We start from the raw sequence: 144,179 nt of genomic DNA, 5'->3' as shown, positions 1-144,179 counted from the left end.
TCTTCCCACTCCATCTTCCCACTCCATCGCCCCCCCATCTTCCCACTCCATCGCCCCCCCATCTTCCCACTCCATCTTCCCACTCCATCTTCTCACTCCATCTTCCCACTCCATCGCCCCCCCCATCTTCCCACTCCATCGCCCCCCCATCTTCCCACTCCATCTTCCCACTCCATCTTCCCAATCCATCTTCTCACTCCATCTTCCCACTCCATCTTCCCACTCCATCTTCCCACTCCATCGCCCCCCCATCTTCCCACTCCATCTTCCCACTCCATCGCCCCCCCATCTTCCCACTCCATCTTCCCACTCCATCTTCCCACTCCATCGGCCCCCCCATCTTCCCACTCCATCGCCCCCCCCTCTTCCCACTCCATCTTCCCACTCCATCTTCCCACTCCATCGCCCCCCCATCTTCCCACTCCATCTTCCCACTCCATCGCCCCCCCATCTTCCCACTCCATCTTCCCACTCCATCTTCCCACTCCATCGCCCCCATCTTCCCACTCCATCTTCCCACTCCATCTTCCCACTCCATCGCCCCCCCATCTTCCCACTCCATCTTCCCACTCCATCGCCCCCCCATCTTCCCACTCCATCTTCCCACTCCATTGCCCCCCCATCTTCCCACTCCATCTTCCCACTCCATCTTCCCACTCCATCGCCCCCCCATCTTCCCACTCCATCTTCCCACTCCATCTTCCCACTCCATCGCCCCCCCATCTTCCCACTCCATCTTCCCACTCCATCTTCCCACTCCATCTCCCCCCCATCTTCCCACTCCATCTTCCCACTCCATCGCCCCCCCATCTTCCCACTCCATCTTCCCACTCCATCTTCCCACTACATCGGCCCATCTTCCCACTCCATCTTCCCACTCCATCTTCCCACTCCATCGCCCCCCCATCTTCCCACTCCATCTTCCCACTCCATCGTCCCCCCATCTTCCCACTCCAGCTTCCCACTCCATCTTCCCACTTCGTCCCCCCCCCATCTTCCCACTACACCCAAGTCTGTCACACTCAGACCTCTTCTTAAATTGGTCTTGCAGTGGTCGAAAGTTCTGATTTAAGTTTTGGGGCTTCGGCTTCACGCTTTACAGCGAAGCTGCCCCGAACTCCACCCCAAATACTATACGTGGGTCAATACTAGCAAAGTGGAGTTATGTATCCATAACTATGTTTTGGGAGTTGATCCACGCCCTCACTCCTCCCACTTCCTTCCCTATTTAAATCGACACTTCCTCTCTACATGCTCATTGAACAACCTCGCACCCACCTCCTCCCCATCTTCCTCCTTCTTTAATTTTATTATTTTTCTCATGTTTCTCTTCATAAGAGGGGGGGCTTCGGCTTCACACTTTACAGCGAGTCCGCTCCTCCTCTTTTCTTCTTCTCTGCCCAGTCAAGGGCATGGGTCAATACTAGCAAATTTTTGTTAAATAATAGCAAAGTGAAATAAAATAAATTTGTGTTCAGTCAAAGTGCTTTTCTCTTTTAATTTTCCATTTAAAAAACTCCAGCATTTGAGTGAGAATAAGCATCTGTTGAAATTCTTAAACAGCAGAATGCCTGTCTGCTACATTATAAGTTCCAGTTATTTATTCTGTGTAAAACTAAATATAAATCCTTATAACTGACAGAAATAAATATAACTAATAATAATTTTTAGTTACTGTGCAGATTTTTAAGTATATTTTATTTTTATAGTTAATTGCTGAAGGCTCTGGGTAAGGTTTATTTTTCTGTGGTAAGGAAGTGATGGTATGGGGTATTTTGGAGCGCAGTGTGATCGTGATTCAGTTTTGGCTGTGCGCCAGTGACAAACTGAATTTCGACGTCCTTTCACAGGATCAATCGCGCAATGGGTTTTTCCACCGCCAAGATAGAAACACGCCAGAAATTTACCTGAAAACACTAATTTCCAGACCACCACACCCATCTGCGTTAATATATTCCAAAAGTTCATTGCTATTTTAAGGACGCGTGTGCAAGGCCTAAAAATAGACTGTTGACAGGGTGTGCGATGGCAACGTGCCACGCTACACGCCTTGCGCGGGGTATATGATAGGGCCCTCAGTGATTATATCTTGCTTTAAGAAATCCGAAAAAATTTCTTAATTTACATATATTTTGTCTAGTTTTTGGATTTTTTTCAGTGTGGTTCTACAGTTCTGGTCACGTGACAGAAAGAACAACATGGTTCTGCTCCGCTCCTGTCGATGTTCAGACCTTCATAACTGAAGACAGGAGTAATGTACAGACCTTACACAAACATCACATCAAACAGCAGCTTCCAACTAATCTAAAACTAGTCATTGACATTCTGATATCAAAAATGTGCCATTAAAAACTACCCAATGTTTAGGAATCAGTGAGCATCACCAGTTAGCCAATATTCCTTATTGCTAATCTGTTTTTTTTTTTTTTGGCTTCATAATAAAGTCATGATAAATAAATCAGGGGTCAAAAAGTCTCATAAATTTACTTATTTCATAACTCAACTTCATGGTTTAAGTGATAAAGACCTGAGCCGTTGGTGTGCTTCCTTTTAGCAACACAATTACAGAAATTGAATCTACCACAATAAAGACAATAAAGTGACTGGTATGTGATCAATTTAAAAGACATCAACATTGAATTACTTCAATTAATTTAATGTTTATACATTTTAATAAAAATTCTCCTAACTGAACCTGAGCTAAATTACAACAACGTTTTGATGCGTCACTTTTTTCCGTCTTTAGTATTTAGCCTCCCATCTTCAGTCCACATGTAACTAAACTAGTTCACAACAGCCATCATTGCATTTATTTAAAAAATCATATAGGAGGAGTTTAATCACCATCACATCCATATAGTCTCTCCACACTACTCCTCGCAGAGCTACTGCTTTAACCTGACAGACCTTAATTGGCATTTAACCATACAGATGTAGAATTTAAGGTGGAATAACTGTAAAGGTAAGAAATCAAGTACGTGAATTTAACAGAAAATCAATTAAGGGTCTGGTAAACACTAGTTTCATAACAGAGGCAGCACTTAGAAAAAGAAGCTAGAGTTACGTTAGCTGTTCATTCCTCAGCTTGCATATGTGTACCTTAAGAGATGTAACAGTTTACTTCAGGCACCTTTAACTGCTGCACTGTTTAAGGTGGAAAAAAACGTCACAAAAAGCGATGTTAATCAGATTGTGTGAATATAGCGACAGCATTTAAGGTGGAACTGAAACTCAACTTAGCACTTAAAAATAACTAATTTACTCGTTAAAGTGGAATGGGACAGTAAGGAGCTTTTAGAGTGTGTTTGTGTATTTGGGGAAGTTTAAACGAGGACTAGACAAAATAAAACTGAAATAAATCAGTATCTGTTCACTTTTCACTTTTCTGATTCAGAGTTTTGTTGATGATTGTTTACTGTGGATCTGTGGAGCTTTTAAGGTGGTCGAGAGTCGCTGTGCTCCTCTAAATATCTCCAACCTCCAGAAGAACCATCACAGGTTTACCTGTCTGCTGTTCCCACAGTTCACGCTCCTGCAGTCTTTATTCCTCTTTTTATGTCCTGAAGGATAATTTTGCTGCATCTTTTGACTGATTTATCTGCGGGTTCTACATAGGCTGCAGGTAATGTAAAGCAAGTGTGAAAAAAAGATTGTGTTATTCTTGTGTAAAATATCAGTATCTGTTATTCTAAATTTCTAAACTACTTTCCAAGCACCTGGAGGAAACTGGAACTCCCGGAAGGCTCTGATTGGCTTAGGGAAAATGGACGCATGCATCCTATTGGTGAAAGGTTTTGACTCTCGTTTATTTAATGGGCTTCACAAAAATTAACTTTATAGTTGTGTTAAAGTAGTATTTGCTTATTTTTATAATTTAAATATTAAATATTAAATTATTTCCCATAAATAATAAAAAGGGCACTGAAATACATTTTAAATGAAATATTACGTTAATATAACACCAACATATTTTACCATCATAAAAATAATTTAAGCTCACCTGATCAAATGAATGATTTTCATTTAAATTTTCAGTCCCTTTAAGTTGTAAACACTCGCCTGCACTGAAAATAAAGGTTTCCATCAATGTAGTACCAAGTGAAAATTAAGGTTGATTAACTGTTTAATCGAAATTCACTTTCTAAAACAGTGAAGGATCTGCATAATGTTAGATAAATCATAATGTAAGTTAAACACTGTAGCAGCTGATTTAATACACGTTCAGAAAAATGTACAAAATTGTACTTAGACAAGCATTTAAAAATATAATCTTTATTTTTAACTAAATTTATACTAAGTGTAATTCATACTAATAAATGTATTAAAAATATGCTCTATTGTATCATTATAATATATAATATATGAATGTTTGCAAGCATTTGATAAAACTATAATATTATTGCATTTTTAATATGCTAAATAAAATAAGTAGACAAATCTGTATAATTACGAGATAATTAGATATTTCTTATTATGTTTTAATGTTTTTAATGTTTTGAAGTGTATTTTTACATCATGGTATATTTGAAGTATAAAAAGGAAGTCATCAGTGAATCTGCATTTAAAACTAGAAAAGTGCATGTCCTGAAGGAAACGCAGGTTGGTTGCGCAGCTAAAATGGTTCCCACCATTTGCTATGGTCACTGTTACGATGTTGCTAGGTGCTTTCACTTGTGTCTGTGGTAGTTGCTAAGGTGTTGCTAAGCAGTTGCTAAGGTGTTGTTATGCTGTCTGTGGTGGTTGCTAAGTTGTTGCTAGGTGGTTGTTACGGTGTTGCTATGGTATCCGGGCTGGTTGCTATGCTGTTGCTAAGTGGTTTCTTGGCGTTTGCTAAGCTGTTGCTAGGTGGTTGCTAAGGTGTTGCTATGGTATCCATGCTGGTTGCTATGGGGTTGCTTAGCAGTTGCTAGGAGGTTGCTAAGGTGTTTCTAGGTGGTTGCTAAGGCATTGCTATGGAATCCGGACTGGTTGCTATGGTGTTGCTATGTGGCTGCTAGGTGGTTACTAGGTAATGTATTTGCATAAATGAGATTAAAATGTGTTTGCACGTTGCTACGCACGCTAGTTGCTCTGGCCGTGCAGGGTGTCCAAATTTTGACCAATAGCTGCTTTATCCAATAGCTCCTCCATACACCCACAATACTGGTCTGTCTGAAGTTTTCACAAAAACGTAAGACTGATCGGAAAGCTGTATACAAGCACACCATATCTTGAAAATTGCGGCACTAGCTAGCCAGACAAAAAATAGGTGGAATAATAATAATAACTAGATTGCAGTTCCTACAGAAACTGCGAGTGTGATTGCAGTGCTGGCTGGTATCTGTGGTGGTTGCTATAGTGTTGCTAAGTGGTTGCTATAGTGTGGCTAAGTGATTGCTAAGGTGTTGCAAGGTGGTTGCTAAGGTGTTGCTATGGTATCCGGAGTGGTTGCTAAGGTGTTGCTAAGTGGTTGCTAAGGTGTTGCTATGGTATCCGGGGTGGTTGCTAATGTGTTGCTAGGTGGTTGCTAAGGTGTTGCTATGGTATCTGGGGTGGTTGCTAAGGTGTTGGTAGGTGGTTGCTAAGGTGTTGCTAGTTGGATGCTAAGGTGTTGCTAGGTGGTTGCTAAGGTTTTATTATGGTGTCTGGGGTGGTTGCTGAGGTGTTGCTAAGGCGTTGCTAGGTGGTTGCTATGGTATCCGGGGTGGTTGCTAAGGTGTTGCTAGGTGGTTGCTAAGGTGTTGCTAGGTGGTTGCTATGGTGTACGGGGTGGTTGCTAAGGTGTTGTTAGGTGGTTGCTAAGGTATTGCTAGGTGGTTGCTAAGGTGTTGCTAGGTGGTTGCTAAGGTGTTGCTATGGTATCTGGGGTGGTTGCTAAGGTGTTGCTAGGTGGTTGCTAGGTGATTGCTAAGGTGTTACTAGGTGGTTGCTAAGGTGTTGCTAGTTGGATGCTTAGGTGTTGCTAGGTGGTTGCTAAGGTTTTATTATGTGTCTGGGGTGGTTGCTGAGGTGTTGCTAAGGCGTTGCTAGGTGGTTGCTATGGTATCCGGGGTGGTTGCTAGGTGATTGCTAAGGTGTTACTAGGTGGTTGCTATGGTATCCGGGGTGGTTGCTAAGGTGTTGCTAGGTGGTTGCTAAGGTGTTGCTCAGGTGTTGCTAGGTGGTTGCTATGGTATACGGGGTGGTTGCTAAGGTGTTGTTAGGTGGTTGCTAAGGTATTGCTAGGTGGTTGCTAAGGTGTTGCTAGGTGGTTGCTAAGGTGTTGCTGTGGTATCCGGGGTGGTTTCTAAGGTGTTGCTAGGTGGTTGCTACGGCATTGCTATGGTATCCAGGGTGGTTGCTAAGGTGTTGCTAAGGCGTTGCTAGGAGGGTGCTTAGGCGTTGCTAGGTGGTTGCTAAGGTGTTGCTATGGTATCCAAGGTAATTGCTATGGTGTTGCTAGGTGGTTGCTAAGGTGTTGCTATGGTATCTGGGGTGGTTGCTAAGGTGTTCCTAGGTGGTTCCTAGGTGATTGCTAAGGTGTTGCTAGGTGATTGCTAAGGTGTTACTAGGTGGTTACTAAGGTGTTGCTGTGGTATCCGGGGTGGTTTCTAAGGTGTTGCTAGGTGGTTGCTACGGCATTGCTATGGTATCCAGGGTGGTTCCTAAGGTGTTGCTAAGGTGTTGCTATGGTATCTGAGGTGGTTGCTAAGGTGTTGCTAGGTGGTTCCTAGGTGGTTGCTAAGATGTTGCTAGGTGGTTGCTAAGGTAATTGCTATGGTATCTGGGGTGGTTGCTAAGGTGTTGCTAGGTGGTTGCTAAAGTGTTGCTAGGTGGTTGCTAAGGTGTTGCTAGGTGGTTGCTAAAGTGTTGCTAGGTGGTTGCTAAGGTGTTGCTAAGGTGTTGCTATGGTATCTGAGGTGGTTGCTAAGGTGTTGCTAGGTGGTTCCTAGGTGGTTGCTAAGGTAATTGCTATGGTATCTGGGGTGGTTGCTAAGGTGTTGCTAGGTGGTTGCTAAAGTGTTGCTAGGTGGTTGCTAAGGTGTTGCTAGGGTATCCGAGGTGTTTGTAAAAAGGAATTTATTGCCACTTAAATCTAGTTAAAGGAAGCTGCTTACCTTCAGTGTTTGGTGTTTGTGTTTATTTTAACAGAACAGGAATGCAATTATGCTAAAAGACAGAAAAATCTTTTCACCTGAAATGAGTTAATTAATCAGTGTCTCGTTATTCTTTTACATTTCTACAGTTACTGCAGTAATATTTTACCCACAGTATAAAAACTGTTACTAACATACATGTTTACACTGTATTTAAGAGAGTTGACTGCTTAAAAAGAGGAGATTTATATTAAACTGATTCTCTAAACAGATCAAACTGCACCCTCTACTGACCTCTAACTGTACTGTACCCACACTCAATATCACAATAACTCACCTGATTATTACAGCTCCCTTTACTGTCCTCTAACTGTACTGTACCCACACTCAATACCACAATAACTCACCTTCTACAGCGCCCTCTACTGTCATCTAACTGTACTGTAGCCACACTCAATACCACAATAACTAACCTGATTATTACAGCGCCCTCTACTGTTCTCTAATTGTACTGTACCCTCACTCAGTATCACAATAACTAAACTGATTATCAAAGCTCTCTCTACTGTCCTCTAACTGTACTGTACCCAGACTCAATATCAATATTTAATGTACTAACACAACGAGCCAGAAACACCAAACCTCTATAATTAATTGCACTGCATAATAAACTTTACCAGAATTTTAATAAGATAACAAACCCCTGCACTCAATCATTACTGACCCGCTGCAAAATCCAGAGAGGCTGGGGAGTAAACAGGCTGGATGAGGAGCTCCATCAGCAGTAAATTATATATTTTGGGTTTGCTGGTGTAGCTGGTCTCTCAGTATATCGAGGGTGTGAATTCACGATGTGCAGAGTAGCCAAACACACCACTATCACTCGTCTCAGCTACACTGGTAAAACGTATTACAGTGTTGTAACCTGGTTCTGGAGTAACACTCTCCTGTGTAAGATTTTTGCTGCTGTGACACGCTCAGCTCTCCTCAGTGAGGACAGTTAGTTCATTAGTTGAATCAGCTGTGTATTAAATTCTGTAAACATGCGGCCGGAGTTCGCTGGTGTTGCGACATATGTTGTCCATTTTGCTCCCTTACTGTACCTATCTTATACCCATTGAAACCATATGCGCTGCTGCTCAAGGGGCCCGTATGGAGACTGAGTACAAAATGTGTTGGATCTGAAATGGGTAACCCTAATGGGGCCCATTATACAATGCAAGGGCCCCAGGTGTCCTCAGCCCAATTTGCCCATAATTGGTCCGGCCTGTGCCCATATTGCACCCATAAAAACCCAACATATGCTACCCATTAGGGTCCCACACTGTACCCATCTTAAACCCGTCATTAACCCATGGTCTGCTGCTCAAGGGTCCTGCATGGAGATTGAAGACAAAGTGTGTTGGGTCCGAAATTATTACAGCACCCTCTTCTGTATTCTATCTGAACTGTACCCACTCTCAATATCACAATAACTCACCTGATTATTACAGCTCCCTTTTAACTCACCTGATTATTACAGCTCCCTTTACTGTCCTCTAAATGTACTGTACCCACACTTAAGGTGTTGTAATAATCAGGTGAGTTATTGTGATATTAAGTGTGGGTACAGTACATTTAGAGGACAGTAGAGGGCGCTGTAGAGGGTGAGTTATTGTGATATTGAGTGTGGGTACAGTACATTTAGAGGACAGTAGAGGGAGTTGTTTGATCTGTTTAGAGAATCAGTTTAATATAAATCTGCAGTAACAGTAGAAATGTAAAAGAATACTGATACACTGATTAATCAGCTCATTTTAGGTAAAAAAGACTCTACTCCCTTTTAGCATAATCTCATTCACCATTCAGATTTCTTTTCAAATGAACACAAGTGTTTAGAAACAAGTGGAAATAGATATATGTATTTTTTTTACAAGCAAGCGTGGGATTTAGTGATCCTAAAAATAGTAGACAGTCATCAGTCTATACAGTCATACAACAATAAGTTATCTCGAAAAGAGTTTAAAGAGCTTTCCTCCCAGAATTGCTGTACTCTTAATCTCCTGGAAGATTTGGGGCTGAAATAAAAACATATTGTTAGACAGAGTCCTCTGGTTAAATGCAGAATAAAGATAAAAGGGGCATTAGACCTCTGTGAATCAGTGCCCTCACTTTGATTTATATTGGTGTAAAGTGATTCAATATTTATTGTAACAACAAAGACATCTGCCACATTTAGAAGTCTTTTAGTGCTGCACGAAACATGTGTTGTATTCTGAAAAATGGTGGAAAGTTAGAGACTTTTTCCAGAAACTTTTATAAAATAATCAACATATTTAGACAAACGTTCTATAATAGTCTCAACACCATTAATGATTGGTGGAGCAGTGGGTTTTATAGATCTGTATTTATTTTTAACAGCATATGAAAAGAAGCTTGCATACTCTCGCATTGATCTATCCTTCTTGCTTGGCTGTATCCAGAACAAAATAATAACAACACCAACCTTATGTGCTGGTTTTATTACCAAATCTTTGTGTTTTTTAAAATGCTTTTTCTTTAATTGCTGTTAGTTTTTTTTGGCACTTTGATAATTGCAGTTTAATCTTATGTGTAACTAAACATTATTAATTGTGGGGGAAAATGCAGACTTGGGTCTAAAAGGCGTATCATTTAAAGATGTAGTAGAGGTAAAATCTAGTGCAGTTGTCTTCATTGTGAGCAGATGATGATGATTATGTTAGATAACTATTTGATTTCTGCTTTTTTCAAGCTTTCCAGTGTAGATTCCAAAATATTTTAAACAAGTCCACTTTTGTCTGAAACTCACTCACAGATTAGGTAGGGGTAAAAGATTCTCCAGTTTCAGTAAAGTCAATTCAGTTCAGTTCAATTCAAATTTATTTATATAGCGCTTTTTACAATAAATTTTACAAAGCAGCTTTACAGAGAAAAACAGGTCCACGTCTCTTATGAGCAGCAGCACAGAGATGCCAATTATTGTAGGGACACAAGAACCAAGACAAACAAACAAAAATAACAATACAGAGAGATAATGTGGAGCTATAGTGTAGAAACATTTTCTGAGTTGTGAATGTAGTCGAAGGACACATATAATGAATAATGTGAAGCTAAAGCTAATGTAGAAACAGGTTCTGAGTGTGAGTAGGTGTGATAGGAATATGCTCAGTGTTAATGTTAATCAGAGCTCTAGAACAGAAGGAGCAACATGAAAGTGAAGTATCTGTTATGATGTCCCTGATTAGGTTTTTCTGAATGATCTCTGTGTTCGTAGATAGTGAGAATTTAAAGTACATGTTCTACAGAAATTATTCTGTACACTTGTCTTTATGAATTAGAATAGGCATGACAATCTGAAAATATGAATAAATTATTTGGATTTCATAAGATAAACACAATCAATAGTGTAAGAGTTGGAGATTATTTAGTTAATATGTTGTATCTAAATTGTGCTTACCACTTATAGAACACACGTGCATAAAATCTGAATCATACACAGATGGTTAAAATATACAGTATATTAGCTAAAGAGTTTAAAATTGAGAGACATCCCATTCTAAATCAGGGTTTAATATGATGTTGGTCCACTGTTTGCAAATATAACAGCTTCAACTCTTCTGTAAAGACTTTTCACAAGGTTTAGGAGTGTGAAAATTATATATAAGTTTGAATACACCTCTTTTTATTTTGAATTATTTAGTAAACAAAAAGTGTTACATAAACCAGAATCTGTTTTCTACTTTAGATTCTTCTAAGTATCACATGTATCTTTGAGGACAGATTTGGTATTTTAATCTCAGTATCTTCATGAGGGAGAGTCACCTGGAATAGTTTCCTCAGCGTCTTAAAGCTCACCTTCCGTCGTTTTTTCTTTAATTTTAAAATGTCTAGTTGTGGTCTCTAGTATGAATGAATGACATGTGAGCCGTTTTTGTAAAAAAAAAGTGCTCAGGTGTCTCTGTATAGCTCTTTTTTAATGGACTGTTTTAGGGGTGTGTCCAAAATGACCGGATTCCAGCTTTGCTCATGAATATTCATACATGCAAACAGCATGCAAATATCTCTCCTCTGATTGGCTAGGAGCACTGCGACGCCCCTCCACCGCTCTGCCGCTCACTGCCTCCCACCTCCTAACTGATGAGCGGTGATGTTGCGTCGCTTCAGCTCCGCCTCTGGGAGTTTCTCGAGCCAAGGTGGGCTGGTCTGTGAGTTTCTGCCTACGTAGGCAGAAAGATAATTCAAAATTCACCCGTTTTTCGGAGGGGGGGAGGGGGGATTTCTTTGCTTAGCTCCTGCAGACAATGGGGGCTGCAGAACAGTTTAATGTGCAGGTGTACACATTCAACTCTGAGAGACCTACTGTATTCCACAAAAAACAAGAAAAATCGGATTTTCGCGGAAGGTGACCTTTAAAGAAAGGAGTCCCTTGAGGTGCTGAACAATAGTTGCTACTTTTCCTCCAGCTCATCCCAAATCACCATCTCAGTTCATCAGGTGTCGCTTAATCGTTTCAATGTCTCTAATATTAATCTACAATATAGAAAATTCACTGAGTAAGAAGGTGTGCCCAGACTTTTGGTACAGTATAATCGAAAGAGATAACTGGTAATGAAGGACACGCACAGGACTGGAATTTCTAATGTACCTGGATGCCTTTTCTTTTTGCCGCTTCGGACTGCAAATAACAGTTCATTTTAAATTTAATACCACATTACATGTTTTTTCTGTTATTTATTTGTCCCTGTTTTATATATATAATCTTTTCTGAGATTTTCTTGATATAGCATGCATGGATAATTTGGCACCCAAATTGGGCACTGAGCATGAATTACATCAGAAACATGACATGAGAAACTTTATATCAATTTAAATCAAGGCATCAACGGAGTGATCACAATGTAGTCAGATAAACCTGCATTTAATTACTGATTTCTGTGTTTCTGTTGGTCTGTGTTTGGAAAGTCTTGAGTATTTTTATCTGTATCTATTGAAGAATCTATCTGACACAAAATGAACAATGAAAGTTATTTTTGCTACAATACTCTTGAGCAATCGCAGTCTTTAAAAGATACATTTTTGTTCATTGTTTTGTCTGGACGCTGATGCTGATGGAAACTGTCATCCTTTCAGTCAACCCACTCCAACCCACTCCAAACATCTCAGGCTTTGTTTGATGACTCAGTGACGATCAGAAATCACCATCCCATCACAGAGAAATTTGAGACTATTAGTGATCACGTCACGTCACCTGCTTTATAGATAAGACAGTGATCAGGGTATGTATTGCTCACCGACCAGCAGCGCAGGACTCTCAGACTGGCCCGGTCCTCAGGACTTTATACATTTTTACAGACGTCCAACAGCAGTTTCTACATACTGAAAAAAGCTGCTTTACAGAGGAAACGGTGAGTTTGGCACAAATTACATTTTATTGTTTAGTTTTTCTTTTTTGTTTGTTTCTTAAAATAATTGAACTGCATATATATATATATATATATATATATATATATTATATATATATATATATATATATATATATATATATATATATATATATATATATATATATATATATATATATATATCTTTGTTTCTTAGTTTTTTTGAACAGTGTCCAACACAATGCTTAAAATTAAAATTAAAAAGTAAAATAATCAGTGCAAATAAAAAAGGATAAACTGCCACCTTAGTCAATGAAAAATATGTAAATGTATTTAAATCTAAACAAAATAAACTAAATGTCATCACCATGAGTAAAAATACATTACAATATGGATTATATAATAATTGTAATGATTATTGACTACAATAAAATGTAATGTAATATCAGGTTTAGATCAGGGGATTGTGGATGAGTAACACTTTTTTTTTTACTGTTTACTACGTAATTCCATATGTGTCCCTTAATTGTTCTCATGTCTTTAATATTAATTTAGAATGGAGAAAATGCACTGAATGAGAAGGTGTGTTTGACTGGTACAGTATAATAGAAAGAGATAACTGGATATGAAGGACACGCACAGGACCGGAATTTCTAGTGTACCAATTATATAATATTTGTAATGATTATTGACTAAAATATCTCAGTGTTTTAGCAACTCAACCATTCAAATTAAACAATTTTTTATTATTTATGCAGTGATATATAATAAAATGCGGTTTGATCATTATATTATTTACTAAGTTGATTTATAGACTCATTGTTGGTGTGGTTCATGGAAACAAATCAGTTAACCAGCTTCAATTATTGAATCCTACTTAAAAAATATAATATTTATGTAATAATTAGCATATATACATAATACAGAATGACAAGCGTATATAATGAAGAGAAACTCTCAGGACTAGGATTTCCAGTATATCAGGATCCTTATCTTTATGTCTTGTTTTGCCGCTGCTTTTAACAGTGTGTGACAATTCAGCTGACATAATTCATCAATTCAGCAGTTTCTTCCCACATATTTCTACTTTTTATGATATTTGGATTTTATATGTTTATATGTTTTATGTTTGAATTGCCATAGAATATTGCTCAGTATTATATTTCATCTTATATAATAATTAACTGTTGAGACATATTTTTACTAATGGTAATATCTGTATCTTATACATATGATCATTCTTAATTATCTATTAGCATATAATTATATTTAGATCATAATATCACTTCAAATAACTAAACTACACAATAGTTATTTCTGCTTCAGTCTAAAGAAAAATCTGCGTCTGAGTGTTGATGGTGTTTGAGGTGTTGATGGTGTTTGAGGTGTTGATGGTGGTTAAGGGGTTTGGGTGTTTGAGGGGTTTGGGTGTTTGAGGGTTTGACAATGTTTGATGGGTTTGGGTGTTTGAGGGGTTGATTGTGCTTGAGTGTTCATGTTTGATGGGTTTGGGTGTTTGAGGTGTTGATGTTTAAGGGATTGATGGTGTTTGAAGTGTTGATAGTGTTTAAATGTGTTGCTGATGTTTGAGGTGTTGATTGTGTTTGAGGTGTTGATGGTGTTTAAATGTATTGATTGTGTTTGAAGTGTTGATGGTGTTTAAATGTGTTGCTGATGTTTGAGGTGTTGATTGTGTTTGAGGTGTTGATGGTGTTTAAATGTGTTGATTGTGTTTGAAGTGTTGATAGTGTTTAAATGTGTTGCTGATGTTTGAGGTGTTGATTGTGTTTGAGGTGTTGATGGTGTTTAAATGTTTTGATTGTGTTTGAAGTGTTGATGGTGTTTGAGGTGTTTGGGTGAGAAGCATTGGACTCACCACAAGACCAAGATGAGACTGAATCCACATGATGCAGACAGTAGTCTGATCCCAATAATAAAAAATAAAGAACTAAACTAAAATTAGAACACACAAGTAGTTTACTAGTCCAGAATAAGGATTAGAAAAATTAAGTGAACCTCTCTGTTAATGACGTCGCCTACATTATTAATAAGAAGCATACCTTTAAATGCCTCACAAAAGATTCTGTACAGATGCAGGAAGCAATAAAAGGCTCCAAAACATTGCATTAAAGTGTAAAATGATCACCAGTTAGAAACATTTGCTACAAATGGATAAAATGAAGGACTTTTGAAACCAAAAATTATATTTATACAAAATAACGGTTAAAAAAAGTACATTTATGAATAGAAAATCAGAATGGAAAATCTATTTTCCATTGACCCTAACCCTTTGAACATGCTGTTGAAGTGGGCTGTGCATGCAAGGCATCCCAGAAATGTTGATGAACTGAAAAACACTGGCACGGTAGAAAATTCCTCCACAATCTCACAAAATACTGACTTACCTTCACAAGAACTGGGTGTGGTGGAAAATATACAGGTTCTAAAATTCTAGCCTGCACTGTGGATGTAGCAATGTAGAAATGCAAGTAATTCACTGATTTTCCTACGAATTGATGTAAATTTTAATTTAAAACATTTGAACTTTAAGGATCTTAAAACCACAAATCATTAAAGTATTTCTCAAGCTATTGTTTTATGAAGACTTTTTCTAAATCATTCTTGTTGAATTCTAATTTGAAAATGTGTAAAGAGCTAGAAATAAAATGATATGAAACTAGGGTATTGTTTTCTAAATTGAATCTAGAGACACAAATATTTTGTATGTATGTCAACCAATTAGGTTTCACATACTGAATTGCACAGTTTTCTGTTATAGATTGTTTTAACTATATGACACTAATCAATAAATATGTTATTTATAGGTGTTTAAAAGATGAATGAAAAAGCTTTTACAGTGGCATACATACTCTTGGGTAAGTATTGTATTAAATAATGTTCAATTGTCAGTATATTAAGTAACATATTTTATTAATAATGTATAAATTAATTGGAACAGTTGCAGTGACACAATTAATCTGCATTGTTTACATTTCTTTTTTATCCAAGCAGCCACATTAAGCACCATGACACAGCATGCAACAGTTTCTGCAGAAGAGCCTACAACAGCTGGCACTACAGAATTAAACACTGATGCAGCAACAGTCTCCAGTGTTTCAACTGTTGAACAAACAACAGATATAACAACAAAACAGACCACAGATTCCACCGTCCAATCCAGTTCTCCAACTGTTGAACAAACAACAGATAAAACAGCAGAACTGACTACAGGCTCCCCCACCCAATCCAGCGCTCCAACTGTTGAATCAACAACAGATATAACAGCTGAACAGACAACTTACTCCACCATCCAATCCAGTGCTCCAACTGTTGACTCAACAACAGATATAACAGCAGAACAGACCATAGACTCGACCGTCCAATCCAGTGCTCCAACTGTTGAACCAACAACAGATATAACAGCCGAACAGACCACAGACTCCACCATCCAATCCAGTGCTCCAACTGTTGAAACAACAACAGATATAACATTAGAACAGACTACAGACTCCCCCACCCAATCCAGTGCTCGAACTGTTGAAACAACAACAGATATAACATTAGAACAGACTACAGACTCCCCCACCCAATCCAGTGCTCCAACTGTTGAAACAACAACAGATATAACATTAGAACAGACTACAGACTCCCCCACCCAATCCAGTGCTCCAACTGTTGAACAAACAACAGATATAACATTAGAACAGACTATAGACTCCTCCACCCAATCTAGTGCTCCAACTATTGAATTAACAGATATAACAGCAGAACAGACCACAGACTCCACGGTCCAATCCAGTGCTCCAACAGTTGAATCAACAACAGATATAACAGCAGAACAGACAACAGGTTTCACCACCAAATCCAGTGATCCAACTGTTGAATCAACAACAGATATAACAGCAGAACAGACAACAGGTTTCACCACCAAATCCAGTGATCCAACTATTGAATCAACAACAGATATAACAGCAGAACAGACCACAGACTCCACCTTCCAATCCAGTGCTCCACCTGTTGAACCAACAACAGATATAACAGCAGAACAAACCACAGATTCCACCGGCCAATCGAGTGCTCCAACTATTGAACCAACAACAGATATAACAGCAGAACAGACCACAGACTCCACCTTCCAATCCAGTCCTCCACCTGTTGAACCAACAACAGATATAAGAGCAGAACAGACTACAGACTCCACCACCCAATCCAGTGCTCCAACTATTGAATTAACAGATATAACAGCAGAACAGACCACAGACTCCGCCACCCAATCCAGTGCTCCAACTATTGAATTAACTGATATAACAGCAGAACAGACCACAGACTCCACCCTCCAATCTAGTGCTCCAACTATTGAATCAACAGATATAACAGCAGAAAAGACTACAGACTCCACCCTCCAATCTAGTGCTCCAACTATTGAATCAACAGATATAACAGCAAAACAGACTACAGACTCCACCACCCAATCCAGTGCTCCAACTATTAAATTAACAGATATAACAGCAGAACAGACCACAGACTCCACCCTCCAATCTAGTGCTCCAACTATTGAATTAACAGATATAACAGCAGAACAGACAACAGACCCCACTGTCCAATCCAGTGGTTCAACTGTTGTATTAACAACAGATATAACAGGAGAACAGACTACAGACTCCACCATCCAATCCAGTGCTCCAACTGTTGAACAAACAACAGATATAACATTAGAACAGACTACAGACTCCTCCACCCAATCCAGTGCTCCAACTGTTGAATCAACAACAGATATGACAGCAGAACAGACCACAGACTCCACCACCCAATCCAGTGCTCCAACTATTGAATTAACAGATATAACAGCAGAACAGACCACAGACTCCACGGTCCAAACCAGTGCTCCAACTGTTGAATCAACAACAGATATAACAGCAGAACAGACAACAGGTTTCACCACCAAATCCAGTGATTCAACTGTTGAATCAACATCAGATATAACAGCAGAACAGACCACAGACTCCACCTTCCAATCCAGTGCTCCACCTGTTGAACCAACAACAGATATAAGAGCAGAACAGACTACAGACTCCACCACCCAATCCAGTGCTCCAACTATTGAATCAACAGATATAACAGCAGAACAGACTACAGACTCCACCCTCCAATCTAGTGCTCCAACTATTGAATCAACAGATATAACAGCAAAACAGACTACAGACTCCACCACCGAATCCAGTGCTCCAACTATTAAATTAACAGATATAACAGCAGAACAGACCACAGACTCCACCACCCAATCCAGTGCTCCAACTATTGAATTAACTGATATAACAGCAGAACAGACCACAGACTCCACCCTCCAATCTAGTGCTCCAACTATTGAATCAACAGATATAACAGCAGAAAAGACTACAGACTCCACCCTCCAATCTAGTGCTCCAACTATTGAATCAACAGATATAACAGCAAAACAGACTACAGACTCCACCACCCAATCCAGTGCTCCAACTATTGAATTAACAGATATAACAGCAGAACAGACCACAGACTCCACCGGCCAATTCACTGTTTCAACTATTGAACCAACAACAGATATAACAGCAGAACAGACAACACACTCCACCGTCCAATCCAGTACTCCAACTGTTGAACCAACAACAGATATAACAGCAGAACAGACTACTGACTCCACCTTCCAATCCAGTGCTCCAACTGTTGACTCAACAACAGATATAACAGCAGAACAGACTACAGACTCCACCTTCCATTCCAGTGCTCCAACAGTTGAACCAACAACAGATATAACAGCAGAACAGACTACAGACTCCATCATCCAATCCAGTGCTCCAAGTATTGAATTAACAGATATAACAGCAGAACAGACCACAGACTCCACCCTCCAATCCAGTGCTCCAACAGTTGAACGAACAACAGATATAACAGCAGAACAGACTACAGACTCCACCTTCCAATCCAGTGCGCCAACTTTTGAATTAACAACAGATATAACAGCAGAACAGACCACAGACTACATCATCCAATCCTGTACTCCAACTGTTGAACCAACAACAGATATAACAGCAGAACAGATGACAGACTCCACCATCCAATCCAGTGCTCCAACTTTTGAACCAACAACAGATATAACAGAACAGACCACAGACTCCACCTTCCAATCCAGTGCTTCAACTGTTGACTCAACAACAGGTATAACAGCAGAACAGGCTACAGACTCCACCATCCAATCCAGTTCTCCAACTTTTGAACCAACAACAGATATAACAACAGAACAGATCACAGACTCCACACACCAATCCAGTGCTTCAACTGTTGAATCAACAACAGATATAAGAGCAGAACAGACTACAGACTCCACCACCCAATCCAGTGCTCCAACTATTGAATCAACAGATATAACAGCAGAACAGACTACAGACTCCACCCTCCAATCTAGTGCTCCAACTATTGAATCAACAGATATAACAGCAAAACAGACTACAGACTCCACCACCCAATCCAGTGCTCCAACTATTGAATTAACAGATATAACAGCAGAACAGACCACAGACTCCACCACCCAATCTAGTGCTCCAACTATTGAATCAACAGATATAACAGCAGAACAGACTACAGACTCCACCCTCCAATCTAGTGCTCCAACTATTGAATCAACAGATATAATAGCAAAACAGACTACAGACTCCACCACCCAATCCAGTGCTCCAACTATTAAATTAACAGATATAACAGCAGAACAGACCACAGACTCCACCAGCCAATCCAGTGCTCCAACTATTGAATTAACAGATATAACAGCAGAACAGACAACAGACCCCACTGTCCAATACAGTGGTTCAACTGTTGAATTAACAACAGATATAACAGCAGAACAGACTACAGACTACATCATCCAATCCAGTACTCCAACTGTTGACTCAACAACAGATATAACAGCAGAACAGACTACAGACTCCACCCTCCAAATCAGTGGTCCAACTGTTGAGCCAACAACAGATATAACAGCAGAACAGACTACAGACTTCACCTTCCAATCCAGTGCGCCGACTTTTGAATTAACAACATATATAACAGCAGAACAGACTACAGACTCCACCGTCCAATCCAGTGCTCCAACTGTTGAACCAACAACAGATATAACAGCAGAACAGACTACAGACTCCACCTTCCAATCCAGTGCTCCACCTGTTGAACCAACAACAGATACAACAGCAGAACAGACCACAGACTCCACCTTCCAGTCCAGTGCTCCAACTGTTGAATCAACAACGGATATAACAGCAGAACAGACTACAGACTACATCATCCAATCCAGTGCTCCGACTTTTGAATTAACAACAGGTATAACAGCAGAACAGACCACAGACTCCACCGGCCAATTCACTGTTTCAACTATTGAACCAACAACAGATATAACAGCAGAACAGACAACACACTTCACCGTCCAATCCAGTACTCCAACTGTTGAACCAACAACAGATATAACAGCAGAACAGACTACAGACTCCATCATCCAATCCAGTGCTCCAGGTATTGAATTAACAGATATAACAGCAGAACAGAGCACAGACTCCACCCTCCAATCCAGTGCTCCAACAGTTGAACCAACAACAGATATAACAGCAGAACAGACTACAGACTCCACCTTCCAATCCAGTGCGCCAACTTTTGAATTAACAACATATATAACAGCAGAACAGACTACAGACTCTACTGTCCAATCCAGTGCTCCAACTGTTGAACCAACAACAGATATAACAGCAGAACAGACTACAGACTCCACCATCCAATCCAGTACTCCAACTATTGAACCAACAACAGATATAACAGCAGAACAGATGACAGACTCCACCATCCAATCCAGTGCTCCAACTTTTGAACCAACAAAAGATATAACAGAACAGACCACAGACTCCACCTTCCAATCCAGTGCTTCAACTGTTGACTCAACAACAGGTATAACAGCAGAACAGGCTACAGACTCCACCATCCAATCCAGTTCTCCAACTTTTGAACCAACAACAGATATAACAACAGAACAGACCACAGACTCCACACACCAATCCAGTGCTTCAACTGTTGAATCAACAACAGATATAACAGCAGAACAGACCACGGATTCCACCACCCAATCCAGCAGTGCTCCATCTGTTGAACCAACAACACATATAACAGCAGAACGGACCACAAATTCCATCACCCAATCCAACAGTGCTCCACCTGTTGAATCAACAACAGATATAACATTAGAACAGACCACAGGCTCCACCATCCAATCCAGCAGTGCTCCAACTGTTGAATCAACAACAGATATAACAGCAGAACAGACTACAGACTCCACCTTCCAATCCAGTGCGCCAACTTTTGAATTAACAACATATATAACAGCAGAACAGACTACAGACTCCACTGTCCAATCCAGTGCTCCAACTGTTGAACCAACAACAGATATAACAGCAGAACAGACTACAGACTCCACTGTCCAATCCAGTGCTCCACCTGTTGAACCAACAACAGATATAACAGCAGAACAGACCACAGACTACATCATCCAATCCAGTACTCCAACTGTTGAACCAACAACAGATATAACAGCAGAACAGATGACAGACTCCACCATCCAATCCAGTGCTCCAACTTTTGAACCAACAACAGATATAACAGAACAGACCACAGACTCCACCTTCCAATCCAGTGCTTCAACTGTTGACTCAACAACAGGTATAACAGCAGAACAGGCTACAGACTCCACCATCCAATCCAGTTCTCCAACTTTTGAACCAACAACAGATATAACAACAGAACTGACTACAGATTCCACCTTCCAATCCAGTGCTCCAACAGTTGAACCAACAACAGATATAACAGCAAAACAGACTACAGACTCCACCACCCAATCCAGTGCTCCAACTATTGAATTAACAGATATAACATTAGAACAGACCACAGACTCCACCACCCAATCTAGTGCTCCAACTATTGAATCAACAGATATAACAGCAGAACAGACTACAGACTCCACCCTCCAATCTAGTGCTCCAACTATTGAATCAACAGATATAACAGCAAAACAGACTACAGACTCCACCACCCAATCCAGTGCTCCAACTATTAAATTAACAGATATAACAGCAGAACAGACCACAGACTCCACCAGCCAATCCAGTGCTCCAACTATTGAATTAACAGATATAACAGCAGAACAGACAACAGACCCCACTGTCCAATACAGTGGTTCAACTGTTGAATTAACAACAGATATAACAGCAGAACAGACTACAGACTACATCATCCAATCCAGTACTCCAACTGTTGACTCAACAACAGATATAACAGCAGAACAGACTACAGACTCCACCCTCCAATTCAGTGGTCCAACTGTTGAGCCAACAACAGATATAACAGCAGAACAGACTACAGACTTCACCTTCCAATCCAGTGCGCCGACTTTTGAATTAACAACATATATAACAGCAGAACAGACTACAGACTCCACCGTCCAATCCAGTGCTCCAACTGTTGAACCAACAACAGATATAACAGCAGAACAGACTACAGACTCCACCTTCCAATCCAGTGCTCCACCTGTTGAACCAACAACAGATACAACAGCAGAACAGACCACAGACTCCACCTTCCAGTCCAGTGCTCCAACTGTTGAATCAACAACGGATATAACAGCAGAACAGACTACAGACTACATCATCCAATCCAGTGCTCCGACTTTTGAATTAACAACAGGTATAACAGCAGAACAGACCACAGACTCCACCGGCCAATTCACTGTTTCAACTATTGAACCAACAACAGATATAACAGCAGAACAGACAACACACTTCACCGTCCAATCCAGTACTCCAACTGTTGAACCAACAACAGATATAACAGCAGAACAGACTACAGAGACCATCATCCAATCCAGTGCTCCAAGTATTGAATTAACAGATATAACAGCAGAACAGAGCACAGACTCCACCCTCCAATCCAGTGCTCCAACAGTTGAACCAACAACAGATATAACAGCAGAACAGACTACAGACTCCACCTTCCAATCCAGTGCGCCAACTTTTGAATTAACAACATATATAACAGCAGAACAGACTACAGACTCTACTGTCCAATCCAGTGCTCCAACTGTTGAACCAACAACAGATATAACAGCAGAACAGACTACAGACTCCACCATCCAATCCAGTACTCCAACTATTGAACCAACAACAGATATAACAGCAGAACAGATGACAGACTCCACCATCCAATCCAGTGCTCCAACTTTTGAACCAACAAAAGATATAACAGAACAGACCACAGACTCCACCTTCCAATCCAGTGCTTCAATTGTTGACTCAACAACAGGTATAACAGCAGAACAGGCTACAGACTCCACCATCCAATCCAGTTCTCCAACTTTTGAATCAACAACAGATATAACAACAGAACAGACCACAGACTCCACACACCAATCCAGTGCTTCAACTGTTGAATCAACAACAGATATAACAGCAGAACAGACCACGGATTCCACCACCCAATCCAGCAGTGCTCCATCTGTTGAACCAACAACACATATAACAGCAGAACGGACCACAAATTCCATCACCCAATCCAACAGTGCTCCACCTGTTGAATCAACAACAGATATAACATTAGAACAGACCACAGGCTCCACCATCCAATCCAGCAGTGCTCCAACTGTTGAATCAACAACAGATATAACAGCAGAACAGACTAAAGACTCCACCTTCCAATCCAGTGCGCCAACTTTTGAATTAACAACATATATAACAGCAGAACAGACTACAGACTCCACTGTCCAATCCAGTGCTCCAACTGTTGAACCAACAACAGATATAACAGCAGAACAGACTACAGACTCCACTGTCCAATCCAGTGCTCCACCTGTTGAACCAACAACAGATATAACAGCAGAACAGACCACAGACTACATCATCCAATCCAGTACTCCAACTGTTGAACCAACAACAGATATAACAGCAGAACAGATGACAGACTCCACCATCCAATCCAGTGCTCCAACTTTTGAACCAACAACAGATATAACAGAACAGACCACAGACTCCACCTTCCAATCCAGTGCTTCAACTGTTGACTCAACAACAGGTATAACAGCAGAAAAGGCTACAGACTCCACCATCCAATCCAGTTCTCCAACTTTTGAACCAACAACAGATATAACAACAGAACAGACTACAGATTCCACCTTCCAATCCAGTGCTCCAACAGTTGAACCAACAACAGATATAACAGCAGAACAGACTACAGACTCCACCTTCCAATCCAGTGCTCCAACTGTTGACTCAACAACAGATATAACAGCAGAACAGACTACAGACTCCACCTTCCAATCCAGTGCTCCAACAGTTGAACCAACAACATATATAACAGCAGAACAGACTACAGACTCCACCGTCCAATCCAGTGCTCCAACTGTTGAACCAACAACAGATATAACAGCAGAACAGACTACAGACTCCACCTTCCAATCCAGTGCTCCACCTGTTGAACCAACAACAGATACAACAGCAGAACAGACCACAGACTCCACCTTCCAGTCCAGTGCTCCAACTGTTGAATCAACAACGGATATAACAGCAGAACAGACTACAGACTACATCATCCAATCCAGTGCTCCGACTTTTGAATTAACAGATATAACAGCAGAACAGACCACAGACTCCACCGGCCAATTCACTGTTTCAACTATTGAACCAACAACAGATATAACAGCAGAACAGACAACACACTTCACCGTCCAATCCAGTACTCCAACTGTTGAACCAACAACAGATATAACAGCAGAACAGACTACAGACTCCATCATCCAATCCAGTGCTCCAAGTATTGAATTAACAGATATAACAGCAGAACAGAGCACAGACTCCACCCTCCAATCCGGTGCTCCAACAGTTGAACCAACAACAGATATAACAGCAGAACAGACTACAGACTCCACCTTCCAATCCAGTGCGCCAACTTTTGAATTAACAACATATATAACAGCAGAACAGACTACAGACTCTTATGTCCAATCCAGTGCTCCAACTGTTGAACCAACAACAGATATAACAGCAGAACAGACTACAGACTCCACCATCCAATCCAGTACTCCAACTGTTGAACCAACAACAGATATAACAGCAGAACAGACCACAGACTACATCATCCAATCCAGTACTCCAACTGTTGAACCAACAACAGATATAACAGCAGAACAGATGACAGACTCCACCATCCAATCCAGTGCTCCAACTTTTGAACCAACAACAGATATAACAGAACAGACCACAGACTCCACCTTCCAATCCAGTGCTTCAACTGTTGACTCAACAACAGGTATAACAGCAGAACAGGCTACAGACTCCACCATCCAATCCAGTTCTCCAACTTTTGAACCAACAACAGATATAACAACAGAACAGACCACGGACTCCACACACCAATCCAGTGCTTCAACTGTTGAATCAACAACAGATATAACAGCAGAACAGACCACGGATTCCACCACCCAATCCAGCAGTGCTCCATCTGTTGAATCAACAACACATATAACAGCAGAACGGACCACAAATTCCATCACCCAATCCAACAGTGCTCCACCTGTTGAATCAACAACAGATATAACAGTAGAACAGACCACAGGCTCCACCATCCAATCCAGCAGTGCTCCAACTGTTGAATCAACAACAGATATAACAGCAGAACAGACTACAGACTCCACCTTCCAATCCAGTGCGCCAACTTTTGAATTAACAACATATATAACAGCAGAACAGACTACAGACTCTACTGTCCAATCCAGTGCTCCAACTGTTGAACCAACAACAGATATAACAGCAGAACAGACTACAGACTCCACTGTCCATTCCAGTGCTCCACCTGTTGAACCAACAACAGATATAACAGCAGAACAGACCACAGACTCCACCTTCCAATCCAGTGCTCCAACTGTTGACTCAACAACAGATATAACAGCAGAACAGACTACAGACTCCACCTTCCAATCCAGTGCTCCAACTGTTGAACCAACAACAGATATAACAGCAGAACAGACTACAAACTCCACTGTCCAATCCAGTGCTCCACCTGTTGAACCAACAACAGATATAACAGCAGAACAGACCACAGACTACATCATCCAATCCAGTACTCCAACTGTTGAACCAACAACAGATATAACAGCAGAACAGATGACAGACTCCACCATCCAATCCAGTGCTCCAACTTTTGAACCAACAACAGATATAACAGAACAGACCACAGACTCCACCTTCCAATCCAGTGCTTCAACTGTTGACTCAACAACAGGTATAACAGCAGAACAGGCTACAGACTCCACCATCCAATCCAGTTCTCCAACTTTTGAACCAACAACAGATATAACAACAGAACAGACCACAGACTCCACACACCAATCCAGTGCTTCAACTGTTGAATCAACAACAGATATAACAGCAGAACAGACCACGGATTCCACCAACCAATCCAGCAGTGCTCCATCTGTTGAACCAACAACACATATAACAGCAGAACGGACCACAAATTCCATCACCCAATCCAACAGTGCTCCACCTGTTGAATCAACAACAGATATAACAGTAGAACAGACCACAGGCTCCACCATTCAATCCAGCAGTGCTCCAACTGTTGAATCAACAACAGATATAACAGCAGAACAGACTACAGACTCCACCTTCCAATCCAGTGCTCCAACTGTTGACTCAACAACAGATATAACAGCAGAACAGACTACAGATTCCATCTTCCAATCCAGTGCTCCAACAGTTGAACCAACAACAGATATAACAGCAGAACAGACTACAGACTCCATCATCCAATCCAGTGCTCCAAGTATTGAATTAACAGATATAACAGCAGAACAGATCACAGACTCCACCCTCCAATCCAGTGCTCCAACAGTTGAACCAACAACAGATATAACAGCAGAACAGACTACAGACTCCACCTTCCAATCCAGTGCGCCAACTTTTGAATTAACAACATATATAACAGCAGAACAGACTACAGACTCTACTGTCCAATTCAGTGCTCCAACTGTTGAACCAACAACAGATATAACAGCAGAACAGACTACAGACTCCACTGTCCAATCCAGTGCTCCACCTGTTGAACCAACAACAGATATAACAGCAGAACAGACCACAGACTACATCATCCAATCCAGTACTCCAACTGTTGAACCAACAACAGATATAACAACAGAACAGATGACAGACTCCACCATCCAATCCAGTGCTCCAACTTTTGAACCAACAACAGATATAACAGAACAGACCACAGACTCCACCTTCCAATCCAGTGCTTCAATTGTTGACTCAACAACAGGTATAAGAGCAGAACAGGCTACAGACTCCACCATCCAATCCAGTTCTCCAACTTTTGAACCAACAACAGATATAACAACAGAACAGACCACAGACTCCACACACCAAACCAGTGCTTCAACTGTTGAATCAACAACAGATATAACAGCAGAACAGACCACGGATTCCACCACCCAATCCAGCAGTGCTCCATCTGTTGAACCAACAACACATATAACAGCAGAACGGACCACAAATTCCATCACCCAATCCAACAGTGCTCCACCTGTTGAATCAACAACAGATATAACAGTAGAACAGACCACAGGCTCCACCATCCAATCCAGCAGTGCTCCAACTGTTGAATCAACAACAGATATAACAGCAGAACAGACTACAGACTCCACCGTCCAGTCCAGTGCTCCAACTGTTGAATCAACAACAGATATAACAGTAGAACAGACCACGGATTCCACCACCAAATACAGCAGTGCTCCAACTGTTGAAGCAACAATACATATAACAGCAGAACAGACCATGAATTCCACCACCCAATCCAGCAGTGCTCCAACTGTTGAACGAACAACCGATATAACAGCAGAACAGATCACAGATTCCACCACCAAATACAGCAGTGCTCCAACTGTTGAAGCAACAACACATATAACAGCAGAACAGATCACAGATTCCACCACCAAATATAGCAGTGCTCCAACTGTTGAATCAACAACACATATAACTGCAGAACAAACCATAGACTCCACCGTCCAATCCAGTGCTCCAGCTGTTGAATCAACAACACATATAACAGTAGAACAGACAGTGAACTCAACTATCCAGTCATCTTCTTTTCCAAGAGTTGAATCTACAACTTCTACATTAGAACAAACTATAGACACCACCCTCCAAACAAGTGCAGCTCCAACTGTTGACTCTACTACAGCTGCCGACTCATCGTTAGTTGTTATTCTGGAAGCAACAACGGATTTAAATATGCAGTCTAGTACTGCTCTCTCTGTTAAAACCACTATAGATTTCACTGTTGAATTGATCTCAAGTACTGTTCTAAATAGTGAATCAACCACAGCATCCATGGTAGAACCCATAACAGACACCATTTACCAGTCAAGTGCTGCTGCTCCGACTACTGAAACTACTACCTCTTCCATAACCAAATCAACAACAGACTCCAACCTTCAGTCAAGTACTGCTTCAACTGTACAATCCATGCCAAGTCTAACAAAAGAGCTGCCAACAGAATCAATTGTTCATACAAGTACTGCTTTAGCAGAAGAACCAAAAACAACACTTACAGCAGATTCAAAAACTACAGTTTTCACTGAACTATCATCTTCTGGGATGACTACAGCAGATTCTGCAACAGTTATTACAGGTATTAAACCTGGACCATCAACAGTTAACATTCATGTGCAGTGGGCTGTACACAGCTTTCAGTGTCTTAGGTTGTTTTCACACCAGTACTATTTAGACCAGTTAAAACAGACAGGTTTATTTAGATTTTATCACGATAGAGTCCCCTAATCGATTCTTTGCTTGTAACTAGGGTTGGCACTGGACTTTTTCATGTCCAATAACCAGTGTTGGGAAGGTTACTTTTAAAATGTAATCCCTTACAGATTACTGATTACATCACTCAAAATGTAATTTGTAACGTAATCAGTTACATTACTTCAAGTGAGTAACGTAATCTGATTACTTTGGATTACTTTAAATATTGTCATTTTTTTAAGCCTGAATGAATGTAGCAACCACATATTGCATATTATTCTTTTATTTTTCTTTCCAGTTAACAAATAGATAAACAAATAAAACAGCCTTTTCAATCACTCTATAAAAATACTTATGAAACCATTTCATCAAACAATTTTATGAAACACTTCTATAAATTGATAAAACCATTTAAAACCAAACAATGTAACAACAACTGTAAGCTATCTATTTGCAGGTTTGCCACCAGTGTTAATTTTGACAACAAATTTTGATTTAGTCTTAGTCATAGTCTTGTGACGAAAATAGTATTTAGTTTTAGTCACAATTTAGTCATCTGAAATGTTTTTAGTTTTAGTCGACTTAATGTCATAAGAATATAGTCTACTAAAATTACAGTAAATTTAGTCGACTAAAATGTAAAGGGTGTAAATGTAAATGATTTTTCATCAGTTTCCTTGAATTATTAACTCTACACGTATACGAAATGAAACGTTTAATAACCACTTGAGTAATATTGTTAATGTTTGAAAGTGAAATATATTTATATATGATTTAATGTATATTATTATTATTATTATTGTAGGTGTGTGACTATACATATGTTACATTTAAATTTTTGCTCTAGAAATCAGGTCATAAAACATCTGAATAGTTAAATTAAAGTTTAAACAGAGCTGTAGATGCAAAAACAACTTTTAAAGGATCTAGTTTTATCTCCAGCACATCTACTGGAGCTACAGTCTATAAACGAGATCAAAACAAACATTCACACACTGTCCTGTAGAGATGCTCTCAGGATGTACTGAGAGACTTCATGAGTTAAAGTGAGAAACTTATGAGAAAGTGCTGTAAGGAACTTTACACAGACTTTTGGGTTCATAGATTCACTTATTTTATTGTTTTATTTTCGTTGTATTATTGAGTTCCTTTCTGACCTGTTCCTGCTTTAACACTAGCTATATCTTTCCCACTGTGAGACTAAGCAGATGATCTGATCTTAATGAGTTAGGGTTCTGTATCAGTTCTGTGTTTTAGTGCACTGCCGAGTTAAACACATCAGCTCATGAAATAACATCAGCATTAAAACGCGGATCTCTGCATGGAGATCTGTGTGACTCTGGTCTGCAGAAGCTGAAAGAGTGGTGTTTTTACCGGAGATGGAGTCTCTGTTTACACATTATCTTGTTTTTCGCGACGTCAAAGGAGAAATATATCGCCTCTCCCCTCTCTCTCTCTTCCTGCTGAACACTGTCGAGTTAACTTCCAGTCGAGCTCCGTAACGACAGGTTAATTCCCGGGTTTGTAACTGAGCGCGCGGCGCCTCCGCTAAAGTAGCAGTGATTGGATCTCTTCCTAACTGGTCCCTACCTTTCACAGAACTAAATCAGTCTGATTGGATTTCGTCCCTGCCAAACATTTTCGTCTCGTTTTTATTCGTTGACCAAAATGTCAGTTAATTTCGTCTCGACGTGTGTGCGGAGCCGCTGTCTGCCCCTCCTCCCTGTATGTGTGTGTGTGCAGCGAGACGGGAGGAGGGGCAGACAGTTCCCCGTCATATCAGAGCGATTTCACACCAAAATGTTATTTGCGTTTTGTCGGTGTTGGATTGGAAGAGCAAAAATAGGAAAGTACCGCAATGTAACCCTTTTATTTTAGCAGAGTAACTGTAATCTGATTACCACTTACTGAAGCAGTAACTGTAATTGATTACAGTTACCTATAATTTGTAATCTGATTACGTAACGCCGTTACATGTAATCCGTTACTTCCCAACACTGCCAATAACGATACTGTAACCCTAAGCATGTGCTGATAGCAGTATTAATCAGATAACATCTATCTATCTATCTATCTATCTATCTATCTATCTATCTATCTATCTATCTATCTATCTATTATCTTTTTTTCTCTTAATCTACGTTGTTAATGATGTCTGGATACATTTTTCTGAACATTTGGTTAGTAAAAACACACACTTTCTCAAAACCACTCAAACGCTCAATAGCAAAAACAGTAACACTTACTTATACTAATACATTTACTTGAAACTATTAGTATATATCTCTAACTATTTTGTATGTTGTGTCTTTTTTCTTTCTTTTGTTGTCTCTACAAAATCAGTTAGTAAAGTCAGTTTTACAACAAGTGAGACCTTTATTCCTGACCTGTTAAACTCAGCCTCAGCTGTCTTTATTGATCGAGCACAACGTGTTAAATCACAGGTATGCAATATGTACTAAACTCTTTGAGTGACATTATTCCTACTCTATTATTATTTTTATGTAAAAAATTGAGAATTCATTTGGAATTGCATGTTAAAATAAATGTTGATTTAATTTGTTGATTTACAGTTTGAACCAGTCTTCAAAGCAACATTCACCAGTTTCCACAGTCTAACTGTCATTAATTTTGTGTGAGTATTAAATTACTAATGTCAAATTTCAAATTTTATCTCTAATTTGTATCACTGTTTATTACAATATGCTCTATGTATCTCTTTGCTGATAACTTGTGTTTTTTATTTTATTTGGTCTGTAGCGCTGGATCAATCATCACAAACATGGATTTAGAGTTCAGAGATAATCTTCCCAATGACACTGCAATCATTAACACCATACTTTATGCAAATACAAGTTTTGAGATTACAGGAGCTACAGGTAGGTCAATGCGATTGATGGTATTTGCCTAGTTGGAATTTTGAACTGCTGATTGTTCTAGAGGTCCTGGCTTTACTAGAGCATCAGCATTGGTTTGGTATAAATTGATTGATTGATTGTACAGAACTGTCAAACAGCCAGTATGTTTAATGTTGTGAATAACGCAGAATAGTCAAAAATTCTTAAAAACTAACTGCATAATTTTCTTTGAAGAACATTAGTCTTATATTTTTTATTAAACAGTAAGAACAGCAACAACTGCTACACCAGCAACTACCACAATTGCTACACCAGCAACTACCACAACTTCTACACCAGCAACTACCACAACATCTACACCAGCAACTACCACAACATCTACACCAGCAACTACCACAACGTTTACACAAGTAACTACCACAACTTCTACACCAGCAACTACCACAACATCTACACCAGCAACTACCACAACATCTACACCAGCAACTACCACAACATCTACACCAGCAACTACCACAACGTTTACACAAGTAACTACCACAACTGCTACACCAGCAACTACCACAACTGCTACACCAGCAACTACCACAACGTCTACACCAGCAACTACCACAATTGCTACAACAGCAACTCCCACAACGTCTGCACCAGCAACTACCACAACGTCTGCACCAGCAATTACCACAACTTCTACACCAGCAACTACCACAACTTCTACACCAGCAACTACCACAACTTCTACACCAGCAACTACCACAACTGCTACACCAGCAACTACCACAACTTCTACACCAGCAACCACTGCAACTGCTACACCAGCAACTACCACAACTGCTACACCAGCAACTACCACAACTGCTACACCAGCAACTACCACAATTGCTACACCAGCAACTACAACAACTTCTACACCAGCAACTACCAAAACTGCTACACCAACAACTACCACAACGTCTACACCAGCAACTACCACAACTACTACACCAGCAACTACCACAACTTCTACACCAGCAACTACCACAACTGCTACACCAACAACTACCACAACTTCTACACCAGCAACTACCACAACTGCTACACCAGCAACTACCACAACTTCTACACCAGCAACTACCAAAACTGCTACACCAGCAACTACCACAACTTCTACACAAGCAACTACCACAATTGCTACAACAGCAACTCCCACAACGTCTGCACCAGCAACTACCACAACTGCTACACCAGCAACTACCACAACTTCTACACCAGCAACTACCACAACTGCTACACCAGCAACTACCACAACTTCTACACCAGCAACTACCACAACTTCTACACCAGCAACTACCACAACTGCTACACCAGCAACTACCACAACTTCTACACCAGCAACCACTGCAACTGCTACACCAGCAACTACCACAACTTCTACACCAGCAACTACCAAAACTGCTACACCAACAACTACCACAACGTCTACACCAGCAACTACCACAACTACTACACCAGCAACTACCACAACTTCTACACCAGCAACTACCACAACTGCTACACCAGCAACTACCACAACTGCTACACCAGCAACTACCACAACTTCTACACCAGCAACTACCAAAACTGCTACACCAGCAACTACCACAACTACTACTACAACAACTTCTACTCCAACAACTACTACAACCACTTCTACTCCAACAACTACTACAACAACCACTACAAATCCTCCAATAACAACAATTACAACTACAATAGCAATAACGACACCTGCACCAACTCGCCCTCCTCCAGCCATTGGCCTGCAGCTTGTAATCCAGATAGTGTATACTGTGGCCCTGAGTAACCCTGAGAGTAAGGAGTTCCAGGCTCTGGCTGTTACAGTGGCGGCATCAGTGAGTGTCAAACTACAATACAACTAGAATACTTATTAAAACGGACATGAACCTTTCACTTTTTTACCAGGAGAATCTACTACAAAAATCTAAAAAATATTCAGCATATATACACAACATATATGACATACAACATATATAAACTATATACAGCTGATATAAACAGGCTTTAATCATAGCTCATCACTCATCATTTCATTATTCTTTTCAGTTAAAGACTATACAAAATTTCTAACAGTGGTACTCCTGACTGACAATACAAATTTCTTTCTAGTTTGATGTCGTCTACAAAAAGAAATATGGGGGTCTCTTCATCAGGACCGTTGTGCTATCTTTCTCGTGAGTGGTCTTACTTTAATGTATACTTGTGAAATGTTTTCCATTTTTAGTTATAGACCCTTTCTCAAGTAGTGCCCTTCACTCTATTGTAGTGGTCAAACTCTTCTGTTCAAACTCCCATTTTTAGTAAAGACTTCTATCCCTCTCTCAGACCTTCGCCCACCCGTGCTGAGTCAAATGTTGAAGCAGATGTTCAGCTGATATTTAACGAGAATTCCACAAAGCCTGTTCCAGCTACTGCAGACATTGTGGACACTCTGAAAGGGGCAATTTCAAACACAAGCTCAGGATTCAACTTGACAGTGGACCCTGCTAGCATCACAGTCCTCAGTGAGTAGAACTCGTACGCCAAACTATACGCGGTTGTTCTTGTTTCTCCCACTGAAGAGAGAAATGTTTTTCTTGCACTGCGTAGAACTTGGAAATCTCAGGGTCCTGACTTGCACAGCAGGATTTCAGACTAACCGCAGATAGAATGCAGATATGGCCCTCTCCAGTCAAAGGCATGGCTCTGCTGGCAAATCACATGTGAGCCAAAAGCCAACATATTGAAATGTGGCTCATCTGTTCTGGCACAAAGTGAGCCCCTTAAAAATAGAGGATGTGGGCCAACATAATTTTGATATCTGGGACTAAGTGTAGTTTAATAAAACTGATTTGGGATGCAGCTTGGTGGATCATACTTTCTGGGAGCTTTTTATTAGATAAAAACTCTTAAGCGTTGGTGAACCTAGACTGGACCAACTGCAGCAAATCCCCAGCTCCAAATCTGCTCCAATCTTTATGCTCTCTAATAAACTGAAGTCGTTTTTTTTTTGTTTGTTTTTAGAATAGTGGTGCTACTAAGCTAAAATTGTGTAAAACGCATTAAATAATCCTGACCTATTCTACCAAAAATGTGTGTCTTTATTTTTCTAGGTGTACCGCAGATGCTCCCTGTTATATTCCTGACAAATGGTACATTTGTAACAGCTCTTTCAGACTCCACCTCAGACTTATTTACCAACAGGTCAATAATCATCAAAACAAGTGTAAGTAAAACATACGTTCTTAGTAATGTCGAAATTGCTCAATAACATGTTTAAAAATATATCATAGTTATCATTCTCAGAAGGACTGAACATACACTTCAAAATGGGAATATACTTTTTAAGTTACTTAAACATTACTGTTGCTATAAAGATGTTTAAAGATTGGTGGTGGTGGTACTTAGAGCTAAAATTGCACAAAACACATAAAATAAACATGAACTTAGTTTTGAAAGACCTGCTTTAACCAACAATATGTGTTTTATATTTCTAATATATGAATATTAATTTATAAAGTTGTATTTATTGATCTTTAACACAGTATTTCTTTATTTATTCCCCTAGCTTGAACCTTTTTTCACAGCTGACTTCCCTTCAGCGTTCAGCAGCTTGATAATTTCAAATTTCAGGTACATAATTTTGTGTGTGTGTTTGTGTGTGTGTGTGTGTTTTTGTGTGTGTACAAATTAAGCAGATCAGCAGAAAATCAGAACAACAGAACATCAGAATAGCAGATCAGCGAACAGCAAAACAGTAGATCATAAAATCAGCAGAGCTACAGAACCGAATAACAGCAGATCAGAATAACAGCAGATCAGAATAACAGCAGAAAAGCAGAGCTACAGAACATCCAAACATCAGTACAGTAAAACAGCAGAACATTAAAACAGCAGATCAACAGAACAGCAAATCCTGTCATGTCATATAAGATTTGATTCAGTCTTTCACTTTCCGTTATTTATTGTTTACACAGTAATGGAGGTCTCAGCATGACAAGTCAAACGAGGATTCTGAATCAGATGGACGTCTTTTTTGGGTCGTCTGCTGCACTTCCCAACAGCACCCAGATCGCACAAACTTTAATTAAAGCAGCTAAAAACAACACCCTCCCCTTTCAGATCTTCACCTCACAGATCACAGTGAATGGCACGGGTAAGTCACTTTTTGCTGGTTAAGGAGAGAATTGCTTCTGTTGAATTCAGCAACATCAAAAGCTTTAGCTTTCAGGGATGTGGCAAAAGTCATCGGACACCATTACCCTTTAAAACAGGCTGGTTGTACTGTAAAATCTCCTCAGCTACACAACTCCACAAACACAGGGTTAACAGAACAGTAACAGCCAGTTAAATGTGCAGTAAAGATATTTCTGAGCATATGTTTCCACAAATCTTATATTTAGACAAAACTAAAATGACAATTTTTATGTTTCATTTTATGCAAAATAATGCAGTATGTAATTAATTAACTTTTTTTCATTTTTGTTGCAACACAGTAATATCATCAGGTGAAATCAGCAGCAAGATCAGCATGTTTACTGCAACCTTCACAGTAACCATGTCACTTCTGGTCACATGGTCCAGCTGATGATAACTATGTTTGGGATTCAGGAAAAGAAACCAGGTTCTTCTGTCTGGATTTTCTCCTCTCTATAGAGTAAAATACCGTCTGCACTCCCTCATAAACTAATCCCTCATAAGACAAAACAATGGACAGCAAACTAAAGCTCTTTTTAAATTTTTTTGTATTATTTTTTATATATTTTTTTCCAAGTCACAAGGCCAATTACCCAACTCACTTGTTAGGACTCCCCCTATCACTAGTGATGCTACAACACCAGGAGAGTGAAGACTAACACACGCCTCCTCTGTTACATGTAAAGTCAGACTCCGCCTCTTTTTGAACTGCTGCTACATCAGCTTGTGCTGATCTACATCACCCGAGGAGTGCTGTGGAGAGAGAGCGCCATCTACCCACCTAGAGAGAGCAGGGCCAGTTGTGCTTTCTCAGGGCTGATGGCAAGCTGCATTACCAGGACTTAGTCTGCTGGACCATTCTGGGCCCTCAGTTGCTAAGATTTGTTTGAAATCTGTAGTCTTGTTTTTATTTTGACATTGGTATAATTTGACTTGGTTTGTATCTGCAGCAGAAGAGTAGTAAGGAATATATCAGTTAATACATGTGGGTGTTCGTTGATTGGTCAGATATTTGTCAGGAACACATATTCTTGATATAAATGTCTGATATAAATGTTCTACCCCTACTGTGCATGAGAACAGAGATCTGCTTGTGTATTTTAATCAAAGTATAAGTATAACCCTTACATATTTATGATTCATTTTTTAGTTAACTTTTAATTTACATACTCAGACTGCAGATGCGTAGATCACACAACAGCTGCATTCCAAAGCCTAATGCTGGATTCAAGATGGACATATTGTATTTACAAGATGAGTGCACATGAACATCACCACAAACTCGTATTTTCCAGTGTTTTTGTTAAGTCCTGACTTTCCGAATTGAAGCCATGTTCACTGAGTTATTGGAATTTTCCCAGTGTGTTCCTATGGTTTGAAACCAAAAGCACTCAAACAGAAGTTAAACTTGTCTGTCTAAAGTCGTTAATGGAAGTGTTAATGGAAAACTGTATGCAACGAAATGCTGTAGCAATCGCACTGTAGGCCTATTTATTTACCTTTATATTAGTATTGATCTATTTCTGAATTAATATTCTCTGTATCTTTATATGTAGCCAAACCAGAATGCACTGAAGTACTATCATAATTGATTTACATATTTATTGAAAAACTGTAATATATATAATTATATACAAACACATTTTCTATGTAGCATGATAAGTATTGATTAAAGCTCTATACTGTTTTGAATAGGTTAAATAAACCATGTAATTCAGTCCTCATATTTTCATCTGTTATGTATAGTTAAAATGAATGTATGTAATGTATGTAAAATGAATGTATAAATGTATGTATCAGTCAAAATGTTTAATCATGTATTATTTCTGGTAGCAGTTGTTGTCTTCATTTATTTGATGATAAGTGCACATAAACTTAGTTAACACATTATTTTTTTAATAATGCACATACAGAAGAGAATATATGCAGAAAGGTGTGCAATACTTCCACCCCACACAACCTGTATATCCTGTTTTTGCATAGTCGTTCAGAAGCTGAGATAATGTATAATGCAAAATACACAAGGTCTTAGAGGGAGATCCTGAAGCAAGTGCAGAAATGATAACTGATAAATCTCTGGTGATCCAAAACAAAACTGTTACCATTGTAGTTTACAGATCTCCTGGTACAATCGCTGAGCATGTCTGGGACATTCGTGGAAACAAATAAAAAAATAAGTGAAGTGTGCAAGGGTAACCAACAAAAAGTGCTGAATCATGGCATGAATGTTGAACTGCGATATGTAAATATAATATCATTGTGGGTATTTTAACCAACTTCTTTGAGTACTCTAAACGGCTTTGATATTAGACTCTCTCTCTATACGGCTCTGATATTAGACTCTCTCTCTCTATACAGCTCTGATATTAGACTCTCTCTCTATACGGCTCTGATATTAGACTCTCTCTCTCTATACGGCTCTGATATTAGACTCTCTCTCTCTATACAGCTCTGATATTAGACTCTCTCTCTATACGGCTCTGATATTAGACTCTCTCTCTATACGGCTCTGATATTAGACTCTCTCTCTCTATACAGCTCTGATATTAGACTCTCTCTCTATACGGCTCTGATATTAGACTCTCTCTCTATACGGCTCTGATATTAGACTCTCTCTCTCTATACGGCTCTGATATTAGACTCTCTCTCTATATGGCTCTGATATTAGACTCTCTCTCTATACGGCTTTGATATTAGACTCTCTCTCTCTATACAGCTCTGATATTAGACTCTCTCTCTATATGGCTCTGATATTAGACTCTCTCTCTATACGGCTTTGATATTAGACTCTCTCTCTATACAGCTCTGATATTAGACTCTCTCTCTATACGGCTTTGATATTAGACTCACTCTCTATGCGGCTTTGATATTAGACTCTCTCTCTATACGGCTCTGATATTAGACTCTCTCTCTATACGGCTCTGATATTAGACTCTCTCTCTATACGGCTTTGATATTAGACTCTCTCTCTCTATACAGCTCTGATATTAGACTCTCTCTCTATATGGCTCTGATATTAGACTCTCTCTCTATACGGCTTTGATATTAGACTCTCTCTCTCTATACAGCTCTGATATTAGACTCTCTCTCTATATGGCTCTGATATTAGACTCTCTCTCTATACGGCTCTGATATTAGACTCTCTCTCTCTATACAGCTCTGATATTAGACTCTCTCTCTATATGGCTCTGATATTAGACTCTCTCTCTATACGGCTTTGATATTAGACTCTCTCTCTCTATACAGCTCTGATATTAGACTCTCTCTCTATATGGCTCTGATATTAGACTCTCTCTCTATACGGCTTTGATATTAGACTCTCTCTCTATACGGCTTTGATATTAGACTCTCTCTCTATACAGCTCTGATATTAGACTCTCTCTCTATACGGCTTTGATATTAGACTCACTCTCTATGCGGCTTTGATATTAGACTCTCTCTCTCTATACGGCTCTGATATTAGACTCTCTCTCTATATGGCTCTGATATTAGACTCTCTCTCTATACGGCTTTGATATTAGACTCTCTCTCTATACAGCTCTGATATTAGACTCTCTCTCTATACGGCTTTGATATTAGACTCACTCTCTATGCGGCTTTGATATTAGACTCTCTCTCTATACGGCTCTGTTATTAGACTCTCTCTCTATACGGCTCCGATATTAGACTCTCTCTCTATACAGCTCTGATATTAGACTCTCTCTCTATACGGCTCTGTTATTAGACTCTCTCTCTATACGGCTCTGATATTAGACTCTCTCTCTATACGGCTCTGTTATTAGACTCTCTCTCTATACGGCTCCGATATTAGACTCTCTCTCTATGCGGCTTTGATATTAGACTCTCTCTCTATACGGATCTGATATTAGACTCTCTCTCTATACGGCTCTGATATTAGACTCTCTCTCTATACGGCTTTGATATTAGACTCTCTCTCTATACGGATCTGATATTAGACTCTCTCTCTATACGGCTCTGATATTAGACTCTCTCTCTATGCGGCTCTGATATTAGACTCTCTCTCTATACGGCTCTGTTATTAGACTCTCTCTCTATGCGGCTCTGATATTAGACTCTCTCTCTATATGGCTCTGATATTAGACTCTCTCTCTATACGGCTCTGATATTAGACTCTATCTCTATACGGCTCTGATATTAGACTCTCTCTCTCTATACGGCTCTGATATTAGACTCTCTCTCTCTATACGGCTCTGATATTAGACTCTATCTCTATACGGCTCTGATATTAGACTCTCTCTCTCTATACGGCTCTGATATTAGACTCTATCTCTATACGGCTTTGATATTAGACTCTCTCTCTCTATACGGCTCTGATATTAGACTCTATCTCTATACGGCTCTGATATTAGACTCTCTCTCTATACGGCTCTGATATTAGACTCTCTCTCTATACGGCTCTGATATTAGACTCTCTCTCTATACGGCTCTGATATTAGACTCTCTCTCTATACGGCTCTGATATTAGACTCTCTCTCTATACAGCTCTGATATTAGACTCTCTCTATATACAGCTCTGATATTAGACTCTCTATATACAGCTCTAATATTAGACTCTCTCTATATACAGCTCTGATATTAGACTCTCTCTATACAGCTCTGATATTAGACTCTCTCTCTATACAGCTCTAATATAAGACTCTCTCTCTCTCTCTCTCTCTCTATGGCTCTCATATTAGAATCTCTCGCTATACGGCTCTGATATTAGACTCTCTATACGGCTCTGATATTAGACTCTCTCTATATACGGCTTTGATATTAGACTCTCTCTCTCTATAGCCCTGATATTAGACTCTCTCTATATACGGCTCCGATATTAGACTCTCTCTCTATACGGCTCTGTGACAGGGTCAGTGAGACTACCCTATCACTAATACTGCACAGAGACATTGAGCACACTTGGTTTAAGATGGTGTATGTATTTTTTTTTGAATGTGTATGTAAACTTACCTGAATCCTTTCTTCTATCCTGTTCCTTAGGGAAGTGCGGCGGCCTTCCAGGGCTACCCTTGTACTGGCCGGCAAGCCCACGGCTGTATGTAGAAGGGGGGGAGGCATAGTCCGAGTACCTGTAAGGGGAGGGAGGAGTATGTAAGGTTATGGGGGAAGTTGTGGAATGTGTATGGTGTATTAGGTGTGTAGTTGTAGGATGGCTGTTTATTGTATTGTGTTACATGTTTGTTTGTGTTATGTTAAATTGTAATCCCCACTAGCCCAGTAGTGGTATAGCCAAGGGGCGGGGCTAGTTATTTAAATAGGGGGGGACTCTGGGATGGGGAGTTCATGTTTTTTTTTTTCCTTTTTCGTAAGAATGGTCGTGTCTAGGTGGCCTTGCGGTCGACGACACTAGCTGGCCGCTGAATTGCCAGAAGAGGCCATTTGGAATTGCTTGAAGAAGCTTTGGCTTAATAATTCCAGTTTTTGATTTATTTATTTTATTTTATTTTATTTTATTTTTTTTTTTCCTTTCCAGTTTTTCTTTTCTATTTTTGTCTGGAGAACTCAAAAATAAAAAAAAATGCTCGAGTACAACCTACTGCTGGAGTCCTGTTCATCCTTGTGAAGGGGGGAGCCTCCACACCCCGACCACATTACTACAAATGGTGGCAGTATAATTGTCTGGAAGAACCGCAACTAGCGGTAAGCAAGGAAGGGCGCCACGCGGCGCCAGTCGAAACACGAGACACCCCTACAACTGAAGATGGCTCCAAAGAAGCAGCTCGTCACACAAAGTTCACAGCATGGTGAGCAGAGTGAGGAAGGAGCCGAAGCACTGAGTCGACTCGCGGAGGCGTCACCGAGCAGTTCATCGGGTGGTCTGGAGCAGGTATGCAGCATGCTTCAGAGCTTCATGGCAGAGCAAAAGGTGAAGGACGACCTCATGCGGACAGAAGCAGCTAAAAATGAACAACGATGGAGAACAATGCAGCACCAGTTCGGGTTACTGCAGGGAGAAGTGCGCAGACGCGACGCTGAGAGGCAGCAAGTGAGTCACGGGAGCGGAGCAGGCAGCGAGTCACTTGAACCGACTCAAACTCAAATCCTCCGAAGCATCACTACAGCCAGCGGCGCACAGCGGAATACAACAGATGGTGCACTCCAACAACCTTTTGCAACTAATGCGACATGGCCATCACCGCGCATGCCGATGCTTAAAGAGACTGATGATATTGAACATTATTTGACTATGTTCGAGCGCATGGCTCAAGCTGCTAAATGGCCAGTAGAAAACTGGGCTATTCATCTCGTTCCCCTGCTAGACGGCAAAGCACGAGCCGCCTGTGTAGCCATGGACGGTGATGACACGGGGGAGTACAGTAAGATCAAGGGTGCAATCCTGCGTAAGTACGAGATCAACAAAGAGACTTACCGGCAGAGATTTCGAGACTGCGCAGTGCAGGACGGCGAGACCCCGAGGGAGCTGTTTACGAGGCTCAAATCCCTGTATGAAAAGTGGATGATTCCGCGAGAGAAAACTACGGAGGAGATTGGAGCCACGATCGTCATGGAGCAGTACCTGCGGATGGTGAGTCCTGAGCTCCGGCGCTGGATTATGGAGCGGAATCCGGCTTCAGCAGAGGAAGCAGTGACTATGGCGGAGGCGTTTGCGGCTGCGAGGCTCGCAGATGGTGCGTTCGCGCTGGGGAAGAATGTCAACAATCTACGTCATCACCAGGAGCCAGGTGAGTCTGGGGGCATGATTTGGAGTAGTACTCAGCCTAAACTTAGCAAACCAGCCTCTCAGGGAAGCTGGCGCGCCGTGAATAGACAAACGGGTAGAGAGTTAGCTCTGAGTTAAAACCGCTCGGATAAGGTTTTTAAATGTTTTAATTGCAATCAGGTCGGTCATAAGATGAATGCGTGTCCCGCGTTGCAAAATAGCTCAGCTCGACTGTGTTACTCTCCTGTTAGGGAGAATAGCTTTGAACCAACAGTAGACAGCAAGGAGGCTGTAGTAAATGTCAAAATAGACAATAAAGTGGTTAAAGCTTTGATAGACACAGGAGCTAGCCAGACGCTGGTGTCAGCAAAGTATGTACCAGACGCGCAATTAAAATATGGGTCCCAGCTCAGAGTTAAATGTATTCATGGGGAGGAACAAATTTACCCAACTGCTGATGTACGTATTCAGATTAAGGGTCAATCTTACCTGCTGAATGTGGGTGTTTTACAAAAAACCCCTTATGCTGTTATTTTGGGTAGGGATTTGCCCATTCTGATTGATTTATTAGCTGCTACTCGCGAGGAAGCTGAGGCTTTCGTGGTGACCAGAGGGCAGGCTAAGCAAAATCAGACGGATAATTTATCGTTAATGCGCGAACTGCCTTTTAACGTGGCCCCGAAACCTAAAAAGTCCCGTAGAGAGAGAAGGAGGGGAAGGGTTAAAGGCACTGTTATGGCTGAGCAGTTAGTGGAGCCCGATAGCAGCACAGGGGATATTCCGGCTAACATCGGGGTTTTACAGGCACAGGATGAGTCTCTCAAGCCTTTGTTTTTGAAGTGCGAGCAAGTTCACACTTTGAGTAAATGTGACAGGCAATTTGTTGTAAAAAACGGCATTTTGTACAGAGTTAAGAACGAGGTCGAGCAGCTCATAGTACCTACCTGTATGAGGCAGAATGTACTTAAAATGGGTCATTCTGAACCATGGGCTGGTCATTTAGGTCAGGATAAAACACTGAATAGAATAGCAAGCAGATTTTTCTGGCCACGTTTATATTTGGATGTGATCGACTTCTGTAGGACGTGCCCTGAGTGTCAATTGACGGCTCCCCAAAAGAAGGCGGATAAGGTTCCCATGATTAGCATGCCCATAATAGATGTCCCGTTTTCGCGCATCGCAATGGATGTGGTCGGTCCTCTTCCAAGAAGTAGGATGGGTAATCGTTATATTTTAGTGCTTTGTGATTATGCCACTAGATATCCGGAAGCATTCGCACTGAAGAAAATTAAAACACGCCAAATTGCCAACGCTCTGATTCAACTAATTTCGAGGGTGGGTATACCACGAGAGGTCTTGACTGATCGGGGTACTAATTTTACATCGAAGCAGCTTAGTGAAATTTATGCACTGTTAGGCATAAAAGGTTTGAGTACTACCCCATTCCATCCTCAGACAGACGGGCTTGTGGAGCGCTTCAATAAGACTCTGAAGTGTATGCTTAAGAAGTTTGTTTCAGACACTGGTGCAGACTGGGACACTTGGCTGCCGTATTTGCTGTTTGCTTACAGAGAGGTGCCCCAAGCCGCTACTGGATTCTCACCATTCCATCTTCTCTATGGCAGGGAAGTGAGGGGTCCGCTGGACGTCTTGAAGGAGACTTGGGAAGGGCACGGTAAGGTACAGCAGATCAATGTGTTGTCTCATGTACTCAAGATGAGAGACAAGATGGCGCAGCTGGTCGAGCTGGTCAAGGTCAGCATGGAGGAGGCGCAGCATCGCCAAAAACGCTGCTATGACAAGGTTGCGAAGGACAGGGAGTTGCAGCTGGGAGGTCGAGCTCTCATTCTTCTCCCCACCTCGGATACGGGTCTGCTGGCGAAGTGGCAGGGCCCTTATGAAGTTCTGCGTAGGGTCAACAAAACCACGTACGAACTGCTGCTTCCTGATAAGAGAAAACAGCACAGGACTTTCCACATTAACATGTTGAGACAGTGGGAAGAGCCCAAGCTGGACACTTAAGAACAGCTGTGGATACGGGCAGTGGGTGAAGAGGAAGAACCCGCAGAGCAATACCTGCCGGGTACCAGGGGTAACAATGTCCCGCTTGAGTTGTCACATCTCAGCACACAGCAGAAGGAAGACCTTGTGAGTATGTTCCCACCTGACCTTTTCAGGGATGAGCCAGGTAGGACTAGCCTTATGCAGCATGACATCCGTCTGCTGAATCATCCGGTGCCGATCAGGCAGACAAACTGCAGAGTGCCGGCACGCTTGGTCCCGGACCTGAAAAGGGAGGTGCACACTATGCTGGAGCTGGGAGTGATTGAGCCTTCTAAAAGTGAGTGGTGCAGGCCGGTGGTCTTGGTGCCTAAGAAGGATGGTGGTCTAAGATTTTGTATTGACTTTTCTAAGCTTAACTCTGTCTCTGCTTTCGACCCATATCCTATGCCTAGGGCGGACGAGCTGATCGAGCGATTGGGAAAAGCACGGTATCTCAGCACCTTGGACTTATGCAAGGGGTATTGGCAGGTGCCATTATGTCCAGCAGCACGTGAGTTGACTGCTTTTCGTGTACCATCTGGATTGTACCATTTTGTTGTAATGCCCTTTGGTCTGCATGGAGCAGGGGCGACGTTCCAAAGACTCATGGACGAAGTCTTGAAGGGGACGGAAGACTTTGCAGCAGCCTTTATAGATGATGTGATCGTTTACAGCACGAGCTGGGAAGAGCACGTGCAACATTTGAAGGTGGTCCTGCAGAAGATCGCGCAGGCAGGTCTGTCTGCTAATCCGGCCAAATGCCACCTTGCCAAAAACTCTGTTTCCTACCTGGGTTACGTCCTGGGTGGAGGTCTGATACGCCCACAGGTGGATAAGGTCGAGGCGGTCAGGCGCACTCTGGTGCCAACCACAAAGAGACGGGTGCGATCCTTTCTGGGTTTAGTCGGTTGGTATCGGAGGTTTGTTCCGAATTTCTCTACTCGTGCGGCACCACTGACAAACCTAACGAAGAAGGGCATGCCTCAGCGTGTCAAGTGGACGGCAGAGTGTGAGGCTGCCTTTGAAGATCTTAAGCAGGCTTTGTGTACGGAACCAGTTCTACGCAGTCCTGACTTTAACAAACAGTTCATTGTTCAAACTGATGCTTGGGATGTGGGTTGGGAGCTGTTTTGCTTCAGGGTGAGGATGATGCTCTGCAGCCGGTCCTGTACATTAGTCGGAAGATGTTTCCTCGCGAAATGAACTATTCGACAGTGGAGAAGGAGGCCCTTGCTGTGAAGTGGGCCCTTGACTCTTTAAGGTATTACCTGACAGGTGCTGATTTCACCCTGGAAACTGACCACCGGGCATTGCAGTGGATGCAGCGGATGAAGAACAGCAACGCTCGGATAACCAGGTGGTACCTCTCTTTGCAATCTTTCAAATTTCAAGTTCGTTACCGGAAGGGTGCACATAATGTGACTGCAGACTTTCTCTCCCGTCACTCGAGCGAGTGACTGGTGTAAGGGGGGGGGGGGGGGGTGTGTGACAGGGTCAGTGAGACTACCCTATCACTAATACTGCACAGAGACATTGAGCACACTTGGTTTAAGATGGTGTATGTATTTTTTTTTGAATGTGTATGTAAACTTACCTGAATCCTTTCTTCTATCCTGTTCCTTAGGGAAGTGCGGCGGCCTTCCAGGGCTACCCTTGTACTGGCCGGCAAGCCCACGGCTGTATGTAGAAGGGGGGGAGGCATAGTCCGAGTACCTGTAAGGGGAGGGAGGAGTATGTAAGGTTATGGGGGAAGTTGTGGAATGTGTATGGTGTATTAGGTGTGTAGTTGTAGGATGGCTGTTTATTGTATTGTGTTACATGTTTGTTTGTGTTATGTTAAATTGTAATCCCCACTAGCCCAGTAGTGGTATAGCCAAGGGGCGGGGCTAGTTATTTAAATAGGGGGGGACTCTGGGATGGGGAGTTCATGTTTTTTTTTTTTTCCTTTTTCGTAAGAATGGTCGTGTCTAGGTGGCCTTGCGGTCGACGACACTAGCTGGCCGCTGAATTGCCAGAAGAGGCCATTTGGAATTGCTTGAAGAAGCTTTGGCTTAATAATTCCAGTTTTTGATTTATTTATTTTATTTTATTTTATTATTTTTTTTTTCCTTTCCAGTTTTTCTTTTCTATTTTTGTCTGGAGAACTCAAAAATAAAAAAAAAATGCTCGAGTACAACCTACTGCTGGAGTCCTGTTCATCCTTGTGAAGGGGGGAGCCTCCACACCCCGACCACATTACTACAGGCTCTGATATTAGACTCTCTCTCTATATAGCCCTGATATTAGACTCTCTCTATATACGGCTCCGATATTAGACTCTTTCTCTCTCTATACGGCTCTGATATTAGACTCCCTCTCTCTATACGGCTCTGATATTAGACTCTCTCTCTATTCGGCTCTGATATTAGACTCTCTCTCTATACGGCTCTGATATTAGACTCTCTCTCTATACGGCTCTGATTTTAGACTCTCTCTCTCTATACGGCTCTGATATTAGACTCTCTCTCTATACGGCTCTGATATTAGACTCTCTCTCTATACGGCTCTGATATTAGACTCTCTCTCTCTATACGGCTTTGATATTAGACTCTCTCTCTCTCTATACGTCTCTGTTATTAGACTTTCTCTTTCTATACGGCTCTGATATTAGACTCTCTCTCTATACGGCTCTGATATTATACTCTCTCTCTATAAGGCTCTGATATTAGACTCTCTCTCTATACGGCTCTGAAATTAGACTCTCTCTCTCTATATGGCTCTGATATTAGCCTCTCTCTCTATATATAGCCCTGATATTAGACTCTCTCTCTATACGGTTCCGATATTAGACTCTTTCTCTCTCTATACGGCTCCGATATTAGACTCTTTCTCTCTCTATACGGCTCTGATATTAGACTCTCTCTCTATACGGCTCTGATATTAGACTCTCTCTCTCTATATAGCCCTGATATTCGACTCTCTCGCTATACGGCTCCGATATTAGACTCTTTCTCTCTCTATTCGGCTCTGATATTAGACTCTCTCTATACGGCTCTGATATTAGACTCTTTCTCTCTCTATACGGCTCTGATATTAGACTCTTTCTCTATACGACTCTGATATTAGACTCTTTCTCACTCTATACGGCTCTGATATTAGACTCCCTCTCTCTATACGGCTCTGATATTAGACTCTCTCTCTATATAGCTCTGATATTAGACTCTCTCTCTATACGGCTCCGATATTAGACTCTTTCTCTCTCTATACGGCTCCGATATTAGACTCTTTCTCTCGCTATACGGCTCTGATATTAGACTCCCTCTCTCTATACGGCTCTGATATTAGACTCTCTCTCTATTCGGCTCTGATATTAGACTCTCTCTCTATACGGCTCTGATATTAGACTCTCTCTCTATACGGCTCTGATTTTAGACTCTCTCTCTCTATACGGCTCTGATATTAGACTCTCTCTCTATGCGGCTCAGATATTAGACTCTCTCTCTATACGGCTTTGATAATAGACTCTCTCTCTCTATACGGCTCTGATATTAGACTCTCTCTCTCTATACGGCTTTGATATTAGACTCTCTCTCTATATAGCCCTGATATTAGACTCTCTCTATATACGGCTCCGATATTAGAATCTTTCTCTCTCTATACGGCTCTGATATTAAACTCTCTCTATACGGCTCTGATATTAGACTCTCTCGCTATACGGCTCTGATATTAGACTCTCTCTCCATTCGGCTCTGATATTAGACTCTCTCTCTATACGGCTCTGACATTAGACTCTCTCTATACGGCTCTGATATTAGACTCTCTCTCTCTCTCTATACGGCTCTGATATTAGACTCTCTCTATACGGCTCTGATATTAGACTCTCTCTCTATACGGCTCTAATATTAGACTCTCTCTCTCTATACGGCTCTGATATTAGACTCTCTCTATACGGCTCTGATATTAGACTCTCTCTCTATACGGCTCTGATATTAGACTCTCTCTCTATGCGGCTCTGATATTAGACTCTCTCTCTATACAGCTCTGATATTAGACTCTCTCTATACGGCTCTGATATTAGACTCTCTCTCTATGTGGCTCTGATATTAGACTCTCTCTCTATACAGCTCTGATATTAGACTCTCTCTATACGGCTCTGATATTAGACTCTCTCTATACGGCTCTGATATTAGACTCTCTCTATATACGGCTCTGATATTAGACTCTCTCTATACGGCTCTGATATTAGACTCTCTCTATATACGGCTCTGATATTAGACTCTCTCTATACGGCTCTGATATTAGACTCTCTCTCTCTATACGGCTCTGATATTAGACTCTCTCTCTCTATACGGCTCTGATATTAGACTCTCTCTCTCTATACGGCTCTGATATTAGACTCTCTCTCTCTATACGGCTCTGATATTAGACTCTCTCGCTATACAGCTCTGATATTAGACTCTCTCTCTATACGGCTCTGATATTAGACTCTCTCTCTCTATACAGCTCTGATATTAGACTCTCTCTATACGGCTCTGATATTAGACTCTCTCTATACGGCTCTGATATTAGACTCTCTCTCTCTATACAGCTCTGATATTAGACTCTCTCTATACGGCTCTGATATTAGACTCTCTCGCTATACAGCTCTGATATTAGACTCTCTCTCTATACGGCTTTGATATTAGACTCTCTCTCTCTATACAGCTCCGATATTAGACTCTCTCTCTATACGGCTCTGATATTAGACTCTCTCTCTATACGGCTCCGATATTAGACTCTCTCTCTATACGGCTCTGATATTAGACTCTCTTGCTATACGGCTCTGATATTAGACTCTCTCTCTCTATACGGCTCTGATATTAGACTCTCTCTCTATACGGCTCTGATATTAGACTCTCTCTCTCTATACGGCTCTGATATTAGACTCTTTCTCTCTCTATATGGCTCTGATATTAGACTCTCTCTCTCTATACGGCTCTGATATTAGACTCTTTCTCTCTCTATATGGCTCTGATATTAGACTCTCTCTCTATATAGCCCTGATATTAGACTCTTTCTCTCTCCATACGGCTCTGATATTAGACTCTCTCTCTATACGGCTCTGATATTAGACTCTCTCTCTATACGGCTCTGATTTTAGACTCTCTCTCTATACGGCTCTGATATTAGACTCTCTCTCTATACGGCTCTGATATTAGACTCTCTCTCTATGCGGCTCTGATATTAGACTCTCTATACGGCTCTGATATTAGACTCTCTTGCTATACGGCTCCGATATTAGACTCTCTCTCTATACGGCTCCGATATTAGACTCTCTCTCTATACGGCTCTGATATTAGACTCTCTCTCTATGCGGCTCTGATATTAGACTCTCTCTCTCTATACAGCTCTGATATTAGACTCTCTCTCTATATACGGCTTTGATATTAGACTCTCTCTCTCTCTATACGTCTCTGTTATTAGACTCTCTCTCTATGCGGCTCTGATATTAGACTCTCTCTCTATACGGCTCTGATATTAGACTCTCTCTCTATACGGCTCTGATATTAGACTCTCTCTCTATACGGCTCTGATATTAGACTCTCTATATACAGCTCTAATATTAGACTCTCTCTACATACAGCTCTGATATTAGACTCTCTATATACAGCTCTGATATTAGACTCTCTCAATTCAATTCAATTCAATTCAACAGTGCTTTATTGGCATGAATGTAAAAGTCAACACTATTGCCAAAGCATAAAACAGAAAACAAACAATAATAATAATAATTAATAATAAATAATTAAAAGAAAGATTACATATATACAATTACACCAACAGAAATGATTATTTACAGGATAAACACTTATAATTATTATTAATGATCATTCAAATAGAAGGAAATAAGAGTGTGGCGACTTTTTAAATGTGTAATAATATCAATGAATCAGTAATATTTTAAACGAGTCATAATAATTTATATTGTGTGGTTTTGTCCACACTGGTTGTCCCTCAGGTTGTGACAGTCTGTAACATATCGAGCTGCCTGAGTGATCAGCTCTCTCTTCTCTCCCAGTATATACTGGAGCTTCTCAGAGTCTGAGCAGAGCTGGAACTCAGGGCAGACTCTGCTCACTCTCTGGTAGAACCGGGTTCTCACAGACTCATATCTAGAACACTCTGTGAGGAAATGCAGCTCTGTCTCCACCACTGCGAGATCACAGTGGGAGCACAGCCTGGCCTCTCTGGGAGCCCAGCTCTGTCTGTGACGCCCAGTTTCTACAGCCAGACTGTGCTCACTGAGTCTGTACCTGGTGAGGATCTTCCTCAGTGACCTCTCTCTGAGAACTGTGAGGTATGGGGCCAGTGTGTAATCACGATTGAGGGCTGTGTAGCATTGCAGTTTGGATTGTTGTTGTGTAGTGTGGGTCCAGTGTGTGAGGTAGTGTTGTTGTTGTTGGGTTGTGATTTGGTTGGGTCTGATGGTCTGAGTGAGTGTGTGGTGAGGATATCTGTTATCAGTAATGTTGTTGGGTTTTAGGTCACTGAGGTTGAGGACCAGCTGGCTGAGGGGACTCCGCTCAATGTTGAGCTCCTGTTCGGACAGTGCTTGGTAGTGCAGTGACTGGGGGTCACTGGATTTTATGTGCTTCCAGAATTTTAGAGCTCGTTTCTGTATGGTGATGAGGAGGGGGTACTGACCTAGCTCAGCCCTGCAGCCGTTATTGGGGGTCTTTCTCTGCACGTGCAGGATGCTCTTACAAAATTCTGTGTGCAGAATTTCAACCGGATGTTTGTCCCAACTGGTGAAATCGTTTTGTGTCAGGGGTCCCCACACCTCACCGCCATACAGGGCTATTGGTTCTATAACAGATTTAAAAAGTTTGATCCATATTGTAATGGGTATTTCAAAGTTTATTGATTTTCTGATTGCAAACAGAGCTCTCCTCGCCTTCTCTCTGAGTTCCTTCACAGCCAAGCCAAAACTTCCTGTGGAGCTGATGGTTATCCCCAGATAGGTGTATGATTTAGTGTGTTGGATGTTGGTGTTGTTAATTGTAAAAGTGTGATTCCGTTGGTTTTTAGATCTTCTCTGAAAGGTCATTATTTTCGTTTTTTGATGATTGACTTCTAGAGCCCAATTTTGACTGAAATTCTCCAGAACTTTTAAGCTTTCTTGCAGACCCTCTCTGGTGGGTGACAGCAAGACGAGGTCATCTGCATATAGAAGGCACTTGATTTTGGCATTCCCCAAAGTGAGGCTGGGTATTGAGTCACACTGCTCCAATGTTTCAGCCAGTTCATTAATGTAAATATTAAAGAGTGTGGGGCTGAGGCTGCAGCCCTGTCGTACTCCTCTTGACTGTGGAAAAAACTCTGTCCTTTGTGTTCCAATTTTCACTGCACAACTACTGTGAGAATACATTGATTTAATAACGTCATACACTTTCCCTCCCACACCACTTTCTATAAGTTTAAAGAAGCTTTTTGAAAATCTACAAAACATGCGAAGATTGTGTCTTTGTTCTGGTTTACATATTTATCGATGAGCGTGTGGAGGGTGAAAATGTGGTCAGAAGTTCGGTGGTTCGGTAAGAAGCCGATCTGAGTTCTGCTAAGGATGTTATGGTCAGTGAGGTAGTCTGTGAGTCGAGTATTGAGAATGCTACAGAAGACCTTACCCAGGTTGCTGCTCACACAGATTCCTCTGTAGTTATTTGGATCATATTTATCACCAGATTTGAATATGGGGGTGATGAGACCTTGGTTCCAGACAGAAGGGAAATGTCCTGTATTTAGAATAAGATTGAAGAGTTTTAGAATGGCCAATTTAAATTTAGGATCTGTGTTTATAAGCATTTCGTTTAAGATGCCGTCTGTACCGCAGGCTTTTCTGGGCTGGAGGTCTCGGAGTTTTTCCTCTAACTCTGATTGTGTGATGGGGAAATCTAGTGGGTTTTGATAGTCCTTGATTACTGTGTGGAGTGTTTCTAGTTTATTTGATACTTTCTTTTGCGCTGTATTTAATGATGGACGACTGTACAATGATTTAAAATGGTTTCTCCAAATGTTGTGTGTGTTTGTACTTTTTAGCTTTGAGTGTATGTTTGTATTCTCTCAGTATCTCACAGTATTTAATGCGTAATTCCTGATTATGTGGTTCCTTGTGTTTTTGATTGGATAATTTTCGTACTTCATTTCTCTTGATCTTGCAGTCATGATCAAACCATTGATTTGATTGGACTATTCTGGATTTGTGTTTCTTGATGGACAGATTTGATATTTGAGCTGCATGTTCAAAGATTCTATTTAGGTTTTCCACAGCCACTTCAACACCATCTTTACTTTGGGGAAAGGTGTTTGACAGAAAGGAGTGGAGGCATGTCTGGATTGCCTCGCTGTTTGTGGCCTGCAGATATTTATCTGTACTGTCCTGATCCCACCTGACAGGAAGTCTGAGTTTGATCAGTTTGTTTGGGGGTTTCCTTTGGTCATGTGTAATGGTTCTGTTCAGATATAGGGTAATTTGGCTGTGATCTGAAAGGGGTGTTAGTGGCTTGACTGTAAAGGCTCTCAGGAAGGCCGGGTCCAGATCGGTTATAGCGTAATCTACAGTACTGCTGCCCAGAGTCGAGCTGTGGGTGAACTGACCGAAGGAGTCCCCTCGCAGCCGTCCGTTTATGATGCACAGACCCAGGCTTCTACAGAGCTGCAGCAGGTTCCTGCCGTGAGCGTTTACAGATGTGTCTCTCTCTATACGGCTCTGATATTAGACTCTCTCTCTATACGGCTCTGATATTAGACTTTCTCTCTATACGGCTCTGATATTAGACTCTCTCTCTATACGGCTCTGATATTAGACTCTCTCTCTATACGGCTCTGATATTAGACTTTCTCTCTATACGGCTCTGATATTAGACTCTCTCTCTATACGGCTCTGATATTAGACTCTCTCTCTAGACGGCTCTGATATTAGACTCTCTCTCTATACGGCTCTGATATTAGACTCTCTCTCTAGACGGCTCTGATATTAGACTCTCTCTCTATACGGCTCTGATATTAGACTCTTTCTCTCTCTAGACGGCTCTGATATTAGACTCTCTCTCTATACGGCTCTGATATTAGACTTTCTCTCTATACGGCTGTGATATTAGACTCTCTCTCTATACGGCTCTGATATTAGACTCTCTCTCTATACGGCTCTGATATTAGACTTTCTCTCTATACGGCTCTGATATTAGACTCTCTCTCTATACGGCTCTGATATTAGACTCTCTCTCTCTATACGGCTCTGATATTAGACTCTCTCTCTATACGGCTCTGATATTAGACTCTCTCTCTCTATACGGCTCTGATATTAGACTCTTTCTCTCTCTATATGGCTCTGATATTAGACTCTCTCTCTATATAGCCCTGATATTAGACTCTTTCTCTCTCCATACGGCTCTGATATTAGACTCTCTCTCTATACGGCTCTGATTTTAGACTCTCTCTCTATACGGCTCTGATATTAGACTCTCTCTCTATACGGCTCTGATATTAGACTCTCTCTCTATGCGGCTCTGATATTAGACTCGCTATACGGCTCTGATATTAGACTCTCTTGCTATACGGCTCCGATATTAGACTCTCTCTCTATACGGCTCTGATATTAGACTCTCTCTCTATGCGGCTCTGATATTAGACTCTCTCTCTCTATACAGCTCTGATATTAGACTCTCTCTCTCTATACGTCTCTGTTATTAGACTCTCTCTCTATGCGGCTCTGATATTAGACTCTCTCTCTCTATACAGCTCTGATATTAGACTCTCTATATACAGCTCTAATATTAGACTCTCTCTACATACAGCTCTGATATTAGACTCTCTATATACAGCTCTGATATTAGACTCTCTCTCTCTATACTGCTCTAATATAAGACTCTCTCTCTCTCTGTCTCTCTGAGTGGGCGGAGCGTTTGCGAGTGTGAGAGCGCGTGCGGGCCGTTTGGTCCGCTCGTGTTTATTTTTCTTTATTTTCCTTTTCTTTTTTTTTTCTTTTTTCACTATTTTTTGGTTGTTAAGTTTAGTTTAAGTTGTTTATAGTTTAGTTTCAGTTTCGTTAGTGGGTTTAGGGGTGTAGGGAGGGTGTTTGGGGGGTTAGGGGGGTTGGGGTTGGCGTCTCTATTGTTTAGACGCCATGGCGGCCGGGGAGAAAGTGGCGTGTGACTATGAGCGGCTGAGCCGCAAACACGCAATCAAGGTGCCCACGAGCGTGGACATTTCTGTGGAGGAGTGTACGTTAGCTGTTGGAGAAGTTGTAGGATGTGACAATGTGCTATCTGCGTCAGTTTTTATAAGGCTCTTCCTCTCGTCACCACTTCTAAAAGAGTCACCCTGTCTAACGTGCCGCCGTTCATTAAAGACGACGTGCTGACCCGCGAGCTGTCCAGGTTTGGGCAGGTAGTATCACCTGTTAAAAAGGTTCCCCTCGGCTGCCGATCTCCGCTCATAAAGCACGTCGTATGCTTCAGACGTCATGTTTTAATGATTCTGAAGGATAACGCTGACGACCTCAACGTTACATTTAAATTCCGCATAGACAATTTTGATTACACCGTTTTTGCCACCACGGAGTCTATGAAGTGCGGGAAAAGAGGGCCACCTGGTGCGCTCGTGCCCGGAAAAGCGGGTCGCCCCGCCGCCGCGCGCTGAGGTCGCCAGCACGGCGGACGCTGAGGTTGGAGAGGAGCTAGCCGGGGGGTCCGCGCCGGAGCCCGGGTCTGATGGCGAGGCGGGAGCCGCGGGGAGTGAAGCTGATGGAGGTAAGGAGAGCGTTGGGGCTGGGGACAGTGTAACTCTGGAGGCTGATGCTGAACAGGTAACTGAAACGGTAGATATTGTTAATGATACTGATGATGGTGATGTGGTGCTTGGTGACGGTGGGGAAGACACCGCGGAGGCGGCTGAGGTTCAGGGGGAGCAGGCGGCGCTCAGCGACTCGGCTGAGCCCGTGTTTAAGCCCCCCGTCACAAAAGGAAAAAAAGGCTGCAGGGTCAGTATCAGACCCGCAGCGCTAAAAAGAGCTCAGCCTCCAGAATTCAACCTGAGGAAGGAGCGGCTGCTAACGCTGAATCCTCAGACTCCAACATCTCCCCGTCTTCACAGCCCTGTGGCTCCCGTAACATATACACGTTGAAAATGATCAGGGACTTTTTATCCTCCACAAAACACGCTAAAGGGGTGCGAGTGGAAGAGTATTTCCCGGATCGCCAAGGTTTTATCCAATCAGTTCATTTTATAAAGAGCACGCAGGGGGAGGAGGGGTTCACCGAACAGGAGTGGTGGAGATTAAAGGGTAAAGTTTCAGCGCTACAACAGCAGATAAATGATGATTCTGATATGGTCTAAGCTTTTCTGCAGAGCTGTGCTTTATGTTCTGTTTGCTGTGTTTTTAAGCTCTCTTTTTAACATGTATGATTTTAAAATGGCAACATTACATATTAATGGAGCCAGGGATCCCTATAAGAGAGCTCAGCTGTTTGAGCTGATAAATTTTAAACGAATTGATGTTATGTTTTTACAAGAAACGCACAGTGATGAGCAAAGCTCTGCAGATTGGCTTAGAGAGTTTGATGGGCAAGGCTTCTTTAGTCATAAAAGCTCATTATCTGCTGGTGTAGCTATACTGTTCTCTAGAAGGTGGACCCCTCAGTCTGTTGAGGTTGAGGAGGTGGTGGCAGGGAGGTTTTTAAAAGTTCGTGCTGTTTTTAGTAGTTGTGTTTTTATTTTTTTATGGTTTTATGCTCCTGTATTGGGGGTTGACAGGATGTTGTTTTTAAACACACTTTTTGGAGCTCTAGACAGATGCAGTAAAGAAGAATATGTGTTTTTAGCAGGTGATTTTAACTGTACAGAGTCCAGCACAGACAGAAATCACTTTGAGCCACATCCTGCTTCACGAAGGAAGCTCATACAGCTCATACAAACATGAGCTCAGTGATGTATGGAAAATTTTACATAGGGGTCAGATCCAGTATACATGGGCACATGCCAGGGAAAACTTTTTATCGCTAGCAAGGCTTGACAGATTTTATTGTTTTAAACATCATCTTAATGTTTTTAGGACTTGCCAAATCTCACCAGTCACTTTTTCTGACCACAGTGTAGTTCAGTGCACTGTGGGGATTGCAAACGTTAAACCTAAAAGCGCTTACTGGCATTTTAACACAACTCTTTTAGATGATATACATTTTAGAGACGCTTTTACTTTTTTTTGGAATAATTTTCGTTTAACTAAAGCATCTTTTAGCACTTTGCAGCACTGGTGGGATTTTGGTAAAGTCCAGATTTCACAGTTTTGTCAGCAGTATACTCGCAGTGTCACAAAAGACATTACCCGGTCTATGAAAAGTCTTGAGATAGAAATAGTGGAACTTCAAAGTTTATCAGAATCCACAGGAAATCGAGAGCATATTAAAGCTCTCAAAACTAAAAAAGTTGCACTAGCAGACCTGGTTGGTGTAAAAGCGCAGGGGGCTCTGGTTAGGTCTCGGTTCCAGAAGGTGACGCAGATGGACGTTCCGTCCAAGTTCTTCTTCAGCCTGGAACGCAAGAACGGTCAGAGCCGGTGTATGCATGCCCTGCGGGCTGAGTCTGGCGAAATACTTACAGACCCCGCAGGGATTCACCGGCGGGCCGTTCGTTTTTACACTGAACTGTACAGCACAGAGTACAGAGAGCAGCCCGAACTTGAGCGGGTCTTCCTCGATGGTCTGCCGCAGCTCCCAGAGGACTCTCTCCAGGGCCTTGAGAGGCCGCTGTCCCTGGTCGAGCTGGGCGAAGCGCTGCAGGGTGTGGAGTGTGGGAAGACACCGGGTATTGATGGACTTCCAGCTGAGTTCTACAAGTCCTTTTGGTCAGTGATTGGTGAGGACATGCTGGAAGTCCTCAACAACAGCCTGTCCAGGGGAAGGCTGCCATCGAGCTGCAGGAGAGCAGTCCTCACACTCCTACCCAAAAAAGGCGATCTGCAGGAGATCAAAAACTGGAGACCCGTCTCACTGCTCTGCTGTGACTACAAGCTGCTTTCTAAGGTGCTGGCAGCCAGGCTGGGGAGGGTTATTGGTCAGATCGTCCACCATGACCAGACCTACTGCGTTCCAAACAGGTCCATTTTTGATAATATATCATTAATTCGTGATGTTCTGGACGTCTCAAGTCTTTTGGGTTTGGATACTGGTCTGATTTCTCTAGATCAGGAAAAGGCATTTGACAGGGTTGAACATGAATATCTCTGGAAGGTTCTAGCAGCCTTTGGGTTCCCCCCTCGTCTTATAGCCATGATCAGGGTCTTATACTGTGATGCTGAGAGTATTCTAAAGGTAAACGGTGGTTTAAGCTCTCCTTTTAAAGCCCAGAGGGGGATAAGGCAAGGCTGCTGTTTATCTGGCATGCTTTATTCTCTGGCCATAGAGCCTTTTTTAAATAGGTTGAGATGCACCCTCTCTGGTTTTAATGTACCCCATTGTGATTTTAAGATTTTACTGTCTGCTTATGCTGATGATGTCATTTTAACTCTACAGTGTCAACAAGATATTGACAATTTAATCAGCATTGTGGGTGACTTTGGGAAGATTTCATCTGCCAAAATTAACTGGGGTAAAAGTGAGGCTTTGTTGGTGGGGAAATGGCTGGATGGGACGCTTTGTTTACCTCAGGGGCTGAGTTGGGTGAAGAATGGTTTTAAATATCTGGGTGTGTTTTTAGGGGATGAGCAGATGGAACAAAAGAACTGGGAAGGGCTGCTTGAAAAGGTTAAAGGGCGTCTTAGCAGGTGGACCTGGCTGCTACCTCACCTGTCCTACAGAGGGCGGGTTTTAATCTGTAATAACCTTGCAGCATCTTCCCTCTGGCACAGGTTGGTGTGTCTAGACCCCCCTCCAGGCCTTCTGTCCAGCATCCAAGCCGCTCTGGTGGACTTCTTCTGGAACAAGCTGCACTGGATTCCACAGAGTGTGCTGTTCCTGCCCAAAGATGAAGGAGGACAAGGCCTGATCCACCTGGCGAGCAGAGTTGCAGCCTTCCGCCTCCAGTTCCTGCAGAGACTTCTCTCTGGACCAGAACACCTCAGATGGAGGCCACTGGCTTGCACTCTGCTCCGGAGGGGGGGGTAATCTAGACCTGGACCTACCTCTGTTTTTAATGAACCCCAAAAGACTGTTTTTACGGAATATGCCATTTTTTTATCGTGGACTTTTTAAAGTACTCTGTTTTTTTAAAACCCAGCAGCAAGAGGACACATCTCTGCACTGGCTCCTGAAGGAGCCACTGATTAAAGGAGCACGCCTGGATGTGACAAGTGACTTCAATCCATCCATGGACAGGACTTTGTGCTCTAAAGGACTAAAGACTCTGGGGGACTTAGTGGAGCTTGCAGGGCCCGATCTGGACAAAGTGGGCCCTGTAGCTGAACGCCTGGGCATCAGGTCTGGTCGTCTTGCAGCTCAGCTTCTGCAGAAATGGACATGTGCACTAACAGAGGCTGAGCGTGCCTTGCTCAAAGACTGTAGCGTGAACTGTAATGGAGAAGATGCGCTCTACCCAAGTCTGACCCTCACACCTGACTTTGGGGACTGTGAGGGTCAGTTACTACAGGCTGCAGACACTGGGACTCTGTTTTTAAACGAAACTACTGGGAAGTGTTTTTATAAAACTTGTGTAAAGGTTTTAAACAGAACAAAACTTAACTCGAGGGTTGACACACCATGGCGTGCTAGACTGGTTTTAAATGATGATTTTAAACCTGCTTGGAGAGCTTTTTACAAACCACCGTTAACCAAGACCTATGGTGATTTACAGTGGAGGGTTGTACACTGTATAATGGCTGTGAATGCTTTTATTTCGGTTTTAAACCCAGAAGTGTCTCAAAACTGTCCATGCTGTGGTGAGAAGGAGACAGTTTTTCATTGTTTTATGGAGTGTCGCAGACTAATCCCACTGTTTCAGCTTTTAGAGTTAGTTTTTAATTGTTTTAGTGTTGTTTTTACTAAACCAGTTTTTATCCTTGGCTTCAAGTACTTTCGCTCAAGAAAAACACAATGCCAACTGCTTAATTTCATTCTGGGGACAGGCAAAATGGCGATCTGGGTAAGCAGGAAAAGCATTGTAGAGGGTCTCAGTGACGTTGTCACTGTTTTTAAAAGACTGTTAAAAACACGAATTTTAATTGATTTTAAGTATTACTCCACCATGAGGAACATGGACAGTTTTGAGAACATGTGGTGTTTTATGGACATTTTATTTGCTCAGTAGAAAATGAAGAACTTCTTTTTGCCGAGTTTTTAACCTGAGCTGTGTCTGCTTTTTAACTTTAAAACACATACTGTCTTAAACGTTCTTGTTCTTTTGTTTTATTGTTTTTTATTTTTATTTTTTATTTTTATTTTTTATTTTTTTGCTTTTTAGCTTTGAAACAGATTGACTGAGTTTTAACCCTGGGTAATGTTTCAATAAAGTTGTTGCTAAAATTCTAAATTCTCTATGGCTCTGATATTAGACTCTCTCTCTAATGTCTAATATCAGAGCCGTATAGAGAGAGAGTCTAATATCAGAGCCGTATAGAGAGAGAGTCTAATATCAGAGCCGTATAGAGAGAGAGTCTAATATCAGAGCCGTATAGAGAGAGAGTCTAATATCAGAGCCGCATAGAGAGAGAGTCTAATATCAGAGCCGCATAGAGAGAGAGTCTAATATCAGAGCCGCATAGAGAGAGAGTCTAATATCAGAGCCGTATAGAGAGAGAGTCTAATATCAGAGCCGTATAGGGTAACACACATACATGCCCTATATGTGCATTTCTGAATAACAAGTGTTGTCATTAAAGGCCTAAGTTCATTTACTTTAAGAAATTTTATTAATTTAATGTTAGGGATTTAGGCCTTATTTTAGAGATCTGTATTTGAGCTGTCAGCTCCTCTTACTGTGATAGACTTTACAGTAAATGACCAACAAACAATGTCTGCAGATCACATCAAACAACAAAGGAACCCGTCTCTGTTTTTCTTCTGTGATGAGGTGACACATGGGTCAGGTGTATGTTTGTTTACATAAAATTTTAATTGTATCTGGAATAAATCTTTTTAACATCCTCATTCCTCCGTCTGTTGAGAAGCTGCTGGCTGCTAATATCTAACACTGATGTTTCTTTAGGATGTAAAACGACAGTGATACATTCTTACTGTTAAGAATGTAGGAAAACAACAACATGCTGCTGTAAATAGACTGCCATTGTGAAGTGCATCCACTGAACAAACAGCTGCACTTAGCTAATCCAGAGTCATTTGTAATACAGTCTATGATGTTACAGTAAATGTGTGACTTTTAAAAAATACATTTTAGAAAGTTTCAAAAACATTCAAGAAAAAGATGGTACCCCTGGTCAAATTATGTATTAAGGAAATACATGTATTTGCCAGGTATTTCTATATTTGGCTGATTATGTAAACAATGTTTAAATAATTAACTCCTTTTAAATCATATGCGGTACCGGTCAAAAGCTTAAACACACCTTTCAGTGTTTTTTATTATTTTCAAATATTCTGCATTTTAGATTAATACTAAAATCATCCAATCTATAAAGCAAAACAAATGAAATTATAAATCCTCTTCTTTAGATGATCAGTTTTGCACATTTTCTTAGCCAGCTTTATGAGGTAGAGTCACTTGGAATTCAGGCTTTCAGTTAACATGAATTTCTTGTCTCTTAATGTGTTTGAGAGCATCAGGTGTAAAGTTGTGAAGCGGTAGAGTTGGTATACAGTAAACAGCTATATTTGAGTAACGTTCTAATCTAAGAACTACTTAACTAAGTAAAGAAAAAAATTACTTTAAGAAAAATAAAGGTCAGTCAATCCGAAAAGGTGAATTTCAAGAACTTTAAAAGTGTCCTCTTGTGCAAAAACTGCAAAGAACGGCAAAAACATTAGAAATATGAAAATGGCACTCATCAGGTTTGCCCCAGGAAAGGATGAGAGAGAGTTTCCTCTGTTGTTCAAATCAAATCAAATTTATTTGTATAGCGCTTTTTCAACAGGTGTTGGCACAAAGCAGCTTTACAGAAACATGATTACAGGACAAAGAATCAGGCAAAACATTAAATATAGAAAATACAGAATACAGAACCCTCAGTGAGCGCGGAGGCAAGGAAAAACTCCCTCAGAGCTGCAGGAGGAGGAAGAAACCTTGGGAGGACCAAGACTCACATTTAAGGGGGGACCATCCTACCACTGGTCAACCAGCTTTTAAATTAAAATTTAAAAAGTCTTAATACATCCACATAGGTTTTATGTACTCAGGAGTGTAATAGCGCCACTAATGGCTTGGATGTAAACTGTAGTGGAGAATAAGATGGATGAGCAGCTCATCTGTGGTGGTGGTGGAGAAGAGCTGACTTCAGAAACTTCCATCAGTCTTGCCGGACAGGAGACGCGAGAGCCTGAGGGTCCAACATCGGTATCGGGTCAGACAGGTGGGCAGTCAGTGACTCGGAGGAAGGCAGAGAGATGGAATTAGTTTTGACTGGATTTATGTAAAACGGAGAATATTAAAACATTATCAGAGTGTGGCAAATGACTCCGGCAGATCTAAATAAAACAGCCTAACTAAAGGCAGAGAGCCAGAAGGTAACATAGACATGGAGGCGCCCTGAAACACTGGCATCCACCCACTCCACCGTCCACAAACCTGAGTGACCGTGAGCAGTGGGAGAACAACAGCACCAGCATCTCAGTTTACCCACAATTCCCTCTGTCCATGAACCCCTGAATCTGCAGCCTTATCTAAAGGGAAAAACATTAATTACCAAAAGCTAAACTAAACAAGTAAGTTTTCAGTCTAGACTTAAAGATTGAGACTGTGTCTGAGTCCCGAACATATTCGGGGAGATTATTCCAGAGTTGAGGCGCTTTATAAGAGAAAGCTCTTCCTCCTGCAGAGCTCCTCTGAATTTTAGGAACTACTAAGAAACCAGCACCCTGAGATCTAAGTAATCGTGGTGGTTCATAATAGGAGATGAGGTCTCGTAAATACTCAGGAGCGAGCCCGTGTAGGGCTTTATACGTTAACAGGAGAATTTTATAGTCTATGCGGAATTTGTCTGGAAGCTAGTGCAGTGCTGACAGGACTGGACTAATATGGTCAAATTTTCTCGTTTTATTAAGGACCCTGGCTGCAGCATTTTGAACTAGCTGAAGTTTATTTAAGTTACTGCAGGAACATCCAGACAGTAGATTTTTAGCTGCTGAACCAGGTGTGACTGAGAAGTCGGCCAGAGTTAGCATTAAGTCTGATAATTTATTTCTAGCAGCTTTGGGGCCTAATAGGAGAACTTCTGTTTTTTCACTATTTAATAGGAGGAAGTTGTGCGACATCCACAATTTCACATCTTTTACACAATCCTCGATTTTCTTTAATCTCACTCTGTCGTCAGGTTTGGCTGATATGAAGAGCTGCGTGTCATCCGCATAACAATGAAAACTTACGTCATGTTTTCTAATAACTTTGCCCAGTGGGAGCATATATAATGTAAATAATAATGGTCCTAATATAGAGCCTTGTGGAATTCCATATCTTACCTTGGTATAACTGGAAGACATATCATTTATCCTCACAAACTGATAACGATCGGTTAAGTATGATTTAAACCATGCTAAGGCAGTTCCGGTTACACCGACCATGTTCTCTAGTCTTTCTAAAAGGATAGTATGATCTATTGTATCAAAGGCTGCGCTCAGATCGAGAAGTACGAGTAAGGAAGCACAGCCTTGGTCGGCAGCTGTAAGTAGATCGTACAGAATAAGTTCATCAGAGTTTTCAGCCTCAGAAACTATAACAGCTAACAGCTGCCCAGATAAGAACACCTAAAAGCTTCTTCCCTTTGTATTTTGATTTGTTTAACACTTTAAAGTTACTACATGATTCCTTATGTGTTCACACAGTATTTTTTCTATTTGTATTTGTAACAAAGACGAAGTGTTGGACAGCAGTGATGTTCTGAAGGTAGATAGAGATTAACAGGGAGAAACAGCATGTGGCAGGCAGCAGCATGTGGACGAGCATTATCGTCCTGTTGGAGTAATAGTGAATCAGAAGGTTCAGAAGGGTAAGGGTCACTGGTTTCAGGACCATGTACAAAATTACACCCTACACCACGACTTCTAGACATATGACAACAAAACCACCGATCTTGGTGCTGACCACAGCGCCTCCACACACTGATTCCTTTTACATCTCCATCAGGATAAAATTAGGATTCACAGGACAGTCTCTAAAACCCACTTAGTTTCATTCTTATCTAGTCATTTTTCAGAGTGAAACTATTTTACTGGGGATGTCTTCATGTGATTACATGCAATCAGTTTTGAATGACGGAAATATATGCATTCCTGAGAAAAGAGACTCTTTTGTCATGGAATGTTCACCTACCACATTGTTTTTCCACAGAAAAACATAAAAATTAAACTGTTTGGTAGCTACATGTAGAAGCCCTGTAGGGACATTTCAGGATTGTTGGAGACGTTTTTACTCATCTTGCACGGACAGCCTGACCTGTTCCAATAAACGTGTTACTAATTTATTATACAGTATGTGGACATGACCTAAATATTTAATTACTGACTTTGTGTTAAAAATTAAAACATAGCTCATGCAGCCCTGCTCCCTCCGGGTGGGTAGATGGCGCTCTCTCCCCACATCACTTCTAGGGTAAGGTGGATCAGCACAAGGCTGCGTCTGTGAGCTGATGTATCAGAACCGAGTCGCTGTGCTTAGCGCTGTGATGCTACTCGGCAATGCTGCAACAGCAGCAGTTCAAAAAGAGGCGGGGTCTGATTTCACATGTGTCGGAGGAGGAGGCGTGTGCTCATCTTCACCCTCCTGGTGTGTTGGGGCATCACTAGTGATAGGGGGAGTCCTAATAAGTGGGTTGGTTAATTAGCCATGTAAATTGGGGAGAAAATGGGAAAAAAATTAAATAAATTTGAAAGTAAAACATATTTATTTAGGAAGTCTGAATATTTGCGTTTTCAAATACTACTATTATGCTATTGTAAAATGGTCTTAAATGTACAATAATACAATTGAGCGTGAGCGTGAGCTGAGCGTGGCCTATGAGTGGACAATATTTTTAATGTGACTTAAATCTGACATTGGTACAAACAGTTTGTGCACATGACACTGAAGCACAGTTACGTTTCATTTCCTCCACATCACATGGAGTTTATTTTTATTTTACTTTGATGCCAATCTTTGATCTTGTGACCATGTTTACTCGTTTCATTATAAACACTGAACGGTTGCGACACAAATATTTATAATCTCTGTTGTTCCCACTTTTCAAAAAGTTGCTTGAATTTAGTTCAGGCTGTTCAGACTGAGTCGCATTACCAGCAGCTGAAAGTGTATCAGATTTCAGTATCACATGTTGAAGTGAATCGACTTAGAATTGAAAATATCAGATTCAATGTGTTTTTTTCTGTTTACACTGATGCCCCAACCACACATCTGTATCACATATGACATAAAAGAGCAGATCTGGGCCCATTTACCTGCTGTGTGAACGTAGCCTTCGTCTTTGAAGTTTAATTGAGGCAGTCTCCTTTCTAACCATGTTCTAATCATCTGCAGCTGATGTCCTGCCCTTATTCAGATTTTAATAGTAGTTATTAATGTCCTAATATTTTCTTACAAAAACAAAACTTTAATTTCTAGTAATTAAATTTTATAAATATTTTATCTAAAAATGCAACAAGTAATTTGCTTAGTTTTATTTGTTTAATTAAATATATTAAGCATATAGTTGAAAAAAAAGGACAAAGAGCCCCAGGCGTAGAAGCAGCCTGAGAAACAGACTGAGCACATTTAATATAAAGAGACTGAAGCCGAGCTCCAAAAAGATTTATTGGCTTTTATCAGCTGAACACTCAAAACTACTGGCATTATAATAGTGAAATCTGACTGATTATTGGTTAATGTAAATATAATAAATATATATAAATATATAAAAAAAATAAAATGTTTTGTGGTGTTTTTGCACATTGCAGTTTGTTTATCCACAGAAATTCTCTTTGATCCAGACAGGAAATTATAACACATTTTCCAAAGTATGATAAAAATACACATTTATATCTGCTGATCAGCACTGTAAACACTTTATCAGTTTACAGGTGAACTGCTGGAATATGATCAAGGCAAAATCTAACCCGTCATAGCACCTCAGAACTTTAAAGGCCGTGTGACGTTTATTAAAGAAACACATTCTTTCCTGTAAGACTAAAAAAACTTTTTTTTTTTATCTTTATTTCATATGTCATTATTACCTTCGGCTGCAAGACTACTGGCACACAACTATATAAATATGGAGCAGTAAAAAATGTTAATACTAAAAATAAATAAGTTAATAAAAAAAATATATATAAGTTACAATAAGGAATTACAATCATTAAAAAAATAATTGCTATATATCTGCACCCAGAAGAAAGTGTGGGTTATAATACTATTCAGAAGAAATAAAGAAAAAAATATTTTGAATTCAGACTGGGTATGCTGGATATGGGTAATATTTATTGATCACCACATACAGAAGTGTGTGAAACGCTGCAACATGCCAGGTGGAGTGTTGATAGAGCGTCCAATAGCATCATACCATCCCATCGTTTTGCGTTTCCACTGCAAAATCACAGGTTCTGGCCCCACAATCTTGCTGGTCTGGAACCAGCGAACCTGTGATGCGAGCGGACAAAAGGCAGGGCGTTGAAGCGTCTCCGCGGCAAAGTTATTTACAAACCTCACCTTCACTCACAGCTAATAGCAGCAGAAGCAGCTAAACGAATGAAAGTGACTCAACAGTGGTCCCCCGAGGATCAGCAGCACAAGTTTCAATAGGAGCTCGGTTTCCGCCATGTTGTTTTCAAATCTATACACATCATTTTCTTATAATGCCAAAAGAATGAAGTATTTTTAGATAAGAGATGCGGTCCTTGGCATTCACCAGTGCCTTTTTGTTTTTCATTTTATTTAGTAATTTTATGAATCCATGCCTAACACTTGTGTTCCTCAAAAAATGTTTGTAGGTTTGGTAAGCCCGCTGCATTTTGTTCTTTTTAGAAGAAGAAGATACATGTTCTTCTTTATTCTATAGTATATTTGTGTATATTTTTTCGTTTGTTACAAAATGAAACAGACCCACAGACCCAAACACCATACAAAGTTAAAATAAAATTTCTCATAATTTTCCACAACAGATCCACTATTATGTAAAAGAGGTAGTCCTAGACAATCGCCCCTGCAAGTGTGGGCAAATTTCACTGCAATGTTTTTTTAAATAATTTCTTAAATGCATATATAATAAAATATACTATGATAAAATGTAATATATATTTTTATTATATATATATATTTATTACTTGCTATTATCAGACGTAAATTCAGTTTCGTATTTTAGTTTGGGCACCCAATCTTAATCATTTTTAGTTCTAAATATTTGGGTGTTTGCAACAGCCATTTCATATACAGTGAGTCCAAGAAGTATTTGATCCCTTGCTGATTTTCTTTGTTTGCCCACTAATAAAGACACTATCCTTCTGCACTTTTAATGGTAGATATATTCTAACATGGAGAGACAGAATATCAAGACAAAAATCCAGAATATAATTTTAAAGAATATATTTTAATTAATTTGTATTTCAATGAGGAAAAACACTCTTGCCAAACACACTCAATACTTAGTGGCAAAGCCTTTGTTTGCAAGCACAGCGGTGAGACGTTTGTTGTAGTTAACCACAAGTTTGGCCCACTCTTCTTTGCAGATCCTCTCTAAATCATGAAGGTTGGTGGGCTGTCGCTTGGCAACTCTGACCTTCAGCTCCCTCCATAGATTTTCGATCGGATTGAGGTCTGGCGACTGGCTGGGCCACTCCATGACCTTAATGTGATTTTTCTTGAGCCAATCCTTTGTTGCCTTTGCTGTATGTTTAGGGTCGTTATCATGTTGGAAGACCCAACCACGGCCCATTTTCAGATCCCTGGCAGAGGGGAGGAGGTTGTCCCTCAGGATTGTGCGGTACATGGCTCCATCCATCTTCCCAGTGATGCGGTGAAGTAGCCCTGTACCCTTGGCAGAGAAACACCCCCAAAACATTATGCTTCCACCTCCATGCTTGACGGTGGGCACAGTGTTCTTGGGGTCATAGGCAGTATTTTTCTTCCTCCACACACGGCGGGTGGAGTTGAGGCCAAAAAGTTCAATTTTGGTCTCGTCTGACCACAAAACCTTCTCCCAATAACTTGGTTCATCTTTCAAATGATCATTGGCATACTTGAGGCGCGCCTCCACATGTGCTCTCTTCAGCAGGGGTACCTTTCGGGCACTGCAGGATGTGAATCCATTGTTGCGCAAAGTGTTGCCAATTGTTTCCTTGCAAACTGTGGTCCCAGCTGCCTTCAGGTCATTTGCTAACTCCTGCCGAGTGGTTGCAGGACGATTTCTGACCGTTCTCAGCATCATTGCCACCCCACGAGGCGAAATCTTCTTTGGAGCACCGGGCCGAGGTCTGTTGATTGTCATGTTATACTCTTTAAACTTTCTGATAATTGCACCAATAGTTGTTACTTTCACATCCAACACCTTACTAATCTTTTTGTAGCCCATTCCAGCTTTGTGAAGGTCAACAATTCTGACTCTGAGGTCCTGTGACAGCTCTTTGGTTTTACCCATGTTGGAGACTTGAAATCTGTGTGATCTGTCTGATTCTGTGGACAGGTGTTTTTCACACAAGTGATTATTGAGAACAGGTGGCTTCAGGTCAGGTAACAAGTTGATTGGGAGTGTCTAACTGGTCTGTAAAAGCCAGAACTGCTAATGAATACTAAGGGATCAAATACTTATTTCACTCCATGAAATACAAATCAATTAATATATATTCCTTAGATTTATTTTCTGGATTTTCTTTTTAATATTCTGTCTCTCCATGTAAGAATACATCTACCATTAAAAGTATAGAATGATCATGTCTTTATTAGTGGGCCAACGAAGAAAATCAGCAAGGGATCAAATACTTCTTGGACTCACTGTATATATATATATATATATATATATATATATATATATATATATATATATATATATATATATATATATATATATATATATATATATATAAACCTTTAGAAACATACAGTGCTAATAGCCTCAGGAACTGAGGGACTGCCTCTGTTACATGGCAGTGGCCTTTTTTTTTGCATTTTGGAAAAATAAGAATCTGAATTTACATGCAGTGAAATTTGCCCACACATGCAGGGGTGATTTGCATTTTCATTTCACTGTTTTCATTTTTAGTTTTATTTTTGGCAGGATTTACCTACCATAGTATTTTAGTACTTAGGTACTGATTGATTGGTTGTTGAGCTGATGCTGTACATACAGTCAGAGCAGTTTAAAAGCTTTAAAATTATATATGAAATATACTGAAATTGTTTTTTCTGTATGATCAGTATGTCAATTATTTAAAATGTATACTATACATTACTTTTGCTCCAATGGAACCCATTTATTTTGTACTGACTCAGGAGCGCCCTAGTGTCTGATTAAGAACTGCCGGTTGGTTATTCTCCTCACAGTAGTTCTCTGGTATCAGCTGATAATTCCTATATTGATGCAGTTCTGGTTTGTACAGTTTCTGTGTAAACACTGATGTGTAGATTAATACTTCCGGCCTCCACAGGTTAAATTTAGTCTTTAGATCTGAAGAAGATGTGGGTGTGTATCGTCTCTCCTGCTGGTATCTCCTGCAGACTCTTTCGGTTCGGCCTCTGTAACTGTCAGTATTCACTGCTGGAATCCCAGGTAGCTGCAGGTGTGGGCGGTGCACCGGAAGTCTTATCTCTCTCAAAGAAAGGTCATCTTCACTGAGGCTGCAGTGTCATCAGTGTGGAACGTGAAGCGAAAACCAGTCGCAGCTACGCAAAAGCACTGTACGCTTCAGAGCCGCACAAAAGCCTGAGTCTAATACAGACACAGCCGTCTGCACATCAGTGAGATGATGCTAATCTCTGCACTATACGGAATGCAGTAGTTAACACGACAGTGCCTTCACTTCCGGAGAAATTAACGAGGAATTTACTCTATTTTTATATTCTAATCTATTATAGTTTCTGCAAAAAACAACAGTCTATTCATGAGTTTAATTTTATTCTACTTCTTAAATTATTGAGTGATTGTTTGGGGAGCCGTTTAATCTGCTGGTGCTGGTCCACTGTGTTATCAAGTCCAGTATCAGCGCAGCGTCTACCAGGACATTATACAGCACTTCTTGCTTCCCTCTGCTGACCAGCTTTAGGAGATGCAGATTTCATTTTCCAGCTGAACATTTGGACACTGCTAACAGCACTAAGTGAAATGACTGTAAGATATGAAGATGAACAGGAGATGAGAGCATCTTCACTAGCTCTTTAGTCAGGGACAGCTAAATAAGTGAACATAGTGCACAGGACTGCATTTGTATAGTCAGAAAACTCAAAAACGACAATCTACAATCTGCATACTCTTTGCTCTTCTTTATTACGTTTAAATGCAAAAGCCATTAAATATCAGATTACATGGACCAACATTGCTTATCACTTACATCTGATATCTGTTCAACAAGCAGAACTGGTTAAATAGGATTACATTTTATCAAGAAAACCCAACGATCCAAAAGTGTCATATTATGGGCAAAATTATGGTCACACATTTAATCTTGAACACGTTGAAAGTTCATGTATAGAAACCCTTGTAGTGGTAAAAAATGCATTTCATTACAAATTATCATGTTTTAAATTTTATTATTAAGCATCCATAAAAACAGAATGACAGATGATTGGGGGGCTTCCTGGTGAATGAAAGAAAATCACAAACAGTAAGTTCCTAAAAGCTACTGTTTCAGGTTTGTGTTGGTTTGGTCCATTTTCGCTGCGTCTCACTGCAGGCTTACAGAGAACGAAGAGTGATTAGTAGTGCAAAGCTAAGTTAACCTCTATTTCAGTCTAACCATTAATCCCCTTACCTAAGCGTGCAGTGTTCCTTACACACTCTACCTTCATTAGCATGTGTGAAAAAATCTAACAAGACTAACATCAAACGTCATCAAAATGTGTGATGCCCAGAAGAGCCACTTCCAAAACATTAAAAAAGTTGTAAGTTGTAAAAATTGCATAAGAATCTGCAGCTAAATTTGAATACTTCATTATTTACTGATTCATCGGAACCAGTTAACAAATAATAAATATTGGTGAATTTTGCCACAATTACACAGAATGTTCCTGTTCTGAGGTATATGAGCTTTTGTTTCTCGTGTTCAGAATATGTGGTGCTAATTTGTGCTGAACGTAGAAAAGCTCGTACGAACAGAAGTAGCTGCTTAGTAGAAGTGATTCTCTTTGGCATGGTGAAAGAGTGTTAGCCTGTTCCTGAGCATGCTGTCGGAAGAATAGGGAGTAGATCTGCTGAAGGGTAATTCTGATTGGTGGAAGCAGGCCGTTTATTTAATCAGGAGGCGGTGCACAGACTGGAGCTGCTGCTGGGTCAGAACGAGGGAGTGCACCTGCTCTTTACCACGAGCACAGGGGATCATCACTTTACCCACCAGAACCGTCCCACACCTCTTCTTCTCTTCCTCCGCCTGAGAGAAAGGTGAAGAGAGAGAGAGAGAAGGTGAAAGAAGGATAGAGAGAGAGAATATAAAGAGACGTTGGAATGTTTGATATATTAATGTTAATATATGGTTCAAATTTTTGTAGACCTATTTCTGTGTGTAAAGGTGCATATATTTCAGGATGTAACTGATGCCTGAGGGATAAGGGATATTATGCTTGCATTGATTTATTAGCAATGGTGGATGTATTTTGTGCTATTTCTTTAACACCTTAAGGTTTTTGTCTCTGGTCTTTTATTCAAGAAAAATACTAAAATAGAGCTTTCAAAAAACACAGTCTAAAGTGATTTTTATTCTGTGGACAGGAGAATGAAATGCTTTATTAAAATGTTGACGCATGCATGTTTCTGGCTGAATCTCAAATACCTCCTTACTCCCCATACAGTGAACTACACAAAATGTAAAACTACAGCATTTACACACGTTACACTTGATTTCAGACTTACACATACAAATATATGTAAATACTGTTAAATAACAGATATATAATGCTCTATTTAGAATTCCAAGTAATTTCATAAATTGCATAGTACAATACTTGCATGTGCAATTTTGGAATAAAGACTTCAGTACACCACAAAGAAGTAGCACAGTAACACAGAGGGTGTTTTGCTCCTTCTTTGTGGTGTACTAAAGTCTGTATGAGGCACTTTAGCCCATTACATGAAAATGTATTCTCTAAACAGAAATATTTTTGTGTAGATGCAGCCTAAGGCCCCTATTTAGGCGAAGTGTACCTTCATAAAAAATATACCTTGCTCTGCTCAAAATGTGCAAAAGGCATGTACTAAAGCCCAATCCCATTTCACCCCTTAGCCCTGCCACTTACCCGATTCTTACCCTACACTATGTCCTGTTTATTGTTAGGCTGGGGGGTAAGTTAGGGGAAGGGATAGGGCTTGTTAGCTCCTCATACAGAGATTCTTCAGATACACACTGTACGAAGAGGGGCATGATAATTACTGGTAAAATGGTGGAACATTCGACCAAAGAAACCCACAAATGTACAGTAAGAATTTTTCTTGCTAACAGTGACAATAAGCACTATATTACCACAGTTTAATGTATAAAATATATAAGCGTAGATATATGTCTGGGTCAGCGTGAGGTCTTACCTTGACAAAGTATGATGAGGGGAAAGTGGCAAAATCTGAGCGAGCCTGAGCTCCTGTCTGCTGACTTACTACATGCGAGGCCACCTCACTCTAAAAGAGAGAGAGAGAGAGAGAGAGAGAGAGAGAGAGAGAGAGAGAGAGAGAGAATATACAGTTAGGTCCAGAAATATTTAAACAGTGACACATAATCTTAACGTTTTGTTCTCTACATCCCACCAGACTGGATTTAAAATAAAACTAATGAGAATTTATTAAAGTGTAGACCATCAGGTTTAATTCAAGGGGAAGAATCCTTTGCAGGCTTTGATGACTGTCTGAAGTCCGAAACCCATAAACATCACCAAGCACTGAGTTTCCTCCTTTATGATGCTTTTCCAGGCTTCAGCTGTCTTCTGTCTTCTGTCACATCTTCAATAAACACTAGTGACCCAGTGCCACCGGAAGTCCATCCTTCCACCACCATGTTTTACAGTTTAACTATGTCTTTGCTCCAATAAAGTCTTCTCTTTATGGCAGACTGAGATACTGATACACCTTATTCCTTGAGAGAGTTCTTCACTTGCACAAATGTTTGGAATGTTTTTTTCTTTACCATGGAAAAGATTCTGTTATCGTCTGTTATCGACGTTCAGGTCTTTGAGTTCAAAACTGTTGATTTGGTCACTCCTAACATTTCAGCTGATGGATTTCTTCTTTTTTCAGGCTAATGAGCTCCTGTTACTGCATGTTGTGGTTCACTGCATCTGCTTCCAAATGCAAATACCACACCTGGAATCATCTCCAGACCTTTTACCTGTTTAACTGATGATGGATTAATGAGGGAATAGAACACGCAGCGTATAAAATAATTTTTTCAGATAATTTGTCCAATTACTGTTGTGTCCCTGAAATGAGGATTTATAGAAAAAAAAATTGTAATTCCAAAACTTTTCTGCACTTTAATGTCTTGTTTCATTTTAAATCTAGTGTTGTGTAATGCAGAGCCCAAACCATGATGACTGTTTCACTGTCCAAATATTTCTGGACCGTAAATACAAAAATACAAACAGTAAATACAAAACTACTGTCATTAGAATGATAAGAATTGCATTGAAAAGTAAGAAATCATAATCTAAAATCTTACATTGTGTCTCACCTTAAGTTTGTCCAGTGTGTCACTCAGAGACTGTAGTTTTGCTGTTTGCTCCAACAACTGAGCGCTTGCGCTAACTACAACAGAAAAAACAAACAACAAAAACCCGGTTAGATCCAACCAGCTCTTTAATAACACTGATACACCAAAAACCTGCACATCGAACTGTTTACCTCAATGCCAATAAATAACACAAATATATTTTACAATCTAATTTACAGTTTTACACAGATTAATAAAATAAAGGAATACACAATATGAAAACATTGGCTACTGTACTTCATTATTCTGCAGTCTGTATCATGACCATATCAGGGACTTCCTTCCAGTTTAGATCCAGATTTCCTAATATGGACATGAGGCAGACTGCAGAATAAACTACAGAAGACCATAGACTTCTCCACTCCCAGCACACACCCGGTGTCTTCCCGGTGATGTCCACCACTCGGACCACGGCGCTCATCTTCAGCAGGTTGTTGAGCAGCAGGTCAGTTTTTCGGTATAGAGATCCTGAAGCTCCTTCAGTCAGAACTCCTTCTTTTATCACTCTGGCCATGTTGGGCACGATGAGCGGGGGCAGAGAGGCCAGCTGGGCTTTCATTTTCTCAGCCTGGGAAGAGAAGATCAGCACTGTGGATCAGCCACACCATTTTTAATATCATTCATTTAATATTTAGTAGGACTGTAAAACAATTCAAATATATGACTGGTACATTCATTTATGTTACATAATATTTACTGTGTTGAGGTGGATTTGGTTGTTCACTAGTGGATTATAGTATCCTGATATAATTTTATTTACATGTATTTACACTTCTAAACCCATGTCCGGTTAGTCAGACAGAAATCTGATTGCTGTGTAAAAGACAGAATATGCAAATTTGCTGGTTGTGTGACATTTATGACTGGTATGGCTGTGTGGATGTATTGGGAGGGGTTTGGTGGTCAGGTGAGAGTTTACACTGCTGTAACGTGTAGATTAAATAGGTTATATATATATATATATTTGTATATATAAGTGGTTCGAGTAAAAGTATATGTATCGGTTTTAAATGTGTCTGGATGTGTTACTGTGGATTCTTCTAATCTAATTATAATGTACGTGTGAGTGTGGGTGAGTGTGCGCGCGCACCTTGAGCCTGTAGTTTTCATTCTTCAGATGTTTGATGGCAAGTCTCTGAACATCGATCTGCTGCTTCAGGAGAGGAGAATCCACCACCTGCACAGCGCCAGCTATACCTCCCATACCAGGCACCACTCCACCTACACACATACACTTTAAGATGTACACACACTAATGCAACACTGTGGTGGAACAGTTTTTGTGTGTGTGCTCAGTACCTGCAGACGTTCCTGTAACAATTGAGGCAATGCCAGACGCTGGTGGCCCACGAAGCCCTTCGATGGTCATTCGTGATTGGTTGTTGAGTCTTTGTTTTAGTTCTGCCTTCTCAGCCTCCAGCTGATCAATATCAGCCTGCAGGGCATCCATCGTTTCTTCAAATTCCCTACACACCACACACACACACACACACACACACACACACACAGACAGAGACAGAGACAGAGAGACACAGAGAGAGAGAGAGAGAGAGAGAGAGAGAGAGAGAGAGAGAGAGAAAGAGAGAAAAGAACCCCTAAACTTTAGAAACAATAATTTATAAAAATGTGCATCATTAACAGGTGTCTGTTACATGTCTGTTTTTTTTTAAGTTAAAAAAGTGCTTTACATGCAGCAGTAAATCATGCATGTTATAAAGTAGCCGTTTTGTTGTAAAGAGAAACTGTAGTGCATTCGTCACACAATTAAAATGAAGAAAATCAGTCCACAAACAACAGATATCAGTTCAGAATATGTCCTACTATAATGTAAATATGTATTAATAATATTATTACTAAACACACACAGATACACATAGGGATTACCCACTTTTCTTTCTTCTTCAGCAGGGTCAGTGTTTCGTCCAGTTTGGTCTGAATCTTCTCCACTCGTTCGTCTGCGTCTTTGGTGGACGTGTCCAACTTCTTCTCCAGTAAACTCAGGCGCACGTTTGCCTCGCTTAGCTCCTCCCCCTGAGAGCAAAAACAGCAAACAAAAAAGTCAAACATCAGTAAAAAGTAGAGAATTTTATCCAAAAATATGTGATTGCCAAATGGCTATCACAAACTTTTCTAACTAGCCGATACTGAGAGACTATCAGATTATATTCCGGGGTTCAGGATGTGTCAGGATCACTGACTGGGAACAAAAGCAAATCAGAAAGCTGAAGAAATTTTACTTACAATAAAGGAATTTTTAGCACTAGAAATTCACAGAATGTGGTTAACTCCAAATTTAAAGGACATTTCAACATACTGCATATGTGACGTAACGTAGGCATACATGTTGACACATTACTCAAACACTTAATAGTCTGTTTTCATTTTTGCCTTATGTCTATAGTGATATTCAAGAAAACACAGATAATTTCCATCTTGGTATAGCACTGAAAATTGACTGAAAGAAACTGGCCATGTTCCATTCTAGCTGTAAAAACGAATTACAGCGTATGCAGTTAGACATGCAAATGAGAAGGAAGCACTAAGAGGAAGAGTACAAGAACTGGAACACCATAAAAAATAATTTTAAAATGCAGTTTTTTTTTAAACATGAGGAATGAATATGTAGGTTCTGCCCCGAGCCCAACCCGACGACCCAATTAAAACCCGACTTATGTAATAAGATAAAAATATGAAAGGACAATTTAAACAAATAGAATATTTATTTAAAACAAAAAAATTAGGTTCCTTACTGTATTAAATCTTTTTGCAACATAGTGACAGTGCCACAACAATGAATGGCTAATTTCTAGCATGGTTAACTAATCCTGAATTCATCTCTAAAAGGAAGACATTGTTAAAACTAAAAAACACTCATCAATGTAACACAGCCACAAGGTCAAGAGTGGAATGTTAGATATAATTATGGTACAAAAAACTGTACCTCCATGTTGCATGGAGCTTTTTAACTGTACCCCGGAGCTCACCTACTGTCACGCGGAGCCATCGAAGGCGGAATGTCCGCCGTAGCTGATGCTCCTGGCAAAAGAGTGGTATATTGCACTGCTCTGGCTGCTGCTTTATGTACAGGGTCTTGTTCGTGCCGCGAGACAATTTTTTTACCGCTTGTATCATACAAAAACTTCTAGAGCATAACGTACAGTAACAAGCACCAGGTTGCCGAAGCTTTTGACACCAGCTCGAAAAGGGCTTACCATCAAGCCCCACATCTTCGATCCATGCCCAATGCCATTTATTTTTTATTCTGTGTGTAACTCGCCTGTGTGGTACTCGCCTGTGTGTTACTCGCCTGTGCGTTACTCGCCTGTCTGTAACTCGCCTGTCTGTAACTCGCCTGTCTGTCGCACGCCTGTCTGTCGCACGCCTGTCTGTCGCACGCCTGTCTGTCGCACGCCTGTCTGTCGCACGCCTGTGTAACTCGCCTGTGTGGTACTCGCCTGTATGTTACTGGCCTGTGTTACTCGTCTGTGTTTTACTCGTCTGTGTGTTACTGGACTGTGTGTAACTCGCCTGTCTGTTGCACGCCCATGTGGTACTCGCCTCTCTGTAACTCTCCTGTGTGTTACTGGCCTGTATGTTATTGGCCAGTAACACACTCACCTGTGGGTAACACGCCTGTCTGTTACTGGCCTGTGTATAACTCGTCTGTGTGTTACTGGCCTGTCTGTAACTCGCCTTTGTGTTACTCGCCTTTGTGTTACTCACCTGTGTGTAACTCGTCTGTGTGTAACTCGCCTGTGTGTTACTCGCCTGTGCGTTACTCGTCAGTCTGTTGCACGCCTGTGTGTAACTCACCTGTGTGTTATTCGCCTGTATGTAACTCGCCTGTGATACTCGTCTGTGTGTTACTCGTCTGTGTGTTACTCGCCAGTGTGTTACTCGCCTGTGTGTTACTCGTCTGTGTGTTACTCGTCTGTGTGTTACTCGCTTGTCTGTTACATGCCTAAGTGTTACTGGCCTGTGTGTTATTCGCCTGTGTGTTACTTGAATGTCTGTAACTCGCCTTTGTGTTACTCGCCTGTGTGTTACTCGCCTATGTTACTCGTCTTTGTGTTACTTGCCTGTGTGTTACTCATCTGTGTGTTACTCAGCTGTCTGTAACTCGCTTGTCTGTTACACGCCTTAGTGTTACTCGCCTGTGTGTTACTCGCCTGTGTGTATCTCGCCTGTGTGTTACTCGGCTGTGTTTAACTCGCCTATGTTACTCGTCTTTGTGTTACTTGCCTGTGTGTTACTCATCTGTGTGTTACTCAGCTGTCTGTAACTCGCTTGTCTGTTACACACCTTAGTGTTACTCGCCTGTCTGTTGCATGCCTGTGTGGTACTCGCCTCTCTGAAACTCTCCTGTGTGGCCTATGTTACTGGCCTTTGTGTTACTCCCCTGTGGGTAACTCGCCTGTGTGTTACTTGCCTGTCTGTTACTCGTCTGTGAGTTACTTGCCTGTGTGTTAATCGCCTGTGTGTTACCCCCTCCGTGTGTTACTGGCCTGTGTGTAACTCGCCTGTGCGTTACTCGCCTGTATGTTACTGGTCTGTGTGTTACACGCCTAAGTGTTACTCGCCTGTGTGTTACTTGAATGTCTGTAACTCGCCTTTGTGTTACTCGCCTGTGTGTTACTGGCCTGTGAGTTACTCGCCTGTGTGTTACTCGCCTGTGTGTAACTCACTTGTGTGTTAATCGCCTGTGTGTTACCTGTCCGTGTGTAACTGGCCTGTCTGTAACTGGCCTGTGTGTTACTTGCCTGTGTGCAACCCGCCTTTGTGTTACTCGCCTGTATGTTACTGGCCTGTGTGTTACACACCTAAGTGTTACTCGCCTGTGTGTTACTTGAATGTCTGTAACTCGCCTTTGTGTTACTCGCCTGTGTGTTACTTGAATGTCTGTAACTCGCCTGTGTGTTACTGGCCTATGTTACTCGTCTGTGTGTTACTCGCCTGGGTGTTACTCAGCTGTGTGTTACTCAGCTGTGTGTTACTCAGCTGTGTGTTACTTAGCGGTGTGTTACTCAGCTGTCTGTAACTCGCCTTTGTGTTACTCGCCTGTGTGTTACTGGCCTGTGTGTTACTTGAATGTCTGTAACTCGCCTTTGTATTACTCGCCTGTGTGTTACTGGCATGTGTCTTACTCATCTGTGTGTTACTCGTCTGTGTGTTACTCAGCTGTGTGTTACTCAGCTTTCTGTAACTCGCTTGTTTGTTACACACCTAAGTGTTACTCGCCTAAGTGTTACTCGCCTGTGTGTTACTTGAATGTCTGTAACTCGCATTTGTGTTACTCGCCTGTGTGTTATTGCCCTGTGTGTTACTTGAATTTACTGTAACTCGCCTTTGTGTTACTCGCCTTTGTGTTACTGGCCTGTGTGTTACTCATCTATGTTACTCGTCTTTGTGTTATTTGCCTGTGTGTTACTCAGCTGTCTGTAACTCGCTTGTCTGTTACACGCCTAAGTGTTACTAGCCTGTGTGTTACTCGCCTGTTAGTTACTCGGCTGTGTGTAACTCGCCTGTCTGTAACTCGCCTTTCCATTGCACGCCTGTGTGTAACTCGCCTGTCTGTTGCACGCCTGTGTGGTACTCGCCTCTCTGAAACTCTCCTGTGTGGCCTATGTTACTGGCCTTTGTGTTACTCACCTGTGGGTAACACGCCTGTGTGTTACTGGCCTGTGTGTAAACACGCCTGTGTGTTAATCGCCTGTGTGTTACTGGCCTGTGTGTTACTCGTCTGTCTGTAATTCACCTGTGTGCTATTCGCTGACTGTAACTCGCCTGTGTGTTACTGGCATGTGTGTTACTGGTCTGTGTGTTACTTGCCTGTGTGTTAATCGCCTGTGTGTTACTGGCCTGTGTGTTACTGGCCTGTGTGTTACTCGTCTGTCTGTAACTCGCCTGTGTGTTACTGGCAAGTGCGTTACTGGTCTGTGTGTTACTGGTCTGTGTGTTACTGGCCTGTGTGTTACTGGCCTTTGTGTTATTCACCTGTGTGTAACACGCCTGTGTGTCACTGGCCTGTGTGTAAACACGCCTGTGTGTTACTCGTCTCTGTGTTACTCGCCTGTGTGTTACTCACCTGTCGGTAACTCGCCTGAGTGTTACTCGCCTGTGTGTTACTGGCCTGTGTGTTACTCATCTGTCTGTAATTCACCTGTGTGTTGCTACATAGATCATGATGTGTATCGATTAGGGTTGCAACGGTATGAGATTTTCACGGTATGATAACCGTCTCAGAAAATACCGCGGTATCACGGTTATCACGGTATCACAGTTTGTTACATATATTATTAAACTGACCCTTAAAGAAATTACAACAAAGGTTTTTTGTTCAATTAACTATTTATTGTAGAAACCTGGAACAACTATATAGATAATGTCTCCTTAAAAAAAAATAAACTGTACACCATTAGGTGATTAAGGTCATTAAGGGTGTATATAATTATATATATATATATATATATATATATATATATATATATATATATATATATATATATATATATATATATATACATATATATACACACACACACACACACACACACGTGTCACACATTACATGTCCTCTAAGAAGTAAAGATCCTGTGTTTAAACTATTCAGTACAATTATTTAAGTTTAAATTATTTAATATCTGATAAACTGAGCCTGGGTCAGTGTCTGATCAACAACTGTTGTAAACGTCCGTTTTACTGCCAAGTTGGTATATAACCAGATACTGCAGAAAGAGGGGATTTATTTCTGACATGATCCTCACAATAGAGATTTCTATTTTAAGGCTTTCACAGCGAGTCTGGTTTTAACATATGAAAAACAGGCACGTCAGAATTTGAAAATGAACGCATGTAAATGAATGGCGTCTTTCACATCCAGTCCGGCGAGCACCTTTACACGGACACGTGAATCCGTCGTAGCACGCACTTCACGCCTGTACCTGCGTGCCCAAATTTCGGATAACTCAGCGCTTTTGCGGGCGCTTACCGCATGGGTTGTGCACGACTACAAAGAGATTTTATTTATGTTCAGATTAAAATTATAAACTAAACACATACTTCGCGCTGCACAGCGGGGTGGTGTTCTTGGAGATGGGATAACCATCCTCGGGTGCGTTCGGCGGGTATCCGAAATAGTCCCACACTGCTGATTTTAGTTTAGCCTTTTTTTAGGCGGACGGAGATTTGTTTAGTCTGATGCACTTTCTGCTGTTCTCACCGCTGTGTGCTGAGGAGCTGAAGCGGAGCGGAGTTGCGCATGCGCGGATGAGTTTCTCCGCTGGCTTGCGTTTTACCGGTAATAAGCAAACACACACGGTATGATAACCGTGCATTTTAATACCATGGTATACCGTGAAACCGGTTACCGCTGCAACCCTAGTATCGATATCAGAATATGAAATGGCCTATACCAGAATATGAATTTTTGGTCATATCGCACAGCACCACTATATCTACTCTATATCACTCTACATACCTGCATACAACTGTTACACACCCATGTACACTATACAATCATCATACAATCCAGAACCACACATACATCCTTATATACTATTATATACAATTCTTAAGAGGTTTTTCATCCATATGAGAGGTGTAAGTGATTAGAAATCTCACAGATTGGATCAAACCATTTTCCGGATCAGATAAAAAAAAGAAAACTAATTGTTGTAAGTATATTTAATTATAAAGAAGTCTGCAGTGACTGGAAAAAGTGCACTGAGCTTCTCCAGCACCTGAGCCAGATTTCTGCCTGTGGGATATAAAAGGATCTCCTAGCAGTTTTTTTTTTAACTTATAGTAAACTTGTGCTGTTGCACGCCTGTGTGGTACTTGCCTCTCTGTAACTCGCCTGTATGTTACTGGCCTTTGTGTAACTCACCTGTGTGTAACACGCCTGTGTGTTACTGGCCTGTGTGTAACTCACCTGTGTGTTACTGGCCTGTGTGTTACTGGCCTGTGTGTTACTGGCCTGTGTGTTACTCGTCTGTCTGTAATTCGCCTGTGTGCTATTCGCTGACTGTAACTCGCCTGTGTGTTACTGGCATGTGTGTTACTGGTCTGTGTGTTACTTGCCTGTGTGTTAATCGCCTGTGTGTTCCTGGTCTGTGTGTAACTCGCCTGTGTGTTAATCGCCTGTGTGTTACTGGTCTGTGTGTTACTTGCCTGTGTGTTAATCGCCTGTGTGTTACTGGCCTGTGTGTTACTCGTCTGTCTGTAATTCGCCTGTGTGCTATTCGCTGACTGTAACTCGCCTGTGTGTTACTGGCATGTGCGTTACTGGTCTGTGTGTTACTTGCCTGTGTGTTACTTGCCTGTGTGTTACTTGCCTGTGTGTTACTTGCCTGTGTGTTAATCGCCTGTGTGTTACTGGCCTGTGTGTAACTCACCTGTGTGTTACTGGTCTGTGTGTAACTCATCTGTGTGTTACTGGTCTGTGTGTAACTCGCCTGTGTGTTACCGGCTTGTGTGTTACTCGTCTGTGTGCTATTCGCTGACTGTAACTCGCCTGTGTGTTACTGGCATGTGTGTTACTGGTCTGAGTGTTACTTGCCTGTGTGTTAATCGCCTGTGTGTTACTGGCCTGTGTGTTACTGGCCTGTGTGTTACTCGTCTGTCTGTAATTCGCCTGTGTGCTATTCGCTGACTGTAAGTCGCCTGTGTGTTACTGGCATGTGTGTTACTGGTCTGTGTGTTACTTGCCTGTGTGTTACTGGCCTGTGTGTTACTGGCCTGTGTGTTACTGGCCTGTGTGTTACTGGCCTGTGTGTTACTCGTCTGTCTGTAATTCGCCTGTGTGCTATTCGCTGACTGTAACTCGCCTGTGTGTTACTGGCATGTGTGTTACTGGCCTGTGTGTTACTGGCCTTTGTGTTATTCACCTGTGTGTAACACATCTGTGTGTTACTGGCCTGTGTGTAAACACGCCTGTGTGTTACTCACCTGTCTGTAACTCGCCTGAGTGTTACTCGCCTGTGTGTTACTGGCCTGTGTGTTACTGGCCTGTGTGTTACTGGCCTGTGTGTTACTGGCCTGTGTGTTACTCGCCTGTGTGTTACTGGCCTGTGTGTTACTGGCCTGTTCGTTACTGGCCTGTGTGTAACTCATCTGTCTGTGTTGCTACATAGATCATGATGTGTATCGATATCAGAATATGAAATGGCCTATACCAGAATATGAATTTTTGGTCATATCGCACAGCACCACTATATCTACTCTATATCACTCTACATACCTGCACACAACTGTTACACACCCATGTACACTATACAATCATCATACAATCCAGAACCACACATACATCCTTATATACTATTATATACAATTCTTAAGAGGTTTTTCATCCATATGAGAGGTGTAAGTGATTAGAAATCTCACAGATTGGATCAAACCATTTTCCGGATCAGATAAAAAAAAGAAAACTAATTGTTGTAAGTATATTAAATTATAAAGAAGTCTGCAGTGACTGGAAAAAGTGCACTGAGCTTCTCCAGCACCTGAGCCAGATTTCTGCCTGTGGGATATAAAAGGATCTCCTAGCAGTTTTTTTTTTAAACTTATAGTAAACTTGTGCTGTTGCACGCCTGTATGTTACTGACCTTTGTGTTATTCACCTGTGTGTAACACGTCTGTGTGTTACTCGTCCCTGTGTGTTATTCGCCTGTGTGGTACTCGCCTCTCTGTAAGTCGCCTGTGTGTAAACATGCCTGTGTGTTACTCGTTTCTGTGTTAGTCTGTGTGTTACTCACCTGTCTGTAACTTGCCTGTCTGTTACTCGCCTGTGTGTTACTGGCCAGTGTGTTACTGGCCTGTGTTTTACTAGCCTGTATGTTACCGGCCTGTGTGTTACTTGTCTGTCTGTAATTCGCCTGTGTGATACTCACCTGTGTGTTATTCGCTGACTGTAACTCGCCTGTGTGTTACTGTGTGTTATTCGCTGACTGTAACTCGCCTGTGGGTTACTGGTCTCTGTGTTACTCGCCTGTGTGGTACTCGCCTCTCTATAACTCGCCTGTGTGTTACTCGCCTGTATGTTACTGGCCTTTGGGTTATTCACCTGTGTGTAACACGTCTGTGTGTTACTGGCCTGTGTGTAAACACGCCTGCGAGTTACTCGTCCCTGTGTGTTATTCCTCTGTGTGGTATTTGCCTCTCTGTAACTCGCCTGTGTGTAAATACGCCTGTTTCTCGTTTCTGTGTTAGTCTGTGTGTTACTCACTTGTCTGTAACTTGGCTGTCTGATAATGGCCTGTGTGCTACTGGCCTGTGTGTTCCTAGCCTGTATGTTACCGGCCTGTGTGTTACTCGTCTGTCTGTAATTCGCCTGTGTGATACTCACCTGTCTGTAACTTGCCTGTCTGTTAATGGCCTGTGTGATACTTGCCTGTGTGTTATTCGCTGACTGTAACTCGCCTGTGTGTTATTGCCATGTGTGTTACTGGTCTGTGTGTTACTCGCCTGTGTGGTACTCGCCTCTCTGTAACTCACCTGTGTGTAACTCGCCTGTATGTTACTGGCCTTTGTATTATTCATCTGTGTGTTACACGTCTGTGTTTTACTGGCCTGTGTGTTACTGGCCTGTGTATTACTCGTCTGTGTGTTATTCGCCTGTGTGTTACTCACCTGTCTGTAACTCGCCTGTCTGTTACTCGCCTGTCTGTTACTCGCCTGTGTGTTACTCGCCTGTGTGTTACTCGCCTGTGTGTTACTGGCCTGTGTGTTACTCGCCTGTGTGTTACTCGTCTGTGTGTTATTCGCCTGTGTGTTACTCACCTGTCTGTAACTCGCCTGTGTGTTACTTGCCTGTGTGTTACTGGCCTGTGTGTTACTAGCCTGTGTGTAACTCGCCTGTGTGTTACTGGCATGTGTGGTACTCGCTTCTCTGTAACTCGCCTATGTGTTACTCGCCTGTATGTTACTGGCCTGTGTGTAAACACGCCTGTGTGTTACTGGTCTGTGTGTTACTTGCCTGTGTGTTAATCGCCTGTGTGTTACTGGCCTGTGTGTAAACACGTCTGTGTGTTACTGGCATGTGCGTTACTTGCCTGTGTGTTAATCGCCTGTGTGTTACTGGTCTGTGTGTTACTGGCCTGTATGTTACTGGCCTGTGTGTTACTCGCCTGTCTGTAATTCGCCTGTGTGCTATTCGCTGACTGTAACTCGCCTGTGTGTTACTGGTCTGTGTGTTACTGGCCTGTATGTTACTGGCCTGTGTTTTACTCGCCTGTCTGTAATTCGCCTTTGTGCTATTCGCTGACTGTAACTCGCCTGTGTGTTACTGGTCTGTGTGTTACTTGCCTGTGTGTTAATCGCCTGTGTGTTCCTGGTCTGTGTGTTACTCGTCTGTCTGTAATTCGCCTGTGTGCTATTCGCTGACTGTTACTCGCCTGTGTGTTACTGGTCTGTGTGTTACTTGCCTGTGTGTTAATCGCCTGTGTGTTCCTGGTCTGTGTGTTACTCGTCTGTCTGTAATTCGCCTGTGTGCTATTCGATGACTGTAACTCGCCTGTGTGTTAATCGCCTGTGTGTTCCTGGTCTGTGTGTAACTCGCCTGTGTGTTAATCGCCTGTGTGTTACTGGTCTGTGTGTAACTCACCTGTGTGTTACTGGTCTGTGTGTAACTCGCCTGTGTGTTACTGGCCTGTGTGTTACTGGCCTGTGTGTTACTGGTCTGTGTGTTACTTGCCTGTGTGTTACTTGCCTGTGTGTTACTTGCCTGTGTGTTACTTGCCTGTGTGTTAATCACCTGCGTGTTACTGGCCTGTGTGTTACTTGCCTGTCTGTTACTCGTCTGTGTGTTACTCGCCTGTGTGTTACTCGCCTGTGTGTAACTGGCGTGTGTGTTACACGAATGTGCTACATTTCCCATTATAAAGGACATCCCCCCTGATTGCAGTCGCTGTGTTACGGGTAATAAAGGGAATTTGTGTTAATTAAAATCTGAATGAACAGTGGAAGATCTCACTGACCTTGATTTTGAGGGATTTTTTAAGCTCCTTGATGACAGTCTCTCTGTCCTCCAGCTTCAGGCCCAGACCCTCAGCATCAGTGATCTCAGCACGGAGTGCAGCTGCACGAGCCTCGACAGGTGGAGACTGGAGAGAGGAACACACACACAGACACACAGACACACTAAAATGACAACACACTCCAGCAATGGCGTTGGTATTGTTAGGGTTGAGCGTGTGTGTGCATTATCACTATGTCTGTGAAAGCGTGCAGCGTGTATCTCACCACACGCTGAGGTTTCTCTGCATCATACTCTCCCTCCTGCATGGCCGTGGCCATCTTGTTCATGGTTGCTATGACGGCGCTGCACGACTGACGCAGACACTCGTTCGGGTTCAGGCCGTGAGAACCATAAACCTGTGGAGGTCATTAATATTCAGTTATTAAACTCCAGTAAAAACTACTTTCACTTTTCACCTTTCAGTAACATTATTAAGTATTATTATTAAAGCCTGTTGGATTTATGATGAATTACTATGCATCAATTACATTTTTGCTGTTAATACTTAATACTAATACAAAATACTTTCATTTGTTGAGTATAATCCACTCCTCCAATGCTTTAAAATGGAAAACAAATAATAACACTGCAGGCTGAATTTTTTTTTTACTTTTAGATTCAACTTATTTTCAAAGTCAAGTCAAAGTCAGTGGTTTTTATTGTCATTTCAGCTATATACAGAGTACACAGTGAAACGAAACAACGTTCCTCCAGGGACCATGGTGCACATAAACACAGTGTAGACAGAACAATAGTGCAACAGTACAAAAGTGCAGACAGACAATACAACACAATACAGACAAAGAATAATAAATAACAAGACAGTGTGCAAATTATGCAGTGTGCAAAAAGTGTGCAAAAAAGACCAGTGAGGTAGTAATTACCTCTATTACACAGTGTGCAATAGAGTCCAGTGAGGTAGTAGGGTTTTTAGTGCTTTCCATTTTCTGGGGTAAGTGGGGTAAGAGTGTGTGTGCATGTACAGAAAAACCATCAGTTCAGTCTCTGCAGTTGAGGAGTCTGATGGCTTGGGGGTAGAAGCTGTTGCAGAATCTGGTCGTGCTGGACCGGATGCTGCGGTACCTTCTTCCCGAAGGCAGGAGGGAGAACAGTTCGTGTGAGGGATGAGTGGGGTCATTCACAATGCTGGTTGCTTTGCGGATGCTGCGGGTGGTGTAAATGTCCGTGATGGAGGGGAGAGAGACTCCGATGATCCTCTCAGCTGTCCTCACAATACGCTGGAGGGTCTTGCGGTCAGAGACAGTGCAGGTCCCAAACCAGGCAGTGATGCAGCTGCTCAGGATGCTCACAATGGTCCCTCTATAGAAGAGTGTGAGGATGGGTGGAGGGAGACGGGCCTTTCTCAGCTTCCGGAGGAAGTAGAGACGCTGCTGGGCTTTCTTGGCTGTAGAGCTGGTGTTCAGGGTCCAGGTGAGGTTCTCTGCTAAGTGGACACCAAGGAACTTGGTGCTCTTAACAATCTCCACAGAGGACCCGTCGATGTTGAGTGGAGAGTGGGTGTGTTGTGCTCTCCTGAAGTCAACAACCATTTCCTTTGTCTTGTCCACATTCAGGTGAAGGCTGTTGACTGTACACCAGTCTGTCAGCCGCTGCACCTCCTCTCTGTATGCTGACTCGTCGCCTTTGGTGATGAGACCCAGCACGGTTGTATCATCGGCGAACTTGATAAAGCTGTTAGAACTGTGTTTTGCAGCACAGTCATGAGTCAGCAGGGTGAACAGCAGAGGACTCAGGACACTGCCCTGGGGGGCCCCAGTGTTCAGTGTGATGGTGCTGGAGGTGCTGCCCCCGAACCGCACTGACTGGGGTCTCCCCGTCAGAAAGTCCAGGATCCAGTTGCAGAGGGGGGTGTTGAGACCGAGCGAGCTTAGCTTCCTGATGAGGTTCTGTGGGATGATGGTGTTGAATGCTGAACTGAAGTCTATAAACAGCATTCTGACGTAAGTGTCCTTCTTCTCCAGGTGGGTGAGGGAGAGATGAAGGGTGGTGGTGATGGCATCGTCCGTGGAGCGATTGGGACGATACGCAAACTGCAGGGGGTCCAGTGAAGAGGGCAGTCGTGTCTTGATGTTCCTCATGACTAGCCTCTCGAAGCACTTCATGATGATGGGTGTAAGTGCAACGGGACGGTAGTCATTGAGGCAGGACACTGTGGACTTCTTCGGCACGGGAACGATGGTGGTGGACTTGAGGCACGTTGGGACAGTGGCGCTGCACAGGGAGATGTTGAAGATGTCCGTGAGAACATCTGTCAGCTGGTCTGCGCACTCCCTGAGCACTCTGCCGGGGATGTTGTCTTGTCCTGCAGCTTTTCGTGGGTTGACTCTGCGCAGAGTGTTCCTCACATCCACTGCAGTCAGGCACAACACCTGCTCGTCCGGCTTGGGCATGGTCTTTCTCACCATCGTGTTGTTTTGTGCCTCAAACCGTGCATAAAAGTTGTTCAGGGCATCAGGGAGGGAGGCATCACGTTCACAGGACGGTGGCATTGTCCTGTAATTGGTGATTGCCTGGATGCCCTGCCACATATGCCGCGCGTCACCCGTGTCCTTGAAGTGGCTGTGGATTCTCTGGGCGTGTGCGCGCTTTGCCTCTCTGATGGCTCTTGACAGGTCGGCTCTCGCTTTCCTCAGGGCCACCTTGTCACCCACTCTGAAGGCGGAGTCGCGGGTCCTCAGCAGCGCACGTACCTCAGCAGTCATCCAAGGCTTCTGGTTTGGGCGTGTAGTGATGGTCTTGGAGACAGTGACATCATCAATACACTTGCTGATGTAGCCAGTGACTGATGCTGCATACTCCTCCAAATCAACAGAATCGCCTTCAGTAGCAGCCTCCCTAAACATGTCCCATGCAGTGCACTCAAAACAGTCCTGAAGGGCAGAGATGGAGCCTGCCGGCCAGGTTTTCACCTGCTTCTGAACTGGTCTGGAGCGTCTGATGAGTGGTGTGTATGTTGGAGTCAGCCAAACACACATGTGGTCCGAGAAAGCGAGGTGGGGGCGGGGCTCCGCCCGGTACGCGCTGGGGATGTTTGTGTAAACAAGATCCAGCGCGCTCGCTCCTCTCGTTGCAAAGTCCACATGTTGATGGAATTTAGGGATGTAAAGTTGATGTAAACACACACGCCTCCACCGCGGGTCTTCCCGGATAGAGCCGCGCTCCTATCCGCTCTGAACGCGGTTAGCCCGGCTAGCTGAATGGCGCTGTCCAGAATGTTGTCGTTCAGCCACGATTCCACAAAAACCAAAGCACAGCAGTCTCTGAACTCTCGCTGGGTTGTTCGCTGGAGTCGGATGTAGTCCAGTTTATTGTCAAGGGAACAGACGTTTGCCAGAAAGAGCGATGGTATAGCCGGCCGGCTAGGACTAGCCTTTAGCCTCGCGCGGATCCCGGCTCTCTTTCCGCGCTTCCGCTTACGCTCGCACCGCTTGCGCCTTAGATTTATCCATCTAATGAGTGAAGTATTTAATCAAACAGTTTGCTGTGAACCAAACAAGCTTTCTATCACTTTTCAGACCTGAACAAAACACAACATTCAAGCATTTCCAAGCGCCTGTACAAAACCTGCTTTAATAGTTCAATGAATTAAATCAGAAGCAAATATCAATAAAGCTTATTTCTGACACTGTATCACACATTCTGTACAACCTACTACAATCTGAGCACAGATAGGTGTAATATACTTTTTTAATATTTTAATTCTGTAAGAAGATGTCTCTGTTGCATCTCTGTACAGCCTGTGTGTGTGTGTGTGTGTACCTGTTCCACTGCGGTAAAGGCCACATCCTCCAGTTTGAGTGCGGACAGCCCCTCTTGTTCAGCGAGTGGAGCGATCATTTGCGCTCCAGCTGCTCCCATCTCCTGCAGAACAGCAACCACCCGGGCCAGCTGCTTCCTACAGTCAGCCAGCAACTCACTCACCTACACGCACGCACCACACACACAGACACACACATTTTATTTTATTTGACTTTAATCCTGGATATATGGAGATATTTGGAGTGCATTATTATTACGGTAGTATCATGACATTCTGGATCATTGACTTCTGTTACAAATCTGATCAAATTCTTGTATTTTTTAATGTCTCAGGGGTCTGCCATATTATGTCATATGCAATAATAAAATTTTTGTTGCAGTGGTGTATTCTAAAAAAAAAAAAAAAAAAAAACTTTTTTAATTCAGTGTTTTGTCATATTGCCAAGAATATCATTATCACGAAAAAAAAACATGAAATACCCTGAAATTATTTTAGGGACATATCACCAACATCTACTTACTACTGCTCAAAATGTGTATTTTAATGTAATAATCAATTATTAAAATTTGTAAAACTCAGTCACATTCCTCTGCAACTCATCAAGACAGTGCTGTGAAAGTTCTCTCTACAATTAGGTAAACTGGACTGTTCAAACCAGACATAACTATTTTCCCACAGGCCAGGGACTTTTGTTATCCTGCATTTTCCTGCTTACCGTGTGACATGCTTCAGTTATATTTTGTATTTTATGTTAAATATTTTAAACAATTTTGCCGAAAGTATCCTGTGTTGTTCAGTTATGTAATCTTTCCATTCAATGAGTGTCTCTAATTTCCACTGTTCCTGATCTAATATGAAGCTACATGAAGTTTGGAGGTGTGTAATGATGAATTCTGAAGCTACATGAAGTTTGGAGGTGTGTAGTGATGAATTCTGAAGCTACATGATGTTTGGAGGTGTGTAGTGATGAATTCTGAAGCTACATGAAGTTCGGAGGTGTGTAGTGATCTAATCTGAAGCTACATGAAGTTTGGAGGTGTGTAGTGATGAACTCTGAAGCTACATGAAGTTTGGAGGTGTGTAGTGATGAACTCTGAAGCTACATGAAGTTTGGAGGTGTGTAGTGATGAATTTTGAAGCTACATGAACTTTGGAGGTGTGTAGTGATGAACTCTGAAGCTACATGAAGTTTGGAGGTGTGTAGTGATGAACTCTGAAGCTACATGAAGTTTGGAGGTGTGTAGTGATGAATTCTGAAGCTACATGAAGTTTGGAGGTGTGTAGTGATGAATTCTGAAGCTACATGAAGTTTGGAGGTGTGTAGTGATGAATTCTGAAGCTACATGAAGTTTGGAGGTGTGTAGTGATGAATTCTGAAGCTACATGAAGTTTGGAGGTGTGTAGTGATGAATTCTGAAGCTACATGATGTTTGGAGGTGTGTAGTGATGAATTCTGAAGCTACATGAAGTTCGGAGGTGTTTAGTGATCTAATCTGAAGCTACATGAAGTTTGGAGGTGTGTAGTGATGAATTCTGAAGCTACATGAAGTTAGGAGGTGTGTAGTGATGAACTCTGAAGCTACATGAAGTTTGGAGGTGTGTAGTGATGAACACTGAAGCTACATGATGTTTGGAGGTGTGTAGTGATGAATTCTGAAGCTACATGAAGTTTGGAGGTGTGTAATGATGAATTCTGAAGCTACATGAAGTTTGGAGGTGTGTAGTGATGAATTCTGAAGCTACATGAAGTTTGGAGGTGTGTAGTGATGAATTCTGAAGCTACATGAAGTTTGGAGGTGTGTAGTGATGAATTCTGAAGCTACATGAAGTTTGGAGGTGTGTAGTGATGAATTCTGAAGCTACATGATGTTTGGAGGCGTGTAGTGATGAATTCTGAAGCTACATGAAGTTCGGAGGTGTGTAGTGATCTAATCTGAAGCTACATGAAGTTTGGAGGTGTGTAGTGATGAATTCTGAAGCTACATGAAGTTTGGAGGTGTGTAGTGATGAACTCTGAAGCTACATGAAGTTTGGAGGTGTGTAGTGATGAACTCTGAAGCTACATGAAGTTTGGAGGTGTGTAGTGATGAATTTTGAAGCTACATGAACTTTGGAGGTGTGTAGTGATGAACTCTGAAGCTACATGAAGTTTGGAGGTGTGTAGTGATGAACTCTGAAGCTACATGAAGTTTGGAGGTGTGTAGTGATGAACTCTGAAGCTACATGAAGTTTGGAGGTGTGTAGTGATGAATTCTGAAGCTACATGAAGTTTGGAGGTGTGTAGTGATGAATTCTGAAGCTACATGAAGTTTGGAGGTGTGTAGTGATGAATTCTGAAGCTACATGAAGTTTGGAGGTGTGTAGTGATGAATTCTGAAGCTACATGAAGTTCGGAGGTGTGTAGTGATCTAATCTGAAGCTACATGAAGTTTGGAGGTGTGTAGTGATGAATTCTGAAGCTACATGAAGTTAGGAGGTGTGTAGTGATGAACGCTGAAGCTACATGAAGTTTGGAGGTGTGTAGTGATGAACTCTGAAGCTACATGAAGTTTGGAGGTGTGTAGTGATGAACTCTGAAGCTACATGAAGTTTGGAGGTGTGTAGTGATGAATTCTGAAGCTACATGAAGTTTGGAGGTGTGTAGTGATGAACTAATCTGAAGCTACATGAAGTTTGGAGGTGTGTAGTGATGGTGAACTCTGAAGCTACATGAAGTTTGGAGGTGTGTAGTGATGAAATCTGAAGCTACATGAAGTTTGGAGGTGTGTAGTGATGAACTCTGAAGCTACATGAAGTTTGGAGGTGTGTAGTGATGAACTCTGAAGCTACATGAACTTTGGAGGTGTGTAGTGATGAACTCTGAAGCTACATGAAAGTTGGAGGTGTGTAGTGATGAATTCTGAAGCTACATGAAGTTTGGAGGTGTGTAGTGATGAATTCTGAAGCTACATGAAGTTTGGAGGTGTGTAGTGATGAACTCTGAAGCTACATGAAGTTTGGAGGTGTGCAGTGATGAATTCTGAAGCTACATGAAGTTTGGAGGTGTGTAGTGATGAACTAATCTGAAGCTACATGAAGTTTGGAGGTGTGTAGTGATGGTGAACTCTGAAGCTACATGAAGTTTGGAGGTGTGTAGTGATGAACTCTGAAGCTACATGAAGTTTGGAGGTGTGTAGTGATGAACTCTGAAGCTACATGAAGTTTGGAGGTGTGTAGTGATGAACTCTGAAGCTACATGAACTTTGGAGGTGTGTAGTGATGAATTCTGAAGCTACATGAAGTTTGGAGGTGTGTAGTGATGAATTCTGAAGCTACATGAAGTTTGGAGGTGTGTAGTGATGAATTCTGAAGCTACATGAAGTTTGGATGTGTGTAGTGATGAATTCTGAAGCTACATGAAGTTTGGAGGTGTGTAGTGATGAACTAATCTGAAGCTACATGAAGTTTGGAGGTGTGTAGTGATGAATTCTGAAGCTACATGAAGTTTGGAGGTGTGTAGTGATGAACACTGAAGCTACATGAAGTTTGGAGGTGTGTAGTGATGAATTCTGAAGCTACATGAAGTTTGGAGGTGTGTAGTGATGAACTCTGAAGCTACATGAAGTTTGGAGGTGTGTAGTGATGAACTCTGAAGCTACATGAAAGTTGGAGGTGTGTAGTGATGAATTCTGAATCTACATGAAGTTTGGAGGTGTGTAGTGATGAATTCTGAAGCTACATGAAGTTTGGATGTGTGTAGTGATGAATTCTGAAGCTACATGAAGTTTGGAGGTGTGTAGCGATGAACACTGAAGCTACATGAAGTTTGGAGGTGTGTAGTGATGATGAACTCTGAAGCTACATGAAGTTTGGAGGTGTGTAGTGATTAATTCTGAAGCTACATGAAGTTTGGAGGTGTGTAGTGATGAATTCTGAAGCTACGTGAAGTTTGGATGTGTGTAGTGATGAATTCTGAAGCTACATGAACTTTGGAGGTGTGTAGTGATGAACACTGAAGCTACATGAAGTTTGGAGGTGTGTAGTGATGATGAACTCCGAAGCTACATGAAGTTTGGAGGTGTGTAGTGATGAATTCTGAAGCTACATGAAGTTTGGAGGTGTGTAGTGATGATGAACTCTGAAGCTACATGAAAGTTGGAGGTGTGTAGTGATGAATTCTGAAGCTACATGAAGTTTGGAGGTGTGTAGTGATGAATTCTGAAGCTACATGAAGTTTGGATGTGTGTAGTGATGAACTAATCTGAAGCTACATGAAGTTTGGAGGTGTGTAGTGATGAATTCTGAAGCTACATGAAGTTTGGAGGTGTGTAGTGATGATGAACTCTGAAGCTACATGAAGTTTGGAGGTGTGTAGTGATGAATTCTGAAGCTACATGAAGTTTGGAGGTGTGTAGTGATGATGAACTCTGAAGCTACATGACGTTTGGAGGTGTGTAGTGATGAATTCTGAAGCTACATGAAGTTTGGAGGTGTGTAGTGATGATGAACTCTGAAGCTACATGAAGTTTGGAGGTGTGTAGTGTGTTATGATGTATTAGGGCAGACAGATGTATACCATTTTCAACAGGATGGGATGTGGCTGCCTCTTTCATAAATAATTTAAAGATAAAACTATACCATACACTATGTTTTATCTGCATGGAGATTTGGACACCACACACCTGAGGAGGGTAAGAGAGGGCTGAAGGTATTCCTGGAGCGTCGGTGCCAGGCATCCTTCTGCGGATTTTCTTACAGAACTGACGGATATCTCCACAAGAAGTGTCAAGATCCTTCAATAGCAGCGTAAGCCCAGCCCCTTCCTGTCCCGCCTGCAGGAAGGAACGCAGACGCCCCACCTCTGCTCCCATGCAATCCAGGGCACTCTGGGTAAACTGGAAAGAAACAGTGATATATAAAAAAATCACCATACAGCATGGACGTCCAAGTTCACATGAAAAAGGAGCTGCTAGGGAAAAATGGTGGTAAATTTACTGTACTGTAGGGTTTATTAACATCTTGTAATATATATCATACACTTAGAAAAAAAAATTTGCCCAAATTTACCAAGATAATGAGAAATCATATATAAATGTCATATTATTGGCACCTAAGCAGAGCTCGATACCTTGATGTGATCGGCCAGCTGTACGGTGCAATCCTCAGTCTGCTCAGCCAGGTGGATACTGTACAGTTGCTGGAAGGGGAACACAATTACTAACACATACAATCTGCACACTTCACTGCAGCTCAGCTCAAATACGCCATTCATGCTAAAGAGATGTGCTCGAGTATCTAAAATACTTAGTTAAACATTCCAGCACTAAACAGATATATACACAGCTCTGGAAAAAGAGAGCACTTAAAAATGATGAGTTTCTTTGATTTTACCAAATTGAAAACCTCTGGAATATAATCAAGAGGAAGATGGATGATCACAAGCCATCAAACCAAGCTGAACTGCTTGAATTTTTGCACCAGGAGTAAAGGCATAAAGTTTTCCAAAAGCAGTGTGTAAGACTGGTGGAGGAGAACATACCAAGATGCATGAAAACTGTGATTAAAAATCACGGTTTTCCACTAAATATTGATTTCTGAACTCTGAATATGACTGTTTTCTTTGATTTATTTGATGTCTGAAATATCTGCATATTTTTGATATTTCAGCCATTTCTCATTTTCCCATTTCATATTTTATTTGGAATTTGGGAGAAATTCTGTTCGTAGTTTATGGAATAAAAGAGCAATGTTCATTTTACTCAAACATAAACCTATAAATATCTCACGTGATTTTAGATTGATGTTATGTGTGTGTGTGTGTGTGTGTGTGTGTGAGTTACCTGGTAGTACTTAATGGCTTTAGTAAGGGGCTCCACTTGCACAGTTTCATCAAGCTGGTCTTTGTGCAGAAGTTCAATTAAAAAGTCGAGACAGCGCTCATGCACACTCATCTCAGAGAACAGCGTCCCCATCCGCTTATACACATCCACACTGCACTGATTCAGAGCCCTATGAGGAATAAACCATGTTACTTCTGCTGCTGCAATCTATTTAATGATCACTTTTATGATCACTAGAATAGAATAGAATAGAATAGAATACATTCTTTTGGGTCACGCATGACAGACACCTACAACATATAAAACATCTATAAAAATAAAATAAATAAAATGATACTGCAGTTGGTAAAAACAATCTCCTATAGATATTTCTAGTTGCTCTTGGTGTCCTATAGCGTTTTCCTGATTCCAATTGTTTAAACTGTGAGTTAAAAGGGTGTAATGTCTTCTTTATGATCTTCAATCCCTTTACAGATCTGTCCTCCCTTGCTGACTTGTTCATACCAGTTTACTGCCCATCTTCACCATTCCCATCAGCTTTACTCCTCCCAAACCAGATGGTCATATTATAACACAAAACACTTTTAACTAGTTCTACAATATCTTTACACAGTTTCTTAACGAGACCCTGTGGAGCTTCCTTACATATAAACTCAGAAGCTGTGACCAAGACGGCTCCCTAATCCCTCATTAGTGTTGAACTATATAAGTCAGGACTATGTAGTTTACTCAGCAGTGCATTCAGACACTACCTCATCATTAACATGCGCTCACACCGGTCACTTAAACATAAACGTGTGACTGGCTGAGCTGAGCTCTGAATTAAAGTTAGTGAAGCTTTGAGCTGAGCATGGAGTAATCTCTGGCTGCAATGTTGCGCTGTTTAGAAACATAAATCTCTTATTAATGAACCACAGGGAGAAAAGTGAAATTAACAGTGTACACCTGCTTGGGCTTTCACACCAAACTGATTTTGTCTAAACCTGATTGGAGAAAATACTCTTTGACAAAATTACCAAGTGCCAGGACTTTACTGCACAGAGCTGTTGGGGTGATTTGACTCATCAATACTGTAGACACTGTAGATAACCTGGAAGAGACGGAGCTAGTTCTGCTGTTAGAATTAGATGATTGTTGTGCTGAGCAGCAGTGGTTATAGAAATCGGAGTGAAGAGTGCTAGTGATAGTTAGATATTATGTATGAGTAGTTACTACACTCATTGTTTGCATGTTAATTTAACTTCATTATTTTACAGATTTAGTTCGTGCAGTATGCAGCAATGTTTACTACAAATCATGAGGCCACTCTGGGAGTTTATAGTGCCCTCACAATCATGTTCCAATTCCACTTCAGGACACTCTGAGAAAAATGTCCAAAGTTTTTAATTAGTACCCTAAAACATTTCAGTAATTTCGGTCTCGGTTTTTCTAAAATACCATATTTTATTTTCTAAATACTACCATATTTAAAACAACCAACAATCTCAACGGTCTTCTTGTTTTATAGTAAACAGGACTGATAAGAACTGGTGTCCGTCCTAAAATCCTCTTCTTCTTCTTTACTTCATTAATCTCCAAATTATTTTAAAAACTGACACCAGTCCTGTGGAGCACTAACATGTTTCAGGTGTCTCAGAATGCTGGCTTTCCATCGTATCTCTGTATTTCAATTTAGGCTCTTTTAATCTTTTCATGCTATTCCCCATATTTCTCTCAGTTTATTAAGAAAATTAATTTATTAATATTCATAAAAATAATACATTAAAATTGAAGCATTATCATGGTTTAATCATCAGTGCAGATAAAATTGATTAGATGATACATTCTGTGGTGCTTCGCGCTGCTGTATCAGAGCGCTGTGTGCGGAGCTGGTGGTACGTACTGGTCATATTTATGCAGTGTGGCCTGCAGCAGGGTGAGGGAGTACACCAGTCCAGAGGCGAAGCTCAGCTGTTCCCCAGCTGACCCACGCAGGCCTGTGCGCTCCACCACGTTACCGTTCAGATCAAACTTCTCCTGAGCCTGTTTACTGATCAGCTCAGCCTGCCAGCAGAGAAAACACATTACTACAGTCAGTAAAGGCTGTAACAGTTCAGAACCGGGCTACAGCGCCCTCAGGCTATGCATATATTCCTTTCACTGACATGGATGGGGAATTGGGGGGAAGGGGGCTGAATGGGTAAGGGATGGGGATGAAATCAAATCAAGGAACAGCATCTACAGCCAACTACAAACATAAATAAACAAATAAACAAACAAATAATTTAAAGCAAAGATATAAATCCAACTGTGATGATGAGCAAGATCAGTTTAGGCAGTTTGTACACAATAAATATTCAAAACAACTATAGTAGTGTAATTAAACAGTATTATAATGATAAAGCAAACAGAAGAATCCAAAGCAAATGATTGTGTTACAGCACACAGCAGTTTTTTTTGCATGGTCATATACAGTATTATGTATTAAAATACTTAAAAACTGAACAGAACATGATGCATTGTGAACGTGTGCAGTGCTGTGGAACCTTGCAGATGAGTCTGGGGATGAGCAGCAGAACCAGGATGCAGTCATGATCTCCTCCATGTCTCAGGAACGAGTCCGGCATGAAAGAGGTGAGCAGAGAAACCTGCCTATTTGCCTGAGCCACTTCCATCTTACGCAGCTCCATCTCAATAGCCTATACACACACGCACACGCACACACACACACGCACACGCACACGCACACGCACAACGCACACACACACGCACACAAACACATTACTGCATTAGTGCTGGTCATAAAATTAGAATAGCATGAAAAAGTTGTTTTATTTCAGTATTTCCATTCAAAAAGTGAATATTGTATATTATATGAATTTATTACACACTCATATCCATAGACCTTTACAAAAAAAAGATTTTTAGTAACGTTGGCAAACTGAAAAAGTATGAACCTAAAAGGTATGAGCATGTACAGCACTCAGTATTTGTCTCCACTCTTCCTCCAGACTGCAAAATTTACTTTCATCAGATATCATAACTTTGGACCACTCAGCAGCAGCCCGGTCCTTTTCATCTTTAGCCAAGGTCTCTTGTTCAAGAGTAGCTCGACACAACAAACGCAACAGCTGAAACCTGTCTTGCATATGTCTGCGTGTGGTGGTTCTGGAAGCACTGACTCCAGCTGCACTCCACTCTTTGCGAATCTCCCCCACATTTGTGAATAGGTTTTGTTTAACAATCCTCTCCAGGGTGTGGTTCTCCCTACTGCTTGTACACTTTTTGTATACCACATCTTTTTCTTCCCTTCGGACAAGGTGTAAGGGGTAAGAGGTCGTCTTGTGAACAAGCAGTCTTTCCCATGATTGTGTAGCCTACAGATCTAGACTGAGAGACAATTTAAAGGCCTTTGCAGTTATATGAGTTAATTAGCTAATAAGAGAGTGGCACCAGGTGTCTTCAATATTGAACATTTTCACAATATTCTGAAATACTGAATTTGGGTTATCATTAGTTGTCAGTCATTATCATCAAAATTAAAAGAAATAAAACCTATATCAGTCTGTGTAATGAATGAATATAACAAAAAAGTTTTACTTTTTAAATGGAATTACTAAAATAAATAAACATTTTCATTATTCTAATTGTATGACCAGCACCTGCAGAAGATATCACAAAATGTTACAGTGTGATCATACTTGGTAGTCCTAAAACCCATAGACGTGGCTGTACCTTGGCATAGGCTTTGGTCTCAGCAAATTTGATCTTGAAGTCGAAGAGCTCGGCGGGAGGCTGCTGGAGCTGCTCGACCGTAGCACTCTGCTGATTGGTCAGCTCACGGTTCAATTCCTGTTTTCATCAGAGAAGTTAAAAAGAGAAAACTGCAAATTTAGAAAACACCCTGAACATAGGAGGTCCTGAGACCACATGCATAATAATTCAGTTCCTGTCCTTTCTTGAACTGTAATTACAAAATAAAATATATTTAATGTCCAGTTGTTGGCAACAAGAATGCAGGAACAACCTTCTGTCCCATCACTGAACAGCTTCTAAAATGTGGATTTTCTTTTTGCTGATGACGAGCTGCATGCAAATCTTTCTGGTTGTTCTGAGGCTAATTCCTGGAATCCTTTGTTCAAAATCAAGTTCTTTTGTACTTTTAAAATCAAATGTACATTTAATGTTACATGTTTATGCATGTCCCTAGGATTTTACAGATGTTTTTTCCAGATTATACAGTGGTTTGAAAAAGTAATCATATCTGTGGATAATCATATCTAATCATATCTGTCACTGTGGATCCACACCAGTACGCATACAGGAAGAACCGATCCACAGAGGATGCCATTTCCTCTGTGGTCCACACTGCCCTCACCCACCTGGAGCAGAAGGATTCCTACGTCCGTATGCTCTTTGTGGATTTCACATCTGCTTTCAACACCATGATTCCTCAGACACTGATAACCAAACTCTTCTCACTTGGACTGAGCTCTTCGCTGTGCAACTGGGTCCTAGACTTCCTGACCAACAGGCCGCAGTCTGTGAGGATTCACAACATCTCCTTCCCCTCCATAATCCTCAGCACTGGCTCCCCTCAGGGCTGAGCCCCATCCTGTTCACACTGCTCACATATGACTGCTCACCTCTCCATCCAGGCTGTCATATTGTAAAGTTTGCGGACAACAAGGCAGTGGTTGGATGCATCACGAACAGAGATGAGTCCAGCTACAGGCAGGAGGTGGAACACCTGGAGGGTTAGTGCAGAGAGAACAACCTCTGCATCAATGTAAAGAAGACGAAGGAGATGATTGTGGATTTCAGAAGGGGCCAGCATGCCCACCTCCACCTGCACATTGGAGGATCTGCGGTGGAAGTGGTCGACAGCTACAGGTATTTGGGTGTGCACCTGAGCAGCAACCTCACCAGAAGCAACAACATTTCCACTCTGGTCAGGAAGGCACATAGACTGTATATAGCTGGACAGAGCATCGTCTCTTAAAAGTGAAGCCACCACAGGTCGGGCGCCCCCTGCTGTTTGGTTTCAGAAAGCTGTGTAACCCCACCCATCCCCATAGGTTTCAATGGCAAAACAGACAACTTTCAATCACGTTTTTTTCTAATATACTGTAATTCTACCGCCATTATTTAAATGCAACAGCTAGTGTAACCTCTGCTTATATTGTCAAATTTTTATATTCCCACAGAATTCATTTTTTAAAGCGTTATTCAGCTCTATTCAAAAAAGGTGTGGTTATTGTAAAAAGGTCAGGGTTACACCTAGCCGGGGTGGGACCAATGACTGTATGGGCGGGACCAATAACAGACCGTCAGCAGAACCTGCATCATGTTCTTTTTTCCCCTTACGTCAAGCAGTAGACCAGTACTAGTAGTTTAGTTTAGTTTAGTCAAAAGTTTAGCTAGCTAACTGTACTACCGTTATTATTTTTTTATTAGCTAAACTGAATTTAGATTGTTGTATTAATAATGTCGTGTTCTGCTGTTAATTGCTCTAACAGACATTCTGGACAAAGTTCTTTGCGTTTTTTTCGGTAAGTTTGCTGCCTGTTTTTCCCTCCACTCCTGTGTCTGTGTGCATTTTATTTTATTAATTATCAAGATCTTAGCCGAACCATTTAATCTTAATTGGATTATATAGCCAGCTTATTTTTTTTAGCTAACATTAGTGTAGTTATCTTACTAACTATATTCGCTAGACTCTGTAGAATTAATATTTTTACTTGGTCAGTGGCTTCACCCGTCACCGGTGTGTGCAGCAAGCTGACCCAGATAGCATGAAGGCTCTGCCCGAGATCCGCTGATTGAGGCAGCACTGGCTTAGACTCTGCATAATCCGTGCAGAATTTAGCCAAATGTGCTCAGTCCGTCTCAGCGGCAAGATTAACTGAGCTTCAGTACCTGATTCGTCTCGTTGTTTAAAGCAATAACTAGTCCTGGCATTCACTGCCGTTTGATGTTTTTTTCACTGGATTTTATTTACTTCCACTTGCTACATACAGAACTATCATGTGGCTGGGTACACGGTTAATATCCATAACGTGCACGAACTGCACTGTTACTATGAAAATATTAATCGTATCGTGCTGCAGATAAGTTCTCCGATCGGCTCGACTGGACTCCGCTCCGCTCGGCAGACTGTGAGCTCTGTGGAGGCAGCCCTCAGGGACGGGGTTATTTAAATGAGTAGGCTGTCTCTCCACAGTCTTTCTCCCTCCTCTGGTCTCTACAGTATCCGCGTGCACATTGGTGCTGGAGGAGCAGAGGCTTGCGCTTCTCGTGCAGAGAGAGAAAATGGAACAGAAACTAGTTTTACAGCTAAATAGTCTTTTTCAAATGATAGCGCAAAAGTCTTATTAACAGTTAACATTGTTAACTGTATTCATAATGTATGTTTCCAGTAATATTACTGAAAAATAAGACAATAGTTTGGAGTCCTATAAAAAGGGAAAATCAAAGGGTTATTATATTACACTACTAAATTCTTAAAGAATTATTTCTCATGTATTCAAAATATATGTTTTAAGTGAGATTACTGTATCATTTTGGAGTAATGGGATACCAATGCCAGGAAAAATCTATATTCAGTTGTTCTAGACTGAGTTTATTTTTTTGTGTGCTATTTAATTCTCCTGCCACTAGGTGGTGTCTTGTTCTGAAATTTATGGTAAACATGTGACACTTACAGGAAGTCACTTTAAATCTTTGTTTTCAGGCCAGTTTGGCATGGTAGATTGAGCAGCTGATGAATCAAAGCTCATCCACTTTTGAAATCACTTGCAGAAGCATAGTCTGTGAGCATTTTTGAAGGATATTGTTTGTATCAAAATATGATGTGTATATTTCTGCATATTTTTGTAATTTCATTGAAGTAACAATTGTTGATTATTTAGCATCTCGCCTTTTCACATATTAAGCTAGTGAGTAGCTTGCTAGGCTAATTGTAGGCCGTGTGCTTGTGTGTGTGATACTGTAGTTTTACACCTTTTGCATGCTGTCAGTTTGAATAAATCTACCAAATCTGACCAGTCTGTTATGGGTGTCATCTGATGCTTCCACTACTGCTATAGCTGCTGTTGCTTATGTAAGGACAACCAACGCAAGTGGCAATGTGGAGGTTGGCTTTGTATTCGGCAAGGCAAAACTTGCTCCACGTCCAGAAACGACAGTTCCAAGGCTCGAACTGTGTGCTGCCATTCTGGCTGTAGAGGTTGCAGACGCGATTGTGGATGAGATGGACACCATCTTTGATGCCGTGACCTTTTACTCGGATAGTAAAGTGGTCCTAGGCTACATCCACAATGAATCGAGACGATTCTACGTCTAAGTGAGCAACAGGGTGCAGCGCATTAGGAGGTCAACAAGCACTATGCAATGAAAGTACGTGCCCTCCGTCCAAAACCCTGCTGACCCTGCTTTCGAGCAGTCCCAGCAGGCAGCGTAGCTCACACCACATGGCTGTGTGGACCACCATTTCTGTTGACATCAGCTGAAGTTGAACCTACACCTAGTTCCTTTGACTTAGTGGACCCTAATTCTGACTCTGACATCCACCCACAGATCACTTGTCATTTCAACAGGGTTACTAGTGACAAACTTGGCCCTACGCATTTTGAGAGGTTCTCCAGCTGGCGGTCACTCACTCAATGTTGCCCACTCCTTCACACAGGGGAACAGCTGCAGGGGTTGGCACATCCATGAAGGGCCCTGTCCCACAGAAAACTTGGAGGAAGCAAGAAATGTCATAATACGGGCTGTCCAACAAGATGCCTTCGCGGAGATGTTGGAAAGCATTCGGGGAGGAAAGCCATTTCTAAGCTAAGCCCACTCCTCAGCCTGTGTCCTTACCTTGACAGTGCTGGCATTCTCAGGATTGGAGGAAGCCTGTCCAAGGCAAACCTGGATGGAAGAGAGGTTAGTCCTGTAATCTTACATGGGCAGAGCCATGTCACAACTTTGCTCATCCGGCACTATCATGAGCAGGTCCAGCACCAAGGGCAGCACCTCACCGAGGGTGCTGTGAGAGCGGCAGGCCTGTGGATTATTAGTGGGAAACGGCGAATCAGCAGCATCCTTCATCACTGCGTCATATGCAGAAGACTACGCAGGAAGATGGAGACTCAAAAGATGACTGACTTACCAGCAGACCGCCTCAGCAAAGATCCTCCATTCTCATTTGTGGGTGTGGACGTCTTTGGACCATGGATGGTCACGGCATGAAGGACCAGAGGAGGACTGGCTAGCAGCAAAGGATGGGCTGTGCTTTTTATGTGCATGAGCACCAGGGCCACCCATATGGAAGTACTAGAGTCAATGGACTCTTCAAGCTTCATCAATGCTATAAGGCGGTTCTTCTCAGTCACGGAGCCAGCAAAACAGATCAGAAGCGATTGTGGCACCAACTTTGTTGGGGCCTGTAAGGAGTTGCAGAAGGACTCTGTGACCAACAACAAGGAGGTGCAAGTATATCTCAGTGATAAGGGGTGTAAGTGGATCTTTGAATCACCACACTCTTCGCACATGGGGGGGGGGCAGTTGGGAGCGGCTAATTGGACTGACAAGGCGTATCCTGGACTCGATGCTGTTGAAGGTCAGCCCAGCAAGACTCACGCATGAGGTCCTGACTACATTTATGGCAGAGGTCTCGCCTACCCTGAACCCCCGTCCTCTGGTTCCTGTGTCCACATTCATCCTGACACCAGCGACACTTCTCACACAGAAGGTCAGTGTCCTTCCTCCTCCCAAAGGTGAATTTGACGAAAAGGACCTCTACGGCAAGCAGTGGAGGCAGGTCCAAAGCCTCGGCAACACCTTTTGGCATTGATGTAGGACTGAGTACCTCCCCACTCTGCAGAGACGCAGGAAGTGGGAAAAGGAGAAATGCAATCTGAAAGAAGGGGATGTCATCCTCTTGAAAAATTACCAGCTGCAGAGAAACGACTGGCTTATGGGCATCATCGTCAAGATCTTGGAAAAATTAATTGCTCACCCCTGCTTTACAAGGACATATACTGCTTAGAAACACTGTCCCACTGATCCACACTTGAACATCTAAGATTTAAATGTATTTCTAAAATAAAAAGAATATCAGGAAATTATAAACTGGCAAATATTAAATGTGGCAAATATTAAATCTATTGTGCCGCATTCAGCTGCAGTCACACTGAGTTGTAAAATGCTTTAACTGAAAGACTGTAAGCAGTGGATTCTCTGTTAAAGCAGGTTTATGTTTAAGGCTTTTCTCCACTCTCTCTGGTACCTGTAGGTGTGCAGTGAGGTCTCTGTATTTGTTGATTGTTTGCTGGTAATCTGCAACGGTCTCCTGCGCCGCCTCCACTCGTTTGTTGGCCTCGCGGACGCGAGCTCCCGCCAGGTCTAGCTGCTCCCTCAGCTCCAGCTCAGTCTCTCTCGCGTTCTCCTGCAGCTCATCGTTCATCTCGTTTATCGCTTCCTGTGAATCAAACACCACAGGTCAAAGAAAGAGCAGAAACAGACGGTCTAGAGGAGGCCATTTCGTGTTTCGTGATTTGTAAATGTTACCTAAAATAAATCTTACAGGGTATTTCAACTTTTATACAATATGAGAAGGCGCCAACATTTAATACCAATTCCATTTAGCATTCAAATAAAGTTAATATTTCTATTTTAATCGTCTCCTAAAACACCAGTTAACAGCTAATTAAATGCTATGTTTTATTATAAACTTTAATTTTGGTACTACTAATATTATGTAGCCATTTTAACGATATACAATATGGATAGTGTAAAGTTCTGTATCACATCAAAATGTTTAAAATGACAAGTATTAATGATCTGGCGCAATACAGGAGTTATCTATGTTTTACAAGATTTTAAGTAGCATGAACTGTTATGTCTGGATGTGTAAGTGGGGAATGGTTGTGTGAGTCTCACCAGGTCACTGACAGTCTCTCTCAGTTCTCTCACTTTCTCCTCCAGATCCAGATTTCTTCCAGTCAGAGTTTCCACCATCTCTTCAGCTCCCAGCGCAGCGTCCACCTACAACATAATACACGACTGCTCACAATAAAGTGGTACAATTAATAACTGCATCACTAAGAGGGCAAATAAAGATGTGGATGTGTTTCCCTCTCAGACTCTATGATGACATGAGTGAGGTCCTTAAAGGTGGGCTTACATAAAAAAGCACTAAATAACTGTGTGTGATTTAAGTAACCCAATGAATTAAAAAACATTAATAAATATCAAAAAGCATACTGGTCTGACCAACTAACTACTTGCTACTGTGCAGTTTATGAGGCTACACTGTTTTCTGTGTCATTTATGGCCTCTGTGTGTGTGATTCAGACCTGCTCTTTGAGCTCATCAATAGTGGCTTCAGCATGTTTCATCTCCTCCTGCAGTTTCTCTTTCTGTGCTCTCAGAGTCTCTAGCTCAGAATTTTTCTTCTCCATCTGTTTCTGCAGCTTCACGTGCTCCTGCTTCTCCGATGCCGACAAGTCCCTCATCCTGAGAACACAAACACAGGGAGTGTGCTACAGTTGCACTAACGTACTCAGGCCAAAAAAACTGTGTCTCTACACTGTCCAGGCAGCATGAAGGAGAACTCAAACATGGGGCTGATGAGCACCTTAAACTGATACCAATACAATACGGATACCCAAACGATACTTCTTTCCATACATTTTTCTTAATTGTAACAAAAAAATACAAAAAGTGATCATTATTCTTACACAACATATATATATATTTTTTTACAGCCAACATGAGCAATCTCATTCTCATACTGTTACCAAGAGAGGCTCTATCTAAAAACAGACGCATTACTGGTGCTTAGACTACTAGCTTCATCAGCATTAGATTGACAAAATCAGAGAGAGAGAGAGAGAGAGAGAGAGAGAGAGAGAGAGAGCAAGTGAGAGAAAGAGAAAAACAGAGCGAGTAAGAGAAAGAGAAAGACAGGGAGAGAGGGTCTTGATCACAGAAACAGTGTGTCAACAGTTTGATAGAAAAAAGTGTGTATGTATCCTAAAGTCAGAATTTAGAGCACATTGTCATGTTTACCTCGCAGTGTGTTTTTAAATTAACTTGGAGGAGTACACAAAATCAGTGACTGGCTCCACCAGCAAGTGCATTGATGATGTTACTGTCTCTAAAAACATCACAACTAGTGCTGGGTGATTATAGGCAAAAAAAAAAATCAGGGTACCTCTGGAGAGCACATGAAGGTCTGTGCTGCCCTTCAAAAAAACGCTTTCCCACACTATTACTGACCCTCTGGCAAACCGGTCATGCTGGAGGATGTTGCAGCAGCAGAACGTTCTCCACAGCGTCTCCAAACTCACATCACGTCTGTCACATATGCTTAGTGTGAACCTGCTCTGATCCGTGAAGAGCAAAGGGCAACAATTTTGCATCTACCAATCTTGGTGTTCTCTGGCAAATGCCAATCGCCCTGTACAGTGTTGGGCTGTAAGCACAAGCCCCACTTGTGGATGTCGAGCCCTCATACCACCCTCATGGAGTCTGTTTCTGACAGTTTGAACAGAAACATGGATACGAGTGGCCTGCTGGAGTTCATTTTGCAGGGCTCTTGCACTGCTCCTCCTGTTCCTCCTTGCACAAAGGAGGAGGTAGCGGTCCTGCTGCTGGGTTGTTGCCCTCTTACAGTCTCCTCCATGTCTCCTGGTGTACTGGTCTGTCTCCTGGTATCTGCTCCACTCTGAAACAGCTTTTTCCACCAGGCAGTCAGACTCCTCAACACCCAGCGCCTTCACTACCAGACTCTGCAACAGCTTCTTCCACCAGGCAGACTCCTCAACACCCAGCGCCTTCACTACCAGACTTTGCAAAAGCTTCCTCCACCAGGCAGACTTTACACAGAGACGGAGCTGAACCACAATCCCTCCCCCCCCATCACCACACACCTATCACACAGAACTGAACTGAAACGGTCTGTTAGACTTTTGTCATGTCCGCTCTATTTGTTTTATTTATTGTAATTTTATGGTTCTATGATACATATTTTTTAGCACATTTGCACTTTGTTGTCTATATTGTACTGCTTGTTCCACGTTGCACTGTGCTGTTATTGGAGTATAGAATAAAGAATGACAATAAAAGCCTCTTGATATGACTCTTGACAGGGTGTCACTGCTTTTCTTTCTTTTTTCTTTTTTTTTTTTTACCTCGCTGTGCGTGTTCTACACGTTCAGTGCTTTAATGTGTATTTCATCCTAAGTATCTAAACCAAAATGGTGCCTTTTGGAATCAAATTTCTTGCTAACATGGCAGGAAGAAGCAAATTCATAATTGTAAACTTACTCTGCTTTATACGGTATTAGCTCACCTGACCAGTGCCTCTTTCAGACGGCCATTCTGCTCCTCAAGCTGCTTCACATGATAACTGGAAGCTGCACCATCTGTGCCTACAAAGACAGAAAGTGAAAACATGAAGCTTAGACATTGTTAATCGTGTGTGTACTAACCATCCTATATTCTATATACTAGGGATCCACAATTTTGGCATAAACTGCAACAAAAAAACCTTTGGTGTTTAGCCAATTAATTAAAAGGCTGTATAATTACTACCTAATATTTCAGCGGGTAACAACTGCTGTGTCGGCATTCCTTGTGCCAAAAAAAATAAAGTCTTCCACAGGGTTTTGTATTTAATGTATGTAGTAGAAACAATGCGCTTTGTTGGTTTTGCTGGTTTGTCTACTGGGATTGTAAAAAGTCTAACTGGTAGTTTAGTCAAAAATACATTCAGGCCATTTAATTTATGCAATGTTGAGAAAGTAGCAAAATCAAAGAAAACAAATATTTCGGTGCATCATGGCTATATACAGCTGCAGAAAGAATTAACAGACCTTTTCAAAACTATTAGTTTCTTTGATTGCAGGTATATGTTTAGGGAAACATTAAACCCTATTGAAAACCTCTGGAATGTAGTCAAGCGGAAGGTGGATGGTCACAAGATGCTTGAATATTTGAGCCAGGAGCAGCATAAAGTTATCCAAAACAGTGTGTAAGACTGGTGGAGGAGAACATGCCAAAACACATGAAAACTATGATTAAAAGTCAAGGTAATTGCAACTCACAACTCACAACTCTTAAAAAATCTGTATTGTTGTTTCTAAATTAATATAAACTTGTTTTCTTTTAAATCACTGAAATCACTGTATAGTTGTGCTTATTTTGACGATTGTTTTCTGTAAATAATTGCTCTACATGATAATACTTTTATTTGGAATTTGGAAGAAACACTGTCAGCAGTTTATAGAATAAAACAACAACTTTTTATTTTACTCAAACATATATAAACCTATACATAGTAAAATTAGAAAACTAATAATTTTGAAGTGGTCTTATTTCTTTCCAGAGAAGTATATTCTTAGAACAAACAAACACACACAAAGAGAGAATAGACCATGTATGTATTTTACCTTTCTCCTCTATCTCGTGTTTGAGTATTTCCAGGTCCATGGTTAACTCCTCCACCTTCTCCTTTAAACCCTCTACCTCCTGCTGCAGAGACTCCGCCCTCTCCTCCGCCATCTCTTTATCCAGAGTGGCCATTTCAATAGCGTCCGATGTGTCGGCCATCTCCTCCATGTAACGGTCTTTCGCCTCCAGAGCTTCACGAGCTTCCTACATGTGCACGCACAACAGAGAAGATGATAAACAGTTAAACGTTTTCTCCTCTGTAAATTAAATAAGCTTAGAGGCAGTACAATACCAAGTCAATATGTCTTTAATTCTTTTCTTCATGGGTTTTTAAACTACTTCTCATTAAAACAGCAATTTGAAAAAAAATCAATGACTTTAAATTAGCACCTAATATCTACTCACTATCTCTAACACTAACACTACTATCTCATAAGAGGAAACACACAGATAGGAATAGTTCAATACACAGTGTAGGTATGCACTGATTCAGCACAGATGTTTCACAGGATTGACATCTTGTATATAGGGCTAGACAATAATTTGATATCAACAAATATTGTGATAGAAAATTACTCAGTAATGGTTATATGATTTTAAACACATTTTCAATATTTCAATATCACTTTGAACCCGAGGCCCACTATATTCTGCTATTCTAAGCTTCAAAAATCAGTTAGCATCATGGTTAACCTGGGTAAGTCCAGCTGTCAAATTAACTAAATAAAGAAATAAACTGTGATTTTGTCCATATTGTCCAGATGTACTTGCTCATAACAAACATTTCTCTCAATTTCTCGCAATCTTCTTTGGCTTTGTGCGTTTGTGTTGTACCTTCTTGGCCTCTTTGAGCTGTTTCTGTAGATCGTTTTGTTGCTCCTGCATTTTGCTCTTCCACTCCTGCAGCTGCTCCAGTTGGATCTTGTGTTTCTCCAGCTCCTTCAGCTTTGCCTTATCCTCTGCTCGCTTCATTTTCAGAGTCTCCAGCTTCTCATCCAGATCCTTTACCTGTGCCCTAAGAGCCTCCTCCTCCTGAGAGAGAGAGAGAGAGAGAGAGAGAGAGAGAGAGAGAGAGAGAAACTGAATTAGAAACTGACAATAAAAACTAAGGTTGTGCAGCTTTGGGGACTCCACAGTGTTGCTAGCTATTGTGAGGCCAAACTGTTGTTGTGGTAACCTAAGTGGTTGCTATGGTGTTTCTAAATGGTTATTACAGTTTTTCTAGACTTGGTACCCTAGGAGTCTGCCACAATGTTGGTGTTTAATGCTAATTATTATTTACATGACAAATTATTATAATTCAACACAGCTCAAATGTAAAATTTAAAGTACTCAAGTATGAGAAATTACAATTAAATTACCGCAACCAGAAATACACCACCAGGTGCAAGGTTCAGTCCGACATTGATATGCAACACACATTATTCAGTGAAACCACAACAACAAGCTGTGAAGTTAGTAAATTAGGTGCAGTTAATTGCAGTTAATTTATGGGCTAGATTGGTTTGGATAGTCCCCTAAAAAAATAAATCATCATTTAAAAGAGCTTGTTATATTTACTCTTGTCTGATATTAAAGTTTGTTTGATAATCTGAAAAAAATAGGTATGAAAAAAAACAAAAGAGCTCACAGGAATCCAGAATGGTTCTATAACAGGATGCCACTGTTTAAAATCAGTTTGTCCAAAAAAATCTTCCCAACCTTCCCAACCTAGTCCCAACCTTCCCAACCAGCGAATCGTGGCAGAGCATGTAACGTTACTAAAGAAAGAGTTCCAAACCTGCTGTTAGAGCTGCGCAGAGGGACAGACTTCACACTGATTACAGGTTCAGAATAAGACAAAGGAATTATTTTGTTTGGGTTCTGGGTTCTCTCTTCACAGCTTTCTCTTCAGGCCTTGCAAACCTTTGGTTGTGATACAGGAGGAAGAAGTGCAACACGGAACATTACGTTTCCTCACCTTGCTTGAGGCGGCGTGGGAGGAGCCTCCGGGGCTTCCGCTGGGCTGAGGCATCATGGGAGCTCCCAATGCAGTCTGGGAAGGAGTGGCCGGCTCGATCTCGGCCAAATCAGGAACCGAACCAGCTGCAGAGGGACGCCCCGTCTACAGAAAAGAGAGAGAACAAGAAAAAGAGGAAAAAAAAAAGTGAATACATGAAAATAGTAAGAAAAAATATGCAATTCTTTATTGTGCATTACAAAACACTCCTGACATGATGGACCATGGTTTATCTAAGGAACTGGTCCCAATTTTCTGTTTACCAAAGTTCATGTAAACATGTTCATTGAATTACTGACAAACTCTGATGTTCTGCGGATGTCTAATTATGAAGAGAAGATACATGCAATGTCAAGATTTAATATATCGCCCCGCCTTATTGGACCCAGTGAATTTTTAGTGGATAGACCAATAACGGTGATTAGAGATCATTTTTAGTGAAAGTGAATATTTTGCAGCAGCTCCCCCAGAACTGACCCACAACACCACAGTGTTTTCACTTCTTCAGGGGTAGGAGGGATTTTTTAAAACATACCATGACAAGGGAGGGGAAGGATGAAGAGTAAGAAAGTCGACCTGGAGTGCCCCACTGTACATGAACAGAGCACTTATTAGCTTAGCCTGAGCATGTATCTGATTACAGGCTTCAAACAACACTATAATTAAATTATTGCCTGCAAAATAAACTAAATAAATAAAGATCACTGTGGTTAATATGCAGCAATGTAATAAAAAAATAATAAGAGGGATTTTTAACAGTATTGTACATTATTGTTTTATATTTTGGTGTAGAATACTTTTAAAATGCTATACTGAGGGGTTTCTCAGCCTGTGGGCTGAAGACCACTAGCAAATTTTTTTGAATACAAAAAAATAGTTTTCTTGTGGGCTGTTGTGTCATAAAGTAGACAAGGACGAGAAATCCAGCTGTATTTTATGTATAAAATAAATTATGTCTACAACATGTGTGTGACTTGTAGAGAGAGGGGGTGTGTCTGCAGCTCCAGGCTCTGCCTCTTGCCTCCGCTGTGAGCAGACACTTACGTAGCTCTCCGTTTCCCTGCAATTCCAGCTGCCTGTTGGATAGATACAGCATAATACTGATCCTGATGTGTGTATGAGGTTCAGTCCTGGTTTGGTCTGCTGTAGACATGTGGTTATATGGTTTTACTGGTGCTACAGTGCTACACACTGTAGTGGTTTATTCTCTCTCTCCTACATCTGTAAATACAGTTACAGTAAGCCTGAACGCTTTCATACGCCTGATTTAAACAATGCAGGAGGCAGAGTTTAAACTGCCCAATTCCAGCCATGCTGAAGCTTCTCTAGATCATCACCGATCCTCCACCAAATTTCACAGTGGGAACAAGTACACCTCTGCAGGTCTCCATCTAAACATTAGACAACCATTGCACTCATCGGCGATGATGACCTTCCTCCAGTTCTCTATGGTCCAATTCTTATGATCTTTTGCAATCTTCAGCCTGGCTCTTCTTTGATTCTCATTAAGGAAGGTCCTTTTTCTAGCGAGTCCTGCCTCTAAGAGATTGTTTTGAACGTTCTTTCAATTCACCACCGCTGCCAAATGCCATTCTCTTTATAGGTCACTTGATGTCATCCTGCGGTTGGTGATTGACATTCAAATAAGTTGATGGTCAATCTTCAGACCTGCGGTCTGTTACACCACTAGTAAATATAGATACTGCAAACAGCACAAAACAGTCCCCATGTGCTTACACTTCAGACTGTGGTTTATGTTTGTGTTTGTGTTTCTGGCCCAACATTCTGAAAGGCCAAATGACACCACACATTATCTAATTTTACCACAGAAACTCCTGAACTAAAAAGCTGGTTCTGTTGGAACAAATTGTCAAAATTTTACCTTTCAGAAGAAGCAAAAATATTTTACCTTTAAATAGCATACATTATTTTAACACAATGAAAAAAACCTTCACATATGAAAAAAGGGAGGCATACGAGTCAATAAGGACTTCCCAAAAAGTGCATGTGTGTATAACGTCTATTTAAATCAATATTAAGCAGTAAGTTGCATGTGTTGTTGACAAAACTACATTTCCCACGACCCTCAGTTGCTGCATTCATGCTCACCTTGGTACTACGGCGCACGGCGGACTGAAGGAGGTGGGTAGGAGGGTTGCGGATAAGAAGACAGGGGAGCACAGGGGGCAGAGGGGAGGCGCGGGAGAGCATTAGAACAAGAAAGGAAGAAACAGAGAGAAAGACAAAGAGAGATGGGGCAAACAAGAAAAGACAAGCGATAGTGAGGAAAAAGAGAATCACAGACAGAGAGAGACAAGCGGCAAAGCACTGCAAAAGCAGGACTATCACAGAGACAACAGTAGCATTAGCAGCAGCAGCATAGATTATTAGATTAATAAGGAAAATAAACATAAAATGAAATTACTTCATACAAACTTGAAAAACACACTGTCCCACAATACAAGAGTACGCTTAGCTGAACTAAGACACTGTCAACAACTAAACAGTCTCAACCCTTCAGTTTATTATTACTTTAGGTGGAAACTGAATGGATCTGGACATTTGCTTCAGATTTGCAAATATTTGCACAATATTGTACATCTAATATTCTAATTCTGTTTCAGCTTCACAGCAAACAAGCAGGAACTGAACTAAAGATCAGAATCACCAGTGAAGTCTCTGTTCATACTCTAATTCAGCATTCTCATTCAGCAGCTTTCTGTCCCAAAAACAAGGTTTCAAAACTTAAACAGTGGAGACAAAAAGTGAAAAAGTAAACCAAACAACAACACAAAAACATTATCAAGCAAAAAGAAGGCCTTTTAAAACCAAACCACGTGAGAACAGATGAGTGAAAGACTGAGAGAAAAAGCCAGTGACCACAAAACATTGCTCTACCTTCCGTGATGCTGGAATCTTTCACATCAGGTTAGCACAAAGAACACACAGGAGTGTATACATACACACACACACAAGAAAACACACCATTAATCATTTGAAGTTTATCACTCTTAAATATATCACACAAACAATTAGGGGTGTTAGTTCGTTATTTAATGGAGTTTAAACACCAGGGCAGTTGTAAGGGCAGGTTAGCGGGATTAACTTCATACCCTCACAGCAGAATCTACTGTAAGTCACAAGATCCCATTTATCTTCAAATAACTAAAAAAACTCACCTAGTAAGAGCTGTAACAATATTATACATAGTTTGGGCTAAAACAACAAGTTAAAAAACAATCCTCTGTAGTGTGCTTATTATCTGCATTTAATTCAAAATAAAAACTTCTAATATTTCATATGAACATTTTGGTGCACTCAGACTAAACTGGCCTTGAAATCAGAAATTCAAGACACCCGTCTCTGAATGAATTGCCAAAAATACCTGTAAAGCTTATTTTAGAACATTCCACACTCCTCAATATCCATTTGCTAACCTAGCCTGGATATGAGGTACATCATTTATTAACAGTGACTATTATACACAGGACCAGTATAGAAATATTAGGTCTTTGGAAGACAAACTGTCAATTATACATTTCAACAGTCGGAGTCTGTATACAAATTTTAATTCTATTAAGGAATACTTGGAGCAATTTATATTACCCTTTAGTATTATTGCTATATCAGAATCCTGGTTACAAAAAGAAAAAGGTATTGATGTTGATTTAGATGACTATGAGTTGCATTATGTAAACCGGAAAAACAAAATAGATGTTAAAATAATGTTGCTTTATATATTCATAAAACAATACATTTCACTGTCGTAGAAAGTATGTCACTAACGATAGATGGAGTAATGGAATGTGTGACAGTGGAAATAATTAACCAAAAGAAAAAAAATATTATTGTAAGTTGTGTGTATCGATCACCTGGATCTAGTATAGACATTTTTAACGAACAAATGGAAAAAATGTTTTCTGGGAAAAGTACAAAAAATATATTTGTCTGTGGGGATTTCAACATTGATCTTTTGAATCCTGCAAAACAGAAAGCAATAGATGCATTTTCCGATACAATGTATAGTATGTCCCTTTATCCAACAATTACAAAACCAAGCAGAATTACATCTCAAAGTGCTACAATAATTGATAATATCTTTACGAATGTTATTGAAAAACAAGTTATTAGTGGCCTGCTTACATGTGACATAACCGACCATTTACCTGTTTTTACTATTTTCGACTGTGACTATAAAAACACTAAACAGGATAAAAGAAGTAGTTTACAAACGAATAAGAACAGAAGAAACAATAAAAGCCTTTAATAGTAGTTTAAGCATGCAAAATTGGAACTCAGTTTATAGAGAGACAGATGTAAATAAGGCATATAATGATTTCTTGGAGATTTTTTGTTCTTTATATAATAAACATTGTCCACTTAAAGAATATCGTAAAAACAATAAATACAATAAATGTCCTTGGCTAACCAAAGGAATATTAAATGCTTGTAAAAAGAAAAATAACCTATATAAAAAATGTATAAAGTCAAAATCGTATGTGGATGAAAAAAGATATAAAGTATACAAAAATAAGCTAACAGAAATCATTCGAACAAGTAAAAAATTGTACTTTAATGAAATTTTACAAAACAATAAAAATAATATTAAGGAAACTTGGAATATTCTGAATAGTTTAATTAAACCAGGAGCTTCAAAAACTAAGTATCCAGATCATTTTGTTGATAAAAATGTTTATGATTTCAATATGAACAATATAGTAAATGGGTTTAATAAATTTTTTGTCAATGTTGGCCCAGACTTGGCTGCTGATATCCCAAGTTTAGGACATCATCAGTCCAATGAAACTATAAAAGGAAACTTAAACTCAATCTTTCTTTCTGCAACAGATGAACATGAAGTAAAAAATATTGTCAACCAATGTAAAAGTAAAATATCTACAGATTGTCATGATATAGATATGGTATTAGTTAAAAAAGTTATAAATAACATTTCAAAACCTCTGACCTATATTTGTAATCTGTCTTTCCAAACTGGATGTGTTCCGAAAAAAATGAAAGTTGCAAAAGTTGTACCAATCTACAAAAACGACAATAAATATATTTTCACTAATTATAGACCTATTTCTTTACTTCCGCAATTTTCAAAAATTTTAGAAAAATTGTTTGATTCCCGTTTAGAAAAATTTATTGAAAAATTTGAGTTAATAAATGAAGGTCAATATGGCTTCAGAGCCAAAAGAACTACTTCAATGGCTATTATTGAGGCAATAGAACAAATTACAAATGCATTGGACAGGAAAAGATATGCAGTTGGAATATTCATGGACCTCAAAAAGGCATTTGATACTATAGACCATTCAATATTATTAAAAAAAGTAGAGAAATATGGAATTAGAGGAGTAGCAGGTAACTGGATAGAGAGTTATCTCACAGAAAGGGTTCAATATGTGAAAATGGGTAATTATACATCTGAATATCTTGGCATCGCTTGTGGTGTCCCCCAGGGGGCCGTGTTGGGCCCAAAATTATTTAACATGTATATTAATGATATTTTCAATGTATCAAAATCACTAAAACTAATATTATTTGCGGATGATACTAATATTTTTTATAGCAGTGACAATCATAATGAACTCATAAATACTGTAAATGATGAATTAAGTAAAATAAAAGAATGGATGGACAGAAACAAGTTATCATTAAATTTAATTAAAACAAAAGCAATGATATTTGGTAATGATAAGATTAATTCTGTATTTCAAATAAGCATAGATGGTGCCCCAATTGGAACTGTAACTGAAAACAAATTTTTAGGAGTAATAATAGACAGTAAATTAACATGGAAAGCCCACATCAGACACATAAAAACAAAAATTTCCAAAAGCCTCTCTATTATGAACAAAGTAAAGCAATTTCTCGATCACAAAGCACTCCGTATATTATATTGTTCTCTAGTTCTCCCATACTTATCATATTGTGCGGAAGTATGGGGCAACAATTATCAATGTACAATACAAACACTATTTAAATTACAAAAATGAGCAATGAGAATTATACACAAAGTTGGATTTTTAGAGCATAGTAATAATCTTTTTATTCAATCAAAATTACTTAAGATTCATGACATCGTAAACTATTACACAGTTCAGATTTTATTCAAGGCGTTTAACAACTTACTACCAAGTAATATCCAGAGGTTTTTCATAGTTAAAGAGTGTGCTCATAATCTTAGAGGTTTTGCTAAGTTTTCATCATGTAAAGCTAGAACTACCAGAAAAAAAAATTGTGTGTCTGTATGTGGAGTTAAATTATGGAATAGCCTGGACTCCAAACACAAGCAATGCCAAAGTATTCATAAATATAAGTTACATTATAAAAAGATGGTTTGGGATCAGTATAGAGTGATTGGGACTTAAAAAAAAAAAAAAATGTGGGTATTTGTTTATTATGATTGTTTTCTTTCCTTACCATTGCATGTTTTGTTGTTCTCTTATCACTGTTGGTATGTGCTTGTATGTTTGTTTTGTTATTTTTTTTTCTCTTTTTCCTCTTTGTTACCGTAACTAGTATGGTTGCCCTCTTACCACTGTTGGTATGAGGGCTGCTTGTGTATAGTATTAGAACTTTCTTTCCTATCGCTGTTGGTATCTAGGTTAGAGGATTCTAAGTATTTGTAAATTTAATTTTCTCTGTTGTTAAGTTTCATCTAATGTAAGTCGATGGGAAGTGGCTATGTAAGCTATGTAAGTTATGTTAATTTTGAAGAAAGGGGTGGGTTTAAATAAGTTTTCTTCTTCCCACTCCTTTTTGAGTAGCTGTATTGTATATCTTCTTCTTCTGCTGCTCATAATAAAATATCTTAAAACATAAAGAGAGTAATAATTGTTATGAAGACAAAAGCGAGCAAAAAGTAGAAGATTAAATAAGGAAGAAAAAGGTGAATGCACCTGCTTTACTCCTCTCCCTGGCGTTTCTGCGATTTCTGCATAAAAAAAAAGATAAAACATGTTAGAAAAGGACTAAATATTTGTACTGCTAAATGTTAAATTCGCTAAAAGAAATATTTAAAGGCCTTTATTGTTTTTCTTTTGTTGTATTCATTTCACTTTTTATTAAAATTACTGTTCGTAACAGTAATCTCCAAAATATGTAAAACATAACTATAAAATAATAATAATTATAATAAAATATTGTAATAAAATAAAGCTGTCATCTGTGCTAAACACCCTGATCATTTTATTTACATTTTAATGTGAAAATTGTGTATTATGCTGGCTTAGCTACACAGGTGTTTTCTCACAAATATTTACAAATATTTTCATTTTCAGAAACATATTTTTTGGACTAAAAGGCGCTCTCAAAATCCCTTAATTTTCCCAAAAATCGTCAGTGTGCTTTATATAACCCGATGCTTTGTATGTATGAATTTTACCAGTCAGGTATTAAGGAGCAGTAAAGCCACTCCACTGAAGTACAGCATTATACAGGAGCAGCATTAGCATTAGCCGCTAACCACGGCGCTAGCTCTTTCCCAGTTCACAGGCAAGTATATAAGATTGTAGTCCGTGTGTTTACTAGGGTTGGGAATCGAAATTCTATACCAAAAAGTCACCGACCGAAATGTCTTGGTACTGCTGAGTACCGAAAGGTCTAAAAGAAATTTGGTGCCTGTTTTCGATGCATGAAACTAATGCTAATGCTAATGAAAATAATGCTGTTGTTTTTGTTCTTAATAAAGCGCCACAAATAAACAGCTATTACATAAATCTGTAAGAATAATTATCACTTTTTTGGTTGCAATTTGGTTGCGCTTCTGCTAACCGCGCTGCTGCTAACCGCGCTGCTGCTAACCGCGCTTCAAAATACAGTTTTGTTTACTTAGGCACCCACCTTCTTGACGCTTAAAATGCGCCTTATAATCCAGTGTGTCTTATGTATGAAAATAGACCACAAAATAGACGTTTAATGATAGTGAGCTTTATAATACAGTGCACCTTATAGTCAGTACAATACGGTAAAATGAAAACAATGCAAAGTTACACAACTTTACACCATGTGATGCAGTACTACACAATAGTTAACTGAATTAATTTGATTAATCGAATAACTGTATTAATGTGATAGTCTAAGTAGGATACTCTTTCCCATCAGAAGCTGCAGAGTAAATTAGAAACCAGCTTTGACTCTCTTGAAAATAAACATAATAACCAATAGTTTGCGTATTTAATAGCTTTAGATTGTGCTGTTTTTTACTTTTTTGGCACATCTACAAATTAAGTGCTAAGCTGAACTGATACCTTTCCGAGGAACCTTGGAGACACCAGACTCAGGAGTGTCTGGAGAGGTAGCAGAACTCCCTCCTTCTTCAATCAGTTGGATCTTAAGAAACAGAAGATGCACAAAAGACAGAAATTATAACAGAGCAGATTGTGATACAAGTGGCTTAAGTGATATTTTGTATTATCTTTAAATTATTTGTACAGCAGCTTTTTATGCTAATTGTCATCACATTAAATAATAGTGAATGCACTGACGTGTCATCAGCACGGTCCTGTCACAATATATCCTATAATATGCTATAAGCAAACGCCCATGATACCGTGGTATAGCATGTTATAGCACGAACTAGTGATGTAATAATTAATCGATCTGTATCAATGCATCAACTGCAATCATCATTGTGACAGGAAAGCTGTAGGTGGCAGCATGTTGATGTTGAGTCGGCTGAGCACCAGCAGGCGATGCTGTTCGTTCTGAGAACATGTTGGTCAGCTGATTTTCTTCAACAACAAAAAAACTCCTCTCAGTGAAGGACTTTCTTTGCTGTAGAGATATGAGCTACTCTATATGCATATATCCACATTAGTTATTTATTTTTACTTTTGTCTTGCATGTTATGAGCAAGTTTGGGCTACTGTATTAGACGTTTTTAATGCCAGCCTTAGTTAAAATGCTGTTTACTATGGGAGGTAAATCATGCCAAAAATACTGAAATCAAAACACTTAAATGAAAATTCAAATACTGTTTTGCACTTTCTTTTTCTAAACGTGTGAACATATAATGACAAAAAGTTTCAGTTTAAATTTTTAATTGAGCAGGGGTCATAGGTGAAAAATAAAATTAAAATTAAAAAGGCTTTTTGCCATTTCATTTTCATTACCATACAGGTAAAAAATTAAATCAAAATAATATGATAACGTTTTTATATATTAGTCCTTGCAATGGGCTGCATATCTGATCAATAAAATATCAATATTGATCAATATTGCTAAAAATCAATAGCAAAGTGACAGTTTGTGATTCAGTGTTCAGTGATTCAATTAAAATGGAAATGCAAAGGAAGATTAGTGCTCTCTGCTGGTGTTTTAATTTTCTTTTTCCACTTTGCTTTTTCATTTTCATTTCAAAACAATTTGCTGGATTTTTTTTTTTCCATAAAAATTAAAATAAAAAGTGGCCCGCCACTTAATTACTATTAATTAAACTTATATCTAATTATTTTGAGATACTACCTCAATATTTTTAGATGCTATCTCAATATTTTGAGATAATATCTTAATATTTTGAGATACTATCTCGATATTTTGAGATAATATCTTAATATTTTGAGATAATATCTTAATATTTTGAGATACTAGTAGACTGTACAGAGACAGAAGCAGGTAAAACAAAGACGCAAAATGGATACTATCATTGAGTACTACTTCAGACATGGATCTACAAATCATGAAATACTAGAGCTTTTAGAGGAATCACACAATATCAAAATAAGCCTCCAGACCTTGGAGAGTAGGGAATCAATTAATAACACACTGGACTCCTATTTTAGTGTGTAGAAGAGTGTGACTGTGGCTCCGACTGTGCTGTATGTTATATATGGTAGCTTCACTGGAAGAAATAAAAAAAAAGTTTTTTTTTCTCCCAAAAGCAAACACACTTGCTATCTCAAAATACTGAGATAGTATCTCAAAGTACTGAGATATAATCTCAAAATAATGACTTAGTATCTCAAAATAATGAGATAGTATCTCAACATAATGACTTAGTCAAAATATTGAGAACACTCTAGCTGTGTCTCAATTCAGGGGCTGCATCCTTTGAAGGACGCGGTCTATGAAGGTGTGTCCTTTAAAGGATAGTTAGGCTGCAGCGGCTCTACTGAAATGGGACAGTCTACCCTACGGAGTATTTCCTGTTTCCTGTTTGAGATTCTACCCGCCACAACCAAAGTCAGAGCTGAGAAATGAGGCAGAGATTTTGATCTAGTTTTGCTTCAGTCCACAAAATACCAAATTAATTAAGTCCAGGTTAATTAACTGTGCAGTTTCATTAAATGTTTTAAATGTGAACGGGTGGAACTGAACATAAACAAATAAAATGGTGTTTGAAATGAAGTTGGAAAAAAGAGAATAAATTAGAATAAAGTATTATTTAGTTTATATATACAGTGAAGTCTAAATTTATTCATACCCCTGGCAAATTTTGACTTTTCAAAATTTGACTATTCAACCAGCAATTTTATTTTTGACTGGAAAGGACACAGGCATCTCCCAGGAGATAATACGATGATGTACAAGAGGCATCATTATATTTCTCAGCTTTTATTCACATTTGAACAAAAAGTGGCATGTCCAAAATTATTCATACCCTTCTCAATAATTAATAGAAAAGCCTTTATTGGCTACTACAGCAATCAAACTCTTCTTGTAATTGTAGACTAGCTTTTTGCATGTCTCCATTGGTATTTTTGCCCATTCATCTTTAGGGATGAGCTCCAACTCTTGGGGTTGGAGGGTCTTCTTGCCATCACCTTGATCTTTAGCTCCCTCCACAGATTTTCAATTGGACTCATGTCAGGACTCTGGCTGAGCCACTGCAAAACGTTAATGTTTTTGTCCGCTAACCATTTCTTCACCACTTTTGCTGTGTGTTTTGGGTCGTTGTCGTGCTGAAATGTCCACTGGTTCCCAAGGCCAAGTTTCTCTGCAGACTGCCTGATGATGTTGTTGAGAATCTTGATGTATTGCTCTTTTTTCATGGTGCCATTTACTGTGATCAAGTTCCCTGGTCCATTGGCTGAAAAACACCCCCAAAACATTAGGTTCCCACCACCATGTTTGACAGTGGGGATGGTGTTCTTAGGGTTGAAGGCTTCTCCTTTTTTACGCCAAATGAAGGATACATCATTGTGGCCAAACAATTTAATTTTTGTTTCATCTGACCAGAAAACAGAAGACCAGAAATCTTATTCTTTGTCAAGATGAGCATTTGCAAAGGTCAAGCGCACTTTTGTGTGCCTTTTCTGGAGAAGTGGCGTCCTCCTCGGTCTGCGCCCGTGGAACCCAGCAGTGTGCAGTGTCCGTTGGACTGTCAGCCTTAAGATGTTGCCCCCAGCGGAGCCCAGATTCACCAGAATGGCCTTGGTGGTGATCCTTGAATTTTTTCCACCTCTCTCACTATCCTCCTGGCCAGCACAGGTGTCACTTTTGGCTTCCGACCACGTCTTCTGAGATTTTCCACAGTGCGGCACTGTAGCCACTGGAACTGGAAAACATTTAGATATGGCCTTATAGCCCTTTCCTAACTTGTAAGCGGCCACGATGCACAGCCGCAGGTCCTTAGTGAGCTACTTTGTCTTAACCATGACTGTCTACATCTAATTAGGAGGCTTTAAAATAGCTTGGATTTTTTGGAATGGTATAGAACTCTGGATTTTCCCATAGACTGTGACAGTTTGTAAAGGGTATGAATAATTTTGGACATGCCACTTTTTGTTCAAATGTGAATAAAAGCTGAGAAATATTTTTTTTCACAATGATGCCTCTTGTACATCATCGTATTATCTCCTGGGAGATGCCTGTGTCGTTTCTGGTCAAAAATAAAATTGCTGGTTGAATAAAAGTAACTTTAAGTCGAAATTTACCAGGGGTATGAATAATTTCCGGCTCCACTGTATATGTATGTATATATATATATATATATATATATATATATAGCTTGGAGGGGGGTGGGTCTGGGACGCCAGACTTCACTGTTGAGCCTTCTGGAGGTGTCGTGGGCCTAATTCAGCGAAACACTGACGAAGGAAGGTGCCTGCCTGATGACCCCTGAGAAGAGCTTGCACTGAAGTTTGTGTTAGAGTTTGGATGAAGGGGATTGGTGTGGTCCTGCTCTTGTAATAATTTGTCTCATGAGTTTTTGTAGACGTCTGAGTACTTGGCAGTTGAGGCACGGACCATGAACATAGTTCGCTATGCTTCTGGATTCTTGTCGAGCCAGTATCAGATGGTAGTGGTTGCTGTGTTCTGCTCACGCGACTTATAATGTGATTTATTGTGTGTGATTGTGCTTAGGTAAGTGTGTTGTTGCCATAGTTAAAGGAAGTGAGCTTAGATTAAGGAGGGATTCTGTTTGTTTATAGGTTATTTTTTGGTAGGTCTGTTACTTGGCAGTTGAGGCAATGGACCATGAACATAGTGTTAGGCTGTGCTTCTGGATTCTTGTCGAGCCAGTATCAGATTGTGGTGGTTTTGCTATTGTTGTTAGTTGAGTGAGTAGTAGATCCTGGCTGAGCCCTATGCATAACCCCAGCTGTTAGGTGCAGGATTTGTCAATTTCCTGTATTATATTACTTATTACTTATTATATTATGTAGTTTATAGATATATAAATACTATATATATATATATATATAAACTAAACAATACTCATAAATAAACTAAATAATACATTAAGACATACACACAGATATATATATTATTTAGTTTATGTAAATAAATATATGTATGTATATATCTATAAACTAAAAACATAACAAACATGATACTACACATAAAGTAAATAATACTTATACACACATATATAACTAAATAATATAAATTATATAATATATAAAAAATATTTATAATATCTACAATTAATTATATATCTATAAACTACATAATACAGCCGACTCCTCTGCTGACTCCACCCTTTTCGCGCTGAAATAAGCCGACGCGCAATGAATTCTGGGATTCTGTAGGCTGGGAAGGACACACACAGTGCATCCTTCGTTTCTAAGGAAAAGAAGGCTGCATTCGTCGGCCGCATTCGAAGGAGTCTTTGAAATGGGACAGCCTAGTCGCACCGCGGTGACGTAACCGGCCTTCAAATGAGTCCTTCAAAGGATGCAGCCCCTGAATTGAGACACAGCATCTGTCTCTCTTTCCATGGAAGTGGCTGCGGTTCAGCAGCAGGACCCCAGCGCTGTGCACCTGAGTAAAGCACTCGCGCTTCGGAGATTCACAGTTCTTGAAGCTGCGATGTTCTGAACGCGGCTGGGGCTGCGGTTCAGAGTAGTCTCCGCTCCCGCTGCCTTGCTCTTGCAATGAAAAAGCAATTAAAATTAAAACACCAGCAGAGAGCGCTAATCTTCCTTTGCGTTTGCATTTTAATTTTGGCACTTAAAGCGCCGTGCACACCAAACACTGAATCACAAACTGTCACTTTGCTATTGGTTTTTCCATTTTAAATGGTGTTTTCATTTTAATTCTATCAGACATGCAGCCCATTGCAAGGACTAATAAGTAAAAACATCATTTAATTTAGATTTTATTTTTGACATTTATTATGCAGTTAATCAAGAAAAGGCAAGATCAAAGTGAAGCTTTTATTTAATTTTTTTAGATTTGACTCCAGACCACCTCAGCTGTAGATCATGTGCCTCTTGGCTGCATCTCTGATCAGTGTTCTTTTTGTTTGAGCTGAAAGTTTAAATGGACGGCTGGGTCTTCATCGATTTGCAGTGGTCTGAAACTCCTTTCATTTCAATATGATCGCTTGCACAGTGCTCCTTGAGATGTTTAAAACTCGGGAAATCTTTTTATATCCAAATCCAGCTTTAAACTTCTCCACAACAGTATCTCGGACGTGCCTGGTGTATTCCTTGGTCTTCATGATGCTCTCTGCGCTTTAAACAGACCTCAGAGACTATCACAGAGCAGGTGCTTTTGTGAGGAGACTTGATTACACACAGGTGGATTCAATTTATCATCATCAATAATTTAGGTCATCGGATTATTCAGAGATCCTCACTGAACTTCTGGAGTGAGTTTGCTGCACTAAAAGTAAGTGGTCGAATAATATTGCACGCCCCACTTTTCATTTTTTTATTTTGAATTTTTTTTTTTTAAATATCCAATAAATTTTGTTCCACTTTACGACTGTGTCCCACTTGTTGTTAATTCTTCACAAAAAATAACAATTTCATATCTTTATGTTTGAAGCCTGAAATGTGGCAAAAGTTTGAGTATTTCTCAGGTCAGACCAGTGATGGTATAGTTACTTTGAAAAAGTAATCCGATTACTGATTACTCCTTTAAAAAGTAACTTAGTTACTTTATGGATTACTTGATTTTAAAAGTAACTAAGTTACTTTACAAGTTACTTTATTAGTTACTTTCAGCAGCTGCAGACACCACCTCCCGCCGCCTTAACATAAACATTATAACCAGTTTTGCCAATACTCCCTTTATTGGAAAATGCATTTTTAACAGCAACAATTTATCTCTATTAAGTTGAACTATTTCCTAAAAAAATATTTTTTTTTTTTATAAAAATAAAAAAATTAACTTAACATAAATATTTTTTTTATAAAAAATAAAATATGGTCATTCTTGATTTTACTAAACACAAATACTTGTTTTTATAAAAAAATATATAAAATAAAGAAAGTCTTTCTTGACCTGACATATTTAACACTGTAAAACTGAACATTGAACTTGTTGTTCTCTGCAGGGCAGCAAGGAGTGGTTTTATAAAACAGAACTGTGTATATGGTCTAGACCAGGGATCACATATTTGCAGACTGCGGTCCGGGTCCGGACCCAGACGTTGTCCAATACGGACCCATACCGGACCCAACTACTGAGAAGGATTTAATTCTGACAGCGTTCATTTAAAGCACCGGAACTTTTCTTGTCTTTACGGTATGTGCGCTCTGCGCCACAGCGAACTTCCAATCACGTGTGGTGTACAATCTTTAAATGCTCTCCTCTGCCAATCAACTAAACTAAAGACACGCCGAGCGCGAGAGAGAGAGACAGGGGAGAAAGCGAAACGCGTGTGATTGGGGAAGAGCGGAGGGGGAATGGGTAAGGGAGCGGTGTGTGTGTGTGTGTGGAGGAGATGAGGTGGAGAGAGAGAGAGAGAGAGAGAGAGAGAGAGTAACGCACAGTGACTTAAATAAGTAACTTTAATCTGATTACTGGATTGGAAATAGTAACGCGTTAGATTACTCGTTACTGAAAAAAAGGGTCAGATTAGAGAAACGCGTTACTAAGTAACACGTTGCTGACATCACTGGGTCAGACTTATGTGAACAAACAACATGGTAACATGAAATACAATTGCACAATGCGACACACTGTGTGTGTGTGTGTGTGTGTGTGTGTGTTTATATCACTTCTCACCTGAGACTGCCGCACGAATATCCCATGATTCTCCTTGCAGGTGAAGTAGGCCTTGCCCTGCACCGTCCCGTCGTTTTTGCCCTTCGGCTCATCCAGGATAACTCCCACCCATTTCCCAGATGCAAAGAGCGTGGCCCCCACATATGCCACAGTACCTCGCTGGCCTTTACCGATCACCTCCACCAGCGAGCCCACCTTCGCCGGCTTCCCAGCTCCATCCGCACTCATCCTGCCCAACAATCCACCCGACAGCTGAGAACAGAAAGAGCACTGTCAATCATATTCTATTATTCACCAAGATGCCTCAGAAGTGATATCCCACCAAATTTTACTGAGGTTAATGTCTCAATATCAGTAAAGAAGTTTTTTTTGTGGGGAGAAGAGAAATTAAAGGAAAATTTATACTGGGGGCGATTTTTTTTTAAGAATTAGTTTTGTTTACTTAAACCCCCCCAGCAGCGAGACCTGCTGAATTAGAAGGGAAATGTGGCGACACCCCTGTTCATTTCAAGTAGGCATTCTTAGGGTGTACTCACACTAGGCAATCCGTGCTGTGCCAGGGCACGGTAACCCCCCACAGCATGGCTCGACTGACTAGCGTGATTGCACGGATCAGTGTACATTTGAAACGATCGCACTTGGACTAGGGCACATCACGCATGCAGTGTGAGTGTGATCCATGCCCAAGCACGCAACAAGATGATGTCAGCAATAAGATGATTCTGCAAACAACAGGAATGTCCAGCACGATTCAACCAAAACCATTTCTAGTGTGAGTACACCCTTTTAAATATTGCTTAATGTGCCTTATTATCCGGTGCGCCTTACAGAATATAGAGAGATGCGGTTTAATGGCTTGAGAGATAAGTTGAACAGACTAGAACTGAGAGGACAACCTTGCCTTGTCCCTCTTTCAAAAATAAAAGTAGGAGAAATTATGTTTTCCTGTAGAAATGCATGCTGATACAGAAAAACACAGAATTTATTCACTTAAATAATAAAGAGTGCAAAACCAAATATCTTAAGCCTGAACACACGCCTGATGTTTTTTTGCAGTAAATTAAGCTTAATATAAATGAATCCATTACAGATCCTGACAGATGAGACTTTTAAAAGTCTTTTAGAAATAACTTTGTAATAATGTTTATATTGCATAGAATTTGTGTATTCCAAAAAAGGATCTTTAGTTGGCTTGAGTAGTAGTGAGAACAGGGCAGTTGTTTGATCCCTAAGCAAATGACCCATAAGTAGAGAAGAATCTAATAGTAATGGGCCAACTGTAACCCACAGGTATGCCCCTTCATTGAAGATGCAGTAGATCTTGTTATGCGTAACAGAGGAATCACACTCCTCTGCCTGGATGGGAGATTTAAATGATGGAGAAATTAGTGCAAATCTTAATTTTCAGGAGATTTGGGTTTGTAAAAATCTAAATAATAATAATAAAAATGTATTCACATCAGAAGGGAGGGTAAACACATTAATAGATGGACCTTCTATCTATATATGCTAGTTTTGCAGACTGTTATAGTGTATTAGCAAGGGGATAACTGGGCCTACTGAGCAAGGGGCTTACTGATGGTAAAATAACTGCCTGGTTCTGAGTGAAAAACTCAAATCTTGTACTAATTAAGTAATTCAAATAAAGGCAGGGGTGCTTCATAGCCTCTTAACTTAAGGACATTCTTAAAATGACAAGCATTTCCCCCAAAAAAAACCTTTATAAGTAGTACTCAAACCCATAATTTGCTAGGAACTGTTTCACTGTGCAGTTCCACCTAAAATCTATAGTTTACACCCACAGCACCTTTATTTAAAATCTTCTATTCACACATTCATGCATCACATACAGCACATCGAACAAAACACTAAATCCACTAGCTTGGGTTATGCAGTTAATATGTACTTACTTTTTATTATTTGTAAAATATTAAATCAATATTCATTCTTAAGTATTTTAATCTATGGTTTAAAACCATAAAAAGAGGCATTCTTATAAACCACCTATGTTTACTTGCTGTGCTACTTTTTTAGTATTATTAACAACATCTCTTTTAAAATTCTTTCAGCAACTCAACTACTCAGCTACTGTCCTTCTCAGACACAGCTAGAAATCATGCTTATAATTTACCAAATACAGAACAAAATTAAAAGCGTCAAACAAATAATACAGTAGCAGCATCACAGAGTATAAACAGGATAGCAGAAATGTTATACCAGGCCTCTAGACTAATTTTTTGCACTGGTTGCACCGGTGTGCGTAACTTTTTTCATTAGGTGCACCAGCCCAAATGTAAGGTGCACCCAATTTTTTCTGCATTGCCTTTAACACCTCTGTTTTACAGGTTGACTTTTTTTTTTTTTTTTTTGCACAATTCTAGAAGAAAGGTATTATACGGCAAATGTGTTGGTGTAAAAAGTGCATTACTGATCTTAAATTTAAGCTTAAGATAAATTAAGATAAATGAAATAAAAATAAACTGTAAAAGTGCAAGTGTTGTAAGAGCTTCAAACCGAACATCTAATAGCTCCATATCTTATGGATTAACCTTAATGACCCAAGACCAATTTTTCATATTAGTTTGATGCACCTTTATCCTAGCTAAATTAGTCACTGTTTTTTTTATAAGTTTTGTTAGTGCTGGTTAGTAACTAACTTAAGTTAGTTACCCATTACCTTCACAACACCAGAATGCAGTCCAATGATAGCTAGGCTAACAGACTGCAGACTTTACTGAAGGTGGTTAATGGTTAACTAACTGTATTTCCGAGCAACATTAATCACTGTTTTTACCAACAGATGTGCTGGTTAGTGTTTGTAGATCCTGTGGTTTCATAGGATATGTGGATTATGACCATAGTTTACTCCAGTCTGTAGTTAATACCTTAACACCACCAGAACGCAGCTGTCGGATCAGTGTTAGCTAACTAGGCTAACAGACTGCTGGGGCCAGTTGTTCAGAGGTAATCTGATCGGATTTTGGTTATCGGATTGGATCAAATCTGGAAAACGGGTTGTTCAAAAGGGAAAGAAGCATTCTGAAATCGGATCAGATCATCTAATCCAATCCTAGTTTGAAAATGAATAAAACCTTCAGTTTCTGTTGTTCAAAACTTTTCAGGAGGATTTGGATAACTTTGATCCACAAAAACAGGATTACCCTGATCCCAACAAGGGGTAGGATTTCAAAGTGGATTTCAGGAAGAAAATGTAGTAAAACTTTAAAATTAAAGTTTTAAAGTAAAAAAATAAAATAAAATAATAATAATATATATATATATACAAATAAAAATACATTTGTACAATTAATTTTTCTGGATCTCCACCCTATTATTGGGCAACCAGAATCCTTTCTGTTAGAGCCAGCAGTCACAGAAGCTCAGAAAAGAGGCCTGAAGCGTCCTTTGCGAAATACTAATGGAGATGACTATGAAACTCTTCTTAAACGAGAAACTCAAAGAGCAGAAGCACAGATTCTCCTGGCAAAGCAACAAATAAAGCTGACCGAACTGCAGCAAACCAGGGTGCGACTTCAAATCCGCCTCCTAAAAACAGGGCTTGAACATGCAGGTCTCTCTTTCTCATATGAAGAACCCTGAATATCTTGTTAACTATTGGACATTTTTTATTTAAGATGCTTTCAATATATCCACAATGTATTTGTTAATGTATATGTTTTTTTTATTTGTTGTGGCTCAGATCAGGGGTCATAAAAGAAATTATAAATGGAAGTGGATGTTTGTGTTTTGTCTCAAAATAAACACTTAAAGTGACCCCATGTTGGTTCTTCTACCTGTTCTTTTACAGAGCTGATAATCCGGATTAGGTAATCCTGAAAACTGTGTATCTGGATCAGGGTGATCCAATCTAATGTTGCTTTGAAAAACAGGCTTAAAAGTAAGACAGATCTCCTGATCCTGGATGGCAAAAAAAAAAGGGATTTCCAAATCTGGATAATTTTGATCCGGATTACATTTTTGAACAACTGGCCCCTGGTGGTAATGGAGATGGCTAGCGGCTAACTGGCCGTGCTAAATGTATTTCCGAGCTAAATTAATCACTGTTTTCTTAATAAATTATGTTGAAAACATCCCTTGGTCGCATTCTGAGTGATGTTAAAAAAAAAAAATGTATTGGCTCTTTTGAGAAAATAGGTCGCACTCTAGAGCCCTGTAAACTATCAATCAATCAATTAATCAACCTTTATTTAAACTCGGAGTACATTGAGCGTGGCCCTCATTTACAATGCAGCTGAGCAATTACATAGAGAAGGGATTGACAGAAACAACAACAACAAAAAAGTAGATAGAATATAATAAGTAATAAAAAGCATAAAAAACAGCATTATAATAAGGTATAAGAATTATTTAAAAAAAAGGATAATAATTAAAAAAAATATTAAGATGTAAACAAATAATAATTTAAGAGTAGAAATAAAAAATGGGGGTAAAAAAAGGTAATTAACTAATAAAAATTCAACTACAGATAAATAAATAAAAAACAATAAAATAGTAAAATATAAAGAAGCAATAACTAATAATAAAAGAAGAAGTAAGAAACTAAAAATAAATATAAGAAAACTGCTAAAACAAACCAACATAAAAAAATAAAAAGATTAACTAAAAAAATAAAAAATAATAATAAAATAAATAAATAAATAAAGAAAGAAAGAAACTTAAAACATACCAAAGATCAGCCAAAACAGTGGCAGGCTGTCTGAAGGTGGTTAGAAACTAGGAGTTTAAAATGATTTAGTGACACCAGTGAGCTGAGCTTTAGAGTTTCCTGTAGTGAATTCCAGCTCGCTGGTGCACTGTGGCTAAAAGCAAATTTTCCCAGTTCAGTTAAAACTCTTGGTACCTGAAGGGTGATCCAGTCACTGGAGCGAGTCTGGTAGGTTGTGTTATTTTTAATAAGTTTTTGTGAGATGTACGGTGGCACATGGTGAGAAAGTGCTTTAAAAACAAAAATAAACCAATGTGTTTCCTGACGCACAGCAAGAGAAGACCATTAAGCTTTTTCATAGAGTGAACAGTACTGTATGATATACAGAATCTAGTGGTTTAAGTATAGTTGTAGATGCATATCTATAAAATCACATAACCATAATCTAGCATAGATAAAAACGTTGCTTCTACAATCTTTTTTCTTGCGTGCATTGGGAAGCATGATTTATTTCTATATAGGAAGCCGAGTTTTTGCCTAAGCTTACCTGAAAGCTTGTTAAAATGGTGCTTAAAAGTAAATTTGTCATCTAGCCATATGCCAAGGTACTTTTATTCATTAACTCTTTCCACATTAGAACCCTTCAAAGTTTTAATATTGAATGATCTGGAGAACAGCATGTATTTATTTAAAACAAGTTTATGGTTATAAAAGGCAGCCTGTACAGCATTAAAAGTGTGCTGCAGTTTATCTACTGCCACACTAATGTGGTCAGCTGAGCAATATAAAATTGTGTCAACATATTGGGCCAAGGATTTATCCCTGTCGGACACCTTTAGAGATGGGTAGCGGTTCTGATCTACATTGTCCCAGGACTACATACTGCTTTCTATGAGGCAAGTAATTTCTAAACCATTCTAGGGCATTGTGGTCGAAGCCAATGTTTTGAAAACTTTTTAAAAGTGGAGAATGATCAACTGTATCAAAAGCTTTAGAGAGATCAATGAAAATGGCTGCACAGTGTTTTTTGTATCAATGGAGGTTAAAAGATCATCAAGGATCAGAGTAGAAGCAGTTATTGTGCTGTGCCTCTCTCTTAAACCACATAGATATTCTGATTTTTGTACTCAGTTTGTACTGAGAAATGTATTGAGTTGGTCATTCACTAGGGATTCTAAAATTTTAGCTAGGCATGACAGTTTAGAGATTGTTCTAAAGTTGTTGAGGTCTACAACATCACCTCCTTTGTGGAGTGGTATTACTTGGGCTGTTTTCCAGATCCTGGGAATTCTGCTTGATGAAATGCAGAGATTAAAAATATGTTGGTATGTGATATGTTTAAGAATGAATGGAGATGCAAGCTTCAGAAAGAAGGGATCAAGCCTGTCCTCTCCTGTGCCTTTTTTGTGTTAATAGTGCTAAGGGCTTTAGCTACTATATGGTGAGGGATAGGGTGGATGGTAAAGAGACCATGGCCTACAGCAGGTGGCACATGTATTTCATTGTTTGGTATTATTGTATACATAAATGTCCAGCTGCTACAAAATTATTAGTAAATGTTTGGCAAAACTGTCTTTGGTCAGAAATTTGGTGGTTATTTACTAAACTCTGGGTGGGAGTAAGCTCTGATTTTAAGTGAATTAGCAACTTTCCAAAATTTGACAGGGTTTGAAGCAGACTTTGAGAATTGATCCATATAATATTCTGCTTTTGCCTTTCTAATGTGAGAGGTACATTTATTCTTAACTGCCTAAAAAAATAAGCCATTGGTCTCTATCACTACTTTTTCTAGCAGAGGTCCATGCTTTGTTCCTAGCATTTAGCAAGGAAGATATTTCATTAGTCATCCAGGGGTTAGATCTATCACATATTCTCGTGCTTTTATAGGGGGCATGCTTGTTTACCACTGCTAGAAATGTTTGTGTAAAATGTGCAAAGTCAACATTCAGGATTTCTGAGGTATAGTAAATGTTGCTGAGCGCTAGATCATTTTAAAAAGCTTGATCATTAAAATGTTTCTTCATAAAAAAGATTTCTTCTAACCACCATCCGAGAGCCTGACTTCTTTATGCTTGTGTCCCTAATGCATCCGATAGGACAGTGGTCACTTAAGATTAAATCTATTAAGGTTGACTTGGTGTGGTCATGCAAGTTTGGTCGTGTTGGCTCAGTAATTAATTGCTTAAGCGACAGATTACCACACACTTCTCGTAGATGATCGGATGCATTAGTTAACCAGTTCAGATTAAAATCACCTTGGATCAGCATATCTGAATTAGTGTATAGAGATAAAAGCCCAGCTAATTCATCTATAGAATGAGAGAGTGCAGAAGGAGGTCTATAAACACCAGCAACCACAAAACTGTTATTGCGTCCAACACACACTTGCAGAGCTAACAATTCAAAATAGGCTTCCTTGGATTGAATTTTTTACTTGAATTTTGCATTTAACATAAATAGCAACACCCCCACCCCTTGCTTTCCTTTTGGGAAACTTGGCATTCTTAAAGTTACGTCGTTCTCAAAGTTATGAATATAAGTATATGATGTGTTATATTTATTGGTTTCTAATATGTTACATAATGTTACATATGTTACATACATTTTAAATATTTAGAGAAAATATAAATACACTTACTCCACACACCCTACTCAATATCCCTTACTCTATACCAGGGGTATTTAATTAGAATTCAGTGAGGTCCAGTTAGAGAAACTTTCTTCATGCCAAGGTCCGGACCGTCGTCATTTTTAACTTTAACTTTTACTGTATATCAGTGTTTTATGTCATCAATAACCGAAAGACAAACCAAATTACAAATAGCGTTCAGTATATTTCATCATTATTTATTGTTTTAAATGTTGACCTGAATGAATTAATCAGAAAGTTAATCATTCTCATGATTGTATTCATCGCCTCAGCATACTAATCTGACAGAGCAGCACATAGCACTGATTTATGAATTATGTAATTCATCATATATACAGTGCATCCGAAAAGTATTCACAGCACTTCACATTTTGTTTCGTTATAGTAGAGCTGGACGATATGGCCAGATTCCTTAATTTCGGTCGATACGATATAATTTTGATATCGATATAAATACTTTGAAGGCTTTAGAAAAACTGCTAAGAATCCCTGCAATGGAAATCCGTACACTACTGTCTGAAATTGTAATTTAATTTTAAAGCCTAATTTAAAGCCTCCTCTCACAAACTTTAGAAATAAAAAATGGTCAGATTAAATTAATGCTCACTTTTATTTGCATGTAGCAAGATAAAAACATGACATCTCTGTCAAACACAAACCTATAACCTATATACATATTACCAATATAAATAACTTTACAAAAGAATAAGAAGTTCTGCCTCTTGTAATGTAAACATATTTAACAGCTTGGTTAGGGCCGGTTTCGCTTCATCGCGGGACATTTTAGATGCGATGCAGAGCGGAGCAGAGCCGACCCAGGCCTAGCCCAGCCTAGCTGCCTGCATGCCTGTATGATTACGTCATTACGTACTGAAGTAGCCCGGCTACGGAGGCTGATTGTGTTCAGCTCTGCAGTGAACTGACGCTGCTAAAAAACGCCTGTCTGTGATAGATTCTGGAAATTATACTTATCGATATAGCACAACAATATCACCGTTATTGAAACATTTCTTATCGCGATAAATACCGATATCGAAATATTGTCCAGGCCTACGTTAAAGCTTTATTCCAAATTATATTATATTAATCTCTTTCCTCAAAATTTTACACAAAATACCCCATTATGACCATGTGAAAAAAGTTTTCTTGAGAGTTCTGAAAATTTATTAGAAATAAAAGACTAAGAAAACACATTTCCACTCATCATCCTTGAGATGTTTCTACAGCTTAAATGGAATCCACCTGTGGTAAATCCGGTATTTCTTACTCTATACACTTTACTCAATACCCCCTACTCTATACACTTTACTCTATATTTCTTGCTCTATACACTTTACTCAATACCCCCTACTCTATACACTTTACTCTATATTTCTTGCTCTATACACTTTACTCAATACCCCCTACTCTAGGGCTGGGGCGACGCGTCGACATAATCGACGTCATCGATTACGAAAATACATCGATTTGCATAACGTGCGTCGGCGCGTCGTAAATATGTTAATTAACACGGTAACATAGAAGCATAGAACTATTATTTAATTAAAATGATTTTTAAGAACAGCTAAACACAGTTCTGCAAGTCAAACGCGGAGGAGTTCACGTGCGAGAGAGAGAGACACACACACACACACACAGAGAGAGAGAGAGAGACACAGAGAGAGAGAGAGACTCTCTGCTGAATCTGACTCCCGCTTCGCGGACAGAATCGGCACAACACCCCCGCTGTAGAACTGCGGTAGTGAAAACAGCTACAAAAAAACGCCAGCGGGCATCTAAAGTTTGGGAGCATTTCACGCAAAAGGCCAACAATGTGGTCCTCTGCCATATGTGCAAAAGGAGCACTTGGAGCGCAAACATCCAGGAGCACTATGTCAACAGGGTCACACAGTAAGTTACCGTTTACATCAGGGTCTCCGCGGGTGTCCTTAAAAAGACTTAAGGCTGTCTACCAAAGGTTTTAAACCTGCCACAGGCAGAAATTATACATTTTTGGTTTATATTTGTGCATGGCATTTCGCAGTTTCCAGAAACAGTAGCATTATTCATAAGTTCAGGTGTTTAGCTAAGCTAGCTGCCTTAAGTTATTTTAGCTAGCGCCGTCGGCGCTGCGGTGTTACACCGTTTTCTGTCACCGTCGGAATTTTGTGACCAGTGCTCACGGTTATGAGCGTTCATTGGCAAAACGGAAGCTTTCTATACCTACACCTTACCCTCAGCCCTAAACTGAACCGTTTTGGCCAGTCGGGGTAAACATTAGAAACGAACACGTTTCGAATCGGCCAGTGCACCGGTCTGCTGAGAACTACTTGCCCGTGGTCACAAAATCTAGCGGTCACAGAAAACAGTGCAACACACGGAGGTGGTGTATGGGAGCTTACCATTTTTAGCGTTATAGATCTAAACGTGTTGTACATGTAAGTGATTATAAGTGTGGGGTTTGGTTTAGTAGGCTTGTGTTGTTGTTGTTGTTGTTGTTATTATATATAAATATAGTATTTTATCGTTTGCTTTAAAACGTAAAATAATAATTATTTAAATATGTTTCTCAATAAATAGATTAGTCGACTAATCGAAAAAAATAATCGTTAGAATAATCGTTTAAAAAATAATCGTTAGGGACAGCCCTACCCTACTCTATACACTTTACTCTATATTTCTTACTCTATACACTTTACTCAATACCCCTTACTCTATACACTTAAGTCTCTACACTGCATCCACTTTGCTCTAAATATAGAAAACTTTAAAGCAGAGCTCTGTGTGTGTGTGTGTGTGTGTGTGTGTGTGTGTGTTAGCAGATGCCCTAGCCCTGAGGCACACAGTCTGACCGTCACATGTCAGCACTGCATGACCAGAATGGGTGAAATTATAAAACACACAAACACACACAGCTCTCCAACTACAACCTGCTGCTTATATTTAACATAAGCAATCAAACATACGAGAAATATATATCAGTCATGTATATATTATTCATTTTCTGTGCAGAAAGATTTAGAAAGGTTTAGATGAGTTTACAGAAATAGTTTTCTTTAGTCAGAAATAAAGAAACAGGTCAGCTCTGCACAGCAATCCACACAAACCAAGCCTTCCTGTTACAGATGTGGTGAGTTACTGTTTTTACTTTTTTAACGCTTATAAACAAACACATGTATTCTATATATATATAGTTGAGTACCTATATATAGAATACATGTATATATATATACACACTGTTAACCAATAACATTGTTCAAAATGACCTGGAATTAAATTGTTTTACAGTGATTCAAAGTTTTAAGTTTCGAGCCGTCATGTTTTGTGTGACAGTGAAAAGTTATTTATGTTAACATATACGCAAAGCATACTATGTTTTTATTTTCTGCTCTGTAGGCTACAATAGATGTTACTGTATAAAGACAAAACTTAATGTCTAATCACTTACCCTGGGTGTACAGGAATTTCGTCTTGCCATAGACATGCTGCTTTATGTTGTTAGATTGCACGATCGATTTATAAACTACAATAACTAAACGCTCACCCTGCTTTAACCAAAGCTGCTTGGCATGGGGAGGAGCACCCGCGGTAATAACAGCCTTGACTAAGCTTTAGCGCTTTAGCACGCTTGTATCAGAGTAATATGAGTATCAGCTGATCTTTTAATCTAACAGTTCATCACAAATCCTCAAATACTTTATGATCAGTCGAATAGCAAATATGCATTACTCCTGAAGTTGCTGCTTTACTCACTGTGAAACTTTGTAGAATTATTAAAAACCTAACCTTAAAATTACAGTCCAAGTATTAAACATAGAGGTTGGAAGATTTTGACTCTGCATGTCTATTCAAATAATATTACCTCTAACAACGAAACAAAGATAAAACAAGTAATTATTACAATTGTTATTATTGTTAAAATATTTATACTATTATTCTTATTCTTATACTATTATCATGTTTGCTACTGGGCTCCCTCTACAGTTGAGAAGTGTTATTGCAGCTACCACTTAGCAACCACTAAAGGACATGCTTTTCTGGATGAGTTGAGAGACAAAATCACTTAACGCAAAAAGAAGCACAAGGACCGATGGTGCCAACATAACCAGATTAGAGCTGCACAACCTGCAAAAAAGTTTATATTCAACTTGCATTAGATTTCACTTAATTCCTTGCTCCTAGTAATTGACTACTTTCTGTATATTTAATTCAGTTGAAGAGGATTTTCACAGCGTTCCGTCCTAATAGACTACAGCTATATTTATTATTATTATCATTGTTATTATTATTATTATTATTACTATTATACTACACAGTTCTCAACACTACAGATGAAACACAGTTATCAAGGGTAAAGGATACAGATTGGGTACACAGACCGTGTACAGACCAGGTAATCGGGTACAGATCGGTTAGTCGGGTACACAGACCAGGTAAACAGGTACACAGACTGGGTAATCGGGTGCACAGACTGGGCAAACGGGTACAGGCCAGGTAAATGGGTACACAGACCATATAATAGAGTACACAGGCCTGGTAATCGGGTACACAGACCTGGTAAACGGATACACAGACAGTGTACAGACTGGGTAAACAGGTACAGACTGGGTAAACAGATACACAGACAGTGTACACACTGGGTAAACGGGTACAGACTGGGTAAAAGGATACACACACAGTGTACAGACTGGGTAAACGGATACACACACAGTGTACAGACTGGGTAAACGGATACACTGACAGTGTACAGACTGGGTAAACGGGTACAGACTGGGTAAACGAATACACAGACAGTGTACAGACTGGGTAAACGGATACACGGACAGTGTACAGACTGGGTAAACGGATACACTGACAGTGTACAGACTGGGTAAACGGGTACAGACTGGGTAAACGAATACACAGACAGTGTACAGACTGGGTAAACGGATACACAGACAGTGTACAGACTGGGTAAACAGATACACAGACAGTGTACAGACTGGGTAAACGAATACACAGACAGTGTACAGACTGGGTAAACGGATACACAGACAGTGTACAGACTGGTTAAACGGATACACAGACAGTGTACAGACTGGGTAAACGGATACACTGAGAGTGTACAGACTGGGTAAACGGGTACAGACTGGATAAATGAATACACAGACAGTGTACAGACTGGTTAAACGGATACACAGGCAGTGTACAGACTGGGTAAACGGATACAAAGACAGTGTACAGACTGGGTAAACAGATACAAAGACAGTGTACAGACTGGGTAAACGGATACACAGACAGTGTACAGACTGGGTAAACGGATACACTGACAGTGTACAGACTGGGTAAACGGGTACAGACTGGGTAAATGAATACACAGACAGTGTACAGACTGGTTAAACGGATACACAGGCAGTGTACAGACTGGGTAAACAGATACAAAGACAGTGTACAGACTGGGTAAACAGATACAAAGACAGTGTACAGACTGGGTAAACAGATACACAGGTACAGACTGGGTAAACGGATACACAGATTGTGTACAGACTGGGTAAACAGATACACGGGTACAGACTGGGTAAACGGATACACAGACTGTGTAAAGACTGGGTAAACGGATACAGACTGGGTAAATGAATACACAGACAGTGTACAGACTGGTTAAACGGATACACAGGCAGTGTACAGACTGGGTAAACGGATACAAAGACAGTGTACAGACTGGGTAAACAGATACAAAGACAGTGTACAGACTGGGTAAACAGATACACAGGTACAGACTGGATAAACGGATACACAGATTGTGTAAAGACTGGGTAAAAGGATACACAGACAGTGTACAGACTGGGTAAACGGATACACAGACAGTGTACAGACTGGGTAAACGGATACACAGACAGTGTACAGACTGGGTAAACACATACACGGGTACAGACTGGGTAAACGGATACACAGAGAGTGTACAGACTGGGTAAACGGATACACAGACAGTGTACAGACTGGGTAAACGGATACACAGACAGTGTACAGACTGGGTAAACGGATACACAGACAGTGTACAGACTGGGTAAACGGATACACAGACAGTGTACAGACTGGGTAAACACATACACGGGTACAGACTGGGTAAACGGATACACAGAGAGTGTACAGACTGGGTAAACGGATACACAGACAGTGTACAGACTGGGTAAACGGATACACAGACAGTGTACAGACTGGGTAAACACATACACGGGTACAGACTGGGTAAACGGATACACAGACAGTGTACAGACTGGGTAAACGGATACACAGACAGTGTACAGACTGGGTAAACGGATACACAGTGTACAGACGGGGTAAAGGGGTATAGACCGGTTTTATTATTTATCCGGTTTATTAATCACGATCTCCCTCTGTTATGCTAATATCCGCTAAAGCTAAAGCTAAACCTAGCGCAAGCTGATCAGCGTTTAGGAGGCAGGCGGAAATCTAGGATCTGGGGGTTTAATGATGAATTTATGAATAATATTATTGAGTAAAGCGCAGTAATGGATCTGTTACCTGTAAATGAAGCGGTTTAACTGCGTTCCTGCGGGAAGTCTCTGCTCCACTGAAAGAGGGAGAAGCACAGCTGCTGTATGGCAAGCCTGCGCACTTCTCCCGTACATCCCAAACTTAACGCTAGGGGGAGCCGCCAGGGAGCCTTTAATGAATGGGGCTAAATAGAGCTAAACCGTTAAAACTCAAATTAACAACAGTAACTAACCATTGGGACAGGGTATTAGTTTAATTTCAGAAGAAGAATAAAGTGTTTTACTAAAAAAAAGCAAAGAAAGCCTGCCGGAAAAATATACTTATTCTACAAAAAACAGGTTGGATGACAGGTTTGTTACTGCCACAGTGAGCTGATTGACTAGTAGTAGAGCTGATGCTGGAGTTACAGTCAGAGCAGGGGTTAAACGCTTTAGAACTTTAAAATATAATGGCTGCGATGCTCAAACATCGAAAATGAGAAGTGTTTTTTCCTTGCCCCCGCCCTCACTGGGGGTTCTGTATTCTGTATTTTTTATGTTTAATGTTTTGCCTGATTCTTTGTACTGTAATCATGTTTCTGTAAAGCTGCTTTGTGACAACATTAATTGTAAAAAGCGCTATACAAATAAATTTGATTTGATTTTACGTTACGTTAATTACGAAGATTTGAACGTTAATATTGGACTGACTCGGAAGAGCCTTCTGGTGACAAATAAACCCGTAAGTGGGAATTCTCCTCTCTATACGCTCTCTGGTCTGACAACAGCAGCGTAAGGTAACCACGTAATATCTTTCGAATCAACACTGCCACACACATACGCAGAGTCACTCAGTTTTAGTCTGCTACTACTACTAATGATAATAATAATAATAATAATAATAATAATAATAATAATAATAATAATAATAATAATAATAATAATAATAATAATAATAATAATAATAATAATAACTACAGAGGAAAATTTATGTGATTAAGATTTTGAAGTATATTAACACTACACTAAAACTAGAGTATATCTAACCTTTAATAATAAACACAATTTTCATAGAAAACCACACAATATATATTTGTTTAGTTTGACAAACAACACATGATTTAAATGTCATATACACCCACTGTAATATTTACCACTGTTCACACAATAGACATGTTATACATAGACGCGGCATAATCTGCCTTCTGGCGTGTCAGAGTGGCCGCCATATTGGAGAAGGCAACCCTGCGCCTCCAGTGCATTAATTTACACTGAGGAAGGTGTTTAATACACGTATAATAATCACTACTCTACCAATTTTTACCCGATTTTCACATAGTTTTGTTTGTTACAAACAGCAGAGATGCAGTAATAATTCAGAATGCTGTCTTACATTACAAATACCTGCTTTCATTCAAAAATACTCTCTCTCTCTAAATATTTATATACAAATATAAATAAATCTGGAAAAAATGACCACTTAAAAATCATGAGTTTCTTTGATTTTACCAAATTGAAAACCTCTGGAATGTAATTTATAATTCTTGGCATTGTTTCAGTTCTGAAAGCCCTGCATCTTATTTGTTATTTCAGCTATTTCTCATTTTCTGCACATAAATGCTCTAAAAGACAATATTTTTAATCTGCATAATACAAAGTATTTTTAAATGAAAGCAGGTACTTCTAATGTCATTACTACAGCTCTGCTGTTTGTAACAATCTAAACCGTGTGAAAATCGACTAAAAATAGCTAGAGTTGTGATTATTATTTTACACCTTCCTCAGTGTAAATTAATGCCACCACCCCAGCCCACAAACCACTCAACACCAACCACCACCCCAGCCCACTAGCCACTGAACACCAACCACCACTCCAGCTCACCAACCACCGCCAACCATCACCCCAGCCCACCAACCAGTTATAGTTATAGTTGTAGTTAGGTTTAGGGATACGGTTGTAGTTAGGTCTAGAGTTATAGGTGTAGCTAGGTTTAGGGTTACAGTTGTAGCAATGGTTAGCGTTATAGTTGTAGCTAGAGATAGAGATATAGTTGTAGCTAAGTTTAGGGTTACAGTTGTAGTTAGGTCTAGAGTTATAGTTGAAGTCAGGTTTAGGGTTATAGTTGTAGCTAGGGTTAGGGTTATAGTTGTAGCTAGAGATAGGGTTGTAGTTGAAGCTATGATTTTGGTTATAATTGTAGCTAGGGTTAGGGTTGTTTATGTAGCTAGAGATAGGGTTATAGTTGTAGCTAGGGATAGAGTTATAGTTGTGGCTAGGGTTAGGGTTTTAGTTTAGTAAAAATGACCAAATAATAAAATAAAAAGATAAAATAATAAATGAATGAAATAGTCAAAACTAAAGACAGTGTTAGAGTAGCTGAATAGTGCCAATATTATTGATAGTATTGTTGTTATTATATTAAAGAAGCCATGACATTTTGATCAGTTAGAATGGTCAAAAGCAAATCTTAACTTAATCCCTCTGAAAATCTGGAGGCAGTGGAAGGGTTCATAAAGAGGCAAGAAAAGAATAGATTAAAGGACTACAATGCTACAAACTGTAACTAAATGCTAAATTACCTTTTTTTGGAATGTGTGACTGATAGTTCTGGAATGTGTAACTTTCATTTGGAATGTGGAATGTGTGACTGATATCTCTATTCTATCACATCCTTTTCTCACATCCTTTGATAATTTGTTTTTTTGCTAAGATACACTACTGATTGTTTTGTCCTTGTACATTCTTGAATGATCTTCATCCAACAAAAAAAATGTTTCCATAGTTTTGCTGGGTTAGAGTTGCCCGCACTTGGAGGAGAAAGAAGTGGGTATTTGGTGTACTCGGCTTAAAAAGGAAACAGTGCCATACAGTCATATGAAAAAGTTTGGGCCCCCCTATTAATCTTAATCATTTTTAGTTATAAATATTTGGGTGTTTGCAACAGCCATTTCAGTTTGACATATCCAATAACTGATGGACACAGTAATATTTTAGGATTGAATGAGGTTTATTGTAACAGAAAATGTGCAATATGCATTAAACCAAAATTTGACCGGTGCAAAAGTATGGGCACTCATATCATTTTATTGATTTGAATACTCCTAACTACTTTTTACTGACTTACTGAAGCACAAAATTGGTTTGTTAACCTTTGTTTGTTAACATCTCCTCTGAAGAGTGGCATCAAGAGTGGCATCATGGTCTTCCATTTCCTTACTATGTTCCTCACAGTGGAAACTGACAGGTTAAATCTCTGAGACAACTTTTTGTATCCTTCCCCTGAACAACTATGTTAAACAATCTTTGTTTTTAGATCATTTGAGAGTTGTTTTGATGAGCCCATGATGCCATTCTTCAAAGGAGATTCAAATAGGAGAACAACTTGCAATTGGCCATCTTAAATACCTTTTCTCATGATTGGATACACTAGCTATGAAGTTCAAAGCTCAACGAGGTTACCAAACCAATTTTGTGCTTCAGTAAATCAGTAAAAAGTAGTTAGGAGTATTCAAATCAATAAAAGGATAAGGGAGCCCATACATTTGCACCTGTTAAATTTTGGTTTACTGCATATTGCACATTTTCTGTTAGTACAATAAACCTCATTCAATCCTAAAATATTACTGTGTCCATCAGTTATTAGATATATCAAACTGAAATGGCTGTTGCAAACACCCAAATATTTAGAACTAAAAAGGGGTGCCCAAACTTTTTCATATGACTGTATGATGGAAGCCACAACCCTTTTTGCACCTCTAGGTCTTCTAGACTGTCTCTGAGAGCAGCATTGTAAATCATCAGGGGTATCGATTAACAACAGCCCTGGCACAACCTTGTGAATGTGTATGATTTCTTCTCAAAAAAGAAAGAAAAATTAATTTGCCAAATTTATTACAGTGTACACTGTACAACTGTATCTGACCCAAAATCGTGGATTTAGAACCTCTGGTGACCGGGCCTAAAGAGCTTCATTTACAGCTTGTGGGTCCTGCACAAAATGCCACTAATCCCTGCCAGGTTTCCTAACAGGAAATATTGGGATTCGGTCAGGGGAATCAGGGCAGGGGATCATTAGCCCTGCTTTCTAAAGGGATTGGAATACTGGCCTAATTCCTTCTATTGCCTCCGGTTTCAGAGGGTACTGAGCCTGTCTTTGCCTGTACGCACTTTTGGGCTGTATTGATCACCTCTGGGCACCCCTTGTTCAACACATCATATTTCAAATTTGCCCAGAGGCCATCTGCTCCAGATGCTAAATCTGCATGTCTCTGTTCTGCTGAAATCATCTATAAATCATAGTTGGAGATGCCAATGATCACTGAGTGCTTGTTTTAGAATCCACAGCTCTAAATCTTGCCATGGATCAGATTCACTTACCTTGCCCACAGAAATGTGGTCGGGAGTGGGACACATTGTACAATTCATGTTAAATTGAATTTAGTTCTACGGTTGCCCCCACCCACATGTTATCCCAATACATGTGGCTGGTGAAAATCTTTTCCACTTTTAGGGCTTGCCTGAAAAAAATTCTCTCATAGGTCATGTCTGGGCCTTCTAAAACATATGACATACAGTGCAGCTCTTCCGGAGCCATAGGAAAGAGGAAGTGATATTGAATGTGGGTACAGTACAGTTAGAGGATAGTAGAGGGCGCAGAAATGATCAGGTGACTTATTGTGATAATGAGTGTGGGTACAGTACAGTTAGAGGACAGTAGAGGGCGCTGTAATAATCAGGTGAGCTATCGTGATATTGACTGTGGGTATAGTACACTTAGAGGACAGTAGAGGGCGCTGTAATAATAAGGTGAGTTACTGTGATATTGATTGTGGGTACAGTACAGTTAGAAGACAGTAGAGGGTGCCGTTATAATCAGGTGAGATATTGTGATATTGAGTGTG

At 40.4% G+C, this 144,179-nt stretch overlaps 2 protein-coding genes and 1 long non-coding RNA gene across 8 annotated transcripts; 2 read left to right on the top strand and 1 right to left on the bottom strand.

Annotated features, from left to right (window-relative positions):
* Nucleotides 1–15,462: 15,462 nt before the first annotated feature.
* On the top strand, nucleotides 15,463–28,323 carry LOC125787625 (mucin-2-like). The gene is made up of 2 exons (XM_049472075.1): nucleotides 15,463–19,477; nucleotides 26,474–28,323. The coding sequence occupies exons 1-2, from the start codon at nucleotides 15,463–15,465 to the stop codon at nucleotides 28,321–28,323; spliced, it is 5,865 nt and encodes a 1,954-aa protein (XP_049328032.1).
* Nucleotides 28,324–30,461: 2,138 nt separating this feature from the next.
* LOC125787796 (uncharacterized) lies at nucleotides 30,462–31,154 on the top strand. The gene is made up of 3 exons (XR_007429551.1): nucleotides 30,462–30,734; nucleotides 30,864–30,925; nucleotides 31,051–31,154. It is a non-coding gene; the product is annotated as an uncharacterized LOC125787796 (long non-coding RNA).
* A 38,464-nt stretch (nucleotides 31,155–69,618) lies between these two features.
* On the bottom strand, nucleotides 69,619–139,444 carry dctn1a (dynactin 1a). Of its 6 annotated transcripts, XM_022667218.2 has the most exons (30): nucleotides 139,327–139,444; nucleotides 125,507–125,758; nucleotides 118,354–118,435; nucleotides 117,004–117,038; nucleotides 112,994–113,011; nucleotides 112,205–112,228; nucleotides 110,631–110,684; nucleotides 110,057–110,200; nucleotides 108,931–109,128; nucleotides 108,096–108,300; nucleotides 106,997–107,075; nucleotides 104,997–105,156; nucleotides 104,581–104,685; nucleotides 103,928–104,119; nucleotides 98,386–98,502; nucleotides 97,197–97,349; nucleotides 96,554–96,714; nucleotides 94,672–94,840; nucleotides 93,960–94,028; nucleotides 93,514–93,726; nucleotides 88,852–89,013; nucleotides 85,296–85,427; nucleotides 85,031–85,156; nucleotides 74,947–75,089; nucleotides 74,358–74,524; nucleotides 74,149–74,279; nucleotides 73,434–73,626; nucleotides 73,020–73,093; nucleotides 71,885–71,974; nucleotides 69,619–70,736 (listed from the first exon to the last, which is right to left on the bottom strand). In XM_022667218.2, exons 2-30 carry the CDS (start codon nucleotides 125,732–125,734, stop codon nucleotides 70,596–70,598), a joined length of 3,765 nt encoding a protein of 1,254 aa, XP_022522939.2. In that variant the 5' UTR covers nucleotides 125,735–125,758; nucleotides 139,327–139,444; the 3' UTR covers nucleotides 69,619–70,595. The 6 variants fall into 6 exon arrangements, with proteins under 6 accessions (XP_022522939.2, XP_022522938.2, XP_022522935.2 ...); XM_022667217.2 differs by lacking the exon at nucleotides 110,631–110,684; XM_022667214.2 differs by lacking the exon at nucleotides 112,994–113,011.
* Between the last annotated feature and the right edge of the window lie 4,735 nt (nucleotides 139,445–144,179).

The sequence above is a fragment of the Astyanax mexicanus genome, chromosome 25 (assembly GCF_023375975.1).
Source record: "Astyanax mexicanus isolate ESR-SI-001 chromosome 25, AstMex3_surface, whole genome shotgun sequence".
Taxonomy (NCBI): Eukaryota; Metazoa; Chordata; class Actinopteri; order Characiformes; family Acestrorhamphidae; genus Astyanax; species Astyanax mexicanus.
This window is presented reverse-complemented; position numbering and strand designations above follow the sequence as displayed.

Bases quoted from the DNA above. Each gene is read 5' to 3' on its own strand.
- LOC125787625 (XM_049472075.1), top strand. From the start codon at position 15,463: ATGACACAGCATGCAACAGTTTCTGCAGAAGAGCCTACAACAGCTGGC. The intron at 19,478-26,473 runs GTGCGCCGACTT...ATATAACAGCAG, and splicing joins AGACTTCACCTTCCAATCCA to AACAGACTACAGACTCTACT.
- dctn1a (XM_022667218.2), bottom strand. From the start codon at position 125,734: ATGAGTGCGGATGGAGCTGGGAAGCCGGCGAAGGTGGGCTCGCTGGTG. The intron at 98,503-103,927 runs GTACCAGAGAGA...TGATGAAAACAG, and splicing joins ACCTCACTGCACACCTACAG to GAATTGAACCGTGAGCTGAC. The intron at 74,525-74,946 runs GTGGGTAATCCC...TGTGGTGTGTAG, and splicing joins CTGCTGAAGAAGAAAGAAAA to GGAATTTGAAGAAACGATGG.